The 144,179-nt window shown below is 41.9% G+C and overlaps 6 protein-coding genes across 9 annotated transcripts in view; all 6 read left to right on the forward strand.

Moving 5' to 3' along the window:
* LOC139916979 (uncharacterized) overlaps window positions 1–5,131 on the forward strand; it is a 5,885-nt gene extending 754 nt beyond the window's left edge. Inside the window, exons 2-4 of the mRNA XM_071905993.1 lie at window positions 1,826–2,055; window positions 2,711–2,954; window positions 5,012–5,131. Coding sequence (XP_071762094.1) covers window positions 1,826–2,055; window positions 2,711–2,954; window positions 5,012–5,131 — 594 coding nt within the window. The remainder of the gene's footprint in view (window positions 1–1,825; window positions 2,056–2,710; window positions 2,955–5,011) is intronic.
* Window positions 5,132–6,578: 1,447 nt separating this feature from the next.
* Window positions 6,579–14,840, forward strand: LOC144539506 (uncharacterized). Its single transcript, XM_078284813.1, has 3 exons — window positions 6,579–6,713; window positions 9,135–9,323; window positions 12,647–14,840. The coding sequence occupies exons 1-3, from the start codon at window positions 6,588–6,590 to the stop codon at window positions 12,812–12,814; spliced, it is 483 nt and encodes a 160-aa protein (XP_078140939.1). The 5' UTR covers window positions 6,579–6,587; the 3' UTR covers window positions 12,815–14,840.
* An 18,264-nt stretch (window positions 14,841–33,104) lies between these two features.
* igf2bp1 (insulin-like growth factor 2 mRNA binding protein 1) lies at window positions 33,105–96,767 on the forward strand. 4 transcript variants are annotated; one of them, XM_078284748.1, is made up of 15 exons: window positions 33,105–33,783; window positions 35,064–35,124; window positions 81,641–81,689; window positions 86,330–86,381; window positions 87,443–87,506; window positions 89,195–89,488; window positions 90,414–90,548; window positions 91,676–91,798; window positions 92,067–92,242; window positions 92,487–92,527; window positions 93,331–93,447; window positions 94,045–94,119; window positions 94,714–94,845; window positions 95,465–95,578; window positions 96,247–96,767. In XM_078284748.1, the coding sequence occupies exons 1-15, from the start codon at window positions 33,609–33,611 to the stop codon at window positions 96,424–96,426; spliced, it is 1,788 nt and encodes a 595-aa protein (XP_078140874.1). In that variant the 5' UTR covers window positions 33,105–33,608; the 3' UTR covers window positions 96,427–96,767. The 4 variants fall into 4 exon arrangements, with proteins under 4 accessions (XP_078140874.1, XP_071762101.1, XP_071762103.1 ...); XM_071906000.2 differs by lacking the exon at window positions 92,487–92,527 and adding an exon at window positions 92,270–92,422 and having other exon boundaries at window positions 92,067–92,202; XM_071906002.2 differs by lacking the exon at window positions 92,487–92,527 and adding an exon at window positions 92,300–92,422 and having other exon boundaries at window positions 92,067–92,202.
* A 10,057-nt stretch (window positions 96,768–106,824) lies between these two features.
* On the forward strand, window positions 106,825–118,241 carry LOC139916987 (protein NLRC3-like). The gene is given in 10 exon segments (XM_078284751.1): window positions 106,825–107,286; window positions 107,588–107,682; window positions 108,191–108,307; window positions 108,635–108,713; window positions 108,923–109,148; window positions 110,056–111,859; window positions 111,968–112,141; window positions 114,397–114,570; window positions 114,824–114,870; window positions 115,121–118,241. Coding segments are annotated over 10 exon segments (3,393 nt in total). The 5' UTR covers window positions 106,825–107,166; the 3' UTR covers window positions 115,678–118,241.
* A 7,391-nt stretch (window positions 118,242–125,632) lies between these two features.
* On the forward strand, window positions 125,633–132,423 carry LOC139926838 (protein NLRC3-like; the record flags this gene model as incomplete). The annotated part of the gene is made up of 8 exons (XM_078284539.1): window positions 125,633–125,722; window positions 125,904–126,150; window positions 126,513–128,316; window positions 128,414–128,587; window positions 130,282–130,455; window positions 131,318–131,491; window positions 131,622–131,668; window positions 131,840–132,423. Coding segments are annotated over 8 exons (3,294 nt in total), but the record flags the coding sequence as incomplete, so codon positions are not given.
* A 2,591-nt stretch (window positions 132,424–135,014) lies between these two features.
* The window catches only part of LOC139916982 (uncharacterized), a 99,772-nt gene continuing 90,607 nt past the window's right edge, over window positions 135,015–144,179 (forward strand). The window contains exons 1-4 of the mRNA XM_078284741.1: window positions 135,015–135,049; window positions 135,429–135,488; window positions 136,247–136,360; window positions 143,487–143,985. The gene's annotated coding sequence lies outside the window, so the exon portion shown is untranslated. The remainder of the gene's footprint in view (window positions 135,050–135,428; window positions 135,489–136,246; window positions 136,361–143,486; window positions 143,986–144,179) is intronic.

Consider the following 144,179-nt stretch of genomic DNA (forward strand, 5'->3'; position numbering starts at 1 on the left):
GCGGGTAGAACCGTGCAGGGAAGGTTCAGAGCGACTATTGTTAACCACTAAGCGACAATTGTACCGATAAAAGCAGAAGTTAATGTGTGCGGCCTGCGATATTGTTAGCGAATAGCGCAAAGTAAACATGACGAGGTTGTCCCACCGGAAACCGAAGCGGAAGACGCCCCGGAGGAGGACTTTGAAAGACCTCTTTGTGATGCTAGACTGTGTGCTTCATTCATGATTACACTTAACCGACAGATTAGCTACACTGCGCACACACACAAACACCTATGCATGAATATATATTTTCAACCCTTGAATATCCTCACAGGCTTCCTCTGTGTGCATGTGCACTTATGTGCATGTGGAAGTTAAATGTATATAATCTTTATGTTTTAGTGTGCCTTCCTTCAATTTAACTAATCACACTGTGTGACAGGGGAATCTGAGTGGACTGGGTTGCTAAATTTCTCATAACCTCCCATGTCTTATCCGTTTGGTTCACCTCATATTTCTCTCTTCACTCTCCCATAGCCATCTGTAGCAAGACACTCCATCTTCTAATTGTTTCTAACATCCATCAGGATAATTCAAACTTTCTCTGTGTTTGTTGCTTTGCCCCAGCCAAGCTACACCACCGATCAGAGCGATCAGTTATGCATCAGATATTTCTTTCCTTTCTTTTATAAGATAATTTTCATCTCACTCAATCAAGTTTCTCTGCTGGCATCATCCTCCAAATGAGAAATTATATCAATAATACCCAAGAGCGCAGTCTTTTCTGTGGTTTTGGGTACGATGGGGATGCGGTAGCTGCTGGCAGCACCCAATTAGTCGTAATCGCAGTAAATTAGCTGACGGCAGCACCAAAGTATCAGTGATCACAATAAAGAACATCTTCTAGCATGTTGTAAAATAATCATAAACTTTATTTATAGAGCACTTTTAGAAACAAAGTATCAAAGTGCTTCAAAGAACAGCAGAGAGGAAAACAATAAAACGACCTAAAAACAATGCTGCTGTAAATTTGGGAACACAGTACATTTTCTGTCACACATCTGAACCCAGACGTTACGTAGTTGTCATCAGAGCTGTTAAACTATTTGTAGCTTGAGATTTAAGCCATTTCTCCAAATTGTTGGTAGCTCGGGGGAACACCAAAACACCTTGTGATGTCCATAACGAATCCAGGCTAACCAAACATCCGTCTGTGTGTTTGCTCCTCTGTTTGTGCCGAGTGCCGCTATTAGTTTGTGGTGGCATCTCATGGGAAATTCTATTTTGATGTGAAATCTTTTTTCATCCAGTGAAATTGCATCAAGAAAACTGTTCTTCTTTCCCTTGTGCACTGAATGTTTTAAGCAGAAAACATAACATGCAACTATTCCAACATGCATTTAACTAAATAGAAGAGATAAAACATGGGAGAGAAAGTGAAACTATTAATACCCAAACATGGCAACAATCAGAGCACTTTAAAGGCCGAACAGGTGCGTTGCAGTAGCCTAGAGGTCAGAGAAGTACATTTGTGACCAGAAAGTCATCCGTTCACTTGCTCAGAAAACCTGGAAAGTGAATGAGGAACACACTCCCTTTCCTCAACAACTATTGGTGGTGGGGTGGCCTAGTGGTTAGAGAGCCTGTCCCACAACCAGGGGGTCACAGGTTTGAATCCCGCAGCAGCCAAGACGGTGAACCCCTACCTGTTGACACATTCTCAGTCCCTCTCTCTCATGACTAAATGCCCAAACTGTAAAAGCTCATGAATCAAAGTGACGTTGTGATATTTGTACATCAGTGTACTGACTTTCATCTCCCGCCTCCCTTTCCTCCGTGACAGCCGAGTTCGACCATCAGTTGGTGCGACCAGCTCCCCTCCTCCTCGGCCGCTCTCTCCAGCTCCAGTCTCTCCATGGACTCTCGAGCGGCGGCGGCGGCGGCAGCAGCGGCGGCGGCGGCAGACCTGGACTCAGATGAGAGACCCTACGCCTGCGACCTCTGCAACTGCGCCTACAAGCACGCCAGCTCCCTGCTCAACCACAAGCTCACCCACCGGACCGGAGACTTCAGGTGGGGACTCGCGACTTTTTTTTTTTATTCAGGGGAATCATTGCTAATGGGAAATACCACTTGATATTACGAATTGATTTAACTTTTCTCGGTAATTTTATGTACCAGTGGTGCTTGGGATATTTTAGTTTTGTTCTAGTGCAGAAATGTTTTTCTTTTGATATTTTATCGTAATAGAGATATCATTTCTAAACATCAGGACAACATTGTCATTGTTATTTTAATTTTTGTGGTGGTAGTGTGCTTGGGGGGAAACATTATTTCAGAATGAATTCCCGTGGCTAAAGGCAGATCAGTCAAGTGTAGGAACAACTCTCCCATAGTAAGGAACCAGGGAATGAAGGTTCTCATCTGTGCTGTCATCAAAATATCCAGCCTGGAGTTTCTCCAAATAGGAAAAAAAACACCCTGAAATACTAAAGTGGAGTTAGAAAGTCGGGGTGACGTAATGGTTAGAGAGAGCTTGCTGTAACCTAAAGGCAGATGTGTGTCCGTCGACAGCAGTGCGTCTTGCCAAAGTGTTTTTGAGCAAGACACTGAACCCCTACCTGCTCATTTGTAAGTTGCTCTTGATGGAGAGCATCAGGTAAACGCCTGGAAAAAAACTATTTTTTTTTTTCCTAACCTCTACTCTGTTTCCGGCTCCAAAACCCAGGTGCGACTTTTGCAGCAAGCCCTACACCAACTACATGTCCCTGCGCAACCACATGCGAATCCACGGACAGAAGCGCTACGTGTGCGACCTGTGCGGGAAGGCCTTCCGCCTGGCCCGGTACCTCCGCAACCACCAGAAGATCCACGACGACGGACCCAACCGCTTCGACTGCCCCTCCTGCTGCAAGAGTTTCAGGACCATGCTGGAACTGGCCCAGCACCGCTGCAGTGCTGCATCCAGCCAGGTTGGTGTGTGGGTGGGTGGGTGGGCGTGTTTGGGTGGGTGGGTGGGAGGTGAAGAAGAAGTGGATGCGCGGATGAGAGTGTGTCATGGCTGCATTATCATGGCTAAAATGACAACCCTATGAAGGTATTTTCGCAGCAAAACAACTGAGAGCATGATGGAATTTACACTTGGAGACAATATTCACACCTCTTTGAGCACAATTTGAAATCACAGAAAAGATTTACACATTTTTAAGGCAATATTTGAATCAATGCAATAGCGGCTGCATACTTGTAATATAATATTCCAGTTTAGAATATCATAATTTGCTTTGCTACAAAAATCCCCATTATTTTGCTAGATGTCGTGATCACAATTATGAATCACAGTGACTAGCAGAGCTGGAGTCGAGCGACTTGTGATTCCACTGATTGCTCCCAGCGCTGTGCATCGCTCCGCTCAGCCTCCGCTTGTTCCTTTATGAAGACCTTCCCTCTGCTCTGCTCCGCTCTCCTCCCACTCACCTTCCAATTTACAAACAGCTGTGCTCCGACTTTACTCACTTCTCCCTCTAAAGCAGCAGTTTTTGTAGCATAATTTGAAGTTTGATCGTACGAACTTAAAATCAATGAAATGATTTATTTTGCACCCATAGTTTAGCACAACCCTTGTTACTGTGTCGACACTGTACTGTATGTAAGCATGTGCTGTGTGGAAAGGCTGGCTTTGTGCACAAGATATTAACTTTAAAAAGGACGAGTTCACCCCAGAATGAAAATTCTGTCGTTATCTGCTCATAGCTGAAGCTTCATTGAAGTTTGTGCACCCAACAAACACACAACTGCCACAGGTCCATCTCAGCTTTCCCACAAACAGTTTCAATAATGTGGTTTGGAGTTTCAAAAAGGGCATAAAATGACCATTGGATTTCTCTAAATAACTCCTGCAGCATAATCCCAAGTGTTTTGTAGCAAAATTAATCCACTGTGACTCCAAAAAGCCTATATTTACTCCATTATCGCCTATATTTACCTCACCAACACTTCCTTGTTATTGAAAGTGTGAACAGCCGCACGCCTTGTCGCATCGCCCTACAGCGCTCCACCAGAAGGCTCCACACGCCTACTGTGCAGCGCACCGCCTCACTCCCACACGGGACACTTTATTCCCTCCGATAGAGGAGGCTGGAGGCGGCGCTCCAGCCTGCAGGAGGCCGAGGGCGCGTGGCGAGCGGTCGGGTCTCGAGTGGTACCAGAGCGGGATGGAGCTGTAAAGTTTGAAACTTACACCCTCCATACTCAGGTTAATGTGTGACTGCTCTGCTGCGTTCACATGGTCTGGGTATTAGTCTTGGCTCGATTCGGGGAACAAAATTATTCTACTACATTCATCTTATATGAACATCTTTAACTATTTAAAACTACTGTTAGCATTCCCAAGGGAAATATAAGTTAAATGTGATGTTCCAGTATCATCAAATTCTGTGATTATTTGTGCTAAAATTCTAAAAACTGTGCAGTCCTGGGATGTGTGTGATAGGTGCGTGATAGGTGCGTGATAGGTGTGTGATGGTGTGAGCGTGTGTGTGTGGATAGGTGACAGTGTGTTGTAAACTAACACCAGCACCCAGCCAGCCAAATGCTGCTAAATCTCTGCTGTGGCTGGTAAATTGGTCTTCTGTACTCGGGATAGTAAGTGGATCTGTGTGTGTGTCTGTATGTGTGTGTGTGTGTGTGTGTGTGTCTTTGTATGCATGTATAGGGGTATTGCGTATTAGTAAATGTGCGCATGTTAATATCCTCGTACTTTTTCCTCGTACCTCTATCCTCTCTAGGACCGAAAAGTCCCCCTCAACTTTGTGAGGACATTTTTGCTAATCCTCCAACAGTGAAAACGTGTTGTGGAGTTAGGCTTAGAACAGGGTTAGGCTAAGTTTAGGGACAGGGTCAGGGCTTAGAGGTCAGGGAATAAATATAATCTGGTGGAATTTCCTCACAAGTATAGTAATGCAAATTTATGTGTGTGTGTGTGTGTGTCTGTGTGCGCGTCTGTGTGCGCGTGGGGTTGGTTCATAAGAACCGGTTCAACTGCCCGTCCTGCTTTAAGAGCTACCGAACCATGCTGGACCTGGCCCAGCACCGCTGCAGCGCCGCGGCCAAAAACCAGGTTGGTGTGGGCGTGTGTGTTGTGCTGTGAGAGAGAGAGAAAGAGAGAGAGAGAGGGAGGGAGAGAGGGCGAGCGAGAGCCGGCAGGTTTATCTGTAGCTGTGAGTAAGGGCCAGCTTACACAGGAGAGTTTTTCGATCTGATGGCGCCACTGAAGGATCAAAACACCAATTACTGCGTTTATCTGCCGATACAGACTTTCGCTGAAGTCATTTCCCGGCATTGCTTTCACAAGAAATAGTGACGGCAAAAAAAGTTCTGGGAGGCAGATCTTTTTCCTTGATGTTGGATTCGAAAACCAAACTCCTTTGTTTCCATTTCTTTTTCCTCACTGCCAAGTTTCCTATTGGGAGTTTTTCATCTACAAGCACTGGGTAATATCTGTGGATATGAGCTGCTGCCAGCGTGAGCCTGGATCTAACATTTAGGCAAACACCGACTGACGATGGGTGCCAGGACATTTGACTGACCATAGATTTAACTTCTAAAAATCTTCTAAAACTTCTAAAAAAATATGTGAAATTTTGCATTTTTGAGGACATCTTTGCCAGTTCTTACAAGGAATAAAAGCTTATCGGAGTTGAGGTTTCAGGTTCGAGATACGATTAGCCTCAGTTTGAGCTTACATTTAGACATTTAGCTGCCACAGATGGGGTTGAGATGAGGGAGGAGGTTTAGGTTAAAGTTAGGTTAAGATAAGGGATAGGATTCAGTTTAGTTTAAGGTTCACGTTAGAATAAATACTGTTAGACATAATGTAGTTGTCAGGGTTAAGGGATAAGGGATAAGATGAAGGTTTATGTTAAGGGTAACAGTAGTCGTACAGCTGTGATGTCTAGGGATTAGGGAATGACGTTTGGTAGAATAAATGTTTCTGTGACTGTGTGTGTATGCGCATGTGTGTGTGTGTGTGTGTGTGTGTGTGTGTGTGTGTGTGTGTGTGTGTGTGCATGTGTACGTACAACTTACCCACTCCATCCCCCCCCCATGGCAATAGAAGGTTTTAAGTAAGATAAGGCAGTGAGTCTTCAGTTTCCCAAAGATAAACTGGTTTGTCAGCCACACTTCAAATATATAAGTCTTAGAAATATACACTAAATAGCATAAGAGACTTTTAAGTAATCGGTTAAAAAAAAAAAACAGTTCATCACCATCCATCTGTCACCTTTCTCCCTCTCTCTCTCTCTCTCTCCCTCCCCTCTTTCTTTTATCTCACTCTGTCGCTCTTCGAGGTTCAACTCAGCATGCATCACTTGCATAAATGCGACACAAACAACATCGCCAAAGTGAATAATGGCAATGAAAATAATTTTAAAACGTCTCCCTCTCTCCTCTCTCCCGACCTGCTGCCCTCCTTCCTTCCCTTCCCTTCCCTCCTCCCGTCCATCCAGCCCGGCAGTCGTCGTTCCAATTTCTCCACCACTCCTCGTCGTCAGCAGCAGCAGCAACAGCAGCAGCAGCAGCAGCAGCAGAACAACGCTACTCCCATGATGCAACAGCAGCACGGAGGACACGCCCAGCAGGAACCTCTGCCCTCCCACTGCGTCTCCCCCATGTCCCAGGGCGGGCAGGGCGGCGGCGTGCCTAGCCAACCCGTCCCTGACCCCCACCAGGTAGGGAAGAGGAATCGTAAAAGACTTGTGAATTGGTTTTATATTGTTTTTGTTGCTGTTATTATATACCAGGTGAAGGAGGCAAGAACAAAAAGTGGTGAATTATTATAGAGCTGCAACGATTAATCGATTAGTTGTCAACTATTAAATTAATCGCCAACTATTTTGATAATCGATTAATCGGTTTGAGTAATTTCTTAAGAAAAATAAGTCAAAATTCTCTGATTCCAGCTTCTTAAATGTGAATATTTGCTGGTTTCTTTACTCCTCTATGACAGTAAACTGAATATCTTTGGGTTGTGGACAAAACGAGACATTTGAGGACGTCATCTTGGGCTTTGGGAAACACTGATCGGCATTTTTCACCATTTTCTGACATTTTATAGACCAAACAACTAATCGATTAATCAAGAAAATAATCGACAATGAAAATAATCGTTAGTTGCAGCCCTAAATTATTATTTTTTTATGTTTTATGTGCAGCAAGCTGGTCATTATCACAAAATAAGCTCCGACGGGGTGAATCAAGACCCCGAAGCAAAGCAGAGATTATTTTATTATTATTATTAAAAATATATTATTATTATTATTATTTCGCAATAATGACCGGTTTCCTTTACTTTCTCCTGCTTATTACGCGGCTGCTTACCAGATACATCGTTCACATCGTACATTTGTCACAAAATATTAATTTGAAATTATTTTATCACAAGTTAAAGTCATTTAAGGGCTGCAACCTGAGAAACGTCTGTAGCTAGCATCCGTGGCTACGCTGCAGGAGAGCTGAAATAAATCTGGTAAAATTGCCATTCAGCCTCTAACCAGCGATCATAAGTTTTGTGCTCATTGAATAAATTAAAAGTAATATTGGAAAAAATCTTCCGTGTTCCTAACATCAGTTAGTCAAGGTCCCCACGGGTCCTTGAAATACTTGAAAGTTTGTGAATTTGAGAAAAAAAAATCAAGGCCTTGAACGTTTTTGAAAATAGACATAAATAGACATGAGTCATTGAAAGTGCTTGAATTTAGAGAAGTTGTTGAGAAGTGTTCACACATTCAAGCCTCTCTCTCTCTTTAAATTGTTGTCTGTGAGCTTCTGTAAAGCCTGCTGGTTCTCATTATAAAAATTCTCAGTGTTGTCACAGTAATTAACCTTGATCCGTGTCTCAAACTATGCCGTGTTGGGTCCTTGAATTTGAGGGAATTGGGCCTGGAAAGTCCTTGAATTTGATGTTTAAGAAGGTGTGGGAACCCTGGTTAGTCGAGGTTAGCTGTTAACAAGTACGCCCAGCACTTTATAGGTGCGGAAGACAAGCGGTGGGGTGGGAGGGTCTGCATGAGTAGAGCGATGGAAACAAGGTTAACTTTAAACAACAAATCTGATGTGGTAGCTCTGTGTGTTGAAACTAAGAGAATCGCTGAACTAAATATTTAATTCCTGCGTGTAATCCATGCCGCTACAGTACATGAATACACTGCTAAATACACCACTAAACTGTGAGCTGCTCCCTGTTCAGCCGCCAGCCTCTAGTCTGTTGATGCTTGTGTGACTTCTACCGTACTGCCTGGTGTATGAGCGCACACTTTATTTCAAGGCTCTGGGGCCAATTCACCTAAGCGTTGCGCATTGCAAAAAGCGTTGCACACGAACGAACAAACACACACAGCCCCGATCTTATAGAGGTGTTCCTCCGGAGTACGTAATAACAGACCTCAGAAGGCGTTCATTGGCCAATCAGAATTAAGTATTCAACAAAGCCATGTAATAGCTCTTGTCACCGTTTCATCGCACTTGGGTGAATAATGGGCTTCATTCACACGTTAGGGCTGAACGATTTTGAAAAAATATCTAATTGCGATTATTTTGACTGATATTGCAATTGCGATATTAGAGGGAATGATCATTTTTACATCATTATTCTCATTTTCATTGAAAAACGTATTAAAATGATTATGGTGTGATTTTTGCGGGGATCTGTACCAAACAAAGATGTTTTCTTAAGTCTGTGGAATATGATGTGTAGGCCAGGACATCTCTGCAGCACGACAATATTTAATCTAAAATGGTATTTTGACACACATTTCGCCTTTAACAAATATTGCGCCTCCTGCGATTTGAAAATTGCAGTAGGCCATATTGCGATTTCGATAAAATTTCGATTAATTGTTCAGCCCTATCACACGTGCACCATTGATATTCCGGAGACTAGTGTTGTCTGTCTAGGCGTTTGCACATTTTAAACCCATGACCTGTTTACAATGGCAACAAAGGGATTTTTAAAATTTGTTTACTTTAGAAACCTGAATAATGGGTACAATATGTCGATATGTGTGTGGGATACTGTGACATATAAACATGTCCTGCTGGTTTTTAGCAGTTCCATCAGGGAGTGTGTGCTGAGGTTTTCTCTCTGCCAGCAGGGCCGTTCCAGCTCCGCCTCCTCCCAGAGCCAGGGCAGCCAGAGCATGAGGAGCTCCTCCTCCAACAAGCACGCCTCCTCCTCCAACTCCTCCTCCACCACCTCCTACTCCCTGCTCCAGCCCCTGGTGCCTGAGGTAAAGGAGATGGTGGGCTCGCCATACACTAGGCTGAACGCCAGCAACCCCATGGTAGGAGAGAGAACCGCCGCTCGCCCGCCGTCCGCTATCTGCCGGCTAGCTGCCTCCTCCCTGTCTGGCTACTAACATCAGAACAGAGGGACTAATCTCTCGGCTCTTTAACTCTTACGTTGTGTGTCCACCAGGAGCCTCGCCTCACAGCACTCCCTTCTGTTTCAACCTTTTGAAGTAGAGATGCACCGATGCCACTTTTTCAATGCCGATACCGATTACGAGTATGAAAGTTTAAGTTAAGGAGTTCCGATCCATTACTTTCACTGAACAGTGCAGGCTTACTCCCTTAGTTTGGGGTCAATGGACAAAATTATTGAGATAAAATCCTTGTTTTTCCCACTGTTTGAGAAATACAGGCTTCTATGTGCCACAAATGCATAAAATCAAGACAGTTTACTTTTATTTCTTACATGTTACTCATGGCTTTCGGTATCAGATTTTAGTCTTGGGTAAAATCTCCGATACCGATATTCCATTTTAGCCTGGTATCGGTGCATCCCTACTTTTAACTTTGTTTATTTCTATAGACCTTTATCACAGCTTGTCTCAAAGGACTTTACAGAGAATGAGCCTAACTAGATCTAACTAATCAACAATCAACCACAGAACAGAATGATACAGAACAAACATCAGGAAGAGCACAAAACACACAAAAGCAGATTTGATCAAGACATAACAGCTGTTCCACATAGCCTAACATACCTGACACCTCCAGCCTTAGACCCTTAATACATAATACATACAAGGAATAACTTCCAAGAAAACCTTGTTAAACCTTGTTTTAATGGAACAGAGACACTGTTATGTGCTATCGACTGCACCGACAGACCCGTATGTTTTTAGCGCTGTGCACCATAAGTGAAAAATATTTCACCTCTAAGCAAAAGAGCGACCAGCGCTTCCCCCAAGCGTCAGTGTCAGTGACAGAGCTGCCTGGTGGACACAGGAACGAAATTCTCTACTTCAATATTTTCCAAATAAGGGCTTGTTAGTATTGTTAGTATTTTTTGTTAACACAAGCTAGCTTGTTAGCTTTCAGGTATCGGCACCCACTGGTTTCAATGAGAACAATACTAACAATACTAACAACCTGCTCGTGTGCCCGACAGAAAAATAACAGACAAAATTCAGTGTCTTTAACACCGGCTGTCTACTCTTTGATTTTCAGTTTTTCTCTGGCGGTAGGGGAAACCCTCTAACACTGATAACTTGAGGCTGTGTAACGCTGCTGACTTGGTGCTGGCTTTCAGACTTTAAGACTAATCATTCACTCAACTTGTGTTGCACATCTCAGTGTCGTAGTACGGGCTGCACATGAGTCGCATCTAATCATACCATGGCGATATTGAAACAGCTTGTCATTTAGAGTGCCTGCAGTGGTTGAAAATAGTGATGAAGTTATTTTATTCCTCAAATCATCAAGCAGGGTGTCTACAGGTCCTGAAAGTGTTAAAATGTCTTACATATTAGCTTATCTCAAGGCATTTAAAGGGCTTCAATACAGGTGAATAAAAGCAAGTCTTAAATCTTTAAAAAGTGTGTGAGAAATCAGCCCGGTCAGGTCTACAGGTGTTTTAATCTTCACCTTTATTTCAGTCTCAACACTGGTCTGATATTACATTCTAACCAGCATTAAAAAGGTCTTAAAGAGATGTGTACCTTGGGTTGTGTATTTTCCTCCATGATAAAACCCCCAAAATCAGTGATTCTGTCATCTGTTGCTCTGGTAGAGGAGACTGGACACTACCATTGTATCACTGCCATCGTATGGAGGAAAAGTCTGAAAATCACACTTCTAGCACATAAACGAACAAAGCAGATTCTGACAATATATTAAAAAAAATTAGTCCTGTCGCTCACGTGTGTTTGAGTGAATCTCTTTCTTTATGTTTATTAAACCTTTCAGCTTGAACACTGAAACCCGGTCGGAGGAAACCTATGCTGATTTTGAAAAAAACACTACTAGTTTTTTTTATATATTGTCAGAATCTGCTTTGTCGGCGTTCCTTTATAAAAGTGATTTTCAGACTATTTCCTCATACAATGGCAGTGAATGGAGAGAGAAAAAAACCAACAGATCACAGAATCACTGATTTTTGGGGGTTTCATCATGGAGGAAGAGACACAACCCCAAGTCCAACAGCACTTTAAAGGCCATAGATTAAGCTTGATAAAACCTGCAGACACCCTGTCAAGATTATTGATCATGATTAGATTATCTAGCAAATTAAAAAGGATGATGATTTTGGCCGTAACTGTGCAGCCCTGCTCTCCATGCTTGCCCTCTGTCTGTCTCTGTCTAACTACACCTTCATTCTGCTGAGTCTTGTCCTGCATCAGACTTTGTTTTTGGCTGTTAGTAGAACTCTGTATTCTATTTCTCAGTGTGTCTCTACTGTTGCCTACAGTGTTGTTCACTGCTGCTCTGCTTTCCTCCTCCATCTGCACTTCATGATGCATCAAAGTGTTATTTTATCTGACAGTTCGCTCCATTGACTCACTCAAATGTTTTCTTCTCTTGCTCCCTCCCTCCCTCCCTCCCCCTCCCCGTCTCTTTTCTCCCTTCCTTTCTCTCTCTCCACCTCCCTCTCCCTCTTTCTCCTCTGTCTCCCACTTTCTCTCTTTATCCCTCTCCCTCCTCCCTCTTAATCTTTGTCCCCTCTTTCTCTCTCTTTCCCTCGTCTCCCTCTCCTTTCTAACTTTATTGCTCTCACACCCTTCCTCCTTCGATCTCCTTCCTTTCCCTCACTTCCTCTTTCTCCCCTTCCATCTCCGTCTCTCTCTCTCTCTCACTCTCTCTCTCTCTCTCTCTCTCTCTCTCTCCCTCTCCTTTCTAACTTTATTGCTCTCACGCCCTTCCTCCTTCGATCTCCTTCCTTTCCCTCACTCCCTCTTTCTCCCCTTCCATCTCCTTCTCCCCCCTCTCAATCTTTTTCCGCTCTCTTTCTCTCCACTTCTCATTGTCTCCGTCTCTCTCTCTCTCTCTCTCTCTCTCTCTCTCTCTCTCTCCCTCTCTCTCTCTCTCTCTCTCTCTCTCCCTGGTTTCTCCTTCTCCTCTCTAACTTTATTTCTCTCACACCCTTCCTCCTTCGATCTCCTTCCTTTCCCTCACTTCCTCTTTCTCCCCTTCCATCTTCGTCTCCCTCTCTCTCTCTCTCCTGGTTTCTCCTTCTCCTCTCTAACTTTATTTCTCTCACGCCCTTTCTCCTTCGATCTCCCCATCTCTTTATCTCCTTCTCTTTCTCTTTCCCTCGTCCCCCCCCCCCCCCCCCCCCCCCCCACACACACACACACACACACACACACACACACACACACAGCCGAAGCACCAGGACACTTTCTCTCTGGCCCCCCAGCGGCCTCTCACCACCATCAACCCCATCGGCCACGCCCTCCACCCGAACGGAGCGCCGACACTCAAACCTTCCCCCGTGCCGCGCACCATCCAGGGCATGCCCTGGGAGCAGCGCTCCCTCTACAACCAATGAAACCCGGGAACCAGCCGCCCTCCACGTCGCGTCCACCTAACCCCCCCCCCACTACCCCCCCCCCCTCCCTCTGACATACCCCTCCTCCCCGTTCCCCGATCCAGCGCCGAGGCTCGAGGTTTTCGCCCGCCGACTGCCTCCGTTCGACGCCGGACAACGCCCCGCCCCTCCACCGCTCCTTTTGGAAGTTGTGTTTGGGAATGGGGGAGGGCACCGTTGAGAACTAGTTGAGATTGATTACTGAGTAGTTAGGTTAAAAAAAATGTGTTGCCTTGACCCTCATGTATGATCTATGCCATGTACTGGATATAAGTTAAAATGTCTGTCCCTAACCTGTCCTTTCACTGAGAATTTATCTCCTTATCCCCCCCCTCCTCCCTCCCTCCCTCTCTAGTTAAAAAAACATCTATCTTTCCCATAATAAATAGTGTCACTCCCCTCCCTCCCCCCACCCCCTCCCTCTTTTCTATATGTTGAAAGAAATGAAAGGCTATTTTTTGAGAGAGAGAGAGAGAGTGTTTCGCTGCTTTTCCGACGCTCATCCAGACCACCGGAGACGAGGACGTCCCGGGCGCCGAGGACGTCCCGGGCGCCGAGTTGCTGTCGAAGCAAATGTGACGAAATTCTCCCTTCAGACTGTGTTTTTATGTTTGTAGACCCCCCACCACCTCCCACCTCCCACCTCCCGCCCCGCCCCGCCCCGCCCCACCTCCCACCTTTTTGTCAAACGCGGCTCCTGGAAAGGAAGGGGGAACTGTGAACTGTCTTTTCTTACAATTTTCTTTTTTTTTTTTTTACCCCCTTCATCCCGCTCCAGAATGAACAATGTGTATATTGAGAGTCGGGGAGGTGTCGTTACTACTTCGGATTGCCGTTACTGCTCTCTCTCTGGTTTATAGCGCCCCCAAGTAACAACAGGATGGACCACAACGGAAATAATCCAGCAGACCGTTCTTCTCGATGCAGTTCTGCAAAACCAGTTCTCAGTTCAGTTTGGCCGACATGTTCTGGAGGCCCGGTCGAATGAGCTCCTAGCCTGAAGCCCTGCTGTCGAAAAGGACCTGCGTTCCCCAGCCAGAGCCGCCGACGAGGAGAGTCTGGCCCCCGGGTGCCATGTTACCTTCTTTTAACACACAACTGAAAGCTCATTTTTTTCTAAACTTGCATTTCACCGATGGCTCGTTATTGCTGTCACCATGCCGTTGTAGTTTTGATAATCTGTTTGCTGGGAGTCAAGTGTACACCTTAACGGAGTGGACAGTACAAGTCTTCTTCCCTTTTTGTTACAGCTGACTGTTAACGTGTTTGTTAACCTTTTTTGTTTTAAAGCACTTTTAACTTTACGAGAAGTGCTATATAATTATTCATCGTCTCTCATCTGGAGCTGTTTGGGCTATAAAGATGTAACGGCGCCCTCCATCACATCATCTTGACACACCCAGCATTTTAACCCAGCATCACATGACCACAGGTGACTTAGCAGCAGCAGCCATGGTTCCAGGTTTGTGGCATCAACATGGCTGCCTCTGAAAACTACAATGGCCAAAATGTGTCTACGGCTCTGGACCCCCCACCCCCCGCGCGCCACCCGTCCCGCCCCCTCCACCCGCCCCCCCAGTCTTGCTTTTCCTGTAGAAACGTCATGCCTGCGTCTCACTGCTCCCAGGATGGATTTAGTTAACACCTACCTGCAGGGTGTTTCAATAAGCAGGCGTGCAGCGTTGGCCAGATAACTCTAAATAAAAGAAAGATTAATAAAAAAGAATTTTGTGAATGAAGAGGGAACATGAGTATCTGTGACGGCCATAAGTACCAATGTTCAAGTTGAAATGACTAATAATTTAATCACGTTGTTCTGTTAAAGGTTATCTTGCTAACTGGGCAGTCCTGTTTCTTGAAATACCCACAATTCTACTGACATTGTATTTCCTCTTTTTAAAGTTGTTTCTATTTTTATTCACGACATGTTTTCATTGTTGCTTTCTCTCTCCTTGTAAAGTGTCTTTGAGTATTTAGAAAAGTGCTATACAAAATAAAATGTTTTATTATTATCACCATCGGTGCCGGTTTCCCTATGTGCTAAACCTCCTGAGAAGAAAAATTAAATCCACATGCATCAGAATATAAATAATTGGAATGAAAATTTCCCCAGAGAGGAACAGTAACACAGTGAAAGTATGAGGAGGAAAAATGACAACTAGTATCCTGTACTGGTTGGGTTTACTCATTTCCACAAACTTTATCGCAACAGTTGAATAGAAAAGGTCACAAACTTAAATTGAAAGCAACAAAGCATTCTAAAAACTCTTATACAGCAGCTTGTGTAATTACAGTCAGTACAGGAAGATTTGTTTTTTATATTGGAATGAAATCCCAGTTTGAACAGAACCACCAGGGGGCGACATGCTGACTTCCCATCTTCCTCTTCCTCTTCCTCCGTGTGTACTGGAGAGTTTGCATTTAATCAAGAGCAGAAAACCTGATTTAAACGACTGTGGCTGCTTGTGGTTTTCTCTCTGATTGCTCCACTGATTGTTTCTGGTGGTTTCTCTGGTATGAAGCTGTGAGAAGATCCAATCTGGGCAAAAAAAAAACCCACTGAATTTGTGCTGTTGTTGCCTTTATAAATACAGTCAATTCGCCATTGTAATGAAATTACCTTTGGCCTATAAAAGTGTAACCACTTCCTCAGCTGAAGAACCAACAGCTGCTTCTGCTTCTTCTGCTTTCCTTCTTATGAAATGCATCACCACCCTTTGATGTAGAGTGTGAACTGAGAATTTACAATATCATGCAGAAAACAAACTCAAATTCTATTTTTCAGACTTGTTGACTAAACTCTGACTCCTCCTCTCCCATCCTGTCGTACAAATGTAAGAGTTCATTCCAAAATTATATCCATTTTTAGAAAAACTTAAATCTTCAAGCTTGAAAATCTTCAAAATTATAGATGATTCCACATACAGAAATACTTTGGTAGGGAAATGTATACGTCTACACAGTACACAGCAGATCGAACCCAAGCAGTTTCTATTAATAGTTTTGTGTTTGATTATATTTACATTTTCCATTTTAGACATTTAGCTGATGCTCTTATCCAGGATGACTTATGGGTGGACCTTGAAATATCTCAAGAAGAAAAATACACCAAACAACTACCCAGAAACACAAAGTACATCACCAATAGTTTCTCATGCTGGATTTCTCCTTTAATATGTTTCTTGATAAACGTTTACTTGTAATGTCGGTTATTCTACTGTTGACCTCACTGGATAAGGGCGTCACGGCTGAAAGTTAAATGTTAATGATGCTGTTGAAGAATCCGGATAAAGAAACCACACAGAACCTAATCACTTTAAATTGATGTGAAACTGTTTTCAAACGTTATCTGCTGAAGCCATTTATCCATTTATCCAAAGGTGCATAAAGATGACAGCTTCCTGGTTTGATGACATCACCTTTCCCACAGAGCAAAGCATCGTATTTGTTCAAGGGACAAGACGTCCAACTTCAGGCTGTTATCCACTAACATGATGTGTTGCTGCTAATAGAGTTCGACTCATATGGGCTGATAAATTTGACCTTTTTCATGCAAAAAAAACATTCCAAGTGTTCAGTGTTTCCTGCAGGATTTTCGTCTCATCAGGGTGGAAAAGCCTCTGAAACATTTAGAGCATCATGGGACACTAAAACTCTCCATTCAAACCCAGACTGATGATACAGTTTTAGGTGTAGCAGCTCTTCAAGTTTTAAAGTTGTGTTCACATTCATTTCCAGTGCAAACAATCTTTGCTTGGAGTTCAGGTCCTGTCATGTCTGTGTGTTGCTCCTCATGCTGCGTTCAGGTCGTATTGATTTACCCGTAAAATACAACGTGCCGACTGGGAAAAACATTCACATCAAGCTCCCAGTGCTGATTACAAGTTGGACATGGGATTATTTATATCTCCCATGAAGTGTGTCAACATGACAAACACTGCAGCGAATCCCAAATCATAAATCACAATCATCAGTTATATTCAAACTAATGAAATCAACTCTACTTACAAAAAGCGAGCAGTATCTGCAGTTGGTTGATTTTAAATTCAAGATGTTCAAAACTTTTACACGTTTTCTAATCCCCCCTTTTTTTTTTTAGCAATCCAGGATCCAACTGTTCTCTCTCTCTTTGAGTCAGGTTTTCAAAACATTATCAGACAGGATCGTTCTGATCCAGATACGCTGGGTCAAGACTACAGAATCCAGACTCTATCCTGACCTCTGACCTCTGTCCTGACACCTGTTGGACCAGTTATGTTCTTATAGACCAAAAATAAACAAAACATGAGGAAACTAGATGAGAACGTATAAAAGACAGTTTTTATGTTACTTTTATGCTCTTTTCTGCACAAGTACCAGTCAAACGTTTGGACACACCACATTTTTCTTTATTTTTAGTATTTTCCACATTTTAGAATAATAGTAAAGACATCAAAACTATGAAATAACGCAAATGGAATAATGCAGCGACCAAAAAAGTGTTAAATCAAAACTATCTTATATTTTAGATTCTTTAAAGTAGCCACCCTTTGCCTTGATGGAAAGGCAAAGGCTTTGGAAAGAAATTCATACATAGGATCAACTTCACTATTTATATTTGTCTAAGAAACTAATTCCAAGCATTTAAGCAGAAGCCTTTAGATCAAAATGACTTTAAGAGAATGAGAAACACAGAACATTCAGTCAGGTGGGTCCAGACTGTTGACTGGTAGTTTATACAACGAATAAGAACTTAAAGACAAAATTCAAAGTCTCATTAGATGGCAATAATTGAAAATCTACAAAATGGCAGTTGGCATGAGACTTGGTTTGAAGGTTTTATTTAATAAATTGAATTATACTCAAGATGAATCAGCTGGATTTTCTCCACATCCTCACCAGTTAAGTCAGTTTCCTCCACTGGGATCAAACACCATCCTGACTTTGGGCATCAAACTCTCCTAATCTCTGCCTTTGACTTTTCATAAACGCAGAAACATTTAAACTTGATTTAAAAGCTATAGGATTGGATTCCTCAGTCCAGATCCCAATCTGAATGATCAGAATCTCAGTTATCAATTCTGAAAAATTCAATTTTCAGATTTAATCCAATCTGATTTCTGACATCCCACCAGAAAAGTTTTAACACTGGGCCCAGATCCATGTTTCACTCGAGCGTTTAATAGAGACTGGACTTTTTTTTTTTTTTTTTTTTTTTAGAGAGGAGATAAAAATATTCAAAGTAATTGATTAGTTTCCTATCAATATCCTCAAGCGTTTTGCTGGATGAACTAAACCTTAGCAGTTTGGATTTTGAATCGCAATATGTTGTTTTGTTTTCCTGCTTTTCGTTCCGCTGAGCCTGACGCTGTCATGTGTCAACACGGACCAAATATCGGACGGACCAGATCTAATCAATTGAATCGATCGATCTCATCATAAAAGTTTTCAGGACTCTCTGGCCAGTCCTCCCTGTGTTTTACATGTCAGCGAGTTCAGTGCGTCGCTCAGACTGTGATGAGTCAGAAATGTTGAGTCTGTTAGAGAATTTACTTTCTATCAACAAACAGCTGGAGGAAGTTTTCATTCAGCTCTGAAATCGACGGGACGTTTTCGGTAAAGCAGCAGCTCGTGTCGCGTTGAAAGCTTCCCGTTAAAATAGTTTTCGTTATTTTGAATTAGTTTAAAATGTTAATCCAGCAGGCCGGGAGAGTCCAGCCGATCCAGACTAAATGGAAGCAAACAGAATTATTATCATTCATATTATTAATTCATTTTATTTGTATTTATTATTACGTGATAAAGGAAGCAGCGAGCTTACATATAAAACATGATACACTTTTAAAACAAACTGTTCATATCCCATAATATGAGCCTACGACAACAGGTTACCGTCCATTTAATCCAAGAGCGTCATTAAATTCCCTGGAGCGGCGTGCGCGTAGCGTGAACGCGCATGATAATTCAACTCGTATAGAAATGAACGAGCCGACCTGCGCTCCGGTACGAGGCCAATAGAAACCTGTGGAGGTTTCCGCCGAGCGAGCCACCAGCCCGGATCACACTGAATTAATATCCACGTGCCGGTGGGCGGGTGATCTATCAAGGATCGATGCTGATTATTGATATAAAATCGTTTGCCTTTTCGATGGCCCGGGTTGCTTCGGCGTTTCAGGGCCTCGCCGGTAATTCAACCCGGTGTCATTCAAACAGCAGCTGGTTCGTTATCAAGTTGTATTAAAAACGTATTAAACATGATATCTCGTGATTAATAATCTATACCATGAGACGAGTTAATCAATAACAGCTGTGTAAATCGATGCGATCAGCCCCCAAAAAACGTTCAACTTGTCAAAACTAAAGTCTGTCTGTTTTCCAGCAGAAATCGCAAATAAAAACGAAATCCTGCTGCAGGTGGAAATTCTTCCTATAGGCGATCATGTCTGGTTTTGTCTCGTGAGCTCAAACATCTGCACGGACCGAAACATCTAGAAGAATTACAGAATGAAAAGAGTCCCTGTGATTTGTCTGAGCTTCCTCTTGAAACACGGATTTGATTTTTCCGTTTAGACATTTGTTCAGAAACGAAAATTGATCCCGCCGGTGTCTCGTGCAGGCCGGAGGAGCCGCCGCAGGCCCGGCCGCTATAGGCCCCGCTCCCCCCTATAGACCGCACCGCAGGCCGGGCTGTGATGCCCCGCCTCGGCCGCTGGGTGGCGCTACTGGCCCGGGACAGGAAGACAGGAGGGGGGTGTTTATTAGTTTTACTTTTAAAATCTGCTGTATTCTACTCTGCATGGCTGCCAAACCACGACCAGAACACACAAGTGTAGCTTAAATAATTTTAGACGTCAGTGCTGAGTGTGTGGGATGAAAACTGAATCAAAAGTTAAGTGGAGAAAAAGTATAAAAATAATAATAATTTTTAAAAAAATAAAAAAAATCAGCTATAAAAATGATTCTCGATATAATCCTTGAACAAAACAAAAGAGGGGAGGTGAAAAAAATTCTGCTTCTGAAAACAAAATCATTTTACTGACTGGAAAATTATTTGAAATAACATTTGAAATAGTTTTGTTTTGTCAGTTGAAATAAACTGATTATTCTACTTTATTTGCATTGGAATGGAGGATTGAGATAAAAACTGGAGAACATGAACCAGTTTCTTACCAGTTGAGCCTCCACTCCTCCCATCACAGTCATGTCGGGGTCTGTTTCTCTCCCTCCCACACTGGTTCCTCCCAGTATGCTCTTTACTGGTTATTGTTCAGTTCAAATGGTAATTACACGTGGCTGATGTTGGTTTGCCCGTTCATCCTTCGTCAATTGATTTTTTTTTTTTTTTTTTTTAACAAATTGTAAAAGAAAAAGTGTTTCTCCTGACTTCAACCCAAGTGCTTTCTTTCTGAGATTGTGCTCCGTGTTTTGTTGTTGTAATTCAAGTTTATGGAAATGAGCTCATTATGAAATGAGCTCATTATGCTGCTTTATTTCTCAGTGGAATAGTTTATCTAGTTCTGTGGAAAATTGAGTTTCGCTTCTGTAGTTATTAAACTCATGATGGGGTTTGTTTCCCCAAGTCGGCGGGTTTTCTGAAAGGAAATCCCCCTCCTCTCTCTCTCTCTCTCTCTCTCTCCCTCTCTCTCTCTCTCTCTCTCTCTCTCTCTCTCTCCCTCTCTCTCTCTCTCTCTCCATTTTGTGTGTGCATTGTGAAAACAGCAGCAGTCTCTGTTGTGTAGCTGCGGTATCTCCGGGCGCCACATGAGGGATTGGACTGTTATTTTGATCGAGTTCCTGGTTGGTGAGTCCGATTCACAAATGGTTAAACTCCTTAAAACGATTTTTTTTTATTGATTCATCCAATCCTAACCGGACTAAAAGAGAAGATCCACAGCGAGACTAAATGTTTCCACTCGGATCCAGACTGAATAAATGAATTGGATTCATTGTTGAAACGAACATTAGAAATGAATGTGAAGCCTTGAAATAGAAAAACTGTGTGAGGAATTTTGTGAACACGCTTCCTAGTTGTAAATCTTTCCTCTGCTGTTGAATTCTAATAAACTAAATGTCTGATCGATCCATCGAAAATCGATAGTTTATTCACTGAGAAGTCTAAACTTTCTCTGTTAAGTTTTAGCTTCTCTGCAGCCTTTCAGCTGGTCTGTTTCTGCAATTTGCGCACAGCTTATGAATGTGTTATTTTACATAAAATAGCCGTTGTTGTAATAATAATATAAATGTAGTTATTATTATTATAATTAAATGAATTCTCTTTCAACTTGTTTGAAGCCATTGATGTTAGGCCTGTATGCTGCACTATTTCATGTGGAAAATTCAGTCTGTTTTATCACATTCTGATGTTACTGCTGTGGAAAAGACTTCAATAAAATGTCCTTATTGAATAATTTAATGTTCACTCCTGAATTCATTTGGCTGCTCAATCAGCCTCCATTTCAGCTCAGTCAGTCTGAAGGTGACCAGTTGGGTAATTGCTGATACAAAATGGTGACTTTTAGGTTTGACTGTTCATTTGTGAATTTTATTATTATTTTTTTTTAAGTTCCATTTCCAAGAATGTTTTTGCTGATTAGAACGAAAGGTGTTTTCGTGTTCTTGGTAAAAACGGTTTCATCTGTTGAGGTTTGGGCTGCTGGTTGTGTGAAATGTCTCAGCTCAGGACTTTCTGGTTGACTGTGGTGAAAGTGCCCAAATCTCCAAGAAACTCACAAAGCTTTTTCACCACAACAACAAACCTCCTCCTACTGCAGAGTAAGAGGCAGCAGACTGAACCTTCACAGAAATGACTTGATGGACTTTCAGGTCATTTGTGGCAACGCTCTAGTTTTTAATGTTTTGCCAACGAACGAAAGTTTACCTGAATTTGATCACAAAAGTACTTGGGATGTGTTTGCACGTGAAAATTCATTGCTGCAAAATTGTTCCAACTCCCAAAAAGTGTTTATGAGAAGTAAAGAGAGCAGAGTTTCACCTGAAGACATGAAACTGTTTCAACGTTGAAAGTGTGAAGAGGAGTTTGGCTCCAAAATGAGAGTCAGAGTGACACCTCCTCTCCCAAAATGACTGATAGAACAAAAAACAAATTATGATACTTTTTATGGATAGTAGAAAACACTTCTACAGATTGCATTTTTATATATATTTTCAAGATATTGAATGATGAGCTTCAGGAAATACATTTCTTTTCTCCAGAGTGGATAAATAGCATTTTAGAAACACACTCTTCATATATCCACTGTTCATAGTGACACAATAAACACATGAAGTAAATAATAAATAAATAAAACCGATGTCTTGTGAAATCTGGCTTTACATAGTCTTGATAGAGCGGTTTACTAAAACATGAATCACTTCTAGATTTTAATCTGGAAAAGCCAACATAATAAGTCAGGCAGCTCCACTCTCATTGGCTCACAGCACGACCTGCTTCCGTGATGTCAGCACATGCAGGAAGTAGGCTACACATGCAACTGTGTGCCTTTTGTTAACATGTGAACTTTTCCACCTGCTAACCATGTCACCAAACCTCTCACAGACACTGCAGGACTAACCAAACAATACACAATGGCTTTGAAATATTTCAGTAACATCACGTCATTCATGTCAGTAACTCTGTGTGTTTCCAGCCAAGAGGGAAAATTCATGAAGATCAAACAAAAATTGTTTTAGATCCTCCAACTGAGGAACAATATGAACCTGCTCACAGATCAGGAAGTGTTTTAAAGTCTCACCATATGTTGCAGTATTGTGTAGTTTTCATAGTTAAAGACAGTAGAGATTGTGTGTGTTCAGGTGGGAAGACTGCAGGTGAAAGAGAAGGACTGGTGAACCAATTATGTTCTTAGGCCAAAAAAAAACATGAGGGAACTAGATGAGAAAGTGTGAAAGACAGTTTGTATGTTGCTTTTATGCACTTATTTTCACAAGTATACAATGAACAAGAACTTACAGACAAAATTCAAAGTCTCATTAGGTGGCAATAATTGAAAATTTACAAAATCTCCCCATAAATTGGAGTATTGTTCATAGTTAAAGACAGCAGAGATTGTGTGCGTTCAGGTGGGCAGACTGCAGGTTAAAGAGAAGGACTTGTGAACTGGAAAGACTCCAGGTCGAATCCGCTGGACCGGCTGCATGGGAAAAGTGTTGATTTAACTCTGAATGTAAAAAAATCAACACTATATGCCAGCGTTTCACCTGTCAGAGTTCACTCAACACCTTTAGCAGTCTTTGAGCAGCCGTCCCAGAGGCCAGATCTGCGCTATGAGAAGACAAACCAGTCTCCGAATCGACACGCATCACCGAAAAATCAACACTCGTGAACCCCCGGAGGATTTGGCTGGCTGTGTGGCTGCAGGGAAGAGGATTAAAGCGACTCTCCCTTCCTTCGACGACGACGACGACGACTGTCCAGGTTCCCACTGAGCAAGGCGGCTCACCTGCAGCGGCCCAGCAGGAGACTGTGGCTTCACTGGTCGGCTCCCAGTCTGGAAAAAAAAAAAGATCCTGCATGCACACACACAACTGTCCCTGGTTTGGATTGTCTGAAATGTTATAATTATATTGGTTATTCATCTGAAGGAAGTAACTGGACGATGAGACAATTGAGACGATTTCTTGCTCATTTCAGTGTGGTCTGTTTGATTCAGTCTTTGTCATGACAGAGTTCTGGTTGAGTAGTTTTATTTCAGTAGAATAAGCTGTTAATAAGATGATGAATTTCTGTTTTTCTTCCTCCATGTGATGTGAACCAAGTGAGACTGGAAGATCTGGATCTAAGGTTGCCATCGCATGAACGTTAGCGAAGCTTAGCCACCGCTAACAGTAAATGAATGAGATTTCTGCGGTTATTCTGTGTGTTAGTTCATTCAGCATCATCCAAACTGAGCACAAAAGAAAGAGTTGTCGATTTGACCGAGAATTATCAGATGATAGCCTCAGAAATCTCCTTTCGTTTAGCGTTTAGCTGCGGCTAATTTGCTGATCTTTACATGGTGAGAGAACCAAACCAGTCATATTGCTCACTGCAAAAACTATTTGTCCATCTAGTCTGGAATCAAGCCTTCAAATCTGAGATGGATAGATAGAGAAATCTGAGATCATTTCACTTGTTATTCGCTTGTTTAAAGACATTTCCAGAAACAAGCATCCGTATCTTCAAACAAGGAAGAATAAGTAATGTCAGTTGATTCGAGGAAATTATTGAAACAGATTTACAGTGGAAACAAGTGAAATGGCCGGACACAGATTCACTTGTTTTTAGAAATGTAAGATTTCAAGACTCAATACTGAACTAAATGACTTGTTAAGATGAATATATTGAATATATTTTTTATATTGGTCTTCCACCTGGATCTTAGACTACTGTCAGGCCCAAGTAATAGCTGAATATCACGTGAAAATAAAAAAAAAAGTAATCTTTGTACTGAAGGTTGAGAAAGTGTTTCAAAATTAATCTCAACTCTTTTCTGAGAATCTGTGTTCATAATCCTGCAAATGAAGCCGGCACTTTATTTCTTTTACTCAGGACATGAATGAGAAAAGCCGTTTCTCCTTCACCCGACATCCCTTCATCTTTCTTATCTTCAAAATAAATTGCCTTTGGGTGTTGCTATATTTGAAACCCAAAGCTTTGATTTGTAGAGGTGAAAAAAATCTGATTTCTTTTTGCTTTGAGTGATAAAAAAAAAAAGTGAAACATAGAAAAAACAAAATTTAAAGAATATTTTTTATCCGAGATGCTCCGTTACCGTGACAAAAAACTCACAAAGCAATTTCTACAGTTTAACATGCCTATGTAAAGGATCAAAGATGTGATTGATGGGTTTGACTGTCTGCTTAGTTGATTGATTGATTGATGGATTGATCCCTTGAGGTGCATCCTATTATCCAAAAGTGGGGCAAACAGCAGTTCCCTTCCCCTTCTCTAGACTTTTGTTTTTGTAGTTTTCATATTTCATGTTTTTATCTTTATTTTGTCTCCATTTGGGGTAATAAAGGTGAACTTGCCTTGACTTGAACATCTATAGACACTCTTCTATCCACCTTCAGAAACACTGTGTTCAGTGTTATTGAAAGCAGAAGTTCTCAATTGCAGAGTGAAATCAAATGTATTTTTAAATCTATTTTAACAGATCAGCTTCTGTCACAAACTGTCATATTTGTAGTGAACAGCAGAGGCAACAGACAGAGCCGCTGGCAGTAAAACTGTTTTTCCAACACTGCAGAAGAGAAGAGGAAGAGCTCTTCCTCACTGCCACCCATGCATTTCTGAAATTGGACTTGGGTTTTTTTAACAGGTGACAAAGGGCCCGAGTGTCATGAAACTCTCTCGTTCACTCTCTTGTGATTCCTGGTGATGTGAAGCAGCCGGTCGGTGCGTCTGCACGTCGACACGCCGCCTGTTCGCTGCATGAAACTCTCTCAGCACAGGAATGATGATGGAAACTTTCAGTTCAAGTCAGAAATCAAACTGCAGTCTGGTTTTTAACACACACACAGATACACATGCGTAGTTTCATACGCATGCTCATAGGTACAGTAATAAGCATGCGCACCAGGGGCTTAAACACCGATACACACATATATCATTTACATACTATAGCAAATATGAACACACTCACACACCTTTTCATTTTCATATACATTAGCATTTTCACATTTTTAGGCATTTAACTGACACTTTTGATGAGCAGCAGGAAAATCTGTGTAATTTCCTAGATCCTGTCAACATTAGAAGCCACCGATAGACAGGAGGTCAAAGGTCAAAGACACAGTGCCAACAGCCCTACAGTACTCACATAGGATAGAGGAATGCCAGGGAAAGATAAACAGTCTGGGAGAATGAATTAGTTAATATTCTCACCTACAGCTATTTAGTTAACTCTCTAACTCTCTCTCTGTCTCAAACACACACACACACACACACACACATGCACTTTGACACAATGGCTCAGATGTGAGAAGCCACATTTTCAACAAAACCGCTAATTTATCACTGCTGTCATGGGAAAAAATACAATTTCAATTTTGATACTTTTCCTTTTACTTGAATTGAAAGTTTACATTGTGTTAAGGGACTCTTAGGACCCTTGAAACCTGATAAAAAAAAATCTGTAATTTCAAAACTAGAGTTTGGCCTCTTGCTTGTGCTTTTTGCCAGTGAGGAAAGTTTTTTTTCTTTGTCTCTCTCTCTCTTTCTAGCCGCAGAAAGCAACATCTCACCGCTGTAAACAATGTAAGCCGTTTTTTTCTTTTGTAAGGAGAAAACCTTCCAGCTTTTCTCCGTGGCTACTTCCTTAGTTAGCATCACACGCCATCATTCTTAGGAACAGGAACATTTTTCCATCTGTAGTCTGGGTGCTGTGACCTCTGACCCCACACTCTTACTGCTGGTGGCTTGTATGTAAATGTAAATGTTAATACACTCAGCGGTTTTCATCTTTCTGATCACCAGGTGTGCGTTTCGTCACAGTTCGGTCTCTCTCTCTCCTTCACACTGCGAGCCACGTGGTCGATGCGTCGCTCTGTTCAGGCCGATGTGGGCGGAGCCAGAGCCGCAGAGTCTTCAGCAGGCAAATCGTGTGTTTTCTGTGGCTCTGGAATTGCTTTTCATAAAGTGTCATCATGACAAGTTAACACAGCTAACTGGCAAGTGCTAATTAGGTAGCATTGAGTGAAAAAAACAGGGAAAAAAATTATAAAATGTTGCATCTATCGACCCCAACGATGGATGCGACTGTTCTCCGAGCTTTTTGTTTCTGAGACGTTTATTCCTGCAGTAACAGAACTGAGAAGCTTTGAATGGCTGTAATCAACTTCTCCTCCGTTTTCTAGTTGCCAGGAGGAACTATTGTTCATGAAATGAAATCACATCAGTAGGGAAACAAAGGAGGACACAAATCTGATTGGCTCTTGACGACCGATGGTTGTGAAACGTTCAGCCTTGGCCAACAAAGCTCGTTGGCCAATTTTTTTTGGCAACGAGCTTGTGGAGCGTCTGCACATCAGCAGTTTCTCTGGTCGCTCAGCTCTGACTTGTTGCTCAGTCTGAACACACGATCAGTCAGTTACAGGCTGGATGTTAACTGACCAGCAGCCACAGACACACTGGTTTGACTGGTGAACAACCATCAGCTCATGATACTTGTGTCTTATTGTTTCACATGAGGTCTTCTCAGTCTGTCTACATTGCTCTGCATGATGTTTTACTGTCCTGTGTGCAGTCTGTAACAACTGTTTTGAAAGCTGTTGTATAAATAAAGTTTATTATTATTATCATTATCATATTGATGGCTATTTAACATCATGGCCGGGGACAGCAGGAGAAAAATAGCTGGTTGTCGAACACAGTAATGTTGATTCATCTGCATCGTTCCTGTAAAAATAAAACTTGAAATAAGTTAATAAGTTATAATAATAAGTTCCTATGGATATAATATTTCAAAAACGCAAAAAAGTGATTGCACGTAATTAAGTAATTTCTAAGGAGGGATTTTCTGATGGCTAATAAATAATATTTTGTAATAAGTTTTATGTTTATGCCAGCTGTCGTTGTGTGGTGTTCAAATTGTTTTTCTCTTTTTGGAATAAAACTCCAAAGCCGCACTGCAAGTAAACAAGGAGCAAAATAAGTTAATTAATGTGATAGATAGATAGATAGAGAGAGAGAGAGAGAGAGAGAGAGAGATAGATAGATAGATAGATAGATAGATAGATAGATAGATAGATAGATAGATAGATAGATAGATAGATAGATAGATAGATACGCTTTTAAAAACATGTAATATAATAGAAGAATCAAATAAATATGAAAAAGACAAAGTAAAAGAAAAAAACGACATATTAACCCTCTGCAGTTCCTTCTGGCGGTTTGTCTCCTCCTTCTGCGTTCCCGCCCAACTGAACCCCCGTTTCTCCCCAGCCTTTGACCTCCTTCTATCACCCCTCCCCCAAAACACACACACACACACACACACACACACACACACACACACACACACACACACCAGAGGGTTGTTGACAGGGTCTTGTGATGCCATGGATGGCAGCGTTTAGGAAGTGCAGCACAAAAAGAAAAGACAAAAAAGACCTCATTTCCTAATTTAACTTCCTCCCCCCTCTTCGTACAAGGGCTGTACATCTGTGTGTGTGTGTGTGTGTTAGAGTGTGTGTATGCGAGAGAGAGAGAGAGAGAGAGAGAGAGAGAGAGAGAGAGAGAGGCATTTACGGTTCTCATTATCCAAGGCCTTGATGGATTTTCAGTAGAATAGAAAACCCATCAGTAGATGTAAGTCACAGGTCGACTCGTGTTCATGTTCTCCAGTCACACTCAGCCTGTACATGTGTTCACTAACTGCTTCTCAAAACAGACACAGTTTAACTGCATTAAAATTAACTGTTTCACCCAGAAACTCGTCACCACAAACCAAACAGCCTTGTGTCGGTGTTTCACGTTTACTGAGACTCTGCACTGCAAAACCCGACAGACTTGTTCAGTTATTTCATCTCGTCTCCACACTTATCAAGTTTATTTTAGGATCTTTCTTACTGAAATCATACTGCGCTGGCATATAATTTTACTGATTTCAGCAAATGTGACTTTTTCTAGGAGAATGTAACTTGTTTCAGGACATTTTCTTGGTAAAAGTGAAACTGTCTTGGAGAAAGTTTCTTGCTTCCAGATTTTCTTCATTGTTTTATGATGATTTCTTGAATGAATTATTGGCATGAATCAAGGGAAATTTACTGAAACCAGCAAGATTATCTTCCAGTGCAGCGAGATAATTTGACTAAAAATATCATGACATGATAAAGGAATGAGGTCTGGAAACAAGATAAAATCACTTGACATGTGACATTTACATTTTAGTGTACACGTCAGGTATTTAGCTGAATGAAACCCTGTGATTGACAGGGAAAGCTGCATGAATGAAACTGAGTAAGACTGGTGGTCAAACCTGAAACCTGCTGGTGCCCAGGTGAGATTTACATTTCAAACCTTCAGCTGACTGTTATCCAGCGGACCGGCTCACCAGCCAGCCAGAATTTATCAGTGTTTGTTTGGAGGCTGCTGGTGATTTCCCACCCGGGCTGAGAGAGGCCGAGTGTGACCGTGGATGAAAATAAATCGATCGCTGAACCGCAACACCGCTGGTCAGAAAGATGGAAATCAGGTGTATTAACATTTACATTTACATATAGAGCTGTCAGCCGTCACTCTGCGAGCGACCGACAGCGAGTCCCAACAGCAGAATAAGCTTCAGGTCCCAGATCGTCAACATTACAAGCAATCAATGAGGAATGCAGGGGTCAGAGGTCACCGAGACCTGAGGATAGATCACTATTGTCATGTGAAAACCTTGTATCTCCAATTTGGTTTAACTGCAGTTGAAGGATTAGTGTTCTTCTATAGGATGAAAAAAATTCTGTGGCCTCATTGGATAACCTCAAACATCCATGTCTGTCAAGATAAAAAAAAAAAAAATGTTGTACTTCTGAGTTCCAAGACATTTTGGAGGTGTGAGGTTTTCACCTGCGAAGGATGACAGAGAAGGGCCAGGGAAAGGAATATAATAAGAAGAGGTAGACAGGTTTTACAGGGAGAGGTTGTTGGTGTTGAAGGAAAGAGAGAGAGAGAGAGAGAGAGAGAGAGAGAGAGAGAGAGAGAGAGAGAGAGAGAGAGAGAGAGAGAGAGAGAGAGAGAGGAGGAAGATAAGGGGAAGGAGGATGTGATTCAAGAGCTGGAGGAGGGGTGGCATGACGTTTTCTTCAGGTTTTCTTCATTCTTCAGGTTGCAGCAGAATATGGAGAGTGGCTCTGCTGTCCTTAGGCTGAGAAAGTCAATCCACTATTGATCTGTATCCTACAACCACCTGACCCCCCCCCCCCCCCCCCCCCAACATCACCCCCACTTAAAAAAAAAAAAAAGTGTAATCCTCCACTTTTTTTTTTTCTTGATTTCTGAATGAAAAACAAAGTTGTCGCTTCCTCGCCGTAAAGCCAAGGGACACGAACTAGAAAAAGGCAGAAAGGACAAATTCAGCTTCTCTGAGACGCTGATGGATGTTCTAAAAATAAACGTCTTTACCGGTGCAGAGAAACCAACATGAGACAGAAAGCCTTCGTCAGGGTTTCATGACAAAGATCACATTTTCTTGAGATCCACTGTGACCCCGATGAAGTCTTCCTGCTGAAACATGCTGGTTTTTCCAAGAGAAGCTGAATTTCTTCTCCTGTCCCTGAAATCAAGAAATTGTTCAAACTTTTTTGGAGGTCTGAGCTGTTTGCAGGACAGTGACACATCACTATCAGTTAACCTACTGAGTTTGGTGTGAAATTACATTTGAACGAGCTCTTCTTGAGCTCTATCTGATGGTCAAAATAGCATGTTTGCATTCATTACCAAAATCAAAATAAAGGGGGAAATCCAAAAGACTATAGGTGAAAACCTTAGAATAACGAATGACAATTTTCTGATTCTTAATCTCTGTAAAAGGATGAATGGTTCCTACGTTACGTTTTGAATGTAAAAAAAGATGCAGTCATTTAAAGTTTTGTTTCTGCTCTGCTATAAAATTAGGAAAAGGAAAAGGTCGCTCTAAACTCTCCATACATGATGCAACCTATGTGGTCATTCGATCCTCGCAACCAACCCCCTGCCCTCTGACCTCAGCAGCTCCCTTGTGACCAATGTGTGTTTCAGAGAGGGGGGAGGGGAGGGAGGGGGGGGGGGAAGCTATCTCAGGACATGAAAAAAAACTCACATTAGTTTTTTTTCAGTGAGAGAAAAAGAGGGAGAGAGAGAGGTGGAGGGTGGATCTGGGCCTGTAGAGGCAGACAGAGAATGTGAGAGAGGCAGAATGCATTTTTTCTCTTTATTTATTTATTTTTTTACACCTGAATCCAAGTTAGGCAACATAAAGACTGGTAGAAAGTGTTACTGACTGTCAGCCTGAATGCAATATGGAGTTAGAGTTAAATCAATAACAGGTTATGTTAAACCATGCTGTGGCAGCTCTGTGTTCCAGTTCTCCCACTTCACACCGTCTTCAGTCTGCTTTAATCTGATGAAGACGTTGCTGCCAGTCTTCAGTGCAGAAGTGAGATGTGTCATGCTGATTGTTTTAATGTTGGACATTAGGATTCATTTGTGAATAATAAGTGGCGTGGCAAAATGTTTGTTCCTATTTTATCTCACTTGAATCTATTCTTCTCTATTCCATTACATATATATAATTATTAGTACAAATATAAACAGGCTATAAACATTATGATTTTTAGGAAACAGTCATAGGCCTACTCCTATTCAAAATCATATTCAAATATCCCTGAGTTAATAGAAAAGTAATCATTAGGCATATTAAACCAATGGGCACGTCACTTGTTGACAAAACGCCCTAGCCAATCCCCAAAGTAAATATTACATGTAAACATGTTGGCATCATCCTGTCTGATCTAACGGCCTCGCTCAGACAGAAAAAGTGCTTTGTCGTTGCTGTCGCGCCATCTGTCTCCGCTATAGGCACAACAGCGGATTTCCTCATTAATGCAAATAAGATAAAAAACAGCACATTTAAGTTTCTGTCAAAAAACTGTCTGATTTGTGAGTGTGAGCCGCGGCGAGGCTGCGGCTGAAAATCATCACCAGTTTGAGAGTTTGGATCCATTTTGTGCGTAGGAGCCATTTTCTAACCAGGCGAGCGCGCACAGTGCCACGTTGCCTGCAGGCGGGTACAGTAGGCTACAAGAGGTCTAAATACTCTCTCACAGCGGAACATGGTTGAACCACTCATGTGAAAACACAATTCTGGAAATGTAGGATGTTAAGCGAAAACAGGAAAGCGGGAGATAGGCGCACCTTGGCCTGTTGACGCACAGAGCGCCAGTGTGCACCAGAGCCACAGTGTGTGTGTGTGTGTGTGGGAGAGGCAGGCAGGCAGGCAGGCAGGCAGGCCGGCCTGCGCCTTGCCGTCATTCACTGCCTCCATTTTGAGAAGCATCCATCCCAGCAGCGGGGTGCGCGGTGTGTGCGGTGCAGTCTCCTAGCGACTGCGCCATGCTGTCATTTCCTCTGCGCCCGACACAGAGAAATATGATAAAACGGCTGAAATGGAGAAGCTCTCCGCTGCTGGCGGGTGGGGCCACACTGCTGGAGTTTGTATTCCAACGGTGGGCGTCGCCTGCTGGAAGCCGTGACCTTACTGAACAAGTACTTAACCACAATCATTCTATAGGCTAAAGTGGCTTAAAGCGGAGCGGGGATTCTGTGCGAGGCGGTGCGGCTGTGCCAACTAATGTGCAAAACGAGTTCCCGCCTCCTTGATACAGTGTAACAGTTTGGCTGTGCTGTAGGTTACAGTGTATCGCCGCCTGCTTGATACAGTGTTTCAGTTCGGACTCTGCTGCAGGTTACAATGTATCAAAGTGGATAGAATGCATGCGCAGGTTCCAGCGGCAGCGCCCTCGTGGCCCCTGGAGCAGAACGAGGCCCCTGGACCTTTTGTTCCACCGCTCCCAGCAGCCCGAGGTTCACCATAGGTCATTTATGTAACATCATGACGACTAAATTCTTTACCACGCCATGCATATTCATCCAGAGGGCGGGAACGGCAGCGGGGTGGGGGTGGCAGGCTGGAGACGAAGCAGGCGGCGCCTTGTTATTTAAATGTGTAACGTATTCGTACCGCCCGGGCCTTCAGCCGCTCGGGACCGGGACCTTTAGAGCGGTTTGAGTGAGTTCAGGCAATAAAAACAGTATTCCACGGCAAAGCTCGCTCACTCTCAGCCTACAGTACACATCCGTGTCTTAAAGGAAGTCTCCTCTTTCCATATGACTGGTCTTCGCCTGCACGAGCTGAAGCGCATTCGGCGCATGTGTGGCTACGTCGTGTTGCATAAAAGCCCCAGTACGGCACACTAACTGCACCCTGCACACGTACAGTACAGTAGGGCGAGCACAGCACGGAATGGGGGGCTCGCCTTGTGCGTCCATGCGCGCGCGCACGCACACACGCACTCTCATCTGGTGAATACCCTCGGATGAGGGGGATGCCCCCTCCCCTTCCTCCTCTTTCTAACCTACTCCAAATAGACCACGTGGTTTCCTCTTTGCAAACAAAAAAAAAAAAAAAAAAAAAGAAAAAACCGTGAACTGGAGTCGGTGGAGGGGCGGCGTCACCCCTCTGCCGGCAGCGGGCGGATCGTGAAAGAGGGAAGGGTAGAAAACTAGAGAGAGAGAGAGGCGGAGAGAGAGGAAAACATTTCTCCCGACCTGATCCCGCCATAGTTTTTCCCACTCTTCCACCATAGACCCATCATCAAACCCACCCAGTACAACCCACCTCCTCCACAGAGCGATAGAAAGGCTGCTAGGCTGCTGCGCTATCCGTCTGCTGGGGCCGGCTGCAAGTCAAGGGATTTCACTTCTGCTCCTGCTCCACTTACTCTACTGGATTTAAAGCTAAATTCAACGTTTTCCGTCAGTTTTTACACTTTTGAAATCTCATTTTTTTCTTTTCGTTAGACTTCGAGAATTAACACTTTTCGTTTCGTTTTTTTTTTTTAGATCTTCTTGCTCTGTGGATATCTAGTGTGATTTCCACTTTCAGTGAGTGAGATCTCTCTTTGACAAGTGTGACAATATCGTGTTGCGTTAATAACAAATTGAAGAGAAAAAACTTTTTTTTTTTGCTGGCTTCGATTTTATTTCTTCCAGTCTTTTTTTCGTTTTGGACTTGTAAAAACAATCTCCACCATGAACAAGCTATACATTGGGAATCTGAACGAAAGCGTGACTGCCGAGGACTTAGGAAAAACCTTTGACGATCACAAGATCCCATACTCCGGACAGTTTCTAATGAAAACCGGCTACGCGTTTGTGGATTGTCCGGACGATCAATGGGCCATGAAGGCTATCGAGACGTTTTCTGGTGAGTTAAGGTGGACTATTGCCCGTCAAAGACCCCCTTCCACCTTTACACTGTTTCATTCATTCAGAGGGAAGCGGTAGATGCCGGTGTAGCCGCGGCTGCATGCCCACCTTCCACACCGTGTCCCAGTTTCGGTGTCCGTCCAGCCCGAGGCTCCTGCACCACCACACCGGACACAAATATATTCACACGGTTATTCTACAGATTGTGGTATAATAAACCGGGCTGTGTGGAGAGCTACACGCCCTACACAGCTACTCAACTTTTGCAGGGGGGAGGGACACACGTAGTGTAAACGTAAAGCATACAGTAGGCTGAGGCAGTGCGAATGTAATCCCTTATTCACTGTATTTGTGCGTATTTGCCACGCAGGGTCATTTGCATCGTATTTCTAACTGTAATAGCTGTGCGTTTGAGGCCAAAATGTGCATGTGAGTGTTGTTTTTCCACCTTGCACGGTTCGGTGGAGTGAGTAGCCTACTCTCCTGTGATATAGAATGAAGCCAGGCTCCCCTCCCCCTTTAAGCCGGCAGTCCACTATGACAAAGATAGAAAAATATCTTACAATGTCTACTCACCAAAACAGGCCTCCAGCCGCCAGGATTCCCCAGTAATCGATGATCAGCAACGTTATTATCACCGTCTGATTGATCCCGTGGCCTCGGCCTGCTTCTCTCCCTCTGCACGGCTGTATTTTCATGATTTCCTACATATGTAACATGTGAGGAGCCAAGGTCGCCATGCCAGGCAGCTCCCTCTGCTTCCACACGAAACCCCACCAGACACACACAGCTCCAGCACGAACCACTGTGCTTTTTGTATTTAGCATGTGGGCACATGCTGTAAAACGTGTACAGGAAACACTGGAAGTTACACAGTCGGTTTAATAGTGGTATGGTTTGGCCGTGTTGGATGGTTTGTCATATTGGTGAGGGTCTGGGCAGCACAGCGGAGGGTACAGGCAGAGGAAGGTCCAGGAGTTAGTAGCTACAACTCACTTGTTCCGTGACTTGTGTGCCGGCTGCTCGGCCCTCCGCCTGCCCGCCTGCCTCCTCCTCATGTCGGCTAGGTTTGCTTCCTTCCTCTGCTCCTCAGCTAGGCCTCTGCTGCTGTACAAATCATAAAGTTAGCAGTGGTGAAACCTCCAGTGTAGCAGCGGGGCACTGAAGGCAGCACAGTCCCCGTGCAGGCCTGCAACAAGCTGCTGCTGAACAGTTAGCATGTAGCCTGGCTGTGTTTTCAACCCCCGTCTTTTGTGTGTGTGTGTTTTTTTTTTCCAGGTAAAGTGGAACTTCATGGGAAACGTATTGAGGTCGAGCACTCCGTCCCCAAGAAGCAAAGGTATTAAACAATATGACCCCCCCCCCTTCTAACCCCCCACCCCCACTTCATTTGTTGCATCACCTCACCCAGGCCTTTCTCCATGGACTTACACTAAATAAACCGATTTTATTGTGTAAATTGCAAGTGTGCACTACACCTTACACGCGCCCAGCCCTCTTCCTGTGTGTGTTGAAGGCAGTTGGGGTGTTTTAGCTGCTAGTCTGTGTGTGTGTGTGTGTGTGTGTGTGTGTGTGTGTGCGTTGGCTGCTGTGACTGTGGAGCCTAAACTTTGTCGACCGTTCCCCTGGAGCTGGACCGTCCCAGCGAGCTGCCTGCCGGGCTGAGCAGTGCTGCCGGGGTCCCTGTCCATCTGAAAATGCTGCTGTTGGTTTACTGGTGCTGGATGAAGCCAGTAGGGATAATAATATTGTTTGCAACGTCATCACATATTAGCACATGTCGTGTAGCCCAGCAGGCTGCAGCAGGCCTTCCTGTAGGCTGCGCCTCGTTATTTATTTCACACGGTTTGAACCAAAAAAATCTACATTTTGGGAGTTAATTTTTCTTTGGGCGGTTTGCTGGTTATTCTGACCAACTACTGAAACTCTGCGAGTTTTGGGAGGCCTGTAAATAAAATTTGCCGTTACGCATTATTTACATGCATGTAGATTCAGATAAAATTGGTTTATAGTGTGTGTGCGCGTGTCTGTTAGGATTTGATTCACGTTTAACTGCAAATTAATGTGGACTATTTTTTAATTGATGCTATTCGTTATGACTGAGGCAAGTTAAATGGAATCAGAATTTTTTTTTTGATTTTGTGAAATATTTTGCAGCCAAAACGCACCGTCAGATGTGTTTTTACGCTGTTCTGGTTGTTTGGAAATTTTGGATAAAATGGCTAAATATTCTGTAAAATCCCCAAATAATTTATAGTTCAAACACAGTTGTGTATTGTGAGTTTTTTTTTAATGTGTGGATTAGAATGTGAAAATTTCTGGATATTTTTGGGCATTATTTTGGCAAATGTTTCCTTTAGTAGCCAATTGTGGATTTAAAAATATGAGGGATGGTAAATATTTAGACCTGGTGCTTGGGGAAAAAAAAGCCAAATGGTTCTGTGCTATTCCAAAGCATTTTGATGGGATAATTAAACCTGTAGCTTGGACGTGTGTTTGTATTAAATTTAAAGCGGCCTAGGGGACAAAATGGAGTCCCTTGTAGCTCAGCCTGCTCTCTTTTGGAGCTAGACTTGACCTTCTTTAAACAGTATTATGGAATTTGCCTATAGACCACCATTCATGCCTGTAACCTTTGGCACAGATACGAGGTGAGCAGTGCGCACACACTTCTCCATGTTCCGCCATTTGGCCACATGTGTGTGCATCCCACGGTTGATCAAAATGAAGGCCAGTGAACGTAGGTTCCACCCAGCTGGTTGAATGTTGACTTTAAATAAATCCGTGTGTCTTGTGTTAAACAAATTCAAATGAATTTGTATGAATTTGGACACATTTTTGAGTCTGAGCTGGTTTTACGCATCCGCGCTGCGCCAGAGCAGAAAACGGAATATGTTGCAGCATGTTTGTATCCTGTGACGCCAAAATAGAAAAGTTTCGACTATATGCAGATTAATTAGATTTCTGTGAAGTTGTATGATGCAGTTATTGTGAGACTGGAGATGCAGGTCAGGCGCCATGCATTGGCAGCCAACATGGCAGCAGCTCAGTGGCTCGGTTAGTTATTCTAATGGCGCGCTGTTGGTGTGGAAAGTGTCCCGGTCCTTCTCTCTGATAACCTTGAAGAGCCATAATGATAAAAGTGATTTGTGAGACGGGGCCACCGTGGGCGAGCCGAGGCCTTCCGTGGCTCCACAACACGTGGTCTCCCCACGCAGAGAGGAGTCACTCCACGTCACGGAGTGGGGGGAAAATGGCGAAGCTCTGAATGGAGGCTGGAGACTACAGCCTGCTCTTTTCCACACTGCGTCTCGTTCCGGGTTTCCTGCCCGCCCAGCTCGCCCTCCGGTAGCAGATCGGTCCCACTTCTGTTGTTGTGCACGTAAAGCGTTTATATTTCAAAATGTACGCAGCAGAGGATGATTAATGTCACCGAAAACAATTTTTGCAAGCCCAATCTTAAAATGGCCGTTCATACTCAGCCAGCATGAGCCAAATTATGAGAATTATGCAACAAATTATTGCGTTTAAACTCAATATTGATGTTATAAATATTTTTATTTGATGTTAGAACGAACACAAATTTATTCAATTATTTTGGAAATTTAAAAAAACACCTCCAGATGTTAAATAACAGCATAATGGCATATTTATTAATGAACAAAACATGCTGGGTTGGTTTTGATGTGAAGCCCAGACTTTTGTGATCCTTTGATGAGGGAAAAAAAAAAGGAAAAAAAAAGGGGGTCACTTAATAAAATTTTAGAAAAGGCTTCACAAGCTGCTCTCTGGCTGATTGTTCCTCCTCGTTTTCTTTTTGGCCACAATCCCCCGGCCAGGACAGAAACAGTTATTTGTAGTGATTTCAAATTCTCTTGGATAATTATGTTCAAGTGTTCAGGTCTGTTTTTGCTCTTATGCTGTGTGTGTGTGTGTGTGTGTGTGTGTGTGTGTGTGGCTTTCATAAAGTCATTAAATTGAAGTTCTGGCTGTTTAGTGCACAGCTCAGTATTTGTTTAAAAAAAAACCCAAAAAAAACATATTGTTGATTAATAACTATGTCAAAACAGCATATAATTGCTTTAATGCAGTTATCATGTCTGACATAGAACCAGATGGGAAAGGGTGATGGTGTGTGTGGGGTGGGGTGGGGTGGGGTGGGGGGTGCAGGGGAGGAGGGAGGGGGGGGGGGGTCCTGGCGTTTAATGGTTCAATCCCTCCATTCCCCTCCTGGCCCAAGTGTCTATGAGCAAAGACCCTGCCGAACCCCCGGCCGGCTGCAGGGGGCGCCGCTCCTGACCTCTGACCCCTCTGGAACATGTATGGGGAAATGTGGACATGTATGTGTGTATGTGCGTCTCAGAGGGACACGTCAGCAAACTGACTCCTGCTGAGAGGCTGCAGGGTGACAGGGGAGGCTCCAGATCCTCCCAAAAAAAAACAACAAGGAACAAAATATTAACTGGGTGTCTTATGTAAATGAATCCTTTTTTTTTATTAAGTTGAGTTACATGTATGTCAGGCCCAAACAAATCCACATAGGCACACATGTGCACACACACCTACACGCACACACACACACACACACAGTGTTTTTCTAATGTTAATGTTCACCCAGGATTGAAGCTTCCATAGAGCTTCAGAGGTTTATGGGAGGTCGGCAGGAGTGACGGGAGAAGGAGAAGGAGAAAGAGGAGGAGGCGTGGGGGTGTTTTGTGTGTGTGTGTGTGTGTGTGGGAGGGGGAGGAGGAGGGGGAGGGGGGGAGAAACAATCAGAAAGGGAACAAGTCAGAGAGAGGAAAAGAGTGAGAAAGATGTGTGTCTCTCTCTGTGTGTGTGTGTGAGAGAGAGAGAGGGGGAGACCATGGTTGGGGGGTTGGGGGGTTGGGGAGGGGGGGTCAGAGGGAGGGAGAGCCCTCTCCTCTTATTGTGCACCGAGTCCCCACCTCTCCTTACATAACAATGTGGAATGGAAAGGAAAATGTATGGATGCACTGTACTAGTACTGCAGTGTAGTGTGTGTGTGTGTGTGTGTGTGTGTGTAACAGCTAAGCGAGCTAAGCAAACCAAAAACAGTCAAATAATTCCCACAAGTTTATATATTTTTTTTAAAAACTTGCTCTACCAAAGTTAAGAATGTCCAGAACAGGAAGGCAGAGAGCAACAAAGAAGAAGTCAAAGAATTGCTTAGTTGAAGACTATTTTTGTTTTTGATTTAAAAATTAATTACCTGAAGTTAATAATTCAGTATATTCTTAACTATTGAGACTCCAGTCTGTAAAGCCAAAGACTTGCCTACTAAGACTTACCTACTATCCTCAGTACCACACACAGCTAGAAAGAAGGTTCACTGTTTTACCTTTTTTTTTTTAATTCTCATTTACTTTTGTGTTTGTTAGAGTAGGTGTCACTTTTTTCAACTTGGAAGTTTCTTATTTTGGAATGAAACTCTTCTCTCTTGGTGTTAACGCCAATCCACTAGCTGATGTTTCTAAACGCCCTGCTGGCTCTGGGTCTAGGGGTTGTGTTTTTTTTTTTTTGCACCAAATTTAATCTGGGGTTTTCACTGGAGTCTTTTGCCTTTTCCCCTTTTATTTTCATTTTGTTTATGGTTACAAATGTGTTCTTTTGACTGTCAGACAGAGCTGAAGAAGAGCTTTCCAGTGTTACATAATACTCGTTTTTTTTGTTTTTTTTGCCAAAATGTCACTTGGGCCCCTTTTTGCACCGTGATGTTCCCAGAGTTAGGGGTTTGCACTCGTGCTCTGGATGAGGAGGCGAGGAGGTGGGGTGTTTGGTCGTGGGTGTACTGCTGAGGGTGGGGGGGGGGGTGGGTGTATTGTTGAGGAGGTTGTAGTATGGGAGGTTCTGACCCTTGACCTCCTTACGATTGTTTTCTGGTAACGTTGGTGCTCCAGGAATTCAAGCTTATTCTACTGTTGAGCTTATTGGAAAACAGGAAGATTGTCAGCTAAATGCCTAAAATAAAGAAAATAAAATAAAAAAAAAAACACCAAAATAGGTGAGTTTGTGCAGGAGAGCTGAATTAGAAATAAACCTGGACAAAATGTTTCCTGGATTATCTGATTATAAAAAAAAATATATATGCTGTTGGATTTCATGTTTGACTCATGTTATACCTCTTATTCATCCAAATATTTTTGCCGTTCAGTTTTTGTATTTGCATTAAACCACCAGTTCCCTCGTGTTAATCCTCTCTAGTTCTAGTTATCATTTTCCGTATGCTCAGATGTTGAGTGACGCTTAATTCCACGTGATTTTTTTTCAAATGCAAAATGTACACACAAGGTGCTCGAACACACACACACACACTCCCATGCAATCCAAACCCCAGCTGAAAAGCTTTTGGATCACACACACACACCGATGGTTTCCCCCTGTGTGTCTGTGTGGGACGCCCATGTGCATGACTGTATCTGCATGTGTGTGTGTGTGTGTGTGAATTCGAAAGAGAGAATCACGTCCCGTCTTTCCTCCGTCGTCCCTCTGTCCCATTCCTCTTCCCTCCGTTCCTTCATGATGGATGGATGGATGGATGGATGGATGGATGGATGAATTGTGTGCAGCCCTTTTCAACCCCCAATCAATCAGAGTTCATCCTCAGAGATCACACGCCGAAGCGATGCCACTTGTTTCTTGTTTTCCTCCAGAACTTCCGACCCATTAGTCTGATAAATTCTGTCATATTTCTGTCCACAAAAAACGTCGAACCATCTCAGTGCGGTTGTGGTTAGTTGAAGGATCTACTTTTAGTCAAATCTCAGTCATGTGAAATGAAGTTGTTAAGGAATATTTTTGCATCATAATTTTCATTAGCATAATTAACGCTTTTTCGGCCTCTGTGGAGTCGGTAAGGAGCGGAGATGTTTTAGCATGGCACGGCACATTAGTTCGACAAACCTGCTTGTATTCGGTGCCAGCTGAGCTTTAAAATGTGGGGCATGATGTCAACATGGAGACGCTACACTGCTGCGTGTTTGCCGCCATCGCTTCTGAGTCTTAGGATCGTTCTCAATATGCCTTCTTGTGTCCTCCATGACGAGTTTGAAGTAATATCTAATGGCTGAAGTACGATTTTTAAAAAATATAAATCAATAAAAATCAAAAGATCCCAGAGGACGGAGCCTAGAGGTTTTCTTGCCAACCGATGAAGACTTGGCCAATGAAAACAAATGGGAAGCCCCGATATTCATTGACGTATAGCAGTTGATAATACAGAGATACGGTCGAATCAGCTGGGAAAATGACCACCTTTGCGTTTAAAGTGGTGTTGAACTTTGGTAGTACCTTGGGTCGTGTAGCTTCCTGGCCGTGATATAAACCACAAATCGTCAATTCTCTGTCATCGGTCGCTCCGAGTGTAACACCGAAATCCGGTCAGAAGAATTTCGGTGTTCCGCTTGTTCAAACTAAAAGGTTTAGTCACATAAAGAAAGCGATTCACTGAACCACATGTGAGCGACAGGACTATATATTTTTTTAAATTTATTGTCAGAATCTGCTTTGTTGGTGTTCGTTTATGTGCTGGAAGTGTGATTTTCAGACTGTTCCTCCATACAATGGCAGTGAATGGAGAGAGAAAAAAAACACAATTCTCCAGTCTCCTCTACCGGAGCAACAGATCACAGAGAATCACCGATTTTGGGCCAGAAAGCTACACAACCCAAGGCACTACCAACGTTCAACATCACTTCTTTAAAAGTATCACGTGACACTAATACACAGTCCGTTTCAAACTGTGAAGATGCGTTTCTGTTCTCGCGTTCTTCAGAAGTTTGCTCCCTCCAAGACAACTTCAGAGGTTTTCCACAAGGACACAAATGTGGACTCGGCGTTCACGGATCTGATAATCGCCTCTGCAGAAGTGGCAGCAACATGGCACCTGTGATTCAGTCTGGAAAAACTCCTTACAGCTCCGTCTCTCGGTGGGATCTCGGAGAGTTTGTGCCTGCTTTGCTGTTTGAATCAAAGACTTCCCGCCGAGGTTAATAACAAGGCTGAGCATCGGCCAACAGCCACTGATGTATCCCGGGATTCCCAAATGTATCTTAGTGCTAAGAAGACGTTGTCCTTTATATGCCAGCGTAGGAAAGATGATCTATTGAGTACAACAGGTCGCCCAAGTGTGGAAACACAGAACGGCGGTCTCATGACATCAGATCTTTATGATCAGGAGGCAAAAATCCACCTGAGATCGAGAGTGTAACCCTGGTCTGAGTTTGAAGAGTGTAGTTGTGATATCTGACATTTTACAAATTACATCTACTCTCACTAATGATTGATAGCAGAAAAGTAAAACAGACTATGGTACTTTACAAAAGATAGTAGCTCTAGTAGCTCTTGAGACCTCTGTTGATAAAATGTTTACAAGCTAAATCCTAAATCCTACATTGTGGAACCGTTTTGAAAGGATAGTAGGTCATGTAGCTTCTTGACTGACAAGCTAACAACACTATTACAGACTGGATCTGCTATATTTTTAGAAATATTAAATGATGAACTTCAGGCAAATCTTTTTTTATTTTCCAAAATTCAGTGTTTTGTTAATGAACTTAATTTCTCCTTTGGATCCAAGGCTGAAAGTTTTGGTTGATGAGGAGCGTCTGCTTCCTGCTGATAGTCTCTGAATCTGAAGAGTTTCGTTCCAACATGAGATTGCCTCCTTTTTTAGGAAAAAAAACCAAAGCTGACCTTCACTGAGAAAATGATTGCTTACACAAAAGTAGGTATGGAATATTATTCACTATAGCCAACCTAAGACCTCTGCTTACAAAATAGTAATACATTTGAAGATGAAGTCATCCATTTTATTAAATACTGTTAAATACTATTCAAAATGGATATATAGCTTTATGGACAAAACCACTGAGCTGAAAAGGAGCTTTCCTCTCCTCATGGCTGTCATGTATTGTAATAGTTGTTTTTATCAAACTGTCACATAATTATCAAAGATATCAACACACACACACACACACACACACACACACACACACACACACACCGTATCACTGTTGTCGGACGATAACCACTTAATCATAAAAAGTCAGACAAGAAAAATACATATTTTCTCATTGGCGGTCTATTATTTTCATTCATTTTTTAAAAATTCTACAATGGGAGTTGTAACAACTCACTCCACACATAAATTACATTGGAAAATAAGTAAAAAAAAAAAAAAAATACCACAATTGTTATGTATTTTTCTTGTGATAGCAGAGGTGCACGCACTGTTAAGAAACTAACGTTTTTTGGTAACACTTTAGATTAGGGAACACATATTAGCTATTAACTATGGGTTTTCCTCAATAGTTTAATAATTTATCTCAATAATATGCAATACTAGCACCTTATAAGCCCCATACTGAGCAAAGCAGACTAAAAGCCCAATTCATGTGCAACAACTTCCTTACTGTCTGCTATAAGCACTAATTAGCATGCTATTGAGGGAAAACCCATAGTTTATGGGCTATACTTGTAGAATACAATAGTGCAGAATAAGGTGCTAATAAGTGGTTTGTAATGACTAATAATGAACCAAAACACTACTAACATGCATGTTAATAAGCAACTTATTAATAGTTAATATGTGTTCCCTAATCTAAAGTGTTACCCTTTTTTTTATCCACCACTCCATCCCAAATGTCACCAGGCAGTCTCACTATTTTAGCAGCTAACTAGATTTTTAGAATAGAATAGGAACTCGAAACGGTGGCTGGTTATCAGCCAAAGTGGCTTGTTAAGTTTGGCTTTGGCTGGTGTTGCTGTTTTTTGGATTGGATTTTTAAGTCAGGTCCACTTTATTTTACAGCTCTGAATTAAGCTATGAATGTCTGTATTGTCAGTCTGGAATATCCAGAGTGTGAAGTACGGTGCTGCTGAAAAAGATGCAGATTTCCTGCAAAATGGGGGGAAAACAGAACTGAGTCGGACGTTGTGATGTTGACGTCGGGACGGGTGGGAACAACACACACGAACTCTGCAACGCAGATTACGTGTTGTGGATTCAAATTATGTGAAGATAATGTTCCTCCACCTCAAAAGCATTATGTGACAACAGCGTGAATTGGACGCAGCATTTTCACGTGTTCGTCACAGGAAAGGTTGGCTAACGGTTCAGTTTAGGCAACTAAAACAACTTCGGTTAAGGTTTTGATCGTGATTAAATAAGAAAAACTTTTGCTGAAGATTAAAACTTCTAGAAAACTTCTTGGCATGATTTGGGAATTGAACCCAGCTCCTAAGAGTTGAAGGTAAATGAACACCGAATGTACAAAATATTAGGAACTTCTTCCTGACATCAAGTTGCAGCCCCGCTTAAAAATCCTTCCCTTTATGTCTCTTTTGTTTTCTCTTTATCTGCATCTCCTCCTTTGTGATTGGTGTAGATTTAATAAGAGAAATCAATATGGCTTTTACCTGGATTCACCGCATCAGTGGACTTCATGAAGAGAGACATAACCGTCCCTGATGTTTTGTACGTTCAGTGTAAACATCCATACGCCCCCCCGACCTCCACACCCACTTTGCACCGCGCTATTTCAATGTCAAACTACTTCCTGTTTCTAGTCGTGTCTCCTGCACTGAATCCCTTCCTGCTGAGGAAGCAGATTTCTCTCTCTTTTCGTGCACAAAGCCCCTATTTGCATTGTTAGACATTCTGCTCATTTTACGAAATTTCATGAGACCAGACTAGGGATGTAACGGTATGAAATTTCACAGTACAGTACGATATCTACCAAAATACCACGGTATACGGTATTTCACGGTGTTAATTTTTTCCCTCCTTTTAATTAAACGTACTACGGCCCATCGAAAAAACAAACAAGTATTTTGCTTTGAAGAAAAATATTGCTTTATTGAACTGAAACGTGTGTGTGTGTCTGTGTGTATTTAACAGAAACTCTCATGCATTAGCGCTGTAACATTTACATAAAAATATTTAACGCAAGGGTTCTCCGTATGACCTAATATGAGAACGTTTACAAAGTCCACTGTTGCAATTCAATATTGCTAGCAGCTTGAAGTGTGATGTTTCATTTTTTCCCCCTGGCTGTCACGAGCGGAGCTGTGGATTGGTAACCCTCCACTGTAGTGGCGTGCGGCACTGTGCACATAAATTTCACATATAATTCATATATAAATTTATACCGTGGGCACGGTATTACAGGGAAAGGCTTACAGTTCAGAACCGTGGTTGCTTGATACCGCGGTAAACCTTAAAACGGTATACCATTACATCCCTAGATCAGACTGAGACGTGCAGAGATGAAACAAAAAAACCCTTTAGGAAGAATTCTGTGTTGTCTGTTGAGTCAGAGGGTCAGAGGTCAGAGGTCAGAGGTCAGAACAGGCTGGTAGGGATTGGGTGTTTCGCTCTGGGACACTTCAGCAGGGCGGATGCTTGCAGACGTAAAGGATTTGAACCCGCGGCGTCCGGTTGAAGTTACCGTCTCTCTGCTCGCTTCACCATCAAAACACAATACGTCTGTTGTTATAAAATGTTAAGAAGCCAGCATGGGCGTTGAGTAGATGTTGATATACGCTGTAAATTCAGCGGCAAAATGAATGTTGAGCCGACGTCCGAAGTCGTCCAGAGCCGCTGCCTGCCTCGTTTTGTGAAATCGGGGACCTGAATATCTTTCTGATATCGGCTCAAAACAGTTTTCAAAGTTGTTATGTTGTATGTTACATTTTATCATATTGTGAAAATGCCGTGCTTGTTTGGGTCGGCGTTGAGTCCGACCGCCTCCTGCACCTCGCAATCCATAACGTGCTGCGAAGTGTTAACTGAAAATTCATTCATCAGTGAGAGGAAGAAAAACCCCGATCACCATGTATCTGTTTTTTTGAATATAAAAAAAAAACAAACAAACTTGAAATTCATCATGTTTCTATTCTCAAAGTCTTGTGTGTCGTGTGTCGGAGGCAAAAGGTCGACAAATAATTTCTGGCTGAAATGTTTTAACAGAAGGAGTTTTGTCAGCAATTGTGTTGTCAGGGTCACATTTCGTCAAATTTTGGAAGGAAACTGTTGAAACTTCTTCTTTTTCCAGTTTCTGTCCTCTGAATCTGACGCTCCTTCAGAGCAAAGTGTCCTCTGTTGTTTCTCCTGTGTTTCAGTCTCTATTTTGTGAGTTTTGCATCTATTGTAGATCTGGTAGAAATATTCTGACATTTCATGAAACCATAAATCACCACCATTCAGATTGCAGTAGAGAATCCACAACTCGTACATGACTCCCAAACGTTTTGTTCTGCTCTTTTAAACTCTATTCTATTCTATTCTATTCTATTCTATTCTATTCTATTCTATTCCACTGCAATATACAGAAATGCAGCCAAGGAAAACTTTGAGCTGCACAATATAAAGAAACCATGCGGCTCAATTCCTTTCGCTGCGTTATGTAAAGTGTGTTGCAACTTTAAATACACTCAAAATTTAACATGCATGTGAAGAGTAGTGTGTGTGTGTGTGTGTGTGTGTGGGTGTGTGTGTGTGTGTGTGTGTAGCTGGAGCTTTCAGTGGGAGTTAGCAGCAGCAGAGAGAGAGAGAGAGAGAGAGAGAGAGCGAGGGAGAGACTTGGAGAAGGAGAAGCACGCCATCGTTTGTCTTCCTCTGCTCTCCTCTCTTCTCACGGCTGGCGAGGAGGAGGAGGAGGAGGAGGAGGAGGAGGAGGGGATGATGGGCGGAGGGAGCGAGGGGGTGCGACCAATCGCCTCGCAGGAGCAGCGAGGGGGGCGGTCGCTCCACACCGAGGAGAGAGGAGCTGATTGGTCCTCCCTCCCTCCCTCCCTCCCTCCTTCGCCTGCTCGCCTGCGCGCGTGCTCTCACTTTTTCCTTCGCTTCTCTCTCTCTCTCTTTCTCTCTCTCTCTCTCTCTCTCTCTCTCTCTCTCTCTCTCTCTCTCTCTCTCTCTCTCTGTTCATACTTTCATTCTCTCTCTTTAGCTCCCTCTTGTTTTTCTTCTCTGTCTCTCTCTGGTACAGTATGTCCATTTTTCTCTCTCCCTCTCTTCTCTCTCGTGTCTCTTTCTTTCACTTATGCTTCCACGCCCCCCCCCCTCTCTTTCTCTTCCTCTCTCTCTCTCTCTCTCTCTCTCTCTCTCTCTCTCTCTCTCTCTCTCTCTCTCTCCCCACGGCTGGTTGCCATGTTCTCTGCACCATTCCAGCCTTTTTGCAGATCCAGCAGAAGGAGAGAGAGAGAAAGGGAAAGAAAGAGAGAGAGAGAGAGCAGAGAGAGAACAAGAGTGATGGAAATATAGGAAGATAGACAGATGAAGGGAGATGCAGAGAGTGACTGAAAGATAGATGCGTGTGTTTCACCTCATTCTGCTGCCATCGCTGCAAGTCGCTCTGGATAAGACTGTCAGCTCAACTGCACTTCCAGCCCGAAATGTAAAACAATGTTAAGTTTGTGCAGGAGAGTTTTAATTTGGGATGAAGCGGGACAAAAGCTCCCTGCTATCAGATCACAAGAAAGGCCGCTGCTGGATGACACGTTTGTCTCTTGGCATATTTGTGGTCGATGAACGATATTTGCGGTTCGGTTTTGTGTCTTGCATTTGCATTAAACCGTCCGCTCCCTCTCTCTGTGCCTCTGGAGGTGGAGACGCTGCGAGGAAGTTGTCGTTTTTTTTTTTTTCCAGTTGTGTTTTCATGTTTTTTCAGGTCCCATAAGCCTGTCATTCCTCTGTAATGGAGATCTCTTGTTGCTTGGTCTTGTGTTTGTGTGTGATGAGGAGAAGGGATGCTGCGGCCCGAGCTGCAGGAAAATCATTTTACTGAAACGCAGCGCGTGGAGTTTGTCACAAGCATTTTGGGGAAAAGTAGTCTTGATTTATTTCATTCTTTAAAGTAACAATCTGTGACATTTTCATATAAATAAATGTCTATTTTGCTACTCTCTATCACTGATTGATATAAAACAATAGTGATCCAACCTATATCCAGTTCTGTTGTCTGTTCTAAGCAGCCGGTGTCTGGTCGCTCTTTCCCCCTGACGCACAGGAAGTGATGCGTTTCCGGTTTGTTTGGAATAAACAGAAGAAGAAGAAGAAGAAGAGCTGGGTAGTTAGCATGAGCAGCGATAGCCACCATGGCTGAACAGACAAAGAAGAGAGAAACTCAAACTCTGCATCAACAGGAAAAAGAAACACTAGATGTTCTCGTGGATTAAGAGAAAATAAAGTGCAGCGGTTTATAGGAGCTCATTGGGAGCAGGAATCAAATCTATAGGAAACTGAGATACTCGCTCCAAGATTGAAAATCCTCCAGTGAGAAAAAAGTAAACTCTTGAGCTGTATGCACAAAGTCCAAGGCGTCTAAATCAAGTAAAGGAGGGTAGAGACTAAAAGCTTGAAATTTAAAAATACTTCATTAACATGGTTTAGAGCCGACGCGTTTCGACCGTTCAGTCTTCATCAGGGCAAGAAAATGCATCAACAGAAAACCCAAGCTCCGCCCACACTGTTTGATTGACAGGTGATCTCTGGGAAATGCAGTGCAGAAACACCACAGCAATGAGGCTGCGCAACAAAGATGGAGGCAACTTAAAAAAAAAACAAGGATCTCGTGGATTATCTCTTTAAAAACACATTTAAAATCATGGATTAGATTTATTTCCGCAGCGATCCTCCCGATTTTAAAGATTGTCAAGGCAGGTTTGGACAGAAAGCAAGAATGTGAAGACACATTTGCACTTTCACACTGAGGATTTATAAATCAAGTGAAGTGTGGTCACGTTATCCAGCAGGAGCCATTTTTTTAGTGAGGAGAGGGAGACAAAGAGAGGCTGAAAATTTGGTGGAGAGAAACGGCAACACAGAGGAGGAGTTAGGAAGAAGGTGAGGGAGAGGAGATAGAGCAGATAGATGGAGGCATTATGTAGGTGAAGGGGTAAATGAGTACTGTCTCTTTAAGAAGACCCCCCCCCCCTCCCCCTCCTCCTCTCCCTCCACCTCTGATTGTTTCTTCTCTCTGGTTCAAACCATCTGTCCTCTCTCTCTCTCTCTCTCTCTCTCTCTCTCTCTCTCTCGATCTCTTACTCCCTCTCTGTCTCACTCATTTTCTCTCCCTTATTCTCACGTCTCTCGCTCTTTCTTTCACTTTAAAAAAAAATAAATACTATCGCTCTCTCTGCCTACACACTCACACACACACACACACACACGCATGCATACTAATACCAGTACATGTATGGAGGACGGTGCGTTGTAAATGTACTGTTGAACATGTGATGAATTGTGGGGAGGGAGAGAGAGAGAGAGAGAGAAGGGGGAGGGGTTTGGGGCCCCGGGGTTGACTAGTACTGTGCATGTGCATGGGGCCCCTCTGTGTGTGTGTGTGTGTGTGAGAGAGAGAGAGAGAGAGAGAGAGAGAGAGAGAGTGTGTGTGCCTCCCTCCAGCTCTGCCCTAGTCGTCCAGAGTCATGTCACCCATAGGAGACACTCTGGGTGGGGGGGGTGGGGAGGCATGACCGGGCCACCCTCCCTCCTCTGATAGCCAGAGGGAGGAAAAGAAGAGAGGAAGAAAAAGAGAGAGACAAGAGTTCAGTTCTGCTTTATGAAATCATTAGCTGAAGTGGTTCAATATCTGTAAAATGCAGCGGATCCAGTCTGTTAGAAGTGTCTCATTGAGTCTCATTTTCCTTTAAAAAAATCACAAAAATTTGTTCTAATTTTGTGCAATGCCTTGTTTTATAAGAGCAGGAGCCATGTTTTTCAAATGTTTGATTTGCATTTTGAAGCCAAAGTCTTGTTCCTTCTTTGAGTTTGGAAACTCGTTGTGCACTTATCTATAGTTTCATTCCAAAATAACTCAATATTGAATATTATTGAAGCTATTACGATGTTTGCTTACAAAAAAGTCACATTTTAGATTACGTAATCAGTTGTAATGAAATACTGAACGGACATCAAGTAACAATCTTGCTCCAAAATAGATACATAGTGTTTTGTGATTAATTTTGGGATAAGTAAAGAAGTAATTTCTAAAATGCTATATGTGTATTTTGGAAAGAAATCATTATGCAAAGTTCATCACTTAAGGTCCATAACAGAGAGGATCCAGCTTGTGAGGGTTAGGTAGTATTCTTATTTTGTCAAACAAGGGCTGTTATTTAAAAACTACCACAGTTTTGTTTTAATCATTTTGTAAGAGTAGATGTCACTTATTTTAAATTTTTTCATGGTGAATATCTAAATTGTTACGCAGCTCTTATGTCACCTGTAAGCCGGTGAACTCTTGCTCAGTGATGCTGAACACAAGTGACACAATGTCAGAAAAAGAGAATCTCAAATGTGAAAAAAAGATAATTTTAAAAGACTTTCCTGGTTTTTGATAACGAGGTTGCGGAGCTGAAGCTGAAAGCATCATTTTAGAAAAGTGTGCAGCCGCTAATGATGCTGACCTCAATACAGTGGGAGCCACTGCACTGAGGTCTGGGTTTTGTAGAGACCGGTCTGGGTTTTGTAGAGAACATGTTGATATTTTTTGCCGATACTCAATTTCGTTAAATTTGAACATTTTTATGCCAACGAAATCCAAGTATTCAGTGTTTCCCCCGGTATTTTCTTCTCGTCGGGGTGGAAAAGCCTCTGAAACAACATTTAGAGCATCATGGGACACTAAAACTCTCCACTGAAACCAGACTTGATTCTTCTTTTAGTGTCAGCATGGCAGACTGACCCACCACACCTATTCAATATAGGTGAAACATTACCGCTTTTAAATTAGGAATTAATTAAAAAAATAATACGACTGAACAATTAAATGAATAAATGGCCGATATCCGATATATTTAACAAAATATCGACAGAATTGACAAACCGATAAAGTGGTCGAACCCCAGAAAAAAAATGTCCCATCCTGCATCTGTCCAAACAATTCCTCACTGGGCTGCAGGAGTATTGCGTCAGTCGGCTCCTTTTCTCTTATCTAGTGAGAGATTTACGAGCGAGGGGGTCGGGGGTCGGGGGTCGGGGTTTCTGTGTTGCTCAAGGACACTTCGGTTTCTCGCGGGGATCGAGCCTGAGACCAAATACCTTAAAGTCGTAATGAAACGGCATTTTGAGACGCTTCTGTGCTTCCGTAATGTGACGCATGTCCGGTTGAAGCGGGACGCTGCGGGGCGGGACTAGGGCTGGACGATATGGTTGAAATCAATATCACGATAATTATAAGGATTTTTTTCGATATCAATATATGATGATATGGCTCACGTAAGCGAAATCACGTTAAATAATCAAATGAATGTTCATCATATTGAAGTGTGATGTCAAACTAAACTGAAATTTTCACATAATATTCCTACCATACTTCATTTTGTCTGAGTTTCTAAATATGTGACCTGCTCTATCATTTCCAGTCACATTGACCCCTCAAAGCATTTTGAGTTTAATACACTGTTGGAAAGAGGAGAATTTAAATTAAAATTATCTTTGTACTCCAAAGATTGAGTGAGTTGCACCCCTTGATGTCTTGACTGTTTCCAAACGATGTTTTTGAGAAAAAGTTTGAAGTCAATTCTGAGACATTTATTCAAATAAAGAAATCATTCACACACACAGGTTGAGATGCCTGACAACTATTAAGCGGATGAAACAATAATTTTGATTAGACAATAAAGTGAACGATGGTTCAACCTGTTACTATGCAGATGTTCATTCATAATTTTAGGGGACACATAGTAAGGGAGAGAGGGACGGGGAGAAGTGTTGCCAGGTTCTTAGCGACAAAACCCTCCCAGTGCCAATTAAACCCGACCCATAAACAGCCCAATGATCAGTGAAACTAGTCCAAAATAACAAACCAATAACAAAACTCCACAGTACAACCCTGACAAACTTTATAAACAGCGTTTTAAGTCCTACAGCATTTATAACATTTCCAAGTACATTAAAAACTGCGAACCTGGCAACATGAGGAATGCGAGCTTTGTTGACAAATTAAGCTAGTAGTTCTGCTTGTCACCCTACCTTTATGAGCTTCAAAACTATATTTAGCGTTTGAATTTCACAATAATCTTTACACAGAATGAAAGCCAAGGCTTTATCTGATGAAACCCCAAAACAGCCAAAAATCGATCTTTTCTCATAAAATCACGTTTATCCACAAATGCGCCGTTGCGACTTCCGACTGAAAATGATAGAACGGGTCACATATAATTAGCTTGTTCTGATCAGTTTAGACAGCAGAATTCTGCGTCTCGATATCCCAAAATCACCATATCATCACAATATAATCCCACTGAAAGATGATAAACGGTAATATTGAATTATCGTCCGGTCCCTGGGCGGGACAGAACGGGGGGGGACGGATCATTCAGATTCAGATGGGAGGGGCTGATGGGGGGGGGGGGTTGAAGTCTTTTTTTAATTTCACTGTGACTTTAACGGTTTCACATCCGTTTCAACAGTAAATGAAGACCCTGAATCAAAGGCTGACACTCTCTTTATCGCTCCTCAGCTTTTGATCTCTGTGTTATTCTGTAGATGAGTTAACTAACTAACTACAAATCCATAATCCGATACATATTTGACAGCAGATTAAACGATATCGTTGCACATCACGGTTGATGCACTTCGGGGGTTTGCAGACTGCACACACACCGAGCGAAGGAATTTCAATGGAAATCTGCAAACAAAAGAAGTTTTAAGAGGAAAAAATGTCGCACATCCAAAAATAAAAGCAGTATGGCAGAGAACTCACTTTACACTTTAATTTATTGGCACACACACAACAATGCGGACGCGTTTCGGCCTTCATCAAGGCAAAATAACTTCTCAGTTTGTGTGTGTGTGTGTTGCGAGACGAAAACCAGATATGCGCAAAAAACAAGTTTTACAGGAATGAAGCCGGGAATGTTTCTTTTCTCACCGACGCCCAAGTTTTTATTAAATCCTACAATGGAGATTTAAATAAGTTTTAAAGGGCCTGAGGGTCCAAACACATCAGTTCAAGTAAGAAAAAGACAAAAGACCAAAACAGCAACATGTGGAAACCTCAGAGAGAGAAAGCTGAATAGTTTTTTAATTCACGTCTCTTAACTGGTTGGACAGGAATTCATGTAGGAACTAAAAAAAAAAAAACTTTTGAAAGCGGACATTCGTGTTTCGTTCCTAAATGAAAATGCAAATGAAAAAAACTGCAACTACTCTTAGAAAATATTCCTGATGTGAAACTAAAACCTGCAAACTAATCATCTGTTTATCAGCTAATGGGGGAAACGTTTTAATTGTTTTAGTTTTTTTCTGGAAATGGATAAATAACCTTTTGGAATGAAGGCTTTCATATTAACTTCATTCCTGCCTCAGTGCCGTTATTAAGACGACACAGATAGAAACATGCATTTAATCTTTCTGTGTCCTCTAAATAAAGTTTTTGTTTTTTAGATATAAAGAGCGTCGTTCCATATGGAGATTCAGAGAACCATTTGGAAAAAAAGAAATCAAAGAAACGATGGTGCTTTTTAAATGATATTGAGTAACCTAAGTCCTTGGTTTACAAAATGACAGCACTTCTACTGTTTTATTTAATTATTAGTAATGTTTTTATTTCTCCCAGGATTGGACATACAGGGATAGATATGGGGATCTGGGATAGATAGACTCATATAACTCACAGCCAGGCCTAAACTGTTTTATTTACATAGCAGGAATGTAATTTTTCCTTTTTTCTAATGGAATTAAAACTGTTAATTGATTGCAGATATTTTAGTCTAAACACCCCAACTTCAATTTCTCTGTTATAGGGAACAACAGGCCTCTTGTATAAACTGCCATAGGTTTGGTTTGAGTTTTTATCAGTGTGTGTGTGTGTGTGTGTGTGTGTGTGTGAACCAAAGTGGGAGTTTCACATAGTAAACCAACAAAAAAAAAAAAAAGCTTTACAGTTATTCTTTGCTGTCAGATAAAACTTTATAGTGAAGCGGTCTGGCTGACTGGTGACTGCTGCTCAAACCCGCTGTGTCACTTCAAAAATACATGAGCACCAAGCTAAAAATAGAGCTGAAAAATTACCTTTTTGGGGAATAGAAGGATTTCAGGGTTTCGTTTAGGAGACCAGATGCTTTTCTGCCATTGTTCTGCAATCTGTACTTTAACGCTTTTTTTTTTTTTAAAGAATTTGTCAGCATTTCTCCATGTGTATTTGGTGTTTATGGGTAAGTTTTGGCCATAAATACCTAACATGTTGGCTGATGTTTGCCTCTTCCTCACTTTTCTTTGCTTTCCTCTCGCTAAGGAGTTCATGTTGTTCTTCTTTTTTTCTACTTGGCATGTGTTCTCTCTCTCTCTCTCTCTCTCTCTCTCTGACCTCTCACCCTTTACCTCTCTCTGCCTTGTGAACCGGTGGCTCTGCACCAAGGACCACCGCAGCACTTCCCCCATGGGTCTGCAGGGGATAGGTGTGTGTGTGGTGTGTGTGTGGTGTGTGTGTGTGTGTGTGTGTGTTGGGGGGCGAAGGCATTGCCCCTTGGTCCTAAATTCTTGACATTTTTTCAGCAGCAATGAGAAAGAAACTGGAGATTAAGGAGGCTATAGGGCATCCAGGGCTCTGATTGGCTGTGGGGCATTCCACACTGAACTCTGATTGGCTGGGAGGAGTTCTATAGTTCCTCTGTTAACCACATATAGAACTTCCTGTCCCGTCTTCTTCCTGGTTCCTGTGTGTGTGTGTGTGTGTGTGTGTTTTAGCAGTTGAGGGTCTAAACCTCCATAGCTGCCAGCAGTTCGTCTCTTTGACCCAGATCGTCACGTTGTTGTTTTTCTGCGTCTCTTTTTTGTTTCCGTCTCTTCGTTTGGTTTCCTGTGGAAATTGTTTTTTCCCGCTGCTACAAGTGACTTCAACCTGAAGAAAAAAGGTGTACATTTGCTTTTGTGCTGTGGACGAATAGAAACCTATTTGCCTTTCTGCTTCACGCTCCCGTAACTGTTACAAAGGAAGAAAAAAAACTAACGCGACATCTCGATGAAGCAAAGAGGAAGTAGTTCATCTTTATATGAGCGGCGAGTCTTTTTTTTAAAGCCGAGGCTGCAGCAGACGGTGTGAAGGCCGGGCTGCTGTGGAACGGAGTCTCTCTCCTGGTTCATCCTGAAGGTTTCTCTGCAGATTAAATGTGTTTTTTAAGCAGAAAGAATCACACACAAGTTGTCTCTCAAGTATTTCCAGCGAGCCGTCTGCAGGCTCGTCCAGCATTAAAAAGCCCGATCCTTCACCCATGTGGAAATAAGAGTGTGGGCCCAAACACTCAAAATCTGAAAACTAGAGACAGCTTTTTTTTTACTCTCATTTCATCAAAGAAAGCAGATAGAAATTGAATGTTAAATGTTTTTGAAGCTGGAAAGGGTTTGGGTGAAATCATATATGTTTGTGGAAAAAAAAAAGTAGAACTGTAGTTTGAGTTGGGATTTTTTTACAACAAAGTTACGAAAAGATAGTTTTTACTTTATATGGTATTACTTAAAAAAAATCCATGCATATTATGCTGGCAGAACTGAAGGAGAAATAGAGGAAGAGAGAGAGCGAAGGGAGTCACATTATTTCTAAAAATAAAAAGAGAGAAAAAGAAGCAAAATCACATTATCTTGGCATGATTCAGTTGAAAGAGAAGAGAGAGACACATCGGACCAGATGAAGCCTGCTGGTCCGGTCTCACCCGGCCCCGGCTCTGCCTGCAGGTTGCTGTAGAAATTGCCAGACAGAGAAAAAAAAGAGATTTATTTATTTATTTATTTTTTTACTTTGAAAAATCCATTTTGAATAATCACTCTTGTCACACGGCCACTACTGTCGATACAGCACATAAAGAGATCCATTCATGTCTATTGGAAATATGCAGTTTGTCATGTTCCCCGTCCTGCTGGAGGTCACATGACGAGGCGCTCCTCCAATGAGCTTTTGTCTCGCACCGCAGAGTGATGTGAAGACCGACTTTTTGACCTTGTTAGCTAATTTTCCTGATAAATCAACAATATATAATTCAACACCAAAGAATTGACAAAAAAGAAAGTAGAAGAAAATCGTGTTTTTCTTGTGATTACCTCATGCTGTACCAGTGAGAGTATATGAAGAATTCCAACCAATAAAACCATCATACACACCCACACACACACACACACACACACACCCTCCCATCATATCAAACTGTCTTTCTCTCCCTAGCTGATCTCCCATTGGTTGACACGTTTCCCTCCCTGCATCATGTCCCGCCCCAGCATCCTGTTTCAACCAGAAATACGGAAGCGAGGCGCTCTCAAAATGCCGTTTCACTGTTAAACTGCGAGAGGAGAGATCTGTCCCAGAATGAGACATGAGCACGCTTCTTACCGAATGACTGACGGCACCAATTTTATAATAAATGATGGTACTTTTTAAAGATTAGTGGGGTGACTTAAGTCCTTGGTTGAGAGCAAGGGAGGAAGGATCAATAGGATCTATTCTGGTTTAAAGAGGTGAGATGGGAATTAATAATGAGCCGTGATTGAAGCCAAGACTAGGAAGGGAAGTTTGAGGATGTTTTCCCTCTGACTGTGAGACGCTGGATATAAATCATTCCCAGCTTGTCACAAATCTACTTCTTTTCCATTTTGTAAGCGTGCTGAGGTCACTGACTGTGTGTGTGTGTGTGTGTGTGTGTGTGTGTGTGCTGCAGCTACAGGCCATGATGTTCAGTCATTAGCTCGTTTAATTAAACATGACAAGTTTCTTAAGGCTTCTTTTAAATATCTTTCATCTTAACTTTTTGTAATTGTTTCCCAGTCGATTCCTCGCCTCACTCTTCTTCACTCCAGCAAACTGTTTTGACTCCATGTGAAGAGTTTTGTTCCGAAACGACATTTTTGAAAACTGTGGCATCTATAATCTTAAAAATTATTAATAGCACAAAATTTAAACGAATGATAGAAGGCTAGTTTTTAGAGCTGTGAACACTCCTTAAAACTGGATGCTTTATATTTTAAGAGATATCGAATGATGGTATTTTTTTTTTTTTTGTTGCCCAAAATGTATGTGTACTGTTTTAAAATCCAGTATGGAGGCCGGTGTTTTCAGATGACTCACTGCCTGTGCTCGGGATCCAACATGGTTTCACCATGACTGTCGGTGGCTGATCTCCAGCATGTTTCCACTCCTGAGAGGCTGGAAATCTCTCTGAGCAGCAGGTTCTCTGTCAGCTGCAGGAACAGGACGGTTCAGGTTCAGACCAGAGGAGAGGAGAGCAGGATCTGGTCTGGGATTCAAGAGAAATTGAAAATTAATTTTGTTGTTTTATTGTCCTGAATATGAGCTGAGAATTGATCTTTCGAGCAGAATGAGTCTGGAAAACTTTATCTGTAAATCCTGGGAAAATATCAAAATGTGCTTTACATTTAGTTTATTTAGGATTTAGGTTTATGTATCTTTATGTTGTACTCAACTCTACTTTATGTTGTACATAACACTTGAATAACATTTTAATTTTAGTAATTTAACCAACACTCTTCACCCTAAACACTTCATTTGTTAAAAACAGCTACTGGTGATTTCTGGGTCCATTTGGTTAGTTGTGTTTTTCTTCCTGGTGGATAACCGGCCAATCGTAGACGAGGTGACGTCGCCTCCAGATATTTCCAGAAGCTACAGTGAGAGTTTGATATGAGAAAATGTTCCAGGATGTAAAACATCAGCGGTAAACGTCAGGTTTTGGTGTCAGTCCCTCAGAATCAAAGAGCGAGGGCTTCTTTCTAGAGCCGCCATTTTGCACCGAGAGACGTTCAACAATCATACAGGGAGAAATCCATCGTAGAAGAGGAGAGAGACCAGTTTCTCCACCCACAGGAGCAGGAGAGAGACCAGAATGCACTGCAGGAGCAGGAGAGAGACCAGAATGCAATGCAGCACGACAAGATATAGGCTGGATTTGCTGTTTTTAAGGGTTGTGGGTCATTCTGGGAAACGTAGGAAATCACCAAGTGAAGCAGACGAGGCAGGTTGAGGGAAAGTGGGTTCACCAAAAAAATCATAAATAAATTACAACACTTCATCACAAAATAACTCCTGGAACGTGTTGAACAGCTGATTAATGATGTATAACAGTGGAAGGGGGGATTTCTCCTTCATCCAGATGGACTGACAGTGAGTGTAACAGGACAATAAACACACAACATTACACACACAACCAAATAAAGAGTCCAAGGGCCAAAGTTCCCTGACGGGACACGTCATCAATATTCCTGTGCGACTGGACTGATCACGTACGATCGATTAGTGCGAGGAACAGAAACACAAACCGGGGGATAGAAAAGGTAGAAAGCATTTTTTTTTTTTTGACATTTTTTTTTCTTTTCCTTTCATGAACACGACAGGAAGCGATCACATCTGAGTAGAGCAGGAAGAAGCTCAGACCTGGTTAGAATAGAATAGAATAGAATAGAATAGAATAGATGTGAGCAGCCATGTTTTTTCCTCCAGTGTAAATTGTCGTTCTTAATGGTGAATGGCTTTAACCCGAAGACAGGCAGTAAAACAAATTGGCAGCCACTTTCTCCTCCTCCTCTATATAGCTTATTACTTTCTTTCTCTCAAGTTTCCTCTTATAATTCTCTCTCTCTCTCTCTCTCTCTCTCTCTCTCTCTCTCTCTCTCTCTCTCTCTCTCTCTCTCCATGTTGGGATTCTCAAAGAGTTAAAATGGAGGCTATGCCTGCTGGTCACATGTCTGACACACAGGCATGTGCTGCTGGTATGGCCATGCGCACATACACTTTACACACACACACACACACACACACACACACACATGAACACACATGCACACACACACAGTATAGAGGGAGAAAGGGAGAGGGAGGAAGCAGCGGAAACTGAGAGAACGGAGAAGAAGAAGGGGCGAGAGAGAGAGAGAGAGAGAGAGACGAGTCCCCTCCCCCCAGCCCTATAGTCTTATACCTCCCTCCCACACACACACACACACACACACACACTCTCTCTCTCTCTCTCTCTCTCCATCCTCCCCTCCCCCTCTCTGAAGTGGGTGTGTGCATGGCGGGGGTGTGCCATATCACATCCACAGCACACACTCACGTGGTCTGGATGTATGTAAGTGTGTGTGTGTCTGTGTGTGTGTGTGTATGTGTGTGTGTGTGTGTGTGTGTGTGGAGGAGGAGGAGGAGGAGGGGGGGTATGCGCCAGTAGTTTTACATTGTGATGTTGGGTGGGACTCTTGGAGAGAATATTCTGTATTAGTGTGTTGTGTGTGTGTGTGTGTGTGTGTGTGTGTGTGTGTGTGTGTGATGATTACATGGGCTACTTATGTAAGATAGAAGCATTGTAAGGAGTTTTTCCTCCAAAAATAGAATCTATTATTTGGGGGAAAAAATGCCACCTACTCTAACAAGATGATTGACGGGACAAAATTGTTCACATTGGCACACATTGTATTTTTTAAGGCCAGTGGAGAACTTAAGTTTTCACAGCACTTTTACAGACTGGATCCTCTAGATTTTAGCGATATTGAATGATGAACCTCAAGTGATGAGCTTTTCAAGTGTGTGTGTGTGTGCGTGTGTGTGTGTGTGAGAAACCCAGTGTTCAGCCTCTGGACTCGCTGTGTGTCGTCTTGCAGGAAGAAGCAGAGCAGCAGACGGGATAATTGCCCAATTTGGTCATTTTGTGCTGGAATTGAAGTGAAAGCCATCTTCAGTTTTGATGCTGCTTCTGAAAATAGCTGATGTAAAATCCACTTAAGTGCAATTTGGGCTTTTTTTTTTGTTTTTTAATTCTTGTTCTTTTTTTCTTATACTTGAATTGAAAGTTTAGCGGCTCGTTCGTTGTGTTGAGGGAGCTTCATCGCCCCTGAAACCTGTTAAACGTCCGTTGTATGGTTTCAGTGTTACCTGAGCAACAAGCAGGGTTTTCTTCCTTCTCAACAAACTATTTGTGGTTGCAGATTTGTGTTTTATGATGTAAAATCTACCAAACACTGAGATTAGGATTTGGAGTTTCAGAGAAAACAGTTTTGTACCTCAACTAACTTTATTATTTTTCTGGCCGGCTCAGTTAAATGAACTAAAGATCTTCCAGGAAATAAGAAAATTACTATTGAATTTTTTCCCCTCTAAAATCAGCACTTCCCTGCTAATATCACAGGGACTTGTGTTGATGAAGTCAGAATAGGAGGAACAGAGAGGAGAGGAACAGAGTGACTCAGTTGGCCCTCTGCTGTTTGAAATTGCAAACAAGCGAATGAAATTGAAGGAGGCGAGGTCGCTGTGTGTGTGTGTGTGTGTGTGTGTGTGTGTGTGTGTGGAGAGACGGGCCCCTTTCCTTGCCGTTTTTCTATAGGCTCTCTTTGGTCCCGCCCCGTTCCTCACTGATTCAAAACAAAGTCAAGGCTGACGTCACACGCACACACACACACACACACACACACACATACGCACGAAGCAGGAACTCCGTCCCTCCCACTCGTCTTCCTCCTTCTCCCCCATTTTGTTTTTGAAGAGGGAGCATGGAGGCCGGCCCGGCCCACTTCCCACTCACTCAGGCCAGGAAGTAAACCTTCTTCAAAATTACAAAAAAAAATGGAAAAGCTTTTTTTTTTTGTTTGTTTTTGTGTGCGAGGAGCTCGTCCTTTATCCAGACTATGAAGAAATGACAGAAGGAAAACTCCATCATTAGCAAGTGAATGGCAGCGGTGTCTGTTTACATTTTGACATCTATTTGAAGTTAATTGACTCAGAGTTTCGTTCCAAAACGAGAAATCCACATTTGCTCTTAAAAAAAAGATTCACACCATAAAAAAAACTAAAAGAATTTATTAAATATTTTTTAAAGGATTGCAAAGCAAGTTAAGTTTGCTGGTTCTTTTATATATATTTCATCTTTTTATCTGTTTTTTTATCTGCCTTCTATTGATGTAAAGCACTTTGAGCTGCATGTTGTGTAAAAGTTGCTATACAAATAAAGCTTATTATTAAGTCAGCTTTGGTTTAAAGCTCAACTCTCAAAATCTGTGCTTAAAACTCCAGGAATATGATTATGAAAATAACTTTATATTGTTTCAAGATGTAATTCCACAAACTTTTTAAAAAGTAAGATGAATTACATTTTACATTTGAGATGTTTAACTGATTCTCTCCATGGCAACTTACAGTGAGGTCAACAGTACAATAAACTTTAGTTCCTAGATCAGCAACATTGCAAGCAGCCAATAGTAAGGAGGACGAGGGTCAGAGGTCACAGCACCCAGACAGTATTCCTGTGACCCCACAATGATCAGGCGTTACTTACTAACTTATTAACATGAGTTATGAGTCTGCCTTGCTTATGTGATGCTGGGAGGTGTGATATTTAATTTTATTTTAAGATGGATTAACCTTCATTTCAAAACATCAAAAATTCAAATAATTTGTCAAGATCTGTATAATTTTCAGTGTTTCGACGGGGTCATAATGGAAGCAGAATCTGGTTCTGTGATGTCAGAAGGAAGCAGAATGTTGAGGATTGTTAAAGTTCTACAGTTCTAACTTAAGTTTACATCTGCTGTTTTCAACATTAACTAGTGCAGGGAATATTCTCAATACAGGGTCTTTATATTGCTGAGAGGCCAATTTCATCCAAGTCAGTATACATTAAAATGTGTGTATATTATAATGTACAGTATATACACACATATATATATATATATATATATATATATATATATATATATATATATATATATATATATATATATACATATATATATATGTGTGTGTGTGTGTGTATATACTGTACATGATGAATGATTGTCTCTTGATAACTGACTTTTTAAACTTTCCCCTTTATTGTTGAAGCTTAAAATGATCTAAAATAGCATCGTCTGATGTCACGTTTTTTCCCCTGAAAACGAGCCGCAAATGAGCTTCAAGTCTCACACAAACTTTCAAATTTGCTCAGGAACCTTTCAGGTCTAAATCCATCAGAGAGAGTCAGAGTTACAGAAGGGTTAAAGCCACCTGCAGTGTTAAAAATAAACTTTAAAGGCAAGTTGGTTGTTTTTTTTCACCTTTCCTGCAGCTTGTTTGGCATCACAGACTCAGCGGGTGACTGAATTTGAATTTCTGCTACTTGAGCTTTTAATAAAGAACATAAATGTAACAATTTAAGGGTTTCATTTAAAAATGTTATATGTCCATTTGGGAAAAACTGTTAGCTGATGTTCATTGCTCAATATTTCAAAAATTGAGATGATTACACAATCTAAATTGTTACTATTGTGTAAGTAAAGGTCTTAAGCTAATACTTCCGTAATATTAAATAGTGAGTTTTGCTTTTATGCTAGCAATCATTTTATCAGAGTAGGTGTTACAATTTTCAAAAGGTGGATGTTTCTTAATTGAAACAATTCAATTATTTAATTACTTCAGACTATTAGTTCAGTAGGCACTGCAGCACCAGGCTCATACTGTAAACGCTCTAATGTTACTTTAATTTCACTTATTTACCTGCTAATTACAGGCTACAATAACTTAATTATGACAAACATATTGTCCACATTTTACACTTAATTTCCAAAACACTATTTGCACATTTTGAAAAACAAAAAAAATAAATTAAAAAAATCATTACCTAAAGTTGATCATTTAACATCTCTAAAGTGCAGATAATCCAGTCAATTGGGGACTCAAGTTTCCTTCTGTCCTCTAACACATTTCATCAATAGTTTTAATTTTGCGTTATCAGTTATTTTGCAAGAGTAGATGTCATTTTTTTTCTTTTTCTCTCATTTTGGAACGAAACACTTCATTTATTTACAAAATCTACTTTGCTTAATTCTGATATAATTTGTTGTTTTCTTGTCAGCTGTGAATAACTGTAACCTGAACTCATTAAGCTGCACTAGACAGTTGAATTAGCACTTTGGCCTTCAGTCTGTGAACCAGGATGTGATTTTTCTATTTTTTCAGGACTTCTTTTCTTTTTGTCAGACATCTTCAGTGTGTTTCTAGAGAGAGAATACTATGTTTCTAGCTGTGGACTGAGCCGTGGTCTTGGTTGTGTGGTAACAGTTGTTTTGCAACAGATTTCAGGAAGAAAACTGTCTCCCCACTTGGTTTTGAGGCGTTTCCACAGCAGAACATGGTCAAAATGTGCTCTATATTTTTCACATCAATAAACATCACAGCAGTGCCAGACATTATTTAGAATATGCGAAACATTTCAGCTATTCAGAGGCTCATTTCCAAAATGTTATATATACATTTTGGAGAAAAACAATCATCATCCAAAGTTGATCATTCGATATCCAGTCTGTGAAAGTGTCTCATTTTAAGGACTGAAGTTCCTTGCTGTCCTTTAAAAAGTACCAGCATTTGTTTTAATGCTATTTTCATTTTCTACTAGGTGTCACATTTTTTTATCACATTGTCAAAATCTCATTTTGGAAACAAACTCTTCACTTATTGGCTCAGTTAAATAAATTCAAACCAATTTTTCTAGTGAAGTTCCTCCATCCCTCTTGTTGGGCCCAACTGAAATCTTTTGTTTGATTTAATTTAATTTTTAACCTTGTCATTGCTGTTTTCATTGTTGTGAGGCAGGGAGTGGCCTGTGTGCGCTGCTGTTGGAGTTTGGCCTGCAGCTTCACCTTGTTGCTTTCATTAATATGCAGAAAATCGTTTTGACTCATTTCAAGGGCAAACTTCTTCATTTCACATGAAGCATCCTTTACCCGCCTTCAAATAATTTATTCCAAAACGTTTCCTCTAATTAAGCAACCATGATGATATGCTACATTTCCTTGAATCATTATTTAATGTATCTGAAGTTATGATAGAAAAATAATGTAGGCCTATCTTTATGGCCTTTATGGCTTAATTTGTTTAAACCAATTTCACCTAAACCACTAAACTGCAAGTGTTCTCTGACGTCACTTCACGTGGATTCATGTTCTCTTTTTCACTGTACAGTTTCTTAACAAATATTTGGAAGATGCCAAGGCAGGTTATGAATGCCTCCAAATCGGCTTCATAACGTGCTATTGCAGCGTTTTTGTCTCTTTATAACCGACAACCGTTTGTTTTCTGCCACATCACAGCCTCGCCGGTCGAGAGACGTCGACTGCAAATTGGAAACAAATGTACTTCCAGAAAGGCTTCGGGTTTCATGCAGTGGCTCGCTGTTTTTAAACCGGATTTCATATATAGTCTCCTCTCCTCGCTTATTCCTCAGCCTTTGCCGAGCAGCGGAAGCAGCGCGTGCATTTGACGGTGTTCCCGTTGTTCAAAGCGAGAGAAGAAAACGACACAATCGAACTAGAAAGAGGAAATCAAACTGTTACTCCCTCCGCTCTGCCGTTACAGCAGCAGACCAAACCCCCCCTGTCGTGTTTCAGGCTGCAGTCATGGCACACATCCTATAGAATCCCCCCTCCTCTCTCTCTCTCTCTCTCTCTCTCTCCCTTCCTCCTCCTCCCTTTCTTCTCTCTCGGTGGGCGGTGCGGTGGTCAGACCCCCCCTCCCCACCCTCTCGCGCCGCCGTAGTACTCTCGAGTAGTTTTTATCGACTTTATGAATGAAGACACGCGCGCTCCTCTCCTCCCCTACCGGCAGCGCGAGGAAGGCGCACAGGCAGAAGGTGCGCGCGCGCGCGGGGTGGAGGGGATGCGTGCGTGCCCAGATTGCCACCAGAGAGAGAGAGAGAGAGAGAGAGAGAGAGAGAGAGAGAGAGAGATATGTGTTTAATTGCCAACTTGTATGTTTGTGATGGCTCCGCTTTGTATTTCCCCTGCGGGAGAATCTCAGTTGAAACTACAGTAAAAGAATGAAAACGATGCACACGCGCACGGAGGTGTGTCCCGGGTTTAATCGCGTGGTCTGTGTTCACAGCGCGCTCTCTTTTCTCAGATGAATTTGTATTGACAAAGTACAGCTGATATCAATACTTTTTTATCAAGAAATGTCTATAATCATGGCAGTATTTATGGCCACATATTCTGCCAATCGAAAGAGCTTAGATGCATATATATAGATAAACAGGCGGTGACCATACAGCCGTTAGTGACCGCAGTAAACAGTGAGGTGTTAGCTGTGAGATAAAGCAGATGGCCGTGCAGCAGATAAAGGCATTAGTGTGCCGTTGCTCTGTATGAGCTCATGGTCATGTAATGGCGCATGTGTGCGGATCATCTCCTCCTATATGTGCTGTATGTGCCCGTTCTGCTGAATTCTCCGCTGCCATGTGACTGAGATTCATTGTAGTAAATGGGCGTTGCCTGGCCAAGATGGCCGCCTACTGGCTCTCACATGTTAGAGAGAGAGAGAGGGCGAGAGAGAGAGAGAGAGAGAGAGAAAGAGGGGGAGTATTATTGAACCAGAAAATCTGGCTTTGCGCACACCTGTGTCCATGCGTGAGCGGGTGCAGAGGATCTAGCCTACACGGAAATAACCTGTGGGAAAGGCTGAGTGTGTTGGCGTGATGCGGGTCGTTATAATAGATAACCTTCCTTTAACCGAGGCGAGCGAGCAGCCTCGTCTCTTCCCCCCCGTCCATGGCTCCTTTTACATGGGAGCTTGAACCGTGCAAGTTTCTCCATGAAAACATATCCATATCCATAAAACCTACTTCACTGTGGCTTTAGTCACCGGATTCAATATAAGCATCGTCCTCCCTATATGCATAAATTCCTGCTATTTGCTTACACGTCATGTAATTGTCTATTCTATAATTTGAATGGACCTGCCGGGGCTGATCTGCACATTTCTCCTCAGACTCTTTATAAAGCATGACGTTGAGGCCTACAGCAGTGTCATAAAATCGTAACAACTATAATTATACTCTTAGGAGTAAATTGGTCGATTGCCCCGGAGACAATTAACCCGGTCTTCTCAACAACTAGTCTAGAATAGGCGGCGACAACGCAGCCCGTCGGTCACACTAGTATATGAACATCATTTCAAGTCCCGCTCATAATGAGAACCATAGAGTCATTCCGCCGCCTTCCTGTGGGCCCGCTGCTCTGTGCGCCCACTGCGTCCATAACATGAAATGGCTATAGGCTCCACAAAATGGCGAATGGAGGGACAGAGGGAAGGGAGGGGATGGGAGGGGAGGGGGTGGCGGAGGGGTGGAGGGCTGTAGGAGGCGCATCCCAGCCAAGAGAGGAGGTGGTGAAGGTGTAGTCTACCTCCAGCTGTAGATACCACCATGCTTCCCTCGGTTAGTTTGGAAATAAACTCTATTATTTATTCTAGTCTAGTTGTGATCACGAGGAGGCTGACAGAACCAGCTGGCGGAGAAAACCTTCACTCCAGGAGTTAAAAAATATTCTAACCACTGACCATTTAATTTCTACTTCTGGCCGTTCAATCAGGTTATTCCGCCACTGAATGGTTTAAATCTATTCCTTATTTAAGGAAAAGATATCAACATATGACAGGCTCGTACCGGCTGAATGTGACTCTGGTCTAGCTGGTGGCTGGATGTGTGTGCGTATAGGAATGGTCTCGCTATAATTTACACAAGCCAGGGCCTGTTCTCGCGTTAATAGCGTCACATCATCAGCCGTTAGGTGGATATAGGCTATTTCAATTAAAAAAAAAAATTGGCAGAGTCGCTCCGATTACATAACGGCCGGCCTGAGAGCTGTGACGCCTTCTCAAAATGGAGACTCTCGCCTCTCCAAAATGGAGGCCCGGCGCGCGAGCTGCAGGCAGGGTCAGAGTGGAGAGCAGAGCGTGAACTTTGACCCAGACTACCCCCCTCCTCTCTCTCTTTCTCTCTCTCTCTCTTTCTCTCTCTCACCCTAAATGAATTCCAGAACTGTGGCCTCTCTCTCTCTCTCTCTCTCTCTCTCTCTCTCTCTCTCTCTCTCTCTCTCTCTCTCTCTCTCTCTCTCTCTCTCTCTCTCGCGCGCGCGCCATGTTCCACCCTCTCCAACATGTCGACCACCCTCACTGTTCCAGTGCTGGGATCTGACTTTACTCTCCTCAATTTACTCATTTTTAGAAACTACTCGACCGACTTCATACCCCCAAAATGATTTGCGTCATATTGCTCAAGTTGGTTAGAAAAAGCGCAGATGGAGTCAAACAAATTGACATATTTTAAGCGTGCGTAATGTTCTATTCTATTCTATTCTATTCTCTCTCTCCCTGTCTTTGTGTGTGTGTGTGTGTGTGTGTGTGTGTGTGTGTGTGTGTGTGTGTGTGTGTGTTGTGTGACAGCACTCACTGATGCTGTTATGAACATTTATTTTCCCCAGGAGCCGGTTAGACACGCGACGGTCAGTATCGTGATGTGGCCACAGAGAATAAATACAGGCCCAGCACGCGGAGACAAAAAAATAAATATAAAAAATAAAAACAATAGCCTAATAATAGTTTCTGGTCTACTGTTGTCATATATGCGTGGCAGTGCGCCGTATTTTACTATAGAAAATGATCGTTGGAGTTTAAATATTACAATTTCAGTGTATCCATCTTTTCTGAGGGCGAACAACGCCTCTCAACTTTTTCCTCAATTTTTCCGGGACTATCGGGGAAGACAGGATTCACAACTGAGGAATGAAGATGTTTGATACTGCGAGTGACTCCTTTGCAAATCAAAACCCCATCAGAAGGTAAAAGGAGCCGCACATCAGCCAGTTAATGGGCATTAAGAAAGTAAAATGAGGGTTTTGTTACTTTGACACGGTGCAAAAAGGCATTAAAAGAAATAGAAAAGTTTATTCACAGATACAGTAAATGCAGAGTTTGCTGCCAAAATTAATGTAACAGGAGAAGGGAAAGTATTCATGTATTTATTGCGCGCACACACACACACACACACACACACACACATAACATATCTATTGTAGGCTATAGGCTATCTGAGTGTGTGACAGTAGTCAGGCGGCGAGCTCGCGGACAATGCTCATGGTGGCATCATCATTAATTTTTGATTGGACAAGATTCACCCCTCAGAAGGTTTAGTGGACCAATGGGATTGCTGCAAGTGAGTGAAATGACCTTTCCCCTATAAATCTGGACCAATCACAGCTCAGAGAGCAGCAGACCTGGGAGTGATGACAGCTAGGAGGGTAGAACTCTATCTGGCTCTATTTCTCTTTTTCTCTCTGTCTCTACTCTATATATATATATCTCTCTTTCACTCCCTCTATTTCTCTGTCTCTACTGTCTCTCAATATCTCTTTCTCCCTTTCTCATTTTATTTTCCAGCTAGTTTTGCAGGATGGTAAGGCAGCTATAATTTATAAAAAATAATAACTGAAATATGATTCCTGAATTTTTGTATCATTTCATATGTATTATATAGTGTGGTTGTCTAAAGGTTAAGTTTGTGCAGAGCCTTATTCATTCAGTTTCTCCATCTGCATCTTCTCAGCCATCTTCTGGGGATTCAAACCTGGCAACCATCCACTCACAAACCCTCCTAAGTGCCCTTGAGCAAGGCGTTTAGCAGAGCTGTGATTGGCTGACAGTAGAAGGCGGTGGTTGTGCTTCTGGGACGGTCCCAGGTGGGACGCTGTGGATGTGAAGCAGGGCGTTGCTGGGAAAAAAAAAAAAAAAAGCGAAGCGGTTTCCCTGCATCTTTTCCATCACTGTCCCGCTCCACACTCCTGTCCCGCATTTACACACATTCACAGCTGGGAGCTTCCCAGTACAACAGTCTTCCACTGTTGGCCACTGGGAATTTACCAGTACAACCAGAGCCGCTCACTGTCCGCCTGCCATGTTCCGCTCAGGTTGTCCAGTATGGAATCTCTCTGCCTCCTCCTCCTTCACGCTTCCTTTTTCACCTCTCTCTCCTCCTCCTCCACCTCCTCCTCCCTCCTCCTCCTTCTTCCTCCTCCTCCTCCTCCCTCCTCCTCCTTCTTCCTCCCTCCTCCTCCTTCTTCTTCCTCCTCCTCCTCCTCCTCCTCCCTGTGCTATAGTGTCTATTTAAAGCTCGGCGTACAGTGTTACATCCACCGGAACTCTCTCTCCAGCCCTCGGCGCTCGGTGAAGTCTGAGGAAAACCTCCAGCAGAGGGATGGGAGGGAGGGAGGGAGGGAGGGAAAGATGGGGAAGAATGGAAGAGAGTGTAAAAATGTGTGTGTGTGAGAGAGAGAGAGAGAGAGATGTGGAGAGACAAAGGGAGGAGAAGGAAGGGAAAGGGGAGAGAGTATTTTTTTGGTTGCGTCCCGGCCAGCGAGCGAGAAAGAAAGAGAGAGGAAGAGTCTGATTGAATTGGACTCCGGAAGTTGTCACATCCCAGAACTTGGTACTTGTTGGGAAGGTCAGGGGGCGGAGGGGAGCTGGATGATGGTTGGGGTTAGGGGCAGGCAGGTAGGCGGGGCTAGATGACGGTGTTTGGTTGGTAACAAGGCTGGTAGGCGGGCTGGATAATGGTATTTGGTTGCCTCTGCCCACTTGCTCTTCACCATTAGCAATAAAATATTCATCTGTGATTTTATGCTGGCTAGATAGCTCTTATAAAATATTAACCCCCTGCACTTCCCTGCTCTGCTCGCCTGCACCCAGCAGCCAGCTCTCGCCCCGCCCCCCCCCCGGGACGTTGGAGAGCGAGCGTGTTGCTGTACTGCAGTGGTTGTGTAGTGGCAGCCGGTCATCGCTCTCCTGCACCCCGTCGTCTCTGCATGTGTCCACAGCGATCGGGCTGATAGGTGTTTCTTCTCTTAAAGCCCAGCTGTCCGTTCTCACGGTTAAACGCAGTCTCACCTGGGAGCCGACTGGAAGAATTAAGGCTCCAGCGCCTTGCTCAAGAGCGCCTCAACAGTAGTTAGAGGGGACAGAGCCACTCATTTATTTCCCCCGTCCCGAACGGGCAGACTTCCAGTCACAAGCCCACTTCTCTAACCTCTGGACTGCCCTCACCCAGAGTAAGAAATTCACTTGTATTTTTTTTTCAGAGGGCATTTTTTGCCCCGTCCTATTCGGGGGAAACTTTATTTAACTATGAAATAAAGCATTTTGCATTGAATATCGGCAAATAAACAATCAATTTGTACCACTAAGATTAAGGTCTCCTTCCCACTGTTGGAAGCTAGCAGCCTTACAGAAGAGGATGGGGCTGTTTTCCTCCCTCTGTCCCCAACCAGTCCATCTTCCACCCCTCCATTGTTGTGGGTTGTTTTTTCACCATATCGGTTGCTGTATATTTTGTTGATGCAGTGGTTTGTGTTGGTCGAGTGATTTGGTCGAGTGGTGCCGACATTTTCTACTGTTTCAGGCTGCGTACTTGGTGGTTTTCTGATAAAAAAAACGCTCAATTTTTCCCCCCCGGAACACTCTGGAAGGAATCTCCCATGAATCACCTACGGTGGCCCGCGGGGGACAGTAGTCACATTCACGCATGAATATTTGACAACTCACCAAACAATGTGAAATGGAAAAAATGCTACCCTTAATTATTGGGGGCATTTTTTGTCCCCTTGTGTTTAATTTCACAGGCATTTTATGAACTTTCAAGGGTATTTTTGCCCCGAGCCTCCATTCATTTCTCACCCTGCCATCACCTAAACACTGTTACACCTTACACCTCTCTACCGCCTAAGAATTAAGAAGCTCTTATTTTCCCCTCCTTGTTCTCTTTCTCTGTTCATCCCTCCATCCCTCCCTCTTTATTCCATGCATGCTAAATCATCCATGTCCCAGTAACACGGTTGTGTTTTGAAGTTCGGCTTGAAGGAAACCTTTGCAGTGAAAACCAGTCGCAGCGTGTCAAGGCCGTCGTCACGGTTGCCAGCCTGCCTGTATTGATGATGATGTTACCTTGACAACTGTCAGTTTTAAGAGAACTGATTAAAACAATGATCCTCTCAGAAGTTTAGAATGAATGGAAATATTTCAAAGGGAAATCCCTGTTTTATCCGTTGTTCTGTGTGTCAAGCACGTACCTGTCGGTCAAATGTAGAAGCTGTTAGATCCTGGACAAGCTGTTGATTTTCACCTAAAACACTAATTACACATTTAATACGTTAATCCTAAACTTGACTGATGATTTCATGCCTAACCCTAAGCATGCCTAAACCTAACAGAAGGAAAAAGTAGTCCTTCATTTGTGGAGATGCTGTAATTTTTTGACTGAGGAACTTGGCTTGAAAGTGTCTTGGCCTGAATTCGGGGCCGAGCCGGGCCAGAACCCCTCAAAGCGCGCAGCGTTCCTCAACTTTGTTTATTGAGCGTGTTTGCTGATTTGTTTAGTCTGGTCTGGTGCCACTGTGGTTTATCACGTTGTTTGTCGGCGGGGTCGCTTGAGACGCGCCGCGGAACCGCCGCTAATGCTCGATGTGGAGAGACCGGGGGGATGAAACTCTTTGTGATGAGTAGATGAGCTGTGGTGCAGCAGTCAGCTGAAACTGTTTGTACGCGTCGGTGTTTCCTTTTGAACGGCGTGTGTGTGTGTTTGTCTCCGTGTCTGAGAGTCAGGCCAGACCTCCCGCTGCTTCAGCTTGAGGTTTGTTTGACTGACAGACATGTAGCCTGTTTTCTGACGTGTGTCTCGAACTGGAGTGATTGCGGGTTGCTGTTGTTCCTCTTCCATGTGTGTCGATTAATACTGCGTTACTGTCTTTAGCTTCCAATATGAACCGACAGATTGCTGTAACCTTACTGGACATTTATGACGAATAAATTGATCCTGATGATGAAAAGAACAGAACAGAATATCAAGTTTTCAGAATACTGATCTGTCTGCTGTCCAGTGAAAACCTCATATCTCCAAAATGTCAACTTTTCAGGAACTAAACATTTAAAGGAAAAAACAGCCTTGTTTTCACCTTAACCGCTACGCATTTTTGAGTTTATCCAGTGGGTTTTGAAAGGCTTTCATAACATTTTCTCAACGCACAGAGCAGCGTGTAATTCTTCCACCGAAGATAAAACATCAAAATCACCAAGACTGGATTTAGCACATCGCTTCAGTCCCAGAGAAAACGCACACTGTGACATTGACGCAGAGACATATCAAAACCTTTTCCATTTATATGACAATAATAAAAAAAAAACACTACACATACAAAAACCACTAGTGACAAAGCACAACTTCACAGAACAAAAGACAAGGACATTATGAGACAAAAGACAAAAACATAAAAGACGATACGGTGTTATGGGAAAAAAGCAGTCTAGCAGTCATAAATAATAAAGACCTTTTCTTTATTATTGCAACTGTATTTCCAAAAAGAAACTGAAGTAAATATCTAAAGCAACCAAGACAAATAACAAATCCACAAGCAGATAGTGTTAATTTGTTTTCTCATATAATCGTAATAATAAGATTTATTGTTGCACTACTGGTATAAGTGTTTTTTGTAGCCTTTATAGCTTTAGAAATAGGTTGAATACAGGAACGTTACAGCGACACACATCCACAGGTGAGTCCAACAGGTGAAACCACACATTCAGCTCTGCTCACTGTTACTATGAGGGGGAATCCAGCTTCCAGCAAGGCACAATAAAACAACACACATACAATATAAACACATAAACATCAATCCCAACAGAACTAGAAAGGATATGAAACTACATATAGAAAGTAGAGTAGACATATCAGTCTACATACACTGTATATAGAGACATTTGGCATTAATAATGTGCATTGAAGGCATGTCTAGCATGTATGGCTGCAGCTGTAGAGGAGGTATTAAAATAGCATGTTCTTAGCCTGTTTGACCTCCAAGTGTGTATGTCCCCCACCCCGCCCCTCTCCCACACATACACACACACACACACACACACACACACACACACACACACCTCCCTCCCTCACTCTGTCTCTCTGACACTCAAGATAACAAGCCTGTCTGTCTGTCTGCCTTATTTGGGTTACAGCCATAGGCAACGCCATGCTGCCTAAAGCCGACCGTTATCTATGGCGGGGCGGTATAGCAGGTTTACTGTAACTGTTTCCTCTCAAAGGATTGGTGTGTGTGTGTGTGTGTGTGTGTGTGTGTGTGTGTGTGCAAAAAGAGCGATGAAACCACAGCCACCTGCAGTGAGTTTGCCCGTTCACCTTTGACAAGTAATAACCAGGCTGCTATAGTGTTGTATGTGTTAAAAATCCTTGTATATGTGTGTGTGTGTGTGTGTGTGTGTGAGCGGAGTGAAGATATCAGATACTCGAGACCTTACGAATGTAGAGAGAGAGAGAGAGAAAAGAGAGAGAGAGACAGAGAGACCAGCTCTTCCATCGTCGCTGGATGACATACTGGTTGACAGCGAAACACTGAAGAAAGTTAGGAAGTCTAAATCTAAGACTTAAATCCCCGGTCCGTCCGTCACACACAATATCTCAGATGCCACCGATTTGATTTTGACGAAACTCAGGGAAACGATTCATCTCATTGCTCCATTCTGTCATTTTTAAAATGGCTCTGATTGGCCTAAGTGGAGCGCTGCAACGTTTGTTTACTTGTTACTGATTGGGCCAAGGGGTGCCCGCATCATTCCTGGGGGATGATATGTTTAAGAAATTAAATATCCAACCCTCTTCAATATGAGGTCATTTTTTCCCACTTTACCAGTTTGTGTTCAGGGTATTTCATTTGAGGAAGACTGGTGGACATTAGACTGTGTGTGTGTGTGGCTGTGGAGTAGTTGTGAATGCACCAGGAAAGATGGCATAGTGCCCATGTCTGTGTGTGTGTGTGTGTGTGTGTGTGTGTGTGTGTGTGTGTGTGTGTGTGTGGCTCTAGTAGTCTGCTGGGAACAGTTTTCATTGACTTTTCAGCTCGTAATCTGTCTCTCTGTCTGACTCTCTCGCTCCGTTTCTCTCTCTCTGATTTAATCAGCTTAAAACAAGCGCTGCTGCTAACCATCCTGTTACACACACAGTCTGTTTCCCAGTGTCTTTCATGTTAGTGCTGTACTCATTAAGTTATACAACACTATGCAGATGAATGTACACGTTTATAAGTAAGACATCGAAGTAGTCGGCCCGCTCCAGAATCAGAATCAGAATCAGGTTTATTGCCAAGTAAGTTTTCACAATAGGTGCATACAATAAACATGGAGAAAAATAAGAAAGTAGAAGTAAAAAACACAAGTACTGCAAGTCAAAAAGTCAAGAACATAAATATAAAAAACAAAAATAGAGATATTTACAATACAGAATATGAAAAAATATAATAAAAAATGTGCGATATATCTGCTTTTAAAGTGAAATGAAAAAGCTTCCTTCCTTCAGTAGTAGTTCTAATTCGAAGCTTCCCAGTTCCCTACGGCTTTTATTTGAAAGACAACAGGAAAAAACGTCTCAAACCATTCTTGGAGAACAGTTGATCCATCGTTGGGGTCGACGGTAAGCTCTGAAGACATTTTATTGATTTTTGATTGTTTATCTGATTAATGCTACCTAATTAGCACTTGCCAGTTAGCTATGTTAACTCATGAAAACGGCGTAACGTTATGAAAGGCAACACCAAAGCAGTAAAAAAAAAAACACATGATCTGCCTGTTCAAAACTCTGTAGCTGCAGACCGCTGCATAGACACAATCAGATCTTCCGGCCCCGATCGCAATATCGATCAGAATAGACCACTGCGAACCCTGTTAATATGACAACTGACAGCAGAGTCAACCAATCAAACGGGGTCAGCGTGGTAGTGTTGCGAAGGGAAAGGTTCTCATTGGTTGAGTGGCAGTGTGCAACAACCTATGTCTGAAAGTCAATTACAGGTGCAGGTGCGATTAGCCTTTCTTCTTAGTTAACGAGGAGACTGTGTAATTAGCAATTAGCTCCATATCTCTGTGTCACTCTAGTAATTAGCATGTATATCTCCACCTCCCTGCGCAGATCATTAGGCAGAGGAGCGACTCCCTCACAAGGTGTTTGAACCTGTCGATGCGGCTTGAATCTAAAGCCAGTTGGTGATGTACTGAGTTATCACCCCACAGGCTGGAATCCACAGGGGCAATTTAGAGAGAGAGAGGAAGGAGAGGAAGGAGAGCAGCATCAGCATCTGCCCCGACAGAACCACATGACCGAATCTGCCCCCCTTCTAACTGGTGGGATGGATTAAATCAGAAACACAGCATTACTCCAAGCTCCACATCACCTTTTAATATAAAAGACAGTGTCACCGCCATGTGCTTTTCACGCTTACCTTAAGAGGAGGAGCCAGTGTCTGAAGCCTGCAGTCCGCTCAGCCAATCAGACGTAAAGTATTAACGTGAGAGTCAATCCTGGCTCAGCTGGTGTGGTCCAAGATGGCGGTCTAATGCCCGGCTTTGAACCATCAGATTGTTTAATTGATGGACAAAGTTTCACATGCTAGTCGGCCAACAAATGGCAGCAACAATTTTGAAGACTTTATTACTCAGAAATGTGTGGCGGGCCGGAGGTGGTGAGGAGTCCAGCAGCTTTCTCTGGACGGAGCGCTTGATGCCGTTTACTTTTGGATTTCACTCTTAAGTTTTGATCCGTCTCTTCGTTCCATACCGACACCAGAACTTCATTTGGGGGGGGGATCTAAACGTCCCGGTTGGTGGGGACGGGACGCTCTTCTCTGCTGCAGGCCCCACTTTGTGATGCAGGCTGATAACACAACTGGATTTTGACTTTACAGAGTTAAAACTGCAAATTAGATCAAATCTACATATTATGGTTTGATTTAGGCTTTTAAGACGACTGGATTTTTACATAAAAATATTGCCTATAGTGCAGCGTCAAGACTGCTAATTTGATCAAATACATATTATAGTTGAATTTAAAAAGTTACAACCTTTCGTCACCCCCCCCCCCTCCCCCACACTCCCTGTGTTTAATCTCCTTCCCCCATCTCTCCGAGCTCTCTGATTGGCTACACTACACTTGAGAGCCAAACAGGAAGTGTAGGAGCAGCATAACTTCCTTTACATGATTTCATTTCCTGTTGACCTTTCACATCAGCTAGGGCCCTACAGGTTTAGAGTGTGTGTGTGTGTGTGTGTGTGTGTGTGTGTGTGTGTGCGTGTGTTGCGTTGTGTTGAACGTCCTCCACCAATGCTCGTCTTCCTCTTTCTCTTCCTCTTCTCCTCTTCCCAATTTTCTTCTTTCTCTTCCTCTTCTTCTCTTCCCACTTTTCTTCTTCTCTCCTCTTCTACTGTGCATTCTCTTACAATTGGGTTCATGCTGCAGTGGTTTGCTACGAAGGTATAGGACAACACCATCACACACACACACACACACACACACACACACACACACACACACACACACACACACACAGACACGCCCCTCTGGTCCCATGGCCCCTCTGTCTGGTCTAAGGAGCTCTGACCCTCGACCTTTGACCCTTCTAGGAGCAAAGCTTTTCTCTCCTCCTGCTCCTCTCCTCCTCCTCCTTAAAGACCACACTCCTTTCATTCTCTCTTTTCTTTTCTCCCCTTTTCTTTCTCTTCTGTCCTTTGTTCCACTGGAGGCTGGAGCTAAGCGTGGATTTAATGCCTTCACAGCTGAGGGAACCTCAACAGCTCCAGTTTTCACATTCGACTTCAGACGTTTTCAAGCTTCATTGACAGCGTGTTGTGCGTTCCATTTTTGTATATTTAACTACGAGTCGGGGATGTGGGATTAAGGCCGGGCTCAAGATTTCTTTTAATCACTCCCATTTATTTAAAATGGAAAATTCTCATTCCCCAATCTCCTGTTTCGCACTCATTACATCCATGTTTTTGTGTTTTACTACTTTTTAATCACATATTCGAGGAATTTTCTCATGTTTTACCGATACTGTTATTTGGTTTTCTCTTAATTCTGGAAGTTCGGAATCAGCAAAGCATTCACAAACCGCGAAACATGATGTAGATTTTCATGCACAATAATCTGAGAGCGTTAACTCTGATAGAGCAACAGCTGACTGAGATTACAACAAGAAATTGAAAAGTTGAAGATTTTAAAGCGGTCGTGTTGGAGGAAGGCGGGACAGACGAGGCGGACCGGCCCCAGATAGGTAGAGGGAAAAGATGTTTAAAAAAAAAAAACAAAAAAAAAACGAACAACAGATGAGCGAACGAGCGGGTAAACGAGTGTTAGGCGTGTTGTTCTGTTGTCTCCCCATCCGCCCATCCATCTTTCTGCGCCCGCCCATTCCTGACCTGTTGCCATGGTTTCAGCCAATGGGAAGGCCGCGGGTTGGCGGGCGGCGACGGTAGGGGTCAAACGAGTTCATTGATGGTGGCTTTATGGGGGCGGGGGTGTGTGTGTGTGTGCGTGTGTGTGTGTGTGTGTGTGTGTGTGTGTGGTTGACTGGGGTGATGGTTTGGAATGGCGTTGGAGAGGATAATGGGGGGGTTGATGTGTTGATAAGGTGGAACTGCGTGGGGGGGGTCAAGAGAGTTTTGCTTGTATGGTGGATGTTATATGTGTGTGTGTGTGTGTGTGTGTGGTATCGGTTGTACAAGGTGGCCGTGTGTGTGTGTGTGTGTGTGTGTGTGTGTGTGTGTGTTGGGGGGTGTAGCTGGTGGTATAGCTAATGGTTAGACCATTGATCGAGGATCAAAGGGGTTTTCCATTTTTCGGGGATGGGGGATGTCAGGTATTTTGGATGCACAAAAGACTCCTATTCATTTGTGCCGGAGCTTCCCGGGGGTTTGGGTGGGGTTTGGTATGGAGGGGGGAGGGGGGAGGGGGGAGTTGGAGATGGGGGTTGGTTGTTGTTGGTGTTAAGGGCCATTGATGCTCTGCTGGGTGGGGTGGGGTGGACATGAGGGGGGGGAGGGGAGTGTGTGTGTGTGTGTCTTGGATGTGGTAAAGATGGGATTTTGTTTGGATCTGTTGAACATTTAGATTTTAGCCATTTAGCTGACGCTGCTCTCCAAAGTGACTTCTAGTGAGGCCAACAGTAGAATTAGCTTTGATCCCCAGATAAGAAAAAACATTAAAGGCAGCCAATAGTAAAGACTGGGGCCGTCAATTGCCCCTAAACAATTAAATTGGACAATGAATCCACTGAAATGAGTGAAATTTGACGGAACTTTGAATATTAATAATAACATTTTACACAATATTGAAACGTGAAAGCAGAGCGCAATGCACAGGCGATGTGTTCTAAACAGAGACTCTATCCGGAGTTGATTCACAACATGTGGTTTTTCCATTATTCAGTTTCTTGAAATTTCAATTTTCAATAGAGAACATGAGAGTAAATCACTGAGTCCAATAGAATGAGAGTCTATGGAGCTGAGCTGTTTTTACATTTTGTTCTGACAGCCTTGATCCAGAGAGACTTCCAGTGAAGTCAACAGTAGAATGAGTTTCAACTAGATTGCCACCGTTACAAGCAACTATAGTAAGGAGGTCAAGGGTCAAAGCCTCAGCATCAAGACAATAGATGGAACAAATATTCCTGTGACTGAAAGATGATCATGTGTGACAGAGAAGTGCAAGAGAAAGAAATAAGAGAAGTCAGCAGGGAGAGGCAGGTTTGATGGCGTTGAAAGTAGATAAAGAGAAAAAATATGCGTCATTATGTGCTATTATTGTATTAAGAGCTGAGGGGGACAATGCACACACACACACACACACACACACTCATACCGGCAAGAATACATGAACAAACCTAGTCACACACACATGAAAGAACAGACACACACATGGACACACATAAGCAACACAATCATGTATACACTCATACTGGAAGCATGTATGATCGAACGTACTCGCACACACACACACACACACACACACACACACACACACACACACACACACATGCAACCCCCCCCCCCACACACACACACACACACACACACACACGACTGCCATCTCCTCTATTCAGCAGTCCTCCCCTCCCCCACTGTGTGTGTGGTTGAGCCGGACGCCATCCCATGACTTGCTGTTGATTCAGTGGTTTTCTCCAGCAACTGGAGCTCAAGCCCCAAAATGGCCGACCTGACAATGGTTGGACTGGACTGTTGGTGAGAGCTTCAAGTAGAGATGGAAACCTGTTGGAAATCACGATCCACTGTCCGCCCCACCCCCCCTCTCCCTAAGAGATGCTTCGTGGTTGTGACAGAATCAGAATCATTTAAGTCGGCAAGAACAACACATTTACAGCAGTTTGTCTCGGTGAAATTGGTGCAGAGGCGTCGTGGGGCGATGCATGGGGGCGGGGCAAGACATGAAACAGACAGGAGGCTATATTGTATGAATCAGGCTGCGTTCACACATAGCGTTTTTTTTTGTGTGGAAAAAGCTGCCTGGAGCTTCTTGTGAGGATAAATAAAGCGGATCACGGTAACATTATCTGACGTTAGCTGAGCAGCTGCTAGCTTGCTAACTGGTTAGCTGAGCAGCTCTTCTATCAGACAGTACAGTGTTGTGCAACAAGCAAAGGCTGACATATATCCCCAATACACATCCAGTATGATCCACACTGACTCTTAATGATAGTTGTTATGGTAACGGATTATCACTTAACTACAACGACCAATTTCTCCATCTTTGTTGTTATTGTGGGAAACGGCCAGCCTCTCCTTCATCGTGATTGGTTGGCTGAGAAAAAAAAGTGGTTCTCGTCACTTGGCGCTTTTCTGAGAAGTTGAAAAAAACGTTTTTCAACTTCTCAGAAAGCGCTCCGCTTTGCCAAAAAAGCTGCCGAGCTCAGCGCCTTTTCGAGAGCCGCCGCCTTTTGTGCGTCTTGCTTCCCCGTTGGTTTTAATGTAGAAAAGGCGGTGGCAGTTTTGAAAAAAAAAAAAAAACGCTGTGTGTGAACGCAGCCTTACTCTACACACACACATGCAGCATTGTCCATTCAGGTCAAACAGTATGGTTGCAGCGGTAGAGGAGGTATGGTGGGGGTCCAGTGACCCCTGGGTCCTCGTGGGTCCTTAGGGTGGCCCGGCGGTCACGGGTTCGATTCCTGTAACAACGTCAGTCCCTGTTGAAGTGTCTTTGAGCAACACACTGAACCCCCTACCTGCTCCACGGGGGCGTCACGCCTGACCGGCCCTGACCTCTGACCCCTCTTGGTGAAATGTGTGTGTGTCTCAGAGGGAAACGCTGAGTGGAGCATGGTGACAGAAGTGCTCTAAAATTCCTTAAGACAAAAAAAAAAAATCATGTTGTTGATCTAGTAACTGAAGTTTATTATTAACTGTTGCACTCATCGTAAGCCGCTCTGGATAGCAGTATCAGTGAAATATGAGAATATTTAAATGTAGAATGTCATATTTTTGCCCCAGGTATCTTCTCCTGACAAGAATTGGCGTTTTGTTGCTTGGATGTGCCGGCGCTCTGCGCTCAGACGGGCCGGACGGGAGCGCCTGGTTTCAGCTGAAATTCAAACGACTTTGACAAATAACGATAAAACTGACGTAAAGACTTTTGCTCCAAAGTGAAGCGTCCATCACTTGGAAAAATGCAGCGTTCATTTTGAAAAAAAAGCGATCACTGGCAAGAAAGTAAAGCTCACTATGGAATATTTAAGGTATTCGTTCAAACTGAGTAACATTTTAGAGGATGTAATGAACATCAGGCAAACTTTTTTTTTTGTTGGTGTACAACACTTTGGAATGAAATCCTTTCCTACTGTGATTGCAACACACACACACACACACACACACACACACACACACACACTCACACACACACACACACAGAGCCGTAGAGTCAGGAGAGGTTTTCCTTGATCTGTGATTGGTCAAGGCTCAGCTCGGGGCAGGGCAGAGGGTTCAAAGGTCACAAGAGAATCGCTATTCAAAACTCAACCGGCCAGCAGAACACACAAACACACAAACACACACACACATGCATGCACACTGTGAGTTGTAGCCCATCCCATTTGACCCCCAGCGTGATCCTTTTCTTTCTTTCTTTCTTTCTTTCTTTCTTTCTTTCTTTCTTTCCCTCCCCCTCAGTCACCCTAGGTGCTCTGTATCTCCCTCTACAGGTAGCACCATATATTATTACTGTCACTGAACCTCTCTGGTTATAGCTGATGGATGGATGGATGGATGGATGGATGGATGGAGTGTCAGAACTCCTTTTAGTTCAGTATTTGCGCCAAAGGAAGTTACTTCAAACAGACTTCCTCCTCTCTTCCTCTTCTTCCTCTCTTTCTTTCTCTTTCTAGCAAGCATCCATCTATTTCTCACTCAAGTCACGTTCTGGCCTCTGCACTCATTCAATATCCTCTCACTCTTTCACCCTTTCTCATCTCCACCCCCCCAACCCCCTTCCCACGCACACACACACACACACACACACACATACACACACACACACACACACACACACACACACACACACACACACCACCCCCTGGGCTAAGGCAGCTGGCAAAGTGTTACAACTGTCATCAGTGTCCAGTTTCAACACACACACACACACACACACACACACACACACACACACACCCTGTGTTTCTCATGTGTACTGAGCTGGCATGCTAAGACCTGAAACTCAACACTGCCCGTGTGTTTGTGTGTGTGTGTGTGTGTGTGTGTGTGTGTGTGTGTGTGTGTGAGAGAGAGAGAGAGAGAGCATGAATCTTGACGAGCTGTCATATCTCTTAATGGTTTGATGGTCACTTAGAACAGCAAAGCTAATATTCCAGAAACTTCCGCTGATCGGTCAAACTCTGGTCAGTCGAAAGTGGAAAGTTGGACAGTTGGAACGTCAATTTTGGACTTTGCCTCTCTCTTATTTTAATTGGAAAATGACATAATATTTGTTTTAAGTTTCCTTGACCCTTTGCAACATCATCAAAAAGACTGATTCACCCCACTGTCCCAGTATGAAAAACAACAACTTGTTACATTGTTTTTTGTTTCTCATTTCTGTCTCATTTCTCTCCTTTGGTCCCCAACATTTGAGAGACGTTTTTTTGTTTCTATCCACATTTTTTTTTTTTTTTAACTTTCTAACCTCTATTCTTCTTCTTCTTCTCTCCACAGGACCAGGAAACTGCAGATCAGAAACATTCCACCACACCTGCAGTGGGAGGTTAGTTCCTGTTTCCTCCGTTATTATTCTTGCTGGGCTCATTTAAACAAAATGTTGCTGTGAGTCCGTGCTCGGCCACCACATCGCTGTCCGTGCTCCCGCCCAACACGGCCTCGTTACATCTTGTGAAATGAGCGTGTCGTGGATGTAAATAATGTAAAGCTTATGTTCCCCCACCATGAAAGGATTGTGTGAAAATAGCAGGAACTGGACACGACATTTTCACCTGTTTGAGAGCTGCTGGTTAAAACTAAGTTTAACAAAAGAAGAAAAACTGTCCTAGTCACAGTAGAACAGTTCTTGGTGTCTGTTGGGAATTGAACCTGGATCAGAGTCTGGACTCCGATTTCACACTGCGGCCTTTCAATGATAAACGATTGTCTGTTTCTGGTCGTGTCTCCTTCACATAATCCTTTCTGAATTCTCTCACTTTCCGTGCACGGAGCACATATTTGCATTTTAAGACATCGTGCTCATTTCACAAAATATTAGGACACCAGGCTGCAGCATCAGTACGGGACTGACGGCCCAAAGTTCAGCTGTAGCCAACTCTTCCACACAGACGAATAAAGAAACGCAGCAGTCATGCGCATCAACGTTTCTCTGGTCGTAGAAAAAGAACCACAGACTTCCAGACTGGACCGGTTTCTGAAGTTGCTGTCGGTCTGAACACAAGCTGCAGGTGAATGAAGGGCTTAATGTGGATAGCACTCAGCGCATGAGCGGCCTCCTGCACATGTGCACCGATGCACACGGCATCAGGATGCTCAGCAGTAGCCCAGATAGACGGCTTAGCTGCCATCTCCACTCTGACAGACCAGCGGCCCAGTTGTCCTGACGCTGGCAGGGTTGGGATTTTTACAATTTAAAGGAGGGGTATCATTTGCTTTTTCAGCAATTATATATAAGTAGTGCAGTGCCCGTTCGCCCCGCTGCTGCACAGAGCGCTGTTCGCTTGTTTATTCAAAGTTTATTACATAATATTGAATGTGTCGCGTGTCCAAATTGCACCAAATCCGACACTGCACGTCCGTGGGTCCCCAGCAATACACCCACCAAGTGTGAAGTAGATCGGACGAACGGTTCTCGAGATATGCGAAGGACACACACACACACACACTCACTCACAGACAGATTCCTTGCTTTATAGTTAATTACCTGGTGTCTATAAAATACATCTGTTTTTTTCAGTAAAAATCGTTTAGTTATAGCTTTAGCTATTCACTTCCCAGTGTTTGTTTCCCACCTACAAGAAAATAGGTCGTTTTACATAAGCAGCTTCTTATGCTAATGAGCTACTGCTCTGATTGGCCGGCCATTCTGGAAGGCCCACCCTCCTCCTTAGCGCTGATTGGTCGATTTCAGACAAAATCTGACTGGCTTGTACAAGGGGGCGTGTTTTATAGTTGGTGACTGTGTGGAAACGGCACAGTAATATGATTCAGTTTTTTTTTACTGTGATTACTTCACACCGCCAAGAACCAAAATCACCATAAATACTAAGAATTTCCACATCCTAGGCTGACATCATCGCAGATATTCGCACCTCTGTGTGTGTCAAAGTCAAAAGTGTTTTTTATTGTCATATGTGCAGCATAACACCGCATGACACAGGGTCATTCTGGACAATGAAATGCTTGTGACTATAGGCTCACAGCAACTTTGTAGCATAAAATTAAAAATAAAATAGGAAACTCAAGTGTGTGTGTGTGTGTTGTGGGGTTTTTAGGGGTTGTCCGCTCTCTGGTTTTTCCCTCAGTGGGTTGACTGCAAGCCGTGGGTTGGGACCCACAGATCTGGACGCCTGTGTGGCTGATGATGTAATTGGCGGCTAAAACCAAAAGCGCCCCCCACTCACGGCTCTGCGTGGGAACGACTGACACTCGCTTCATGCTACAGAGCAGCTGGAAGATGATTCTTAATGGTAGCCTACAGATTGAAATCGAACATTAGCTAATTGTAACGTATTGATCAGCATATGGACTGATTGTTGTATGCGCTAAGCTATTGATTGTTGACCCCTTAATTGCTGCAGTTGTGTCACCGCTTCAGATGGATGGCAACCACGATTAGTAATATTTAACAACAAGATTCAGCAGATTGGGCAGCGGGGTGGCACAGTGAGTCCGTCTGCCAACCAGAGGAACCCGGGTTAAAGTCCCGAAGTCCCACGAAGTCTCAAGTGTCCTTGAGCAAGATCGCGAAGTCCGTCTCGGGTCTAGCGGTGCTGACGCTCGTCCCAATTATCCAGAATGTGTACTTAAGTGGAGGGTGAGCTCATGCTGCCCACCTTTTTAGACTGATATAAATCTTCATGCCTTAAATTCATAGAATACATCATGGCAAGTATTATCGAACTGATGTGAGTTATGAGGACCGGGTCTTTTAAAGGGAAATATGAGTTATGAGTTCACTGAATCTTCATGACGGGTGCTGGTAGATCTCACCCAGCCCGGCCAAGGAATAAAAATCTCATGTCAAAAAAAGGTTTCCTACCTCTGTTCTGCAGGTTAGAAGTTGTATAAAGTTAATTTATGCACAGCAGAATCCTTAGAGTTAATGTTGAGAGTGTAAAAATCATGTGTTTCTATCAATCCACACCCATCAGAGTTAATTTAACGCTTACAGATAGTTTCTGAGTTAGTTCATGAGTTATGAGCGGACAACAGCTCACCAGTCGAAACTTATTTAACACTTTAACACTTATTAACTCTGGAAAATTAGCCGTGTGTGTGTGTGTGTGTTTTTAAGCAACAGGTTTGTCAGAGAGCTTTCCAGGACGTGAAGGACACAGAAACGGTCAACCTGGTTTTCAAGCTGTGTGTCCAGATAGGACGCTGAGGAAGTTGGTTGTCTTACTTTTTAAGCTGAGAGGAAAATAAGGGACATGTATGCTGAGTTTTGTTCCAAAATTAGATGATGCTCTATTTGAAACGTAAAACTAATGTGCGTCGGGGAAAGACCTGCCTGACACCTACAGGGTGTTCAGAACAGTGAATGGAAGAGCTTTCATGAACTGGATATGTGTTGGATCACTGCTGTGTTCAGGGATAGGAATACTGACGTTAATTTATATGTAAATGTCACAAAATATTACTTTAAAGCATCTAAATATAGGTTAACTGTCTGTCACCCCCGCCCCCTCCTCTTCTGCTCGCTCTCTCTCTCTCTCTCTCTCTCTCTCTCTCTCTCTCTCTCTCTCTCTCTCTCTCTCTCTCTCTCAACCCCCCACTCTCTCTTCCTCTCCCCTCTTCTGTCTCTGCTGAATGTATTCAGTTCAGTATAATCTGTTGATTCATCAAACCAGATTGACTGCTAGAGATGGGAATGTGGGCGGATCAAAAGGCTCCATACATGTGATGTGTGTGTGTGTGTGTGTGTGTGTGTGTGTCTGTGTGTCTGTGTGTCTGTGTGTGTGTGTGTGCACGCGCGTTATTGTGTTTGTGTGGGTGTGGCACAGTGCACGCCTCCTCTGGCTGGTAGCTGGCTGGTAAGCGGCTGTGGGTGTGGCTCTCTCTCTCTGTGTGTGTGTGTGTGTGTGTGTGTGTGTGTGTGTGTGTGTGTCAGATTCTCTCTCTCTTTTTCTCTCTCTCTTTCTCCTTACACTCCGCTCAAGAATCTGTATTTGTGTGCTTGCTTTGTGTTTGTGTGTGTGTGCACCAAAGCCCCCCCCCCTCCTCCCTCCTCCCATCTCTCTCTCTCTCTCTCTCTCTCTCTCTGTCTCTCTCTCTCTCTCTCTCTCTCTCTCCTCTCTCTCTCTCTCTCTCTCTCTCTCTCTCTGCGCTGGCCTGCTCCTGTCATCTGCGACCACACGAGGGCGACATCTCTCCGCAGAACTGACTGGCACATGACATTTACATTTCAGGCGTTCAGTTTTATCTGTTTATTCTCATCCTGAGTGAGTTCTGATGAGGCCGGCAGCAGAATAAGCTTCGAGTCCTAAACCACAAACATTACAATCAACCGACAGGAAGGAGCAACGACTGACATTATTATTCGGTCGGTGTGATAAATTATTAGGACACCAAACTCCAAACAAGCTTAGAGGGAACATCAGTCCTGATTTCTGCCTGATATTATTATTTTTAAAAAGACATATTTATGGTGATTTTTGCTTGACCTTTGCTCTCCTTAATATTGATAAAAAGCTCACTCAGGTTAATATATTGCAAGTCTTCTCATACCCAGTTGATGCCAACAATTGATGACAACTGGGAAAATATTTTTTGTAATTAAATTTTTATTGTTAATATTGTATACAATATTACAAGGTACATTGCCTCATAAAGTTATTAGTTATTAGCTATTAGGACAGTCATACAGCACTAAGTAAAAAAAACATAAATACAAATATATAATAATAATAATAATAATAATAATAATAATAACAATAATAATAATAATATCACTCAGCAACTGGTAAATTCCAAACTATTTTACCAAGTTCTTGTCTCTGTTTCTGGTTTCTCTTTAAACTCTGTTGTGTTTAAATCAATTATTTTTCCCCACCAGTGTTTGCAGTTTTTTTGCTGTGGAGCTCATGACTGCTGAATTATTATAGAGTCGTTTGTGTTTCCCATTTTAACTGACATTCTCTCTCTCTCTCTCTCTCTCTCTCTCACTCTCTCTCTCTCTCTCAGGTGCTGGATGGTCTGTTGGCCCAGTATGGAACCGTGGAGAACTGTGAACAAGGTAACGGCTCCTGGCCAACAGGCTTCATTCTTACTGGACCTCCGGCCTATCAGATGGCCCGATATTAACTGCATAAACCAATCAGCATGACATTTATTAGGTGTTGAGAGTGTATGCCAGTGTGTGCTCTCCTGCTTCATGCTCCGCTAGTCGAGGGTAGAGACAGTTGTAAAGTAAAGAACACCAAGGCACTCTATTATGTGCAAATTTAAAGTCACGCTGAAATAAAAAATAATTCTCATTCTATCATATTATACACCTTTTTGACAATTTATGCCAAAAAATGTCAAAAATGTTGTTGTATTTATGTCAAAATCTCATTACTTCCTGCAAAAAATGGAAAATCTTTAGTGATGACTTAGATTAGATAAACTTTATTATCCCACATGGGGAAATTCAATGCGGTGAGACAATGGAGAAACATAGAAACACAAAAGACAAAATGAGATAAGGCAAGACACAGTAAAAAAAAAAAAAAAAAAGTCATTAGAATAATCACCATTGTCCAAAAGACTTAACCAAAGACATTGTGTATCAGGAGGCGACATAAAAATTCCAACCAATAAAACATCACAGATTTTTGAACAGTCCCGCCCCTCTGCCCCTCCCATCAAATAAAACAGTTTGTCTCCCTAGCTGATCTCCCATTGGTTTACACTTTTGAACGATCCCTTCACACATTAAGTCCCGCCCCAACATCCTGTTTCGACAGGAAATCTCAAAATGCGATTTCAGAGGGTTCTGTTGGAGTTTTGAACATTTTGAAGGACTTCAGTACTCAGAAGTCATGTAACGTGACATCTGTACATTAAATGTGTTGTCAGTGTGTGTGTGTGTGTGTGTGTGTGTGTGTGTGTGTGGCAATATGCACATCTCAGTTAGTGGGGAGACACACTTCCTGATTTAGACTAAGACAGGTGTAATTTCATATAAAAATCTTGTCTAGTGCAGCTTTAAAAAGCCACCGTAGCTGTGGTTACCCAAAGAAGCCATAGCAATAATGTCTCTCTCTCTCTTTCTTTCTCTCTCTCTCTCCCTCCCTCTCTCTCTCTCTCTCTCAGTGAACACAGAGAGTGAGACTGCGGTGGTTAATGTTACATATGGGACCCGGGAGCACGCCAGACAGTAAGTCCCCTCCCTCCTTCCCTCTCTCCCTCCTGTCGTTTCTCCCTCACTCCACCTCTCCCCTCTCCCTTCTCCTCACTCAACGCTCTTCTCTCCATCAGTCAGTGTTTTTGCTCTAAGAGGATTCAGTTTTTCATCGGTTCCTTGGCAGTAAGGCCAGATGTTTTGGGACTATACTGAACCCCTTTGGGGGCTGTAGGACTGTTTTTTTGATGCTGCATGTCACCTTGTTTTTTCTGCTGTTTAGAACCTTTTTAATCCTTTTTTTTAGTGCTATATGGTACCTTTTTTTAGTGTTATATGGACTCTTTCTTGTGCTGTACAGACTATTCTGGTGCCATAAAAACCCTTTTATTGGTGCTGTATAGAAAATTATATAGACCTAATTTTTTGGGGGCTGTACAGAACCTTTATTGGTTTTGTATGGACTGGTTTTTGTTGGTTTATGGACCCTGTTTTGGTGCTGTGTAGAACCTTTTTCGATACTGTATAAAGTCTCTTTTGGTGCTGTATGGACCCTTTATTGGACAATATGAAACCTTTTTGTGCTATATGAATACTTTTTTTCTTTTTTTGGTGCTTTGTATAACATTTACTTGGGGGCAGTGAAATACTGGATTTTGTCTCCCAATAAAAAGGTTAATTCAAAAATAATATACAGTAATTACCGTTTGAAAATTTTCACACATACTAATATAAAATTATCAGTAGGACACATTGAAAACAAAATTTGCTACCTTTTAAAGAAAGTCCTTGGTAGCACTTTTACTGGATGATGAACTGAAAAATATTCCAAACTGGACATGAGGCGTTTTGGAATTAAAATTTTCAGTTGGAACTTTTGTTTGAAAAAAAGTGTCTATCTAGCACCAAGTAGTTTCTAAATAGATAATCAATATATCACTAAGAGAAGTTCCTGTGACATTAATTTATTATGGCCGAAGAACTGTTTATTGGTTTAGACAATATGATTCTGATGACATCAGACCTGCAGGCCTCATAACGTTTTACTGTCTGGGACCAAGAAACACATGAACAACTACTGAGACAGACAGACATTCACCTTGTTACTTTTATTTTTTATCAAATTACCGAAGATCTATTATAGAATTATCGATCCAAAGAATTGTAAATTACAGATTTCTAATAATAATCGCAAACTAAATTGCAGTTGGATTTAGAGCAGGCTGACCCCGTGTTTTTCTACGCTCCACGTGTGCCATCTAGTGGCCGTTTAGATGAACTGCAGCTTGAGACTCCACTACATGCACATGAGTCTTATAGCTGATGTCCCAATAATATTTGGGAAAAGCTGTTTATAGGCATCTATCCTACTGCTATTATTACTTTTACTACTGCTACTACTACTACTACTACTACTACTACTACTACTACTATGACGACTACTACTACTACTACTACTGTTACCCCACTGACAATAATAATAATCATCATAATCATAATGTTCTGGATAAATGAAAGACTGCAGACAGAAATCTAAATACATCAAGGTATCAACATTTATTCCTCAGTAATAGCAGTGTCATTATAACTGAAAATGCAGCATAAAAGAGTTTTAAGTATTTAAAGTAAAATGCAGAGAGATGTTATTGGTCAGTGTAACATGACAAGTCCTGTATTCCTGTATATGTCACTCAATATATTTTCATATGCTCTGTCCCTCTCAGAGCCATCCAGAAGCTGAATGGATACCAGTTTGAGAACAACGCCCTGCGCGTCTCCTACATCCCCGACGAGACCTCCGAGCTGGAGGGGGGCCAGCGGGGGCCTGATAACGGCCGTCGCCCTGGTTACGGGCCCCGCGGCGGGCCCCGCGGCGGGTCCCCGGGCTCCGGGATGCCCTCCAAACACCAGCACGCCGATATCCCCCTGAGACTGCTGGTGCCCACACAGTACGTTGGAGCCATCATCGGCAAGGAGGGAGCCACCATCCGCAACATCACCAAGCAGACACAGAGCAAGTGAGTGGCCACTGTGTGTGTGTGTGTGTGTGTGTGTTTACATGAATATGTGTATAACTCTATGTCAGCTTTGCAGAGAAATCCACAATCTATTGATGTTGTCATACTAAAGCTACATATCATTTTTTAATGGTTTCAAGGGACATGAAACACACTCAACACATACAGTAAATGTGTAAAATTTCAGTTCAAGAAAGATAAATGAAAATATTAAAATGTGATCAGGTGTCTTTTTTTTTATGCTTTTGGGCTCTGAATCGTTGCGAACCACTTAATACTGGTTCAGGTTCTGATGCCTGAAATGCAACACAGGTTCTAACATAATACATTTTCCTATACTTCTCTATATTGAATGATAGCACATTTCATTATGTGACAAAGTACATTATCTTTTGTGTTACATTTGTACATTTGTACATTTGTACATTTCTAAATCTAGGCTATACTCAGTTGATTTTCTCAATTAAAACGCCCTTTGATAAGAAGAAAAAAAACCCTTACATCCCATTCTGAGGAATCCAATATTTTAAAGGTTCTCGATGCATTTTGATGCCATAAAATCAATGTCAGTAGTACCAAAACTCAGTACACTACTGATAGGTTTTCTATTGATAACTAGCCGTGCTTGTAACTATGGTTAACTGTCACCATACTGCCTTTACAGCTGTAGTTATACAGTATAACATTCTACATGAGAGCACATAGTGATTTAATGGTCTATATGTGGACAGGTGAAGTCTACTGTCTATTATATGTCTTGCACTGTATGTGAGGTCCTGTTGTCCCTGTACCATGTGAGTCCGTATCGACTGTGTTACTATCAGTATCTCCCTGCACCAGTGTCAATGACAGATTTCTGTACATTTACTGAACTTGGTGAACAAAGTGATTAATAAAATGATTCTGATTTCTGTCGTCGTTGCAGGATCGACGTGCACCGCAAGGAGAATGCAGGCGCTGCTGAGAAGCCAATCAGCATCCACTCCACCCCTGAGGGCTGCTCAGCTGCCTGCCGCATGATCCTGGACATCATGCACCAGGAGGCTAAAGACACCAAGACGTGAGTGTAAAACGCCTAACAGACATTTCATAGAGGTACATGACAGCAGCATGATCTTGGACATCATGCATCAGGAGTCTAAAGGCATGAAGACCTAAGTGTAAAAACATGGGGAGTGCATGCTTTAGATGCACATGTTAGTAGCATGATCCTGGACATTTTAGAGAAGTTAATTGTCAAGTTAATAGTTAATCAATCTCTCAAACATGCTAAATGTGGAATACTTACAGACAGTACAGTGTAATGTAATCCCCTACATCATGTTCCAAGATTTTAAAGACACTAGCCACGTTAGATTGATTGTCGTGACACTATAAAGACATTAAAGAGTTAAAAACACACTGCACTAACGTAGTACTCATGATTTTCACCTTACACTCCTTTTTGTTAGTCGCTTGTGATATTGGCAACTAGGAGCTTAAGCTTATTTTGCTGTTGTACTCATTGTAAGTCGCTCTAAATGCCGGAAATGTAATGTGCAAAATGTCACATATTGCACTGAGATGTGTTTCTCCCCTGCAGTGTGTTTACTCTAAAAGGATTTCGTTTTTCACGGGTTCCTTGGCAGTAAGGGGAGATCTTTTGGAGCTAATCAGAACTTTTTTTTATGTAGGTGTTGTGTAACTTTTTTTTGGTGCTGTTTGGAACCTTTCTGATGCTGAATAGACCCTTTTAGATAGATAGATACTTTTATTTGTCCCCGTGGGGAAATTGGTTTGCAGCAAAATCACAAGGCATTTCATCACAACATCACAAAGTCACCAGTAGACATACTTGAACATACCCATATCATATATGCTGCCATATATGATTTTTATTTTCCACTGCTATATGATACAGTTCTGGTGTTATACAGAACTTTTTTGTTTTATGGACCTTTTTTTAGTGCTACATGGACCCTTTTGTGGTGCTGTAAAGACGCCTTTAGTGCTGTGGACCCTTTTTGGTGCTGTAGAGAAACTTTTCTTTGGTGCTGTGTAGAAAATGTTTTGGTACTGTATAGAATCTTTATTGTGCTATATGAAACCTTGTTGTTCTATATGGCACTTGAAATGTTGGATTTTTTTTTTTTTTTTTTCAATAAAAAAAGTGAATTCCAAAATGACGTGAGTGTTCCTCCTCTGCAGTGCTGATGAGGTTCCTCTGAAGATCCTGGCTCACAACAACTTTGTCGGCCGGCTGATCGGGAAGGAGGGACGCAACCTGAAGAAAGTCGAACAGGACACAGACACCAAGATCACCATCTCCCCGTAAGACACACACATTTGTTGAGCGTTCTGTAGGCCCTAATTCAAGCAAACATCTGTGATGGGATGTGCACAGTTAATAACCCCAATGACCTCTCCAACACACACACCGTCCCTTTCCTCTAACACCCAAATCAAGTTCAAGCTTGAGACTTTATTGTCCCTAATGGGGACTTAAGCTTTCTTTCATTACCATGCATGTGCCATGGGACTGCACTGAATCTGTCATTATCTTTATTCTTATTACACTACTGTGATCCCTCTCCTACAGTCTGCAGGACCTGACGCTGTATAATCCAGAGAGAACCATCACAGTCAAAGGTCCTATTGAGGCCTGCTGCCTGGCCGAGGTGGAGATCATGAAGAAGGTCAGAGAGGCCTACGACAACGACATCGCTGCTATGAATGTGAGTCTGCACACACACACACACACACACACACACACGTGTACTTGAACCCCCCATGCGTTACCAGGTGGTTTCTAACTTGTGGTCTTCTCCACAGCAACAGACCCACCTGATCCCTGGACTGAACCTTGGCGCGCTGGGCCTCTTCCCCCCCTCCTCCACCATGCCCCCACCGCCACCTGGAAACTCCACCCCCGGCGCCCCCTACGGATCCTTCGGGGTAAGGACACCCGCTCTGTATCCTGTAAAATTCCTTGTGGGAGAAGTCAGCGCCACCAGCAGAGGGCGACATGATGACTTTCCCTTCCCTTTACACATTGCTTTTGTAAAAAAACCCTACCTCCAGTTTTGGCAATTTTGCTGTTTATAGGATCTATGGGTCTTAGTCCCTGAAAAGTTGATACTTTCGAGATACAACCTACAGCAGCAACGTGGTGCCCACTATTACTAAAAGCCACATAGTCGAAACTAAATCAACTTATGCCTGATTTAAAGTGCCTTGGCCTGGTGCTCACACTCCCGTCTGCATCTGCATCTTTATAGTAACGTGCCCTATATCTGTACCAAGGTGCACAGAGCACGATCTGATAACGTTTAGCTGGCTTGTTCTCTGTTTTAACAAATCTGTCCCTTTCTGTTGCATTCTTCAGTATCAGATTGCAGATTTTCATTGATTTATTGGCAGGAATTCATGGTTACATTTATTTGTAGTCACTGGAAGATGGGTCATAGGCATGCGGGTGGTGGCAAACTTGCTGCACTATCGTGGTCAATCTTGGATGAGTTGTATAGCGGCAGAACATGCTCTGCGTAAAGTTCTTGATTGCACTAAGATGAGTGTCCATTCTAAGATAAACACCACCTGGAAAAAAACCTAATGTCCGCTTGTACAAAATCTTGCTTGCTGGCAAGATAGAGATCTGCTTTACTATAAAAGTTCGGAGTCATCTTATGTTTGTATTTTCTTAAATATTGACTGATCCATTTTTTTGTTTGGATCCCCCAGTACTGCAGCACCAAATGCTCTTCCTGGGCTCTACACAATGAATTCCAGATGTCAATTTTATTTTTTGTCCCAAATGAATATTTAGTGTTTTGGAATAAAACCCATGCTTTGTGTGTGTGCAGGCTCCAGAGCAGGAGACGGTGCATGTGTACATCCCAGCCCAGGCGGTAGGAGCCATCATCGGAAAGAAGGGACAGCATATCAAACAGCTGAGCCGCTTCGCTGGCGCCTCCATCAAGGTCTGTACTGGAGACACATATCATACAACTACAATAGAAAAGAATAGAATGGAATAATATAGAGTAGAGTTGGGTAGAGTTGGACAGAATGTAAAAGAATATAATAGGATAGAATTTAATACAATAGGAATGGAATCAAATAAAATGATGATATGATGTATTTGGTAGAAAGTACAACAGTTTGATATGTGTGTGGGGGGGGGATGTATGTAAACGGGAATCTAATCAAGGCATATATACCCAAAATTTAAAGAGGAAAAGAAAGCCATTGTACCTGAAAGAGTGTGCAGTGAGGCTGAGCTTTTCCAGAAATCATGGCAGTCTTATATGGGGACGATGAAAGTCTGTCAGAGTCTTATGTCAGCGTGAAGGGAAGTCAAAACAAGTGTGTGGAAATCAAAATAGCTGCTGGCGTGTTTCAGCCGTCCAGGCCTTCCATCAGGTCGAAACAAACAGGTGTGGAGAAAAAATTGCAGTGATTAAAATGGGACTGGATTATAAGAAAGGTCTGTAATCTGTTTCTTAAGGACTGGAAAAGTTTTGGCCCTCAAAGTAAAGATCCTCTCCTCTCCTCTCCTCTCCTCTCCTCTCCTCCAGATTGCCCCAGCTGAAGCTCCAGACTCTAAAATGAGGATGGTGATAGTGACGGGACCCCCTGAGGCTCAGTTTAAGGTAAACATTAAAAGAACATCGCCAGCTCAACACATCGTTGAATCTAGCAATGTGTCTTACATTCTTAATTCTGTTAAGAAAAATCTGTCAATTTAGTGAGATAATTTAGGGTTTACAATGCAAATCAATTGGTTTCAAGACTTTTCATGAATCTAGTGACATCTTGACACGAGTGGAGTGATCTTCCTTACTTCTACTCATTTGTTAAAAGAAAATTGAGAGTGCAACTGCAATGGAAACATGGTATTTGTTTTACTAGAGATAAGATTTTATTAATCAATGCAAGATCAAATGACTTGTTAAGTATTTTTGCAGTGCTTTATTTGTAATTCTATGGAGAAATAGAAATAGCATTATTTCCATAAATCTTTAATATTCATTGAATTTAATTTGATGGTATTTTGAGTTCAAATATTGAAACCATTTTTAAGAAATACCTTGGAGTGCATGCTCTATCATTAACAATTGCAGTTTCGATTTGCATTTTGATTTTACTAAACTGAGAGCAAATCAAGCCCTGCCCTAGCTGGTGTAACAAACTGCTGCTGGCACAGTATTAATATGCATTATTTGACTCTGTGTCTCCCCCTGCAGGCCCAGGGCAGGATCTACGGCAAGCTGAAGGAGGAGAACTTCTTTGGGCCGAAGGAGGAGGTCAAACTGGAGACTCACATCAAGGTGGCTGCTGCCGCTGCAGGGAGGGTCATTGGCAAGGGAGGCAAGACGGTGAGCCAACCTACCTTTAAAGTCACAATGCCCAGTACATCCACAGTCTTCTATCGTTTGGATGAAGTCGCCCGAAATAGAAACACAGTTGAATACGGAGCTGCAAACATCATGCTGCTTTGTTATTGTATGCTCATGCTGCTTTGTTTTGTTTGTTTATTTACACTCCACATCAGTGAGGGCACATGAAGATTAAAGAGGCAACTGTAACCTAGGGAAACCAGAAATCGCTGTGATTAAAACTCAGAGAACAACAATAACAACAATTAGAGTAACAAAACATGCTGAGGAACACTGAGGATTTAGAAGCAGATTTATTATATCTTGTGCTGGGAAAAAAAAGTCTAGTCTTGAAACAGCTCATTTTGAAGTGTTGACAACGAGATGTTAACATGGAGATGTAAACAAAGTCAAAGAACCAGGACAAATGTGGGCCTTGTTTTTTCCACAAAGGTGTCCTTTTGTAAGTAAAAACCTGCCAAAATTCATGCCAACCAGCACTTTGACAGCAGTTACCCCCAACCGCATTTTCTCAGCCAGCCCGGGTATTTGAACCTACAACAAGCCACGCATTAAGGCCATCGCTGCCTCCTAATGTAACCTGGATTTGTGTCACCAGGTGAATGAGCTGCAGAACCTGACGGCAGCCGAGGTGGTGGTCCCCAGGGAACAGACCCCCGATGAAAACGACCAGGTCATCGTCAAGATCATTGGACATTTCTACGCCAGCCAGGTACACCTCTTATTCTCCCGCTCCATCGTTAGCCTCTACTCATAAGCATGGTTCAGTGTGAAGAAGAGTGTTTAAAATCCACTGTTTGGAAGATGACACCAACTCTGACAAAATGGCAAGCATTAGTTCTTGATGAATTTAAAGGTTATGGTCGGGGTTCAGTCTGATATGTGCTGACAGTGGCTGGGGAATATGATGGTCAGGTAGGCCATATGGCTGAATGGTTTATTTATTCTTCACAACAACAAATATCACAAGAGGTGCCCTCCACCCAATGCATGCTGGGATAGCCCCCCCATGACCATGAATGGGAATAAGTGGTGAATGAATGAATGAATGAATGAATGAACAGTGAGTATGAAACTACATAACATGCGGTCATATGTGTATCAGGGGTGAACAATTATTTTCTATTCTTCTTCCTATTCTTGCCTGGATGTTTTGTGCAAAAGATCACTCACCGCTGTTTAGGAGACACTTTTGGATTTTGTTCTTAAGTTTTGATTTGTCACTTCCTGGGGGCAGAGAAGTGTTCATACTAGAATTTAATTTGGGCAAATAAGGTGAATCTAAAGGGTTTCAATTAGGGGTGATGGGACATTCTCTGTTGCAGCTCCACTTTCATTTTCAAACCATCATCAAACCATTCTCTCCCCTCTGTATTCTAGTTGGCTCAGAGGAAGATCCGGGACATCCTGACCCAGGTAAAACAGCAGCAGAAAAGCGGAATGGGAATGGGCTCCGGCTCCGGCCCCGGCCCCAGCCCCAGCCCTCACCCCCAGGGCCTCACAGAGATGGGGCCCCCCCCACAGGGACTGGCTCAGGAGCATCAGCCACGCAGGAAGTGAGGGCCCCCGCCCACTCATGAATGATGTGGGGCCCCTTGCCTAACGGACAGACAGACAGATACATGGACGGACGGATAGACGGACAGACGGACGGACGGATACAGGAGTGCGACACACGGACCCAGCGATAGACAGGGAGAGATATTAAGAAGGAGGGATTACGCCCGATAGAGAGAAAGATAGACGTTTAGAGAGACGAGGAATAAAAACAAAAGATGAAATGAATAAAAAAAGAGGATTAAGAAAGAAAACTTGAGAACAGAGACCAGATGCCAGGCCAGAAGAAAGACTGATTGAGGATGGAGGGATGATGGGAAGGAGGGATGGAGAGAGGGAGGGGCGGTGTCCTGCTAGTGTGCCTTGGTAGGGCTCCAACCAGCTCCTTGACCTCGTCTGCTGCAACCATTGCAGATCTGAACGGCACTGGATCGGTGTAAACAATATGGCTGACATTTTTCTCCAAGTTAGGACGGAGCCTTACTGCTGTTGCTTACACCTGTCCACATGTGTTCAGATCTACCGCAGTGCCTAGAGGGAAGAGGTCGGCTGCTACAGCCTCTGGGAGGAGAGATCTGTGTTTTCTGAGACACACTACAGGGGCCCGTTTGTCCCTCTGTCGCCCCCTATGGACCTCTCCAACCATCTGCAGTCAGTCCTATATTTTAAGGGTGGTTTTTTTTTAAAGATAGAGATATATGTATAGAAATGTTTTATTCAGAGCTATTATTGATAGAATGCAGTGAGGCGGAGCCGGGAGAGGGGGCGGGGAAACTGCTGCAGCGGCACAGGGTAGGTCAAGGGTCAGGCAATAGCCCCACCCACCCCTAACCCTAGCCAATGAGAGTCTAGAAGAGGGGCCGCAGATGTTAACACTGCTCTTTGAAGACCTCTCCGACTAACGGAGGGGTTAGATGAAAAAAAAAGTAAAGAAAAAAGAAGAAAATATGAGGTTGTAAATATATAATCTTCATGTAAATGTTAAGAAATGCTGCGTCTGGCCGCCTTGCCTTTTTTTAAAGGGGTGTTATGTATATTTCCCAGTCCCTAGTCTATGATGTGTAGCATAATGTAGCCTACAGCGAGGCCGGGTTCTGGGGAGGCACTGAACCCCCCCATGTTTAGCCGTGTGGCGGAGGGCGCAGCAAGAGACAGTAAGGTTAGCGGAGGTCGCGGCTGGTCCTGCAGTTCTATTGCAGCGGCTTAGCTCCGAGATGCGGAACCATTATAAAACAAACCAACGTTAAAAAAACCGCCAGCAGCTATGCTAGCTGGCGAGCGGCCCGCGCCTTAAACGGCATATTTTATATATATTATATATATATGATATGTGAGTTAGCCCGGCCCCTCGGGTGAATGTATTGAAGGCAGCGAGTCAGGTGTGAGGTTTTGCTACACCTTTAAAGTTTATTAATAAGTCCTGCAATGACAGACAGACAAGGTGTGTCTGATACTTTCTGCTCATTGCCCTCTTCCAGGGTTTGATTCTCAGACTTAGGTGAAGGCTCGTCTTGAATAGGATGGCTTCCTCCTCAGGGGGGCTGGGTTTCCTAAAACCATCCTTGCCTTGAGGTCGTCTTTGTTCCGTTGTAAACCAACAGGACAAGGTAGACCTCAGTGCAGAAATGCTTGTAGTAAACTAAGTTCAAGACTGGCCTTGGCCAAGCCTGGGAAACAAAGGCGAAGTCTTCCAAAGCTCCTTGCCTTGAGCTCAGAGAAGGTAAAATCAGAATGAAGGGGAGTGGCTTCCTTGTTCTCTCTCCCAATCTGCCGAAGGCCTGTGGGCGGAGCCTCCAGACCCTGCCTGCGTATGATAATGAGGGGCGGGGTCTACGCCTGGACGCTCTTGCCAAGATTAGAACAGATTAGAGAAGAAATGAGATGAAAAAGAAAAAAACCTACCTCAGGGTAAAGTTACCTCAGTATTCCTAACTTTTTTTTGCTTGCTGGTGTTTTATATAAGAAAAAAAGAAAAGAAAAGCTGATAGTCCTGAATATTTTTTATTTTTTTAAGGAAAAAAGTATTTTTTTTAGGTTTTGTCTTGTTGCTTTGGTTATTTTTTTCTGTTTTTTCGGTGTGATGTTGGTTGAATGAGCTCAGGATGACGAGGAGGCTGTTTTTCAGCAGAGAGAGATAAAATGCCAGAGTGCTGGTCTAGAGAGGAAATGGGTTGAGTGCCGTCTTGCCTTTTTGGGTGAGGAAACGTCCTCTGGGTCTTTCTGAGGTGTGATTGGAGCAGCCGTTATCTGAAACGGGATATTGGCCAATGGGGAGTGGTGTTACTCGAGAGGAGGGTCCTGAAGTGCACATGGTGACCAAACGTGCTACCGGGAGCTCATTTACTGAGCTCTTGATGTCATCAGATGGATGATATTTAATGATCATTATTGATATGTGTTTGTCATACAAGCTGAGATTGTAGTGCTAACTGATGAACTGAAACTAAAGCTGAAGGACCATCCAGGCTGTTTCAGAGGACAAACCTCCTCCTCAGGTCGCGCCTGGATGATGTCACCGTATCTCTTTTCTAAGACAGCGCCCCCCCCCCCCCCCCCCCCCCCTCGTGTGGCTGCTTGCCCGCCCTGTGCCCTGAAGGACCTTCCTCTCCTGCCTTATAATGATGACATCATCATAAAGCGCCAAACATTATGAGAGGGCTTAAGCGTTCAAAACAACTTGGAGACGGAAAGTTTCTGACGCCGAGGAGAGGACAGATGAAAGTGAGGTTTAAAAAAAACAAATGCTCAGTGAAATTTGTCAATGTCCCATCACTGGCTCTGATGGCAGCAGTGTCCTCTCCTTGTTTACCTTTCTCACCTGGAGGTCGGAAACTTCCCGAATCAAGAGTTATATTGAACGCAACAGTAGCAGTCCATCCTTGGTGGCTGTGCCAGAGAGCAATGTAACTGTATAAGGAGACTGAAGAGGCATTCTACCTATACACACACCTGAACTAGCTCTGACTACTCTGAATGTGAATATTTATTACCTGTGCACTGACCACAACACCTCAGATGCTCCCTGTTGGCTATATGTGTGTGTGTTTGTGTGTGTTTGTGTGTGTGTGTGTGTGTGTGTGTGTGTGTGTGTGTGTGTGTGGGTGTATAATTGAATGTGGGTGGGTGTGTTTTGTGTTCATTGGTTTTAAGTGTTCATTTTGTCGGGGGATGTGGTTGGGTGAAAAAAGCAGAAAAAAGTAGGACGAGAACCTATGGCCCTCCGTCTGTGTTCCAACCGACCGAGGGGAAATCCAAGAACCTTTAAAAAAAAAAATGGGAGCAAAAAAAAAAAAAAGCAAGAGAGTTGAAAAACAGCATTAACACAGCTAAGTAATAGATTAAAACCTGTACATAAGATGCTAAAGAGGTGAACACGATCACAATACTTTTGTATTTTTGAAATAACTTTGGAGAAAAAAAAGTTACCATAAAAAAAAAATAAGGATTAGGGAACAGCCGTTGAGAGAGTACAGAAAGCGCCAGGTCACTGAAGGACACTGCCAGATAATTCACAATGTTTTCAATGCCTTGCCTGCGCCTCATGACACCACCAACATCAACTTGGCTTCATCGGCTACCCTACCAGCTCACCATCAACAGGGAAAATATCTATTCTGTTGTCTCTATGCTTCCATTTTTGTCCAGAGACGGTAACTTCACAATTCAACACGGCAGGCACGCTTAGCATACTGGATATCGCCCATATTCGGCCTGTTATTTTAAACGTCACAAGGGCAATCGGTGTGTTTGAACTTCCCCACTAGCTTACTACACAGAATAACCCAGCAGGTTCCCTTGCAGTGTTGCTCGTGTGCGAGTTTGTGTGCCTATTTGACCGCACACCCATGGTCAAGTTGCCCTGCGTGAAGTTTCCGTCTCTTTCCAACCCATAGAGCTCTGTTCACAAACACCAAGACACGCTATTTAGGATTCATTATTCAGCCTGCAGCCATTTGGATTGGTTATGATTCTTTTATTTTATTTGTTTTTTTTTTGTTTTTTTTTGTTTTGACAATACAGCAAGCTTTTTTTGGACATGACATCTGGGGACGTACTGTTGCACTAATTGATGAAATATGTCGACAACGTCAAAACTATCGAAAACGACCGAGAACCTCCTGTAAACATCTAAAACTCGATGCAATTTTAAGACGGTAGAGAGGGAAGGAAAAAGGGGAAAGAAGGATGGGAGGAGGGGTGGGAGAGGGGAGGTGGCCAGACTTGGGCAGGGAGGGAACAGGGTGGGATCAGTTTTCCACTGTGTTAATGACTGACCTGTAATAGAAACAAGGAGTGTTTCTGTTACAATGTATAAGAAATGCCTTTTTTGTGTTTGATCACTTGAAATGCAACTGTAGAGAACAGCCCAGCGGTAGTGGCTACGGCATCACTCACACAAACACACAAAACCTCCCCACCCCCCCCACCCCCTCACCATCTCTCCTCCCTTATTTTTTTTCATCCTTCTATCTAGCCACACAACCTTCTCACTCACTCTCTCTCTCCTCGTTTTTTGTTTGTACCCTTCTGTACTCCAGGAGAAGAGGTAGAGATATGTTTTATTTCTTTTATTTTATAAATCATTTCATTTTTGGAGCGGACGGGAACGTCAGGGTCCCTCGCCCTCTCTTGCGCTGGTCTCCATCGTGTTCGTTTTGCTCACTTCTGTTCAAGACCTTTCTATTTCTACTTTAACCATCAACTTTGACTATCGATTTTCTGACTCTCTAGTTTGGAAATTGAAAATAGTTTAATTTGATCAATTTTTGTTGGTTTGTGTTATTTTCTAATGAACAGATCTCTTAATGAAACGGCTACTAAATACGATGAACTACTAACTTGTAACTCAGTACATGACAATAACTGTGCCAAACACACATGAAGGGTTTCATTCCAAAATGCTATATATCCATTTCGAGAAAAATAAATGTCGCCCGAAATTAAAAGACTTCATATTTCACCCAAACAGGTGACCCTATACTCAAAAAGTTACTGTCTTATAAGAAAAGGTCTTAAGATAACTAACTTCAATAATATTTCATAGTGAGTTTTACTATTATGCCAGCAGTGATGTTGTATTAGGAGGTGTCACATTTTAAATGGTGGATATTTCATTTTGGAACTGAACTCTTCTCAACTTGTTTTTTTTACGTACAATAGAGAGAAACAATACGTTTTAGGGTTGTTGTGTTTCCACACACTCAGCGAGACAGAGTGCTGTGAAACACAACACCCTGCTACCGCTCCTGGTCTGTGGCAATAAGAATGGCTCGCATTTCTGTCCACAAGAACAAAAAAAAACATATAAAGACCGCCTCAAATCGAAGCCTGCATTCACACAGGAACAGAAAATGGAATCGGTAAATTTCTTTAAATATCTTCTCCATGCTGAGTAAATAGGATAAAAACCAGATTCCATGCAGTTTGTCGCTATTTAGACAGCAGGGAGGAGATCAGATTCGTGCAGCAAAGACTTACAAAGCAGATTGTTTGTGCCTGTGTGAATCTGGCTCCCAAAAAAACGCAAATGCTCTGTCCTTCCTTATGCAATTTGAGTGATATGTTGATAAGTTGTGTTAGCTAGTGGACAGAGTTTGGCATTGCGGGGTGACTTTTAGCCCTGGGCCAAAACCTGACACCCCGCACTGTAAAGAAATGAAACGCTGAGCAGAGCAGATGAATTTGTCTTGTACTCAGGTGCATCAAGCTTATTTCAAGGTATTGCTTGCTTGAAGATTTCATGACTGGTTAGCAGCAAGTTAATGAGAGTTCATATTGTCATGAAAGAAGTGAAATTCCTTGAGGCTGACAACATCGTCTGCTGCCAGTAAGAAGACAATTTCGCTTAAAAGGTCTCGACATGAGCTTGGAATATCTGACACCAGGATAAAATCTCTCGCCCTCTCGTGCAGCAGTGTAGTGGGACCCGCTTTATGGACTTCACAGCATGTAGCTCAGCCTGACAACGACAGACAGACAGATAGACAGACAGACAGATAGACAGACAGACAGACGGACAGACTCCAAGCTCTAGTGAGGACAATTTGCTATGACTGTTGAAATAAAATGGCGCAAACTCCTTCGTGTCGTGTACCCCCCCTTTCCCTCAGCAGAGTGGGCTCCAGTCTTGACTTATCAAAAACAAAACGGAGACACGGCAGAGGGACGCCTACCAAGACGAAACAAACAAACCTCTTGACACATAACTAGGAACGCTACCTCAAAACAAAAGAAAACTCAGCCAGAAGATTGTTTTTTTTTTGTTTTCTTTATCACAAATGGACAAGAGCAAAGCAGTCAGTCGGTCAGACAGACAGACGAGACACGCAGACAGAGAAGACGGACAGTGCATGTTACGGTCATGATTTTGTTTTTCCTCTTCGATTTTAATTTATTTTTCGGTTTTTTGAAATTTTACCTCTCCAGCTAAGAGATGGGACTGTAAAAAAAAAAAAAAAAAAAAAAAAAATACAATATGGACACATTGGGCTGGGGGGAGGGGGGGGGGGGGTGCAGGGCGGCGTGGGGCTGAGGGCAGGGAGGGAGGAAGAGGATTTTCTTAGTTTTGAAGTGTCAGACAGCGTTCATTTACTGGGCTGTGCTGTAGGTCAGACTAGCCTGACTGGACTGAGTGCTGTATTTGGCCCAAGTATAAAGAGGAGTGACATCCACACGCTGCTCTGAGAACAGTTACTGCTAATTTAGTATTTACGCCCTGGATCAAAATGTTCCTCCTAAAGTTTCCAGGCATAAAATGCAAATTCCAGTCGGTAAACAGAGTCAGAGTTTTTTGCGTTAATAGCCTACCGCTTTGAGTCATAAAACTTACTTTAAAACTTATTTTAAATTCCCCCGTCGCAACTCAGCTCCACAGATCACTACCTGCCTCAGACCATGAAAAACTAAAGTACCCACAATCCTCCTTCAGCTCTGTCCTGCTGCCCCACTTCCCCACCCTGTGATTTCACTTCCTGAATCAAGGGGCACGATACCTGTAACCATGTAATTTTTTTGTTGATCTACCTCTTAGGAAAAATAGGAAAATGGTAAAATCTTTTTGAAAAAGGACACAAAAAATAACAAAAAAAAGTTTAAAATGCTCGAAAGAAATATAGGTAAATGAATAACTGGGTAGCGGCATCTCCATATACTGTAGTGGATAGTCTATTAAAGGAAAAAACTTTTACTTCTTCCAAAGATGATTTTTTTTTTTTTTTTCCTCCGTTGTTAGATGTTTTTGAAAGGATTATGAAATGGAATAATAAACTGAAAGGGGGAGAGAAGAACTTACCGCCTGTTTTTATTTTCTTCTTCCAAAAAAATCCCCAACATAAATGAGATTTCATTATCCGATTTGCATTTTTTTTTTTGTTTTTTTTTTTGTTCATCTTCATTAAACTTACGCTTTTTTAACTTCAAAAATATTCTTCATGTTTTATTTTGGTTGAGTTCTAATTTTCTCTCTCATTGTTTTTTTTTTTCAAATGACAGAGGATTGTATCTCTTGTGTTTGGGTGCATTTAGCATTTTCTTTCTCTCTCTGTGAAAAGCCTACATGAGTTAGAGCGCCCTGCGAGGACCTCCTAAACCAATTGATGATCTATTTTCACTTCTAATGAGTCATTTGAAAAAGGAAAAGGACCTGTTGTTTTAGCTGACTGTGGAGCTAGGGGTGGAAGGAGGGAGGCAGGATGGCCCTCCACCATTTCTGCAAATGTACCTTTCTCATGCTGTCCTTTTGAGCTGGATTCAACTCAACCTAATCTGATCAGGGCTCAGCTGATATGGTTATCTTAAATTTGCTCAGCTCTTTTCAAATGTGTTTTTTTCTGCGGCTCTTATCCTGACACTATGGTTGGATTGAAACCAAAATAGAATATTGAACCTTTGATACTACTGTGGCACAGTTTGTTTCACAGCGGTCTAAACACTATGCCTGTGGTGCTTTCCATGCACCCTGTTCAGTTCATGCAGCCATGACAAGATCACATCTTAGCCGCGAAGAGTTAAAAACCCAACCTTCTTTTCCTGTGTGCTTTCAGCCCAAGTCGGTTTGGCTGAGGTTTGTTCGGTTCAGCTGAGACGCAAGGTGCGAGAAAGGCACGGCTGTAGTGTCTCCCTCCTTCCACTGGATGGCACTGTGGTCTTTACAGTATATGGACTTTCACCCTCTGCCTGCCTGATTCCTTTAGTCCTCATCAACACTTGTTTAAACTCCTTGTAAACAAAACAGAGCATAGATATGAATGTGTTATTAAAAGATGAGAAAATGGATCTTCTTGCCTCTTAGTGGTCTTTGTGTGTGTGTGTGTGTGTGTGTGCATTGCAGTCACTAGTATATTAACTTTTACAATATAAAGTGCGCAGACACACAGCCTACCTACTGATCCTCAGGGACAACAGGACCTCACATTCAGTGCATAGTGATAGTTTATTGTTTATTGTGGATCCCCATTGGTCGACGCACAAGCGACAGACTTCCTGGGGTCCACAGTGCAAGACACAAGCAAACATACCACTCTACAAATATAGATTCAGCATCCTGTCAAATCTGCACAGTCCTAGAAACGACCACAGCGCTTTACTGTGGCAGGGCAGGGAGGCGTGTGACAGGGGCGCAAGTCGGTGCGGTCTCCTACATTCACTGCAACAGTCCTGACTCTGTTGTCTGGTCCAGAGATGATTTGGAAGATGTGTCCAACCGACCACAGAGCACAGAACAACTCATCATCAACCATAGCAGCTCCACTGAATTTCTGATCTGCTGTAGCCTATCTGAGGTCCATGTAGGGTGGGTCGGGAAGGTAGTTCCTGATAGAGTGCTTCCAAAAGTGATGATTCAGAAGCTGGCTGTCTCTCCATCTGTGTATATACGCCTTGGGGCAGTGATGCATGTGGCCACTCCATCAGCAGGGAAGGAGGGGTGACCGGGTCAGGACCTACAGTATCAGACAAGGTGTAGGACAAGGGGCTTGAAAGTGAGAATACCCCCAATTTTGAGCAGAACCCAAAGTAGTACTTTGGTTACCAACTGGGCTGACTGAGGTGCTTGCTTCAGGGAGCGGATCTCCCTTTTCCAATTAAAACATGGAGCTGCTACTTGGTAAGCTGGGCTCAGAGGTCAGGTGACTCAGCTCATGTTCAGCCACCCTGTAAGTTGGTACCTTGGTCTGATATGAGCTTTAAAGGCGTCCCTATAGTAGCTACAGTTTTCCACCACGCAGAAAGAGTCTGTATCAGTTCCTGATTTAATCTCAGGTCTAGATGTTTTCGAACAACGTGACATTAATTCTTGCTTAAGAGACAGAGATAACATCAAACCAGAGTCGGTCAGAAACAGTAAACTAACGTGCAGTAGCCTATTACAGACGAGGAGAAAAACAATTAATTTGAAGTCGTGAATGAAGGCAAACTTTCATATCCTGGTCTGGACACCTCTCTCTCTCTCTCTCTCTCTCTCTCTCTCTCTCTCACTGTATAATTCTGCCCTCTGTTGTAGTATCATATTTTAGCCACCAGGTGTCACCTGCACACAAAGACACATAGCAGGAGTGTGTTTACTGCAGGCTTGCTGTACAAACATGTTCCCCATGAACACCTGTCACGTCCAGTGGCCACACAGAAAATACACACACACACACACACACACACACTGTGTGTTACATTTCTTAATTCCTCTCTATGACTCCATACACCTTGGCTCTTACCTCCCTGCTTTCTCCTTGTATTGGATTGCTTGTTGTGTTTCAGACAGGCTTGTGACTTTGAACACAGAAACTCGCCCTATGGGAGATGAGCTGTAAAAACTGAACAAAAGTAAAAGAACAATTGCAAGCAAACTTAGCCTGTGTGCATATCAAAAAGACGTTCAGGAAATAGCATTTAACTTGTTAATTAAAAAAAAAAGTATTGACAAAAAATCGAGGAAGTTATTTTTGTTAGGCTACTTCACAAACTAGGCTAAAACATGCTCGCCTGGCTCTGGATAACCAACGGTGAGCAATAAAAGAGGCCTTACATTAAAAAAAAGGCTTAAATACATTATTGTGGCCAAGACAAAATATGAATCTTCAGGTTATCAAAAACATTACTGCAAGACAGAATTTAATTGGTTTTAGTACCAAGCTGTACCCCTCTGTCCAACACTGTGCAGACCCAAGTTGCTGCAGAATGAAATAAAGGCACGTGGTTCAAGTGTGCAGTCGATCCGCCATCTAGTGGAAAAAATGTTAATCACACGAGGGACGGTGGTGCACGAGGGGGCGGCACCACACTGCATGGCATGACGCAGATTATTTAACAACAAAAGGTAGGCTACTGTAACCAACACTTTGCGTGGCAGTTCCAGTTTTTTGATACTACAACGACGAGTGTATCTCAGCATATGTTTTATCACTCTGTTCCCTTGTCGGCTTATTAGCCGATAAAAGAAAAGCGGAAATCTCCCATTAAAGGCGTCAACCCGCTGCATAGATTCAAAACATAGCGGCCTAACTCGACACTCTTGTAACGGTGTCAGTGAGTGTTAATTGTAAATGTAATCTAAGTAGTTGGCTAGTAATCGTGTTGCTTTCTGAATATGTTTATTCAGGGCACCGCCTACACGTTTGAGGTTTATACCGACTGACAACTGACAGGAATGATCACAGCCCTTGAAGTCGGCGTGATATATTATGTAATGGAAACCTTGTTGTAATGAATCAGTCCAACTAACACAGTTTCTGTAAAGTTGTACTCTCTACTATGAGTCAGTCTGAGGAGAGAGAGGAGGGGCTCCCTCCCTCTAAAACCACTCTGTCTGGGGAACATGGCAGCCGGACCAAAGCTGAGAGGTAAGATGAGGATCTCTAACTGTCCGTGACTGTTCACCATCTCAGAGCTCAGCAGTGAAATCATTACAACATTATTATTCAGTAGTAAAAGGTCTCTCTCTGTTGTGTTGAAGCCCAGTCCAGCAGGAGAGACCAGACTCCCCTGAACCCAGCTGTGTGTCCATGAAGAGTGACCACTCTATTTTTGAGCCCTTAAACTTTAGAGATGGAAATCACTCTACTGAACAGAGGTGAAATGTATCCAATAGATGACAAAAAATGTCTTAACATCCACTAAAAATGTATTTTAAAATAGTGGTGATCCTTCCTGTATTTCTACTAGAGTCCAGCAGGAGAGACCAGACTCCCCTGAACCCAGCTGTGTGTCCATGAAGAGTGACTGGTCGAAGGATATCGATATTAATTTTAAAGAAGAGTTTGACCAAAAGTAAGTTGTTATTAGAATTAAAACACGTAACATTGTATATATTTTGAATAATCTTATAAAACGGATAGTTCCGGTCCTTGATTATGATTGGCTGAGCTGCGTTCAAAGCCGTTTTAAAATACTCTATAAACACACACCTGTGACCGCATCACATCAGTATTACTGCGCCAAACAAATTGTCTGTGTCTGCGTCTGTGTGTTGCTTGGCAACCATTCTGCTAAATCTCCCTGAAGAACTACATTGCTTGGCGGAAGAATGATTATTTGTTATCAATAAATTATTGCATTTTTTTGTTGCTGTGTGTTTATTTTATGAAACCTTGCCAGGTATATGTAGTAACCGTTTTATAAAAGCAATAAGCCCCGCGAGGCCGTGGTTTACAGTGATTTTAGAACAGCTAAGGGGCGTTGTTAGGCACAAGTTTTTTTTTTACTCTGCATATTTATTCATGATTTTCTGTCCTTTTTAACGACCCACATCCCTGTTTTATCAATCCTTTGTTTCTAGCAGGATCCAGGAGGAGAGACCAGACTCCCCTGTACCCAGCTGTGTGTCCATGAAGAGCGACCAGTCTATGGAGCCACCTATTGCCTTCAGAGATAGACACCACTCTACTGAGCAAAGGCAAGAATTTAAAACAAATGCTTTGGTTTTTATCCAATGCTTCTGACCGGAAGTAACACGTCATGAGCATTTGGTCTGGCCCTTCGCACTCTGTTGATTTAGTTTCGTCTTTCAAAACATTACATCAAATAATCAGAGCAGCATTTACAGCAGAGTTCACATTGTGTTTGCACCATGATCCATCATGACAGAACACAGTTGTGCGACGGTTCCCCAAGTTTGAGTTTCTCTCCACCTATCACACTATTTGGAAAAATGCAAACAAATGAGCGGGATGTGAGGGAGGGGGAGGAGATATCTGGAGACCTGATAATACTTTCTCCACAGACTCCACCAGGAGAGGTCAGAGGTTCCCAGTGGTCAGTCTGCTCAGCAACATCAAACAGACCTGCACTCTATATTTATGGTTTGTAAATGTACAAGAACACATTTTATTTCAGATACAAATGAAAAATAACCTGGTCATCCATGCTACACTCTTTCGACCAATGGGATTTAATTCTATGACAAGTGGATTTTAAGTTGTATCCCATAGATTTCATCTGAAAATTTTATTTTAATTTTAATTTTTTTATTTTATAACATAATATAATAATATATTTTATTTTGTTTCAGCTTCTTGAAGAGAATGTTGTCACTTTTGTGAAGAATGAGCTGAAGAGGTGCCAGAGGGTTCTGAGTCCAGATTACCCAGAATGCTTAGAGAGGCAGAGGGAGGATGAGGAGGTGATGGATGGTGAGGAGGAAGAGCAGAGGAGGAGCAGAGAGGCACTTCTGAAGATCACACTACACTTCCTGAGGAGAATGAAGCAGGAGGAGCTGGCTGACTCCCTGCAGAGCAGTAAGAGGCTTTTAACTGGTTTAACCTTTGTGTTGTCCTCGGGTCAAAAATGACCCGTTTCTGAGTTTAACAGCAGTGAAAACCTCCTAAATGTATTTTTTTTCTGCATGAAATTTGATGACTTCTCCTGGTGTGATCTTACAATTAGAAAAAGTGAAACATTTACCTTTTTTACATTTTTATAAAAGCTGTACACCATCAGGGTACAAAGATTGTCTTCGGGTCACTTTTGACCCGACAGTTATTAAATAAGTTACAGACTGATTCAAATTTTATAAAAAAATTAATAAATGATTTGTAGTAACTATGAAGCACTCTTTTTCTCGCGAGAAAAATTGTTTTCTCGCAGAAATAGAGTCAGGGGTGGTTCAGTACTAGTCCACTTATTTTACAGTAAAACCATACAGCACTGTACAGTGTACAGGGCTGTACACTGAATAAATACAGAATACCTGGACTGCGAGGTAGGAAAACACCGTTATTCCCCAAGTTGTTGATCCGTGACAGGTTGTTTCTTCATGCAAAATAGATTTTGGGTTAAAAATGAGAGAGGAAAAGGGGGGCATACAGAATATTAATATATCACAAGGGTTAACATGATGTAATGGGTAAAGGATGGGAGAATGGAATATGTTTACATTTCTAAATTCTGCTGTAAATATAGACATTTTTCAGCCAAGATATATTCAAGTCAAGATTGGAAGGTAAATGAGTACAATAATCTGGTAATTATTAATTAATGCTAAACACAGTTTACATTAAAAAATAACACGCATGGACCTACTCGTCTACCCATCAGTGATGAGCTGAATAGAAAGGAGTGGGGAAATATATATACATTTACCAGTAAATGTTTACATTTCTCATACTTACTGTAACATTGTCTCATTGTTATTTATTCATTCAGAAACTCTTGCTCCAATCTGCCAACATCAACTCAAATCTAATGTGAAGAAGAAGTTTCAGTGTCTGTTTGAGGGGATTGCTAAAGCAGGAAACCCAACACTTCTGAATCAGATCTACACAGAGCTCCACATCACAGAGGGAGAGAGTGGAGAGGTCAATGATGAACATGAGGTCAGACAGATTGAAACAGCATCCAGGAAACCAGCGAGAACAGAAACAACAATCAAATGTGAAGATATCTTTAAACCCTTACCTGGAAGAGATAAACCAATCAGAACATTGATGACAAAGGGAGTGGCTGGCATTGGAAAAACAGTCTTAACACAGAAGTTCACTCTGGACTGGGCTGAAGACAAAGCCAACCAGGATATACAGTTCACATTTCCATTCACTTTCCGAGAGCTGAATTTGATGAAAGGGAAAAAGTACAGCTTGGTGGAACTTCTTCATCACTTCTTCACTGAGACCAAAGAAGCAGGAATCTGCAGGTTTGACAAGTTCCAGGTTGTGTTCATCTTTGACGGTCTGGATGAGTGTCGACTTCCTCTAGACTTCCAGAACAACGAGATCTGGACTGATGTTACAGAGTCGACCTCAGTGGACGTGCTGCTGACAAACCTCATCAAGGGGAAACTGCTTCCCTCTGCTCGCCTCTGGATAACCACACGACCTGCAGCAGCCAATCAGATCCCTCCTGAGTGTGTTGACATGGTGACAGAGGTGAGAGGGTTCACTGACCCACAGAAGGAGAAGTATATCAGGAAGAGATTCAAAGATCAGCAGCTAGCCAGCAGAATCATCTCCCACATCAAGACTTCACGAAGCCTCCACATCATGTGCCACATCCCAGTCTTCTGCTGGATCACTGCTACAGTTCTGGAGCATGTGTTGAAAACCAGTGAGAGAGGAGAGATGCCCAAGACCCTGACTGAGATGTACATCCACTTCCTGGTGGTTCAGTCCAAACTTGGGAATGTCAAGTATCATGAGAGAGCTGAGACAGATCCACACTGGAATACAGAGACCAGGAAGATGATTCATTCTCTGGGAAAACTGGCTTTTGAGCAGCTGGAGAAAGGCAACCTGATCTTCTATGAAGCCGACCTGACAGAGTGTGGCATTGATATCAGAGCAGCCTCAGTGTACTCAGGAGTGTTCACACAGATCTTTAAAGAGGAGTGTGGGCTGTACCAGGACAAGGTGTTCTGCTTTGTCCATCTGAGCATTCAGGAGTTTCTGGCTGCTGTTTATGTCTCTCTGACATTCATCAAATCTGGTGTCAATGTCCTGAGAGTAAAACAGGTAACCTCCCCACCGCCCAAGCTATTAAGAAAGAAATCTAACGTAAAACACCTCTACCAGAGTGCCGTGGACAAGGCCTTACAGAGTCCAAATGGACACCTGGACTTGTTCCTCCGCTTCCTCCTGGGTTTTTCACTGGAGACCAATCAGACTCTCCTACGAGGCCTGCTGACACAGACAGGAAGTAGCTCACAAACCAATCAGAAAACAGTTCAATACATCAAGGACAAGATCAGGGAGAATCCTTCTCCAGAGAGAAGCATCAATCTGTTCCACTGTCTGAATGAGCTGAATGACCGTTCTCTAGTGGAGGAGATCCAACAGTACCTGAGATCAGGAAGTCTCTCCACAGATGAACTCTCCCCTGCTCAGTGGTCGGCTCTGGTCTTCATCTTACTGTCATCAGAAGAAGAGCTGGACGTGTTTGACCTGAAGAAATACTCTGCTTCAGAGGAGGGTCTTCTGAGGCTGCTGCCAGTGGTCAAAGCCTCCAAAATATCTCTGTAGGTTTATAGAAAACTGGATAGGTTCAGTATATTAAATGTGATCATTTTTACTTGCATTAAAATATAAGCATTTTCAAAGTTTATTGATTGCTAATTCTTCTTCAGGCTGAATGGCTGTAAGCTGTCAGAGAGAAGCTGTGAAGTTCTGGCCTCAGTTCTCAGCTCCCAGTCCTCTAGTCTGAGAGAGCTGGACCTGAGTAACAACGACCTGCAGGATTCAGGAGTGAAGCTGCTCTGTGCTGGACTGGGGAGTCCACACTGTAGACTGGAAACTCTCAGGTCAGTATTCCTCAATCTGTTCAACAGTTCTGTTTAAATCCTGGTTCACATGCAGGTTAGCATCAGTGAATAAAGTCTTAACCTGTGTAGGATGGTGAAATGTTGGTATGGTGAGCAGCAGCAATAACTGTAGCAGCAGTGATTGGCAGACTGAGCAGCGTAGCAGCAGCATAGGCAAGGCGAGAGAGTGAGCAAGTGGCAGCTTACATAGACCACCTTATTGAAAGGGGGGTTGAACTCAAATTGTCTGCCTGAGCTAGCTTCGCGGGCTTCGCTTCATTTCAGCCAGACAGCTCGCATAAAACAGATTGAGAATGAATGCAAAATATAGATTCAAAGTTCATTATGGTGTCTCAGCTCTGATCTTGTCACTCCCTGAGAGCATACACCTGAGCTAGCCAAATGGGAGAGCAGGGAGTGACAATAGCAAATTTTCCCCCAAAGCTGTGTCAGATACAGAGCACCAGGTATTCTATTTTCCAGCTGAGTGCACCAAGCCATGTGACCTCATCTTGACCAGTCTGCATACCCATTAATCCACCTGATATGTAGCAGCAGGCTAAGGAATTACAGGTTATGTGGCAGGTTAGTTCATTAGCTTAATGCATATTATGAACCTCATAAGCTTTTGAGCAGACAAAATCTCTTTCTTATTAAATCTTATATAGCGTTAGTAATATAGCATATAGGCAGTGCAACCTGCCTATATTATGTGTGCCTGGGCCAGCTTGGACAAATGGCTTATTTGTCTGGTTCCTTTAAAGGAACACGTCACCATTTTTTAACCTTATCTCCATACATTGGTCCTCACTAATACATGCACAGGCTGTGGGGAATCCCCGCCAATGACATAATCTGCAAGGATTTCCCACAGCCTGAGCGAGTAGACAGACATGCTGTCTCATAGCATGTATTAATGAGGACCAATATATGGAGATAGGCCGGTGGCCTCAGTTCAGGTATCACCAAAAAAGTTTGTTGAGTAGCAGCACAGCAGCAGTTAAATCTGCCAGCTCAGAGAACTGGACCCTTTATAAAACTAAAATTAAAAAAGAATCTGATAAAAAGGCTGATGCCAAGAAGCGCATCGGTGCGCAGCGCCAGAATGTCACTGACAGTGCCACTGGTCGGGGCGAGGTGACGCTAATGGGGGAAAGTGGCATTAGGAGTTAGAAAAAGAGGGTGACACCGACATGGCATTAGAGGAAAATGAGAATGCTGCGGCTGAACCAAGTAACCTAAATGTGCCAAATGTAACCACAGCATTCAGCATTTCACATGCATTTGACTAAAAAGTGCATAACAGACTTAAGAACAGAAGGTACACGTTTTTCCCACAGCGCAGCCGAGGGCATCACAAGGCAAATTCAGGTCAGACAGTCAGTCAGTCAGTCAGGTAACGCTTAGTGAGATGATGCGCTTCATCAGATGGCCTCTAGATGGCGTTTTTGACTGTGCGATGCAGTCAGAGGCACAAAATCTAAAGTTGGTTAGGCTACTGTATAGAAATGGATCTAAATCGATCTCTAATGCACCTGATGTGCGCATCATGTCATGTCTGGAATTTGGAGATGTACAGACAGCAGACCAGCAGCATTGAACTCAATCCGCAGAGTCTCCCGGTGTGAAAACAGGGATTTGTAGACAGTAACTCGTCTTCGCTGCCCTACAAACTTTAACAGTAGGTGACTTTAACGTTATCTTGTGGTATTTAAGTAACGTTAGTGGAATTAGGTAATTTAACCGTGCCGCAGTGCTTCAGTGAATAGAATTGAACACACGTTGTGGGTCTGTACAGGATCTGTACTTGTTTATTCTGGCATTGGCGTTTCAAATGCCCTCTGTGTGGCAGAGAGATTATTTTAGATACTCACATACAGTGAGAGACATGGAAGTATCCAAAATAACATCTCTGCCTCCAAGAGGGGGTGGGGGGGTTGGATATGAATTGCGTTGAGTTGTGTGTCCAGCAGCGTGACTTGAGTTGTCTACCTGAACTATCTATGCAGGCTTCACTTCATTTTTGCTAGCGTTTGACTGCATTGGCACAGCTAATTTCAGAGCGAGAGAGTACTAATGAGAAAATTAGGCATGTAACATTTTTTTTTAAAGGTTTTAACACTGAGAGCTAACATCTCTTATTCAGAAAACCCCTGCGTGCAAAAATAATCCTCAAAAATAAAAGAGCAAACTATTCGGTAGTATGTTCGCTGCAGCTGTTGTGTGTGTGTGTGTGTGTGTGTGTGTGTGTGTAGGTTGTCAGGCTGTCTGCTCACAGAGGAAGGCTGTGCTTCTCTGGCCTCAGCTCTGAGCTCCAACCCCTCCCATCTGAGAGAGCTGGACCTGAGCTACAATCATCCAGGAGACTCAGGAGTGAAGCTGCTCTCTGCTGGACTGGAGGATCCACACTGGAGACTGGACTCTCTCAGGTATGGAGAGGCTTGCTGCCAGGAAGAGGAAATGTCTTATAGAGGGGTTAGAGTTGGCAACCTCATAATCATCTCAGATACTGTGAAGCTGTGTCATACTGTTTCATGTTAAATGGTGGATGTGAGTGATGTTGCATGAAAAATCATTCAGAGGGAAGGTTATTGAATGCCCATGTTTCCATTAGCAAAGACAGTATACTGATCTAGCTTTGTTTAACTACTACTCCCCCCCCCCCCCCCCCCCAACCTCCAGTGTGGACCATGGTGGAGTCCAGAGGTTGAAATCAGGTCTGAGGAAGTGTAAGTGTGTATTTGGTTTTATTCATGAAAACAAAGCAGCACACATTCAACTATTGAGATGGAAAGCCCATCTACACAGCAGTATATGATCCATCCATTTATTCAAATCCTACTATAAAAGATGATGATGGCTGATATGTGTCCTCATGAAAGTGTTAAGAAACTAATAGTCAAACTGTTAATAAATCAAAAACGAATAAATAGAACAGATTCACTATATCAAAACCCTCTGTCTTGTTCTCCCTTTCAGATGCTTGTGAACTCACACTGGACCCAAACACAGCACAAAGAAACCTTTTTCTGTCCGAGGACAACAGAGAGGTGACACTGGTGAGAGAGAAACAGCCATATCCTGATCACCCAGAGAGATTTGAGAACTGGGAACAGGTGCTGTGTCGAAATGGTCTGACTGGGCGCTGCTACTGGGAGGTAGAGAGGAATGGATTGATCGATATAGGAGTGACGTACAGAGGAATCAGAAGGAGAGGAGGGGGTGCTGACTGCTGGCTCGGATGGAATGACAAGTCCTGGAGTCTGTACTGCTCTGATAATAGTTACACTGCCTGGCACAATAACAAAACAACAGACATACGTATCTCCTCCTCTGACTCTAACAGAGTAGGAGTGTATCTGGACTGGCCTGCTGGCTCTCTGTCCTTCTACAGAGTCTCCTCTGACAAACTGATCCACCTCCACACCTTCCACTCCACATTCACTGAACCCCTCTACCCTGCGTTTGGGTTTAGGTTTGGGTTTGGCTTTGAGTTGTTTGGTTCCTCAGTGTCTCTGTGTCAGATAGAGGAGTAGAGTCGCCTCCTGTGTGGAGAAACACTCACACTGCTGACTGAAATGATCGCTCAGTACAAGATCACACACATGCATTTTAATACGTCCGCATATCAACAGTGTACCACGAGACATAAACAGTATACAAAACAAATGATGTGGTCACTCTTCAGACATATGCTTTCTTGTGAGGCAATATTAACAAGCCCTCTAAAGGCACAAGTAATAGCGCTTTCTCAAAATATGGCGAATCCCTATAATTGCTGACATGGAGCAATACCTTGCCAACTCCTTCACCTGTCTCTTTGGCATTCCTGCCAGTTGTAGGTCTCTCACCACTAGCCTGTGAACATTGCCCAAGCTACGAAATATAGACACCAACAGCTGACATTTGTAGCTGAGCTGTGAGATAGCTGGCACGAGAGGTTGATACTTAAGATACTTCGTTGCACGGAAGGCTTCCTTCAGGCTGTAATAATTTAAATTTCAAACACTGTTCCCTGTTCCTACGAGGCCTGGTGCTTCTGGATTTAATGGTTTCAGGCTTATTGCACTCACCTCCATCCTGTGTAAATGCATGGAGAGGGTCCTAAGCAGGCACATAACATCCTCTGTATCCAGCTGCTTAGACCACCTACAGTTTGGATACAAAAGCCAAAGGGGCACAGATGATCTCCCCTAGATGATGCCACAGTAACATTATTTAACACCCTAACGAAGCATCTACAGGTCTTTTTATTGATTTTAGCTCTGCTTATGATACCGTGCAAACACATAGTCTGCTGCAGAGACTGCTGGATCTAAGGGTTAATGGAGGCATTATCCACTGGATCAGACACTTTCTCTCTGACCACCCTCAGAGAGTTACTGTTGATGGTAGTGTCTCAGATGAGATTATGTTGAACACAGGAGCACCACAGGGGGCAGTTTTATCACCACTGCTTTTCTCTGTTTATACAAATGAATTTAAGATTGATTAAAATTTTAGTTTAAGTATGCCAATGCTATGTCTCTTGTTGTCCATCTGCAGGAAGGGGGTACTGTCAGAGAGAGCCTATATTTTAATGTGTCAACTCTTCAGAATTGGTGCCCGGAAAGCTCTAGAAATAGATGTTAGTAAGACAAAAGTGCTTGTCATACAAAAGAACAAAGACTCAACGCAGCCACTGATGATCAATGGACAAATGCTTGAGGCTATCGATGATTTCACATATCTTCGTACATATCTTGACAGTACTCTTATCTTCAAGGCTATACTGATTTTATTTTTAAGAAATGCTCGTCTCCATCTACTGTGCAAACTCAACAATTTTAGGGTGAGTCAAAACATCTTGGAGACGTATAAGATCCTACTGAAAGCATTTAATCCTTTAATATGATCATGTGGTATGGCAATTTGAACATTGAGAGGAGGAACAAGTTGCAGAAAGTAGTGAACATGGCATCCAAAATAATTCGGAAGCCACAAAGGCAATTTAGTAGCATGTATGAAGAACTTATAAAAGGTAAAGCTCACAGAATTATGAATTATTTCACCACTGCATAAACAAATATGAAGTTTTAACCCAGGAAGACGATATAGACTACCAAGAGCTATTAAGAATATTTACAAGAAATCTTTTGTCCCAAGTGAGATTAAGGTCCTAAATGAAACTATGTAACTTGGGTACGCAGATACATGGTGGTTGCTCCTGTGACTATGTTGCAGTTATGCTAGTATTTGTATTTATTTATTCATTTATTTTTCTATTTGATGCGTGTATTGTTGTATGTATACTTTTTTATGTCATGCCTTTTTTTAAAAAAAAAAGTCAAATTTCCACCTTATGGACAATGGAAGGACTTGTAATCTTGCATTAACAGTGAAAATGTCATTATCAATTGCAGTATTCTTGAATACAGAATGTGACACAGAATCATCAACATAGGGAAGACATGCTAGTTTTCCCTGTAACCTTAAACCAGTCACGTGTTGTTGTAGGTCCTTAAGGGGCTTACAGGTGTTAGCTGATGCTAGCTGGTGCTCTGACTCCCTGTATGTGTCAGGTGAGCGGATCAGTTAGACCGTGCCAACTCTAAAGAAAGTCCAGTCCGCCAGAAACAGCGATCATTGAGGTCTGGCCAGTCCGACCAGACCCCAAAGCCACAGTGTTTGTGTCCATTTAGCCATTGGGTGTCCAAACACACACACATCTACATCTTAAAGTGAGCATATTAATGTTTGTTTTGTCATGTAGGTTCTTAACTCATTTTTACTGTAAACATAATTCATTAGTCACTGTAAATAGAGTGTATTCTGTGTGTATGGTAATATGATTTTAACATCACACATGTACAAGAACATGGACATACAGTCTGAGAGGTTGCTGTTGATGAGCGACAGGTTAAAATATCTTTCATATGTATATTGGATTGTATTAATCTCACTACTCCAAGCTAAACTGTCTTGTTTTCTGTTTGTTTCCCAGAATTAAAGGTTAGACAAACATTGGTTTATTTTTTCAAACAAGAATAGTTTTAAATATATTTTTTTTTTTACTCAAATATGTAATTCTAATTGTCCCAGAATAAAGCAAAGAACTGTTCTTTTGTCTTATAATTGTAAGCCATCACTTCTCATAACCAAGGAAAATGTAATCTTTGACATCATTGATTTACATTGCCAAGTTTGTCGAACAAAGATGTCAGAGACACTCAGGTTCACATACAGTATTTGTGTTAAGCACCTAGACTTGTGAAGAAAAACACTATAACAACTATAGAGTTTTAATGTAGAGGCAGGAACATGACTGTCCATAAAAGGTATTTTCAGCCAACTCAAGTGATGCGTTTAATTAAAGTTAACCTTTATTCAGCCAGTTCATTTCCCATGGACTAACAATCTCTTAAAGGGAGACCTGGTCAATAAAGCAGCATCATGACAAACATAATGTCACAGACAAACAACATACAGCAATGTAGCAAAACACATTCAGAGTCTAAAATTTTACCTTTTTTAACTTTTTAACCTAGCCCAGGTTTAATAAATGTTAAGTGACTTTATGATGAATTTCTTAGTAAAGCCTTTTTCGACCCTATTCTACCCAATTTTATGAAATTTTGGAACTTGTTTCACCTATCCTCTCAAAATTCAGGTCGGTTTTACATCAGAATTTTTTTTTACAACCATATCTGAAAAATACTAATTGTATTTCAGGTTAAAACAACAGCAATAGTTCCTGGCCAGTAGAGAGGTGACAGTGAGAGTGTTATCATGCAGTTTTCTGGATATGAGCAGAGTTAAGAATGAGGTTTTGGTTTTTGTGTGCAGTGAGGACGCCCTCTAGTGGTTTGTACCGGCTACAGCGTGTGTGCAGGTTGGCTGGTTTACTGTAGCTTTAGATTGTTGCTTGGCTCTCTGTTTCTACTCTGAAAGTAAACAGACAGTAATTCTGATTTTTTAATGCCTATACAGGAGTAGTCTGGTTAATGTTTGTGTTAGGTATATAGATAGTCTGTAGGACATATACTTTTAATAGCCTACCAGACTCGGGTAAGGGCAGTTTCAGGAAACACTGCCAGAGATCAGTAGCTCCCCCTTCTGGACGGACAAGGAAAGGATTAGTATAAAAGAAAATCTGTGTCTACTTCTATTTCCATGGTTTACATGCAGAGCATTCTGGGTCAGAGTCAGATTGGCGTTAACTGTTTTCATGTCCCGATAAGAAAATCCATAGATATATGATCAGCAGAATACTCTATTACCATGGAAACAGAATTTAACACTGACAGTAAAAAACAACAGTAAACAGGATAAAATTCACAGAGATTAACTGTTTAATCTGTTTAATCTCTGTGGGATGTTTAGTTATATACCTCAACTACTATCAGCATATCCCAGCTAGAGTCCTCTACATTTCAAAGCAAATATTCTGGCTTCTTTTTCTTATTTCATCTTTTTTTTTTTTGTTTGTTAGGCTACTATAAGTGTAGAAATTGTGACCAGTTAATTAAAAATGTTTTTATTTCAAGACACCTAACTTTGACAGAACTGTCCTTTTAGCTGAACCTACAGAGGTTAATGCACTGAGGATGGAACATTTCCTGGCAATAAATTACAAAGACAGGACACTTTACATGTAGGCCTACTTTCACTTTCACCTTGACTGGTGATACTTTAATGCTTTTACTTGAGAAAATTGTTGAATGGAGAACCTTTCATTTCATCTTCTGAGTTTGTATCAGGGTTGTTCTGTTTTTAGTTAAATTAGAGGATTTATGTACTTCTACATCCACTCTGGTCGAACATTTCCAATCAGAGAACAGAGATATTCTCAGAAAGCTTTTTCAGCAAGCACACACGTAATCTACTATTATTATTAGTGGTAGCCACTGCAACCCTGATGGTGTTGATCATATGTAATGCCCCAATGGTAGATTAAGTGCAGGTTGGACAGCATATCTTCCTGTAGATATCATCCAATTTATTGAACGTATCAAATGAGAATATTAAAAAAATTACAGTGATGTCCTGATCATATGGCTTATTTTGTGCAGGTCAGGTTTAAATTAGATTCTAATATTCTGTACAATGAATACTGGTCTGGCAGATCAGAAAATTGACACAGAGCATCTGAGGAAACACTGTAAGTTTGCACCTGCTGCACATGCTCGCACACCAAAAGATAAGATCCACCACCTGCTGGATAACTGTGAGTTTCTACATGAAAGCCTGCGATCAACATCCCTTAACGTGTTTTGCTGATTGTTTTCCAGGTTTTCTCTCAAGTTTTTCCTCATGTATTTTCTTTTCCGTCTTCCTCTGAACACGTTTGAGTTTGTTCTTGTTTCCTTCTCTGAACATCCTTTTCTTCTTCTTCAGTAGGTCCTTTCAGATATATAATCATAGTCTCCTATAACAGCGGTTCCTAACTGTTTTCCTCAGGGCTCCTAACTCTCTCCCACCCCACCACATCATAGTTTCATTCAGACAAAAAAAAAAAAAAAAAAAAAAAAAAACTGGATTTATTGATATTTGCTTCAATTATTCTACTGGAGAACATTTACTGCTTACTGGTTTACAATATAGGCTACTAATTTTATACATTTTTGGTCAGCAGTCAATTCTCTTCTATGATACAATTATTATTATTATTAATATTATTGGATTTATAGGAGTTGTAGGATTGGTTGAATATAATAATAAAATCTGATTTCTCTCTCTCTCTCTCTCTGTCTGTCTGTCTGTCTGTCTCTCTCTCATTTATTCTTATTCTCAAAGTCATCTATCTCAGACTAGTTACCGTCAACTTTTGATTTATCTGTGAAAAGAAATCTTCCTATTGGCCTCCAGTTCCAACCCAGATGGTGAAGACAAGTCTCAGACCCCACTGTTAAGTTACAAAACACAACTGAACACTTTTTAGTAACAGTTTGTGAACACATCAGCATTTGGGTTATAACAACAGTCATGAAGATTTCGACCATTTTTGTTGTTAGTCTTTTTCAACATGTTTTAATCAGAGGAAGGTGGCTCTAAAGTTCACTGGATGTGATGTGATTAAATTTAACCATCTGATAGACGCATAATAAAACTGAATTGTGATTTCTCTGCCAGACTTGGTTTCTGTCAACAAGTTTAGACTGGTTTAGACTTTGATACTGAAGTTGTGAGCATGTGAGCTTTATAGTCCCAATGAGATTAAAATAAAGCTCTTTTTCTACAGAGACCCCAAGACACAAGTGACCTGGTGTGACTGACAGTCATGGGGAAACCGTGAGTAAGTGTAATCCTATGTGATTTGGAGAATTCTCTTTATTTCAGTCTCTAATGTTTTCTCTTAATAAGAAACAACATATGCTTTGTGTGTTGGTATATTGACCTGTATAGTGACCTCATTGATTTCTCAGTTGTTGTCTTGTCTTTGATAATGGCTTGGTACAATGAAGGTTATTATTTTTGAAGATTTCTTTATCCTTAATACATCGTCTGAATTGGGGCTGAACGATTTTGAAAAAATATCTAATTGCGATTATTTTGACTGATATTGCAATTGCGATATGATTTGCGATATTAGAGGGAATGATGAAAATAATGAAAATTGCAGTAGGCCATATTGCAATTTCGATAAAATTTCGATTAATTGTTCAGCCCTAGTCTGAATCATTTAAATCCAAATGATTCCTTTAATCTTAGACAGTCTATGGACTTGGTCATAATAATTTGGATTTGATCTTTGATTGATTGTTGGCCTTATATTAAACACCATTACTTTTTAAACAAACTATTTTTAAAAGCATGCAAATATGAGAATAATAATAATTAGTATTATTATTGATATAGCACCTTTAAAGACAGAGTTTATAAAGTGCTTTGACAGTCAAAATAAAAGCAGAAAATCAAAGGAACAGTGTGAAACAGGAATTAAATTAAGAGAAGAGCAACATTCAAGTAAATACTAGCAAACCCACCAAAAAAACAGTGTTTCCTTTAGGCTACAATAGCACTGCCAAAAATGCCAATAGCAGACTATCTTGTCATCATACAGACAATAATATGATAAATGTACACATAGCCTTGATTTAAACCTAAGTATGAATTAAAAGAACTTCCCCAATGTGACACTGAGACAGGAATAAGATCAAAAATCAAATTAGATTAGAGACTGTGGGCTAATGATTAATCAGAGCAGGGTGGCTCTTTACTTCACTGTAGATGATGTGGTTAAATTTCACCATTTGATAGACGCAGAATAAAACTGCACCACCTGAGCTGTTATTTCTCTGCCAAAGACTTCTACCAACAAGTTTAGACTGGTTTAGACTTTGATACTGAAGTCATGAGGATGTGACAGCAGCCTGCAGACACCCAGGACTGACAGAGGAGAATAAACAGCGTCTGTCAGATTTCACTGGTTTATTCATAATGGATGTAATATTTATTTAACCATCTAGACCCTAGAGATTAAAATAAATCTTGAGACCTCGCCAAGAAACAAGTGACCTGGTGGAGTGACTGACATTCATGGGAATAACTTGAGTAAGTGTAACTCTGCCTCATTTGGGAAATTAGCTTCATTTGAGAATCAAATATCTCTTAATAAGAACCAACCTATTCTTTGTGTATTGGTATATTGACCCTCATAACATAATAACAACCTAATAATTTCATCACTGATTTCTCAAATCTGTTGTCTTTGATAATGGCTCAGTGCAACAAGATTATTTTTCTTGGAGATTTGGGTTAGGGTTAGGATTGATTGATGATTACAATCTCTCTCTCTCTCTCTCTCTCTCTCTCTCTCTCTCTCTCTCTCTCTCTCTCCAGTCTACTTTCAATTATCGGTGTGGCAGCAGGTCATTTCCAACATGAAAAGGTATTGTATTCAACACTTTACATTACAGCTTATTGTGTATTATTTTTCAACCCATTAATGCTTACTGTTGATTGATTTAACTGTAATAAGACAATAATACAGAATAAGCCTCCATTTGTGATTAAAGGTGTTGAAGGTATGTGAGTAAACTCACTGTTCAGGTTCAAAACATAAAAACACTTTTCTGGTTGTTAATGTTAAAGTCATGAACATGTTTATTTGTTGTAACATTTTAAACCTGTTTTAATCAGAGCAGGAAGGCTGCTGTTTAGTTCCCTGTAGATGATGTGGTTAAATTAAACATTAACCATTTGATAGACGCATAATAAAACTACATCCTGTTATGTTACAGCCATTGGATTGGACTCTGATATTGAACACTGGTTTGATATTTGATTTTGGTTTGGACTTTGATACAAATTATTTTATGCGGGCTGTTTAGTAATCATTCCTGTACTTTTGTCTGCCATTGTGCTGTAGCCTATTGCTGCTGTGACACCCGAAATTCAATAAAGTGCAATCTTAATCTTAATATTAATGTTTATTCAATTCAAGACATCTATTTACCAAAACTGACTGTTGTGTTGGTTTTCTGATCAACTTTAATTTCACTTATTTCATATTTTAATAAAATTAATCACTCTGGTTGAAGTTAGTGTATATGTGAGATGTATGGATGCCTCACTAGCTACTGATCGCCCCCTAGTGGTAAATTAGGTTCAGAGCTGCTTGAGGCCAAGTTTTAAACACCACAGTCCCACAGCAGCTTCACACCATGTTGACTGTCTGCTGCTGTCACACACCTTTCCTTCAGGTCCATAACCAGAGAGCCCAGGTCATCAGCAGGAGCCATGAAATAAATCCTGCTTAATGCACCGCATACAACTTAATTGTATTCTGACTCTGCTTTTGCTACCACTGCTACAAATACTAGAACTCTATTGCTGCTATTGCAATTTATACTTTTGTGATATTTGGTGGTGAAAGAGCTTGATAAATTCAAGGTTTTAACCTGTCACACCAAAGCAAACACATACATTTCTCCTGAAAATGTAAACTCTTCTACTTGTTATTATTCTTTCGTGCAGTTTTTGGGACATAAATCCAGCTTTTACTGGTGAAGCTAAAGTCATTCAAACTTTCAAATGTTCAGCATATTACATGTAGGCCTACATTTTAGGCATTTTGCTGACCCTCTTATCCAGAGAGACTTATGTAGGAGCTATTTTGATAATATTAAGTTTAATTAAGTTTAATTTTTACCTGTGGTTTGTTTTGTTTTTTGTGTTTTCATCATTCATAAGTTTTAACATAGTTCACTGTATTTCTATATTCTTCTATGGAATTTAATGGCAGAGAGTGAGAGTGAAATCTGGTGGACAAATGTAAACAACGTTAAAAGATTAACTCAATAAATTAACTTTTTAATCTGTCACACTGAAGCGAGTACACTGAAAATATTTCTTGTTACCCTAGAACGATCATGTAAGAGAGAGTAGGATAAGAGTTAAGGTGAGAGATAGGTGTAGTTTTTTGAATGCGAGGAAAAAATGTACTGAGGAAGAGGACAGAGGGAGGTACTTCAAGCTTTAAACTTCACTAAACTTTGGTGTGCAAATATTTTCATTTTTAATACCTACCTGGTAGTTTCTGGGTATCCACCAGCTACTGTGGCTGGTTGAAAAAGTTGATTTCCCATACTGGTGGTTTTCCTCTCTGTCTATCAGGATCCAGCAGGAGAGACCAGACTCTCCTGAACCCAGGTGTGAGTCCATGAAGAGTGACCGGTCAGACGATGGCAGTATTGATTTTAAAGACGAACACCATTCTTCTGAAAAGAAGTAAGCTGTTACTACCATTTAAATGTTAATATATTCATGTTTTGACTATTTTTATCCAGAGAAGGTTGGCTAAGCATGTTTGGTCTTTTTCAGCATCGCTGTTCTTCACATAGATACAGTTATATATTCACACCTCAGAGCTTCCCAGTACAACCACAGTCTGCTACTTTTGGCCAGCGGAGCAATTTCAGGCTTAAGTTACTTCCTACTATTATTATTAGTGGTAGCCACCGCAACCCTGACGGTGTTGACCCTAATGTAATGCCCCACTGGTAGACTAAGTGCAGGTTTGCCTTTGCATATAAAAAGGGTACAGACAGTGTATCTTCCTGTAGATATCATCCAATTTATTGAAAATAACAAATGACAATATTAAGAAAAAACTACAGTGATGTCCTGATCATATGACTTATTTTGTGCAGGTCAGGTTTAATGAGATTTTACTCCACAACCTGCTGGTCAAAAGCCTGCTGCCTCTCTAACCTTTTTTACTACCATCACCTCTGTTTTGGCCATCCTGTGTTTCTATCAGGATCCAGCAGGAGAGACCAGACTCTCCTGTACCCAGCTGTGTGTCCATGAAGAGTGACCGGTCTATGGGGGACCGTATTCTATTCAAAGATCAACATCACTCAACTGAGGAAATGTAAGGTTTTAAAACAAATGATGAAAAGAGATTCGTTTAATGACAGAAAACAACACTTTTAACTAGCTGTGTGTGTGTGTGTGTGTGTGTGTGTGTGTGTGTGTGTGTGTGTGTGTTGATATCTGCATCTATGTATTCTCCATAGAGTCCACCAGGAGAGGTCAGAGGTTCCCAGTGGTCAGTCTGCCCAGGAGCATCAAACAGACCTGGACTCCATATTTACGGTAGGTAAATGTACAACACATTTTACTTCAACTGCAAATAAAATGAAAAACAATCATTCTGGCCATAATACTCTCCATGCTACACTCTTTAGACCAGTGAGCTTATGACAGATGGATGGATTTGATGTTGCAATCCACAACATTAGTATGAAAGATTAATTTACATATTATTCTGTTCCAGCTTCTTGAGGAGAACATCATCACTTTTGTGAAGGACGAGCTGAAGAAGTTCCAAAGGGTTCTGAGTCCAGATTACCCAGAATGCTTAGAGAAGCAGAGGGAAGATGAGGAGATGATGGACAGTGAGGAGGAAGAGAAGAGGAGGAGCAGCAGAGAGGCACTTCTGAAGATCACACTGCACTTCCTGAGGAGAATGAAGCAGGAGGAGCTGGCTGACTCTCTGCAGAACAATAAGAGTCTTTTAACAGGTTTTACATGAGGGAAAATTAGATATTTTTATATTTCCACACTGATATAAATGTTGATATTTCTCATGGGTGCTCTATACAGCCCCATATCAAATGGTAAATGAGCACAATCCCCATGAACAATCTGGTAAAACTATTGACTGGTTAATGTGTAAAATGCTGAACACAGTGCTGTGAAAATGAAAAAAATCAACACCATAACAGTTGCATTTCACATTGGGCTGCACAGAGACAGGACTTGTTTGTCCACCCATCAGTGATGAGCTGAATAGATACAATGGAGTGGGGACATGTTAACATTTCTTCTACTTCTTATACTGCAAGATTGATTTATTGATGTTATTTGTTGTTTGTTCATTCAGAAACTCCTGCTGCAGTGTGCCAGCGTGAACTCAAATCTAGTCTGAAGGAGAAGTTTCAGTGTTTGTTTGAGGGGATTGCTAAAGCAGGAAACCCAACACTTCTGAATCAGATCTACACAGAGCTCCACATCACAGAGGGAGAGAGTGGAGAGGTCAATGATGAACATGAGGTCAGACAGATTGAAACAGCATCCAGGAAACCAGCAAGACCAGAAACAACAATCAAATGTGAAGACATCTTTAAACCCTTACCTGGAAGAGATAAACCAATCAGAACATTGATGACAAAGGGAGTGGCTGGCATTGGGAAAACAGTCTTAACACAGAAGTTCACTCTGGACTGGGCTGAAGACAAAGCCAACCAGGATATACAGTTCACATTTCCATTCACTTTCCGAGAGCTGAATTTGCTGAAAGAGAAAAAGTACAGCTTGGTGGAACTTCTTCATCACTTCTTCATTGAGACCAAAGAAGCAGAAATCTGCAGCTTTGACAAGTTCCAGGTTGTGTTCATCTTTGACGGTCTGGATGAGTGTCGACTTCCTCTAGACTTCCAGAACAACGAGATCTGGACTGATGTTACAGAGTCAACCTCAGTGGACGTGCTGCTGACAAACCTCATCAAGGGGAAACTGCTTCCCTCTGCTTGCCTCTGGATAACCACACGACCTGCAGCAGCCAATCAGATCCCTCCTGAGTGTGTTGACATGGTGACAGAGGTGAGAGGCTTCACTGACCCACAGAAGGAGGAGTACTTCAGGAAGAGATTCAGAGATGAGGAGCAGGCCAGCAGAATCATCTCCCACATCAAGACTTCACGAAGCCTCCACATCATGTGCCACATCCCAGTCTTCTGCTGGATCACTGCTACAGTTCTGGAGCATGTGTTGAGAACAGATGAGAGAGGAGAGATGCCCAAGACCCTGACTGAGATGTACATCCACTTCCTGGTGGTTCAGTCCAAACTGGGGAACGTCAAGTATCATGGGAGAGCTGAGACAGATCCACTCTGGACTGCAGAGACCAGGAAGATGATTCTCTCTCTGGGAAAACTGGCTTTTGAGCAGCTGGAGAAAGGCAACCTGATCTTCTATGAAGCCGACCTGACAGAGTGTGGCATTGATATCAGAGCAGCCTCAGTGTACTCAGGAGTGTTCACACAGATCTTTAAAGAGGAGTGTGGGCTGTACCAGGACAAGGTGTTCTGCTTTGTCCATCTGAGCATTCAGGAGTTTCTGGCTGCTGTTTATGTCTTTCTGTCATTCATCAACATGGATGCCAATTTACTGTCAGAACCACAATCAACATCCTGGTGGTCTACACTGTTAAGAAACAAATCTAGCTTGAATCACCTCTATCAGAATGCTGTGGACAAGGCCTTACAGAGTCCAAATGGACACCTGGACTTGTTCCTCCGCTTCCTCCTGGGTGTTTCACTGGAGACCAATCAGACTCTCCTACGAGACCTGCTGACACAGATAGGAAGTAGCTCACAGACCAATCAGGAAACAGTCAAGTACATCAAGAAGAAGATCAGGGAGAATCCTTCTCCAGAGAGAAGCATCAATCTGTTCCACTGTCTGAATGAGCTGAATGACTGTTCTCTAGTGGAGGAGATCCAACAGTACCTGAGATCAGGAAGTCTCTCCACAGAGAAACTCTCCCCTGCTCAGTGGTCGGCTCTGGTCTTCATCTTACTGTCATCAGAAAAAGAGCCCGATGTGTTTGACCTGAAGAAATACTCTGCTTCAGAGGAGGGTCTTCTGAGGCTGCTGCCAGTGGTCAAAGTCTCCAATAAATCTGTGTAGGTTTATAGAAAACTGGACTGATTCAACATATTAAATATGAAATTCATACAGAAGAGAAAAAAACATATTTTCAAATTTGTTGTTTGTCTTTAGGCTGAGTGGCTGTAAGCTGTCAGAAAGAAGCTGTGAAGCTCTGGCCTCAGTTCTCAGCTCCCAGTCCTCTAGTCTGAGAGAGCTGGACCTGAGTAACAACGACCTGCAGGATTCAGGAGTGAAGCTGCTCTCTGCTGGACTGAGGAGTCCACACTGTAGACTGGAAACTCTCAGGTAAAATCAATTTACAGTTTTTCTCAATTGATTTGACACTCCTCTGAAGTACGGTTCATGCCACAGAACTGGAATGGTTAGAAAGGTCCTTCCACTGTTTGCCATGGTAATTTGGCTAGTACAGCATAAAATGGCAGTTATGGAATTTTAAGGGTTAATTGCTATGGTGACAATACAAGTCTGGGCATTAAGCCCATTAAGTCTATGACACTTGCTTAACAAGTCTGCAGATGTGTCTGTTGCACAAGTGCTTAGCAAACTGTCAAAACTCGACTGAAAGCTAACATTAGCGATAAGGTCAACGTGGCGTTATCAAAGATTGTACTTCACTCACTAGCTCTTCTAGTCAACATTAACATATTAGCAAACCTTGGCAGCAAGTTGACGGAGAAGCTCCTTTGGTCCTTGCTGCAAAAACCTGTCGCCTCAGCGACTTGCCGTTAAGTCAGTTCATAAATGTCCGCCACTGCGACCATCCTGGAGCGTTGATTTGAATGGTATTCCTGAATATGCAAAGGGTAACCCTGCAACTTCTGTATCAGAATTTCAGAGCCAATTTATTGTACATTTTCATTTTAAATTGTAATTTTGTTCAATAGAAAGCCTTAGCAGTTGTCCCACAGTCTAGACTCAAGGCAATGGGTGATTGCCCTTTTGCCATCAGGGCCCCTAGAGTGTGGAATGCCTTCCTGAGGGACGTAGGTTAGCAAATTCACTCTCCACTTTGTTAACACTTAATTTTGATACTCCACTGTTAATGCATGGTCGCCAACTAAATCCACACAATCCATATTAGAAAAGCGAGCCTCTAAACGAGCCGTTTGGACTTCCGTAACTTTGTGGCGTCACAAAGGTTCGCTCATTATCATTTCTGTAAGAAATAATAGACGAACAAAGTGTTTTTTTCAAAGCGGTCGAGCGGTTGTCATCGTTTATTACCGGAGAGTTTTCCCTACCTGTAGCCGCCGGGCCGCGGCGTCTCACGTTTCACTCTCGAAACGGTTAACCAATCGGAACAGAGGGTCGTTAATATTAATGAGCCTTAAAGACACGGCGACAGAAACGGCCTGTTCTTGGTTAGGCTCAGAGAGATGCTGGAAAATGAACGTGAAGAAATGGATTGAGAGTGTTTTTGGTACATGACACCACACACACAGCTTTGAATGGACCTCAAGACAAAATAAAACACTGGAGAGTGGAGAATGTGGGACCTTTAAATAATCTAGCAGATAGTCTGTTGAAACAATTATTTTTGACAGTCAGCTGATATGACTGTTGAATATATACCAATACATTGTTTATTATTATTATAATTATTATTATCATTATTATTATGCCATTACTGCTTTATTAGACAGTCACAATAGAGAGAGACAGGAAAGACAGGACAGAGAGAGGGGATGACAAGCATTATATATGTTACTGTTATTCTTTATGGTGTTTTGTACAGCATAACATACAATATGCCATTTGGTGAATGTATTTATCCAAATCACCATACAGTACCATGTCTGATACAATTTTAATATGGGTGGCCCTAGTGTACACACTGTAAACTCTGCTTTTAGATAAAGGCTACATAAATAAAGTTTATTAATTTAAATAGTAATAATATGAATGTAGTGCCCAAAAAAACACAGACAGTAATTACATTAAAATATAGGACATTTTCATATCATTTCATGTCCATTCAGGCTGAGTGGCTGTAAGCTGTCAGAGAGAAGCTGTGAAGCTCTGGCCTCAGTTCTCAGCTCCCAGTCCTCTAGTCTGAGAGAGCTGGACCTGAGTAACAACGACCTGCGGGATTCAGGAGTGAAGCTGCTCTCTGCTGGACTGGGGAGTCCACAATGTAGACTGGAAACTCTCAGGTCTGGATTCTTCAACCTGTTCAACACGACCATTTAAATCCTGGTTTACATGCTAGTTAATTTCAGTGAAACTACCCAACGTCTGTAGGATTTTCCTGCTTACATTATTTTCAAACAAGTTGTGGTACCAACCTTTTGGACTAAAATCTCTAACCCCTGTGAATGATTTTCATGAGCATATTTCGTTAGTAGGGTTTCAAACCCTGATTTTGTGCCAGTTTATTATTATTTTCTTTCTCCTACATTTGCATAATTTCCCAGTTGGTATATGATAGAGATATGAAATTTAGCGCAATGATTGATTAGGGAGGCAAGATGTTGCCCATGAAATATGTTCACAATTGGTGGCGCTATAATTCAACGTTTTGTAAAACAGGCCTTAACTCCCACACCATATCTCTGAACTTGCTAGTTTTTTTTAAGATCTCCTCTGACACCGATTATCCGCCTACCACCAAACTAGGTAGGATTAGTCTGATATCTTACATAATCACAGGCTTATTAGCCAATAAACTTAAAAATAGCATTATTTTTCCTACTTTCTGCCTCCTTTGTAGAGACCTAAAATACCAGAAACAACTTCTATGATTCTGCAGCAAATTGATCCAAGAACTTTTGATTGAATTGGACCAAATAAAAACACTAGATAGACAGTTTTTGGTAGCATTCGACTTCATTATCACAACTAATTCACTGAAAGTATTATGCTAATTAAAAAACCTAATTTGTTTTATTTATTTGATCTTTTATCTATGCTCTTTGTTTCACAAAACTCCTGTTCACTAAAGCAGTCAAAAGCAATGCTCAGTAAAAAACAAAGCCAATTATAAATCACTGAAAGAAAACTCAACTGTGTGTGTAGGTTGTCAGGCTGTCTGGTCACAGAGGAAGGCTGTGCTTCTCTGGCCTCAGCTCTGAGCTCCAACCCCTCCCATCTGAGAGAGCTGGACCTGAGCTACAATCATCCAGGAGACTCAGGAGTGAAGCTGCTCTCTGCTGGACTGGAGGATCCACACTGGAGACTGGACTCTCTCAGGTACATTATGCTACGTTATATTACAAGGACATTACGCACTGTGTGTGTGTGTGTGTGTGTGTGTTTGCATTTGTGTTTGTGTGGTTTTGTCCATTTATCTTTGTCTCAGTATTGTCTACCTCTTCCACAGTGTTGACCATGGTGGAAAGCTTCGCTTGACACCAGTGCCCTTCAGGTGTAAGTTGAGCTATTCTAGTGTCATTAAACACATTATCAACTAAACCCTCATTGAAACAGAGGCATAGCCTACAACTAATAACAAACTACCAATAAGTAAAATAATAATGAACAGAATAGGTCTATTACATCATAAACTGCTGCTGTATTGCCTCTTGTTCTCCCCATCAGATGCCTGTGAACTCACACTGGACCCAAACACAGCACACAGAAACCTCTCTCTGTCTGAAGACAACAGAAAGGTGACAGCAGTGAAAGAGGAGCAGCCATATCCTGATCACCCAGAGAGATTTGACTACTGGAAACAGTTGCTGTGTAGAAATGGTCTGACTGGGCGCTGTTACTGGGAGGTAGAGAGGAAAGGATGGGTTAATATTGGAGTGACTTGCAGAGGAATCAGAAGGAGAGGAAAGGGTGAAGACTGTAGGCTTGGACAGAATGACAAGTCCTGGAGTCTGTTCTGCTCTGGTAATAGTTATTCTGCCTGGCACAATAGCAGAGTAACAGACATACGTTTCCCCCCCTCGTCTGACTCTGACAGAGTAGCAGTGTATCTGGACTGGCCTGCTGGCTCTCTGTCCTTCTACAGAGTCTCCTCTGACACACTGATCCACCTCCACACCTTCCACTCCACATTCACTGAACCCCTCTACCCTGTTTTTGGGTTTAAGTTTAGGTTTAAGTTAAGGTCTGAGTTGTTTGACTCCTCAGTGTCTCTGCGTCAGATAGAGGGAGGGGAGTCGCGTCCTGTGTAGAGAAACACTCACACTGCTGCCCAGAGACAGCTGCTGAAATGATAGTTAACTCTGTACAAGATAACACACACACACACATCTTAAAGTGAGAAAATTAATGTTTGTATTTTCACATAGGTTTACTGCTGATTTAGCCACAAACAAACATGATTCATCATCACTGTAAATCGCGTGTATTCTATGTGTAGGGTAACTGAACATGGTTTTAACATCACACGTGTAGAAGAAGACATTTTATTTTGAAAATTAAATGAATGAGATATTTAACCAGAAAAAAAATCAGGTAATTGTAGTCTGCTGTTGATTATTGACAGGTTAAAATATCTTTCTTTTGCAACGTTGTTTTATTTGATATTTTATGTATCTCATTATTCCAAGCTAAAAATGTATTTTGTTTTCTACAATTGTCTCTCAGAATTGAAGTTTAAATGAACAGTGTTTTTTATTTCTTTTTCAAACAAGTATAGTTTCAAACATGATTTGTTTATGTGATTATTGCTCTAAAATAAAGAAATATCTTGTTCCATTGTTTTATAATTTGTGAGTCATGACTAAAAAAAAAAATTCCTTTCAAAGCAGCTTATTTTGAAAGAGCAGTCACAGCTGGACCACTGATGCTCTAGCTGAACCTACAGAGGTTAATGCACTGAAGATGAAAAAATGGCGGTACTTTAAAGGGGGGGTATCCTAGGATGTGGCAATTCTTAGTATTTCTGGTGATTTTGGTTCTTGGAGGTGTGAAGTAATCACAGTAAAAAAACTGAATCATGTTACTGTGCCGTTTCCCCACAGTCACCAACTATAAAACACGTCCCGTTGTACAAGCCAGTCAGATTTTGCTCCAGTGTCTATGTAGACACTGGACTGTCTGAAATCGACCAATCAGCGCTAAGAGGAGGGCGGGCCTTCCAGAATGGCCAGCCAATCAGAGCAGTAGTTCATTAGCATAAGAAGCTGCTTATGTAAAACGACCTGTTTTCTTGTAGGTGGGAAACAAACACTGGGAAGTGAATAGCTAAAGCTATAACTAAACGATTTTTACTGAAAAAAACTTCACAGATGTATTTTATAGACAATAATTATATAAAATTGCTTAAAAAGTAAATGATACCCCTCTTAATACTGTGACTTGAGAATAATTTTAAATGGAGAAGTTTTCATTTTTATCTACTGTGTACTATTTCACTAGGGTAGTTGTAGCCTATTATTTTTATCTGGTGGCACCTATTCTATCAGGGTTTCTACTTTATTTTAAAGTAGATATTTTGTGAGTTTCCACAACCAGTGTCTTTAATATGATGCTTCACTTTAGTAGAACTCTCCTCCATATCAGTTCAGCAGCAGTCTGCCTCCAACATCAGCTGCCCTGGGATCCACTGTCACCACTGATCAGCTCTCAGTATTGATCATGGAAAACAGGCAACATTACTTCTCAAAAGTTATGATCCAGAACACAGAATTAAATCATAGTTTACCTTACTTTGCCTTGTTTGTAGAAGTAAGGGTAGGCTATTATTTTTAGTTTCAGCCCAACAGTGACTGGTGCTGACTACGGGTCCCCAGAGTGATCAGTATGTGTTTGACCCTTCATGTTCTTCTGTAGAGGTACGTGTGCTAAACAATGGAGATGTTCCACAAAAAAATGTAAGATCTACAGTATTTACACTGTTGCAGTCGAGATGTATTTTCTGACACATTTCAGACACATAATCTACATCCTATAACATCCTATGGTTCCCATCTGTTTTCCTCAAGGCTCCTAAATCTCCGCACCAACAAATCTCTTAGTAGTTTAATTCAGATACACACTGCATATCATTTAGGCCAAGTCAGTGACAGCAGGATTTACTGACTTCAGTGATTCTACTTCTGACTGCTAAGTTTACACATTTTGTATGTTCTTCAATGAGAGTATATTGGAATTACAGACTTGGTAAAAAATAATAATAATAATTTGAGTTCTTCTGAACACATCAGTATTTGGGTGTTAACATCGGAGTCTTTTTCAACATGTTTTCATCACAGCAAGGTGGCTGTCTAGTTCACTGTAGGTGATGTGGTTAAATTTCACCATTTGATAGACGCATAATAAAACTGCACCACCTGATCTGTTATTTCTCTGTCAGACTTGGTTTCTGCCAACAGGTTTAGACTGGTTTAGACTTTGATACTGAAGTCATGAGGATGTGACAGCAGCCTGCAGACACCCAGGACTGAGAAAGGAGAATAAGCTGCGTCTGTCAGATTTCACTGATTTATTCATTATGGATGTAAGTCCATAATGAATGAAACGATGTAGATTTAGAGAAAAAATGTCCCACTCAGATTAAAATAAAGCTCTTTTTCTACAGAGACCTGGCCAAGACACAAGTGACCTGTTGGAGTGACATTTATGGGAACATGTTTGTCCAAATAATATATCAGCTGACTTATTTTTTAAATCCAAATGATTCTCTCTCTCTCTCTCTCTCTCTCTCTCTCTCTCTCTCTCTCTCTCTCTCTCTCTCTCTCTCTCTCTCTCTCTCTCTCTCTCTCTTCCTCTCTCTCTCTCATTTCCTTGTTGAAGTTGCTGAATACTTTCGCTTTAAGGTATTGGCGTGGCGCAGATTATTTTAACCACCAAAAGGTATTGTAGCATACAGTTTACTTGCTAGTTTTCAGTTTATTAGCCTACGTTAATGACGTAGTTACTCTATTCCAGCATATATTTTATCTCACCGTTACCGTTACTTTATTTAGACTATAAAAATGGAAATGTCCTGTTCGGCCGTTAATAAAGGCGTGTCTTTATAAAAACACGCTTTTTAGGTTCAAAACATAACTCTTGTAACAGTTTTCAAAGATATTAGTGTTAGTTAGTGTAAATGTAAACGTCATCTAATAAAAGTAGGAGTAGCAGACTATTAAAAGTAATTTATTGTGTTGCTTTTAATAAGGACATCGACACCCCCCCCCCCCCCCCCCCTCTCTCTCTCTCTCTCTCTCTCTCTCTCTCTCTCTAACAGTATCAAGCCAGCAGTCTTTCACTTATCGGTGTGGCAGCAGGCTATTTCCAACATGAAAAGGTATTGTAGTCAACACTTTATATTACAGCTTATAGTGTTTTATTTTTCAACACATTCATGTTTACTGTTGATTGATTTAACTGTAATAAGACATGAATACAGAACAAACCTTCATTTGTGATTAGGGGGTTGTATGTGAGGAAACTCACTGTTTATGTTCAAAACATAAAAACACTTTTCTGTAACAGTTTGTGAACACATCAGTGTTTGGGTGTTAATGTTAAAGTCATGAACATGTTTATTTGTTGTAATGTTTTTAAAGCTGTTTTAATCAGAGCAGGAAGGCTGCTCTTGTTGTGGTTAAATTTTAACATTTGATAGACGCATAATAAAACAATATCCGATTATATGATTTCTCTTTATTTTATATAGGCTGTTTATTCAGGTCAAAAACTCTATCTATCAAAATTGTTTTAATCTAAAAATGTAATATTTTATATTTTAATAAAACCAATCACTGTGGTTGAAGTTAGGGTTGCTGGTGTATATTTTAGAAGTATAGTTTCCTAACTAGCTACTGAGCGCCCTCTAGTGGTTAGTTAGGTTTACAGCTGCTTGAGGCCAAGTTTTAAACACCACAATCCTACAGCACGTGACAGAGGGAGGTACTAAGCTTTAAACTTGATTGAACTTTGGTGTGCAAATATTTTAATTTTTAATACCTACCTGGTAGTTTCTGGCTATCCACCAGCTACTGTGGCTGGTAATTGACTATAAAGTTAATTTGCCACCCTGGTGGTCTTCCTCCTGTCTACCAGGTCTCATCAGGAGAGACCAGACTCTCCTGAACCCAGCTGTGTGTCCATGAAGAGTGACTGATCAGACGTTGTCCTTGTTGATTTTAAAGATGAACCCCATTCTTCTGAAAAGATGTAAGCTGTTACTACCATTTAAATGTTACTGTGTTCATGTTTTAACTATTTTTATCCAGAGAAGTTTGGCTATTGGTCTTTTTCAGCATCGCTCTTCTTTACATACATATACTTATATATTCAGACCTCAGAGCTGCCCAGTATGTACCACAGTCTGCTACTTTTGACTACTAAGAACTCCAGCGGAGCAATTTGAGACTTAAGTTTCTTTGTATAAGGGCTTTGGTGGGAGTTGTGGAGGGAGAGAAGAGTGTTCCTCATTTACTCTCCCCAGATTCCAAGCTTTCAGCCTGCTGGTCAAAAGCCTGCTTAAAAATTTGGTAACACTTTCTATGACGCCCATGTCTATAATGCATTATAAACATACTTATAATGCGTTATAATCTGCTTATAGCACTTTATAATTATAGTTATAAGCACTCATAAATATTCATAATGCTTTATAACAATAATCATAACACATTATAAAGCATTTTATAATGACATATAAGGTCAAGTATCATAATACTTCATAATTGCTGGTCACTCACTGACATTTTTTTTTGCAAGGATCATAGTGCATTATAATTCTCATAGTTGTAATGCATTATAATCATTTTATAATGCATTATAATCACTGTTATAATGCATTTTACTGTTTTTTTTGATTGCCAAGACACATTTCTTGAAATTATGCTCCATTTCCCAAAACTCTAAACACAAATGCATAACTGCACACTCATCTTCACAAACTTCAAACTTCCATGTCAAAACCAAACTCCCCACTCAAAACCATGTAATCTTACATCTAAACCAAACTTTGCCTTCAGACATCACACAAAAGCCATCAAATACACGTACACTACAAAATAGCTGTTACACACTGGTGAGATCAATTCAAAACACTACCGCAAAAACCTGTTACTGCAATGAATAATGGCGCTTATGGTTTTCCCCCAGAACAACCTCTTTACATGATGAACACAATATAAAGACACAACACATGAATACATTTTCAAAATTTTTAATTCCTCAATGTACTGTAGTAAAATAAACTGAAATTGAGTGAAAAAGTAAATGTACTGTAAAAATATGCACCTGATAAAGAACGTAGAATACAGTAAAATAATTTCCATGTATTTACCAATATAAACCAATGGAAAAAAAAAACAGTTTGTACATAAAGAAAGAAATCACATTTATTCTGCCTCAGCATCCCGTCTCTGGTCTGGGTCAGGCCAGAGATTCTCATCAACATCACATCACAAAACAAGTGAGCTGACCCATGGCCCTTTTATCTATCTATCCTGAGCTTCTAATTGGTGTGTGAACAATTTTGACTCTTAGTGTTTGCACCTGGGGAATTGTGTGTTAATTGGATTCAAGCTGTGATGGCTTGAGTTAATGATATTGAATGCCAGTGCTTTCTAAATGAGCACATGGTGCAGCCAGTGATATTTTACAAAAAGTTCAACAAATCTGAATCATGTGTGGAAACAGGGGAATGGTGTTTATAGTTTTGGGAAATGGGTCTGTCTTTTGGTAGATGGCATCATGGTTTGGGATGTTTAGTTAATAGGGCCAGTTATAGTGTGTAAGCGATCGAGAAAAACTGTAATGTGATTATAAGTTACTCTAAGTGGTCATTGGGTGCTTTAAGTAAAGTAATGAAATTCCTGAGGTATAGGCAGATATAATACATTACAAGCTGGTTATAAGTCACTATAAGTGGTCATTGTTTGCTTTAAGTAAAGTGAAAAAAATATCATTAAATCTATGCAAGAACAACACACAAAACGTTGTAAAATTAATTTATTTGTTTAACGGGTCATAGCAGAAATTGAGTATTACAATTTGACAATAAATTAAATAAGTAAATCTCTCTGAATTAATAAATGGCGGTGCCTCCACTTAGTAGTGTTTAAAGAAGTTAAACAATATCTACTAAGAATTTCAATTACTACAATTAACCTGAATGTCCCCCTTTGAAATATGTGACTGTATAAAATTACCACAACTCAACACCAGATACTTTAAATGCAAACCAATTGCCTTTAGTTATGCAACTAGCAAGATGTGAAATATAAAAACAGAAAATAAAAAACAACAACTTCCAAATATCAAAGCAAATACCCAGATATTCTAATATCAATCTTTTACATTCCACAGAGGCAAAGTGTGTACCTTAAAATTAACTGACCAATCTTACTTTCTTTAGCTTATTCTCAAAATGAAATACAGCAATTGTGGATACACACACTCAACAACACAGTCTTTGGAATAATAGTAGGCCTACTAAAATAAATAAAAATGTCCAAATTAAATAATGGTTGCAGGCCTGAGTCGTTGCTGGGGTGCGTAGAGGCCTTTAAGATGAAGATGATATTGCGTCCACTTCACTAGCAAGGTAAAAACAAAAATAACGCAGTGCAAGTGCATAGACAGTACTCAAGACTTGATGACAGAGTTTGTGATGGGTAGACCTGATGAGGGCGATGCAGGAAAATGGCGAGTGAGGCCGACTGCAGGCGGATCCAAACACAGGCAAACGTTGTACTCCCGAAGCATGTGGAAACAGGGCTTGAACAGTTCTGTTGTACTCCTGGCCCACGGAGGATTTCCTGCTCCTTACAACAGTCCAGTTCCTATATGTATAAAATCCAACTAAAAATCAAGTACATAACACAAGGATGTATCATAATCTATTATTATCTTTCAGGCTATCTGATAGCTCGTTCACATAAACAAATGGCCAAAGCGATTGCTATGTTAATCAGCATTTCTTTAGCAATCTTAACAAGCCCTCTAAAGGCACAAGTAGTAGCGCTTTCTCAAAATATGGCGAATCCCTATAATTGCTGACATGGAGCAATACCTTGCCAACTCCTTCACCCGTCTCTTTGGCATTCCTGCCAGTTGTAGGTCTCTCATCACTAGCCTGTGAACATTGCCCAAGCTACCAAATATAGACACCAACAGCTGACATTTGTAGCTGAGCTGTGAGATAGCTGGCACAAGAGGTTGATACTTAAGATACTTCGTTGCACGGAAGGCTTCCAGACTTCCTTCAGACTGTAATAATTTCAATTTCAAACATTGTTCCCGTTCCTACGAGGCCTGGTGCTTCTGGATTTAATGGTTTCAGGCTTATTGCACTCACCTCCATCCTGTGTAAATGCATGGAGAGGGTCCTAAGCAGGCACATAACATCCTCTGTATCCAGCTGCTTAGACCACCTACAGTTTGGATACAAAAGCCAAAGGGGCACAGATGATCTCCCCTAGATGATGCCACAGTAACATTATTTAACACCCTAACGAGGCATCTACAGGTCTTTTTATTGATTTTAGCTCCGCTTATGATACCGTGCAAACACATAGTCTGCTGCAGAGACTGCTGGATCTAAGGGTTAATGGAGGCATTATCCACTGGATCAGACACTTTCTCTCTGACCACCCTCAGAGAGTTATTGTTGATGGTAGTGTCTCAGATGAGATTATGTTGAACACAGGAGCACCACAGGGGGCAGTTTTATCACCACTGCTTTTCTCTGTTTATACAAATGAATTTAAGATTGATTAAAATTTTAGTTTAAGTATGCCAATGCTATGTCTCTTGTTGTCCATCTGCAGGAAGGGGGTACTGTCAGAGAGAGCCTATATTTTAATGTGTCAACTCTTCAGAATTGGTGCCCGGAAAGCTCTAGAAATAGATGTTAGTAAGACAAAAGTGCTTGTCATACAAAAGAACAAAGACTCAATGCAGCCACTGATTATCAATGGACAAATGCTTGAGGCTATCAATGATTTCACATATCTTCGTACATATCTTGACAGTAATCTCATCTTCAAGGCTATACTGATTTTATTTTTAAGAAATGCTCATCTCCATCTACTGTGCAAACTCAACAATTTTAGGGTTAGTCAAAACATCTTGGAGACGTATAAGATCCTACTGAAAGCATTTAATCCTTTAATATGATCATGTGGTATGGCAATTTGAACATTGAGAGGAGGAACAAGTTGCAGAAAGTAGTGAACATGGCATCCAAAATAATTCGGAAGCCACAAAGGCAGTTTAGTAGCATGTATGAAGAACTTATAAAAGGTAAAGCTCACAGAATTATGAATTATTTCACCACTGCATAAACAAATATGAAGTTTTAACCCAGGAAGACGATATAGACTACCAAGAGCTATTAAGAATATTTACAAGAAATCTTTTGTCCCAAGTGAGATTAAGGTCCTAAATGAAACTACGTAACTTGGGTACGCAGATACATGGTGGTTGCTCCTGTGACTTTGTTGCAGTTATGCTAGTATTTGTATTTATTTATTCATTTATTTTTCTATTTGATGCGTTTATTGTTGTATGTATACTTTTTTATGTCATGCCTTTTTTTTATGGTGAAGCCAAAGGCAAATTTCCACCTTATGGACAATGGAAGGACTTGTAATCTTGCATTAACTGTGAAAATGTCATTATCATTTGCAGTATTCTTGAATACAGAATGTAATCTTTGACATCATTGATTTACATAGCAAAGTTTGTCAAACAAAGATGTCAGAGACACTCAGGTTCACATACAGTATTTGTGTTAAGCACATAGACTTGTGAAGAAAAACACTATAACAACTATAGAGTTTTAATGAAGAGGCAGGAACATGACTGTCCATAAAAGGTATTTTCAGCCAACTCAAGTGATGCGTTTCATTAAAGTTAACCTTTATTCAGCCAGCTCATTTCCCATGGACTAACAATCTCTTAAAGGGAGACCTGGTCAAGAAAGCAGCATCATGACAAACATAATGTCACAGACAAACAACATACAGCAGTGTAGCAAAACACATTCAGAGTCTAAAATTTTACCTTTTTTAACTTCTTAACCTAGCCCAGGTTTAATAAATGTTAAGTGACTTTATGATGAATTTCTTAGTAAAGCCTTTTTCGACCCTATTCTACCCAATTTTATGAAATTTTGGAACTTGTTTCACCTATCCTCTCAAAATTCAGGTCGGTTTTACATCAGAATTTTTTTTTACAACCATACCTGAAAAATACTAATTGTATTTCAGGTTAAAACAACAGCAATAGTTCCTGGCCAGTAGAGAACTGACAGTGAGAGTGTTATCATGCAGTTTTCTGGATATGAGCAGAGTTAAGAATGAGGTTTTTGTTTTTGTGTGCAGTGAGGACGCCCTCTAGTGGTTTCTACTGGCTACAGCGTGTGTGCAGGTTGGCTGGTTTACTGTAGCTTTAGATTGTTGCTTGGCTCTCTGTTTCTACTCTGAAAGTAAACAGACAGTAATTCTGATTTTTTAATGCCTATACAGGAGTAGTCTGGTTAATGTTTGTGTTAGGTATATAGGTAGTCTGTAGGAGATATACTTTTAATAGCCTACCAGCCTGCTATAGACTCGGGTAAGGGCAGTTTCAGGAAACACTGCCAGAGATCAGTAGCTCCCCCTTCTGGACGGACAAGGAAAGGATTAGTATAAAACAAAATCATCTATTTCCATGGTTTACATGCAGAGCATTCTGGATGCTAGCTCATAGCACAATTAAGAGTCAGATTGGCGTTAACCGTGTTCATGTCCCGATAAGAAAATCCATAGATATATGATCAGCAGAATACTCTATTACCATGGAAACAGAATTTACACCGACAGTAAAAAACAACAGTAAACAGGATAAAATACACAGAGATTAACTGTTTAATCTGTTTAATCTCTGTGGGATGTCTAGTTATATACCTCAGCTACTATCAGCATATCCCAGCTAGAGTCCTCTACATTTCAAAGCAAATATTCTGGCTTCTTTTTCTTATTTCATCTTTTTTTTTTTTTGTTAGGCTACTATTAGTGTAGAAATTGTGACCAGTTAATTAAAAATGTTTTTATTTCAAGACACCTAACTTTGACAGAACTGTCCTTTTAGCTGAACCTACAGAGGTTAATGCACTGAGGATGGAAAATTTCCTGGCAATAAATTACAAAGACAGGACACTTTACATGTAGGTCTACTTTCACTTTCACCTTGACTGGTGATACTTTAATGCTTTTACTTGAGAAAATTGTTGAATGGAGAACCTTTCATTTCATCTTCTGAGTTTGTATCAGGTTTGTTAAGTTTTTAATTAAATTAGAGGATTTATGTAGCCTACTTCTACATCCACTTTGGTCGAACATTTCCAATCAGAGAACAGAGATATTCTCAGAAAGCTTTTTCAGCAAGCACACACGTAATCTACTATTATTATTAGTGGTAGCCACCGCGACCCTGACGGTGTTGACCATATGTAACGCCCCAATGGTAGATTGAGTGCAGGTTGGACAGCATATCTTCCTGTAGATATCATCCAATTTATTGAAAGTATCAAATGAGAATATAAAAAACATTACAGTGATGTCCTGATCATATGGCTTATTTTGTGCAGGTCAGGTTTACAATGAGATTCTTCTATTCTGTACAATAAATACTGGTCTGGCAGATCAGAAAATTGACACTGTAACACACTATAAGTTTGCACCTGCTGCACGTGCTCGCACACCAAAAGATAAGATCCACCACCTGCTGGATAACTGTGAGTTTCTACATGAAAGCCTGCGATCAACATCCCTTAACGTGTTTTGCTGATTGTTTTCCAGGTTTTCTCTCATGTATTTTCTTTTCTGTCTTCCTCTGAACACGTTTGAGTTTGTTCTTGTTTCCTTCTCTGAACATCCTTTTCTTCTTCTTCAGTAGGTCCTTTCAGATATATAATCATAGTCTCCTATAACAGCGGTTCCTAACTGTTTTCCTCAGGGCTCCTAACTCTCTCCCACCCCACCACATCATAGTTTCATTCAGACAAAAAAAAAAAAAAAAAAAAAAAAAAAAATGGATTTATTGATATTTGCTTCAATTATTCTACTGGAGAACATTTACTGCTTACTGGGTTACAATATAGGCTACTCATTTTATACATTTTTGGTCAGCAGTCAATTCTCTTCTATGATACAATTATTATTATTATTATTATTATTATTGGAGTTATAGGATTGGTTCAATATAATAATAAAATCTGATTTCTCTCTCTCTCTTTCTCTCTCTCTCTGTCTGTCTGTCTGTCTGTCTGTCTCTCTCTCATTTATTCTTATTCTCAAAGTCATCTATCTCAGACTAGTTACCGTCAACTTTTGATTTATCTGTGAAAAGAAATCTTCCTATTGGCCTCCAGTTCCAACCCAGATGGTGAAGACAAGTCTCAGACCCCACTGTTAAGTTACAAAACACAACTGAACACTTTTTAGTAACAGTTTGTGAACACATCAGCATTTGGGTTATAACAACAGTCATGAAGATTTCGACCATTTTTGTTGTTAGTCTTTTTCAACATGTTTTAATCAGAGGAAGGTGGCTCTAAAGTTCACTGGATGTGATGTGATTAAATTTAACCATCTGATAGACGCATAATAAAACTGAATTGTGATTTATCTGCCAGACTTGGTTTCTGCCAACAAGTTTAGACTGGTTTAGACTTTGATACTGAAGTTGTGAGCATGTGAGCTTTATAGTCCCAATGAGATTAAAATAAAGCTCTTTTTCTACAGAGACCCCAAGACACAAGTGACCTGGTGTGACTGACAGTCATGGGGAAACCGTGAGTAAGTGTAATCCTATGTGATTTGGAGAATCCTCTTTATTTCAGTCTCTAATGTTTTCTCTTAATAAGAAACAACATATGCTTTGTGTGTTGGTATATTGACCTGTATAGTGACCTCATTGATTTCTCAGTTGTTGTCTTGTCTTTGATAATGGCTTGGTACAATGAAGGTTATTATTTTTGAAGATTTCTTTA

Source organism: Centroberyx gerrardi, chromosome 7 (assembly GCF_048128805.1).
Source record: "Centroberyx gerrardi isolate f3 chromosome 7, fCenGer3.hap1.cur.20231027, whole genome shotgun sequence".
Taxonomy (NCBI): Eukaryota; Metazoa; Chordata; class Actinopteri; order Beryciformes; family Berycidae; genus Centroberyx; species Centroberyx gerrardi.

Excerpts from the sequence above, each read along its gene's own strand:
- LOC144539506 (XM_078284813.1), top strand. The coding sequence starts at position 6,588 with ATGATGCAACAGCAGCACGGAGGACACGCCCAGCAGGAACCTCTGCCC. Across the intron at positions 6,714-9,134 it reads CCGTCCCTGACCCCCACCAG|GGCCGTTCCAGCTCCGCCTC; the intron begins GTAGGGAAGAGG and ends CTCTGCCAGCAG. Across the intron at positions 9,324-12,646 it reads TGAACGCCAGCAACCCCATG|CCGAAGCACCAGGACACTTT; the intron begins GTAGGAGAGAGA and ends ACACACACACAG.
- igf2bp1 (XM_071906000.2), top strand. The coding sequence starts at position 33,609 with ATGAACAAGCTATACATTGGGAATCTGAACGAAAGCGTGACTGCCGAG. Across the intron at positions 92,423-93,330 it reads CCCCCTACGGATCCTTCGGG|GCTCCAGAGCAGGAGACGGT; the intron begins GTAAGGACACCC and ends GTGTGTGTGCAG. Across the intron at positions 93,448-94,044 it reads TCGCTGGCGCCTCCATCAAG|ATTGCCCCAGCTGAAGCTCC; the intron begins GTCTGTACTGGA and ends CCTCTCCTCCAG.